Raw genomic sequence first — 112,106 nt, 5'->3', positions numbered from 1 at the left:
ATGTTCAAGAGTTGCCTTACTGTTCATTCAGTTCCTACTTCATCATAAATACACTGCAGGATCCTCTTCTAGCTGCCTCTCCACTCCTGGGATAATCCTTGTTCCAGGGAGAAAGAGCTAATCACCAGCCTCACTATGTCCTCCTGATTTCAAGAAACACAGAGCCTCAGACTCTTTGGTTAACCTCTGCAACTACAGGTGTGCTGTATAACAATTTCCTATGAGTTGATATATCAGTTTCTGGAGGAAGACATAAGAAGTACTACTTGAGCCAGGCGGTGGTGGCGCACGCCTTTAATCCCAGCACTCAGGAGGCAGAGCCAGGTGGATCTCTGTGAGTTCAAGGCCAGCTTGGTCTACAGAGTGAGTTCCAGGACAGGCACCAATATTACACAGAGGAAACTCTGTCTTGAAAAAAGTACTATTTGAAACATTGTCTCCAAGACAGAGGTTCTCAACCTTCCTAACACTCCCATCCTTCAATACAGTTCCTCATGTTGTGGTGAGGGCCACCAACCATAAAATTATTTTCCTTGCAACTTCATAACTGTAATTTTGCTACTGTAGTGAATCAGTGTAAATATGCAAGATGGTCTATTTTTTTGAGGATCTTGTAAAATTCACCAGCTCATTTATACCCTCACTTTTAAAATAAGGAGATTTTTAAATTAACTCTTTTACTCTTACATCTTCTTGTTTCAGATCCTCTCTAATTACTGCTTTCATTATGGCATATAACTATGTCTAGAAATTCATACTTCTTTTCTCAAATTTTGAATTTAGTGAAATAATAGTTTCCATATTTTTCTTTATAATTCTCTGGACTTTATGTTTCTGGATCTTCATGATGCCATTGGCATCTCTAGTTTATCAATTTGGGCATTTTCACTTTCCTTTGGTGGCTTTGTCTAAGGGTTTATTGATGATGTTTATCCACTCAAATAACTTACTGCTTCATTGATTCTTTGCATTGTTTTTTCCCCAATTATATTTCCTTAATTTTTGCCTTCCTCTCAATTCTCTGTCTTTTTTTTCCTAGTGATTTTGTTTTTTTGTATGTTTTTTCCAGTGCCCTAGATTATATCATTAAGCTATTTATTTGAGGTCTCTGCAACTTCTAAATGTAGGAACTTAGATGTATAAACATCCTTCTTAGACTGATTTCACAGCATACCACAAGTTTTCCCAGTTTTCTCATTTATTTCTTGATTTTTATTTCATGTATATGGATGTTTTATCTGCATTTATGTCTGTGTACCATATGTATGCACTGGCCACAGAACTTGGAGTTACAGATGAGTGTGAGCCTCCATTTGTGTGCTGGTAATTGAACCCAGGTTCTCTGCAAGAGCAGCTAGTACTCTTAACCCCTGCGTATATGTGTTTTTTAAAAAATGCTTATCAGCACTAATGTTCTAAAAACTCAATACAGGTCCCCTGTAAGCAAACAGCAAGTGCTTGCCCTTAATCCCTAAGCCATGTCTCCATTCCTTATCTGGGTCAGGGTCCAAAACTATCATGATTTAAAACAGTGATGCCTGCTTCTTTTTAGCTCCATTTTCTCAGGAAAAAATGTTTTTCAGTCTTTTCATTCCAAGGGAGTGCCTATCTTTTACGACAACACACTTTTCTCTGATGCAAGATTGTTCCTGTACCCATTATTTGCAAGGTGTGTGTGTGTGGGGGGGGTGTTGTTCACATGTGTTTGGGGAGAGGTGCATGTACATATATGTTGGCATGCATTCGGATGCCCAAGTTTGGCATCAGGAATTTCCTTGCATCATTCTTAACTTTATCCATTGAGGTAGAGTCTATCACTTGAACTGAGAGCTTGCTTTTACAGTGAAATCTAACTAGATAATTTGCTCTGAAGATGTCCAGTCTCCACTGTTTAAGTGGTTGAATTTTTAATGGGCTGTCAACATCTGAACACCTAGAAAGTCCTTTATGGATCCATCTCCCTAGCCTTGTTCCTGCCTTTTCATCGATTTTACAAGTATGTGTGTTTTATTTTTAATTTTATTTGCTCTCATTTTATGTGAATGGGTGTTATGCCTACATATACATCTGTATACCACTTGCACTTCTGATATCCATGGAGTTCAGGAAGAGTGTTGGAACCCCTGGAAATGGAGTTATAGATTGTTATGAGCTACCATGTGCATCCTGAAAATAGAACCTGGGTTTGATGGACAATGAGCCAATGCTCTTAACCACTGAGCCAACTTTGTAGCACCTGGTCTGTCCTAGATTGGGCAATTTATAATAAATAATAATAATAATAATAAGAATAATAATAATAATAATAATAGATGTTGTTGAAAGGTGTATAATTCTTTTGTGTACTTTGATTGGTGTTTTTCTACTCCTCTCTTGTGTAATTTCATTCATGTGTAGTTTATTCTTGCCTGTGACCTAATGGATGTGAATACATTTCTCTTCAATTTGGAAGGTAACTTCCAGAATCTTTTGTAATTGTAGCTTAGTGGGTATGAATTCATTTTTATGGAATGATCTCCTTTCTTTCTCTATTATGACAGAAAATCATTGTTTGGTATAATACACAATCCCAAACTTTTTTGGATTAAAATTTTCCCTTGAGAATTTTGCTCTTCTCCGGAGTGTTATTGCATACCTTTAATCCCAGAACTTGGAAGGCAGAAGCAAACTCTGTAAGTTTAAGGCTAGATGGGCCCACATAGTGAGTTCCAGGCAAGTGAGGGGTACATAATGCCACTCTGTCTCAAAATTAAGGGAGAAAGGGAGGGGCACTGGAAGGATGGCTCAGAAGTTAAGAGCATTTGCTGCTTTTTCAGAGGACCCTGGTTTGCTTCCCAGCACCCACAGGGGTAAAAGCCCAGTCCATCTCTCTACTCATTGGAATGTTCTAATTTTGCCATCTTGTGTTCAAGCAAAAAGTCTGTCCTGATACATTTTATTGGCGGGCTTTCCACAAAGCCCTTTATTATACTGAATGTGTTCCCTTCAAGCATTTCAGTATGCTCTTCACTGAATTCCTCTTTCAATTTTTTTTAATTCACTTTCTCTTTTTCACTTAACTGTTTCTTTATGTCATCATGTGATTCATTGGGGAGTTAAATTTCTTCTTTAATTTTGTTGGCAATACATATAATCATTCATTTGAGGACTATGGTATTTCATCTAATCCATTCTGATTGGAGGTCATTTTGGGGAATGGATAATTTTGGGAGGAATTTTTTGTAATATTTTTTTCTCCTGTTATCTTTTTTATCTGATTTTCTGGTGATGAAATGACTCTGTTGTAACACATCAGAGTTATTTGTAATACCTTCCCTACATGAGTTCATGAACTCAGTTAACTTGTAAAGGCTACGTGGTGAAATTGTTGGACCTGTGAACACATTCTGTTTGTAAGAACTTTTAATGACCTTGTGAGTACTTTTCAGAGTGCAAGTAAACATACCCTGGAAAACTCTGATGCCTCAGAGAGTTACTCTTCTGACTCCTGATATTAAGTATGTTTTCCTCTAGTAGAATTTAGATTTATAAGCACTCTCCCCATTTCTTGGCTTTATGGCTTCTTCATTTGCAAAAGCTTCTTCCAATGTGTCTGTTTTCATATCTTTAAAGTAAGAATGAAAAATAATAAAAGCACTATTTATCCCACAGAGTTAAGTATGGAACTTTTTTATTTAACTTTTCAATTTTAAAATTTTTTTATTAATTTAAAAATTGTTCTTATGTGTTCATATGTATGTGCATGCACATGTATGCGGGTGTCCATGGAAACCAGAGGTGATGAATCTCCCTTAAACTAGAGTTACAGGTAGTCCTAAGCCACCTAATGTGTATATTAGGAACCAAACGCCATGCCATTTACAAGAGCAGAACAGTCTCTTAAGCAATGACTATCTGTGTAACCCCTGTACTTTCTTCTTTTTTGTTTAAAGTTCATTCAAACTATATAAAGTGTTTTTGATCAAAACTCCACCACATTCCCTCACCTCCAGTTCTTCTACTATACCCTCCATAACTCTTCCCTCATCATTTCATGTGTTTTGTTGTTGTTGTTTAATATACTCTTATTCCATATAGACCTGACTGTGTGCCCATGGGTATGAGACCATGTATTGGAGCATAGGTAGTAATGTAGGACTCTACATTTTTATATTACCACAAACTCCTAAGGCTCAAAGATCATCAAGAAAGAGGACATAGAAGGACTGTAGAGCCAGAGAGAGCAGTCACCTGCAGAGAAACAGACATGCTAGTGCAGTTGCACACATGAGCTCTTGGGGACTGTGGCATAAGATGAAGCATGCCAACATCACAGTGTGGATGAGAAAAGCACTCATGCAGTCCCATTTTTTTTTTTTTTTGGTTTTTCGAGACAGGGTTTCTCTGTGTAGCTTTGCGCCTTTTCCTGGAACTCACTTGGTAGCCCAGGCTGGCCTCGAACTCACAGAGATCCGCCTGGCTCTGCCTCCCGAGTGCTGGGATTAAAGGCATGCGCCACCACCACCCGGCCCATTTTTTTATTATTAAGAAATTTTCTATTCATTTTACATACCAACTGCAGATCCCTGCCCCTCACTCCTTCCACCCCTAGCCTTCTCTCCATCTCACCTTTCATTCCCAACTCCTCCATGGCAAAGTCTCTCATGGGCAGTCAGCAGAGACTGATACACTCAGTTGAGGCAGGTCTAAGCCTGAGTTACTGTTCCAAGGTTGTGTAAGGTGTCCTACCATAGGCAGTGGACTCTAAGAAGCCTGCTCATGCCCTAAGGACGGATCCTGAACAAGGAACATCTGCAAGACAACCTGCACACTACACAGGAGACCCCAGATGATATTACTTCATTTGTATTGAATCTATGCATAGATGCATGGTTAATGGCACTTTTTAAGGAATACTTTGAATTTTATCTAATGAATCTTGGAGGAAAAACTTTAATGTACAAAATATGAATCTAGATATTTTTCATCACCTGTTAATAACAAAAAACAAAACAAAACCACCATCACCACCACCAACATAACAACAACAAAAGAATTGAAAGATGAAAGCAAACAAGCAGATGAAGAAGTGACTATGTTGTACCATGAAGACATCCTTCTACTATAACCAGTGTCTTGCAATAATCAGAGGTGTGTAGGTAAAAAATGGGACGATTTGGTAAATGGTTTATGGTAATCTCTGGGCTTAATGAAAACACTGATTGCGTTGCTCTATATCCCACAGATTACGGTTTCACTGGAGGTAAATTAGGAGTGTGTACACACTTATTTTCCAACAGTCCAAACTAGAAGATGCCTCACTCGTTCAGGTACAGAAAATACGTAGTGTGTGGATTACTGTGAAAAGGAAAAAAGACAGTTCAAAAGGTTAAAAAGGAAATGTATTCACAAACATAACCTTATTTTTTATTTTCTAAACAAGATTTATTTTTATTTCATTTTGCCTACGTGTATATGTGTGCACCACTTTTTTGCTTGGTGCATGTTGAGGTCAGATCCTACTGTCAAATCCACTGCACCTGGTGTTAGAGATGGTTGTGAGTCAGTGTCATAATTAATGTACTAGTGCAGTGAAGAGGCACCACAACCACAGCAATACTTACAAAGGAAAGCATTTCATCAGTAACTGTTTACAGTTTCAGAGGTTTAGTTCATTATCATCATGCTGGGAAGCACGGAGGCATGCAAGCAGACATGGTAGCTGAGAGCTCTACATCCTAATTTATAGACATCAAGAAGAGAGATTCACAGGCCCTGGCTTGACCTTCTGGAACACCAAAGCCTACACTCTGTGACAAATATGTCCAATAAGGTCACACCTCCTAATCCCTCTCAAGTAGTCACACTTCCTAATGACCAAACATCCAAATATATGATGATTTTGGGGACCATTCCTACTCAAACCTACATAGCCACCATGTAGGTGCTGGGAACCTAACTGCCTCCTCTGCAAGAGCACCGAGACTTCTTAACCATGGAGTCATCTCTCCAACCTCTCCTTTGTGTTTCTTAAAAATTCACTTGTGGGAACTCTCTTATCAAGATTGTTATTCAGGTCACAAGAGACAGTGTCAACCTCTATAGAGTGATAGATGTCAAACATATTTATATAGCAGGTATTGGCTAAGCGTGCATGCAGTGTCCATGAGCCCCTCCATTAGGTCATCCACATAGAGCATAACCTCTAGTAAACCATAAGGAAGACATTTGTGAACTACTCAGCCTCTTCAACTCAACCAAACAATTTGGATGTCCATTCTGATATGGTCTATGTATTGAGACAATATTAGATACTTTACAGTCGTATGGTCTCTTACCTTCATAGAGATTGAACTTTTTCTTGACATGATAGTTAATTTAATAATGTACCTTGACATCACTTAAGATGTATGCTGATACCCTACTATATATTCTGTTTTGATTAATCCACCTTTAAGACAACAATGTCACAAACAACTTCACTATCTTTGATTGACCATGTAATAAGCTTTTACAATCTAAGCTAATGCCCAATTTTAATCTTAAATTATATATCCTTCCATGCCCCTGACTCAGAGTAATGCATGGGTATGTTGTGGTAATCATTTGCTGAAAGCAGTCCATAGGTTGGAAGCAACTCTATAAATAAATACCCACCATTAATTTTGCAAATAACATACAGCTACAGCATGGTAGTATATGCTTACCATTCTTTTTTGGTATTCTGAGTGTTTCAGTGTTTGTTGGGATCAGTAAATTATTTCCTCCCTCAATAAAACTCTGTTGAAGATTTCTGTAAAGAATACCTCATCCACTGTCTATGCCATTCTTTCTGTACTGTCCAATAAATACAGAGCTATGTCCTTTGTTAGGGACACAAAAAGAAGCAGTAGGTATACACAGATTCACAGGTACAGATGACCAATAAACCATCACATGCTACAGAGAGAGGGAAGGCCCAGAGCAAGAAGTGAAGAATTAAAGCTTGGGTTTGTAACACTAACACGTCTTGGCATCTATGGGTGTTTATTAACACATTTAACTGACATGGGAAGTAGGAAAATAATAGTGAGCAATGCCCATTAATAATAAATAACAAAGTATGAGGGAAGTATATACAGAAACCATGAGTACTGAAAAAGTGACAATAAAGAAAATATAAGGGAAAATTTAGTCTATCTTGGGATGATGTGATTTATTTATTTTTTGTCAATTTTTTTATTAAATGTGATCATTCATCTTCTAGGGTAAAAACAGGGATCCACAGAGAGAAATATGCATGTGTAAATATTTATAAAAGGAGCTGGTGTGCAAAGATTCAATGTGTTTTGCAATATAGACAGCCCCATAAATATCAAAGGACATTTAATGTTGATCACTCTGATGCATTTCTGACAAAAATCTATGACCTCTGGTCTTACCAAGAACATTGGTTTAGTTATTTATTAATTTTCTAGGGAAAAGAACTAAAAAGAAGTCAAAATGTGGGTTAACATGAACTATCATGAACTGTCAACTGAAGATGTCACTCATGTTCTCCATACCCATGGAAGATACAATGTTGATCTTTCTATTGGCACTAGTGACTACTCCACCCCCTTTCCTAGCACATAAATACTGCACAGTGTCTTCATAGATTCACACCTGAACTCAGAAGGAGAATTCAGGTCCTCACCTACCAGGAAAAGAGAGATTTCTTGAAGGAAAAGAGCAATGGACCTGATTCCAAACTTTTCCACAGAAACATGGGCACTGCTGGCTACCATCCTGGTGCTCCTCTACCTGTGAGTAATTGATTAGATGTCTCTCTTTTGTGGGCTCAGAGGTGAATAATTCTCAGGTCCCTTTTCCCTGTCAGAAAATCAAAAGGTATAATCCAATGGAAATTCATACTCCCACAGCTGAACACATTTCTCCTGTAACCTAAATAATTTAATTCACTGTGCTTTTCAGCCAAGTGTCTTCAAGTAAAGTTAAAAATCCAACATTGAGAGACAATCTGGAGTGGGATTAAAATGATTACAGTCTGCTGTTTCTCTTGTTTGTTTTCTGTCATTAGTTTGTCACATGGGGATAGGAATGTGTGTAGAATATTGAACCCACAGTGAGGGAAATGACACCTGAGATGTTACTTAGACTCAGGCCTGTCTGTCCAGAGAGTATTGTCAAGAAATTATTGTATTACTGACAGTAAACTAAGTGCCTGTGGCTGATCATCTAAGTACAGAAAACTGCCTTTGTGCCATCTAGGGTCTAGGAAGAAACAGAATGGAGAGATTATGCTTTTTGTAGTTCATGGCCTCATGAGTTCATTTGGATAACTCATTGAGTACTTTGCATTTTCTGGGAAATATGGGAGCAAATATCCTTTGACCTCAGTAGGGCACAACTGTCAAACGAATGTAGCCATTCCTCCAAAGTCTACCCTGGAGAGACATGAGTTTATAAGGTTAATACAGCAATGTGTTTGAAAAGTTACTTGCAGGAGCATGAATGGTTCAAAGGCAAATGCAGCATCAAAACTCCACACCTGAACTGAGGACTCCCAAAATTGGTATCTTAAAAATAGATTTTTTTTTGATTTTTTGAGACAGGGTTTCTCTGTGTAGTTTTACGCCTTTCCTGGAACTCACTTTGTAGACCAGGCTGGCCTCGAACTCACAGAGATCCACCTGCCTCTGCCTCCCGAGTGCTGGGACTAAAGGCTTGCGCCACCACCACCCGGCTTAAAAATAAATTTTTATATTGCCCCTATGAATGTTTTGCATGAACATATGTATCACATTTATGCATGATGTCCATGTAAATTAAAACAAGTCATTGGATTCTCAGGGACTGGAATTATAAGCTGTTGTTAGCTGTCATGTGGGGTCTAGGAAACCAACCTGGGTAGTCTGAAAGAGCAGAAAATGCTCTTACCTGATGAGTGATCTTCCCAGCCCAAAAACTGCACCTGGGAAGCTCTGCACACTTTTCAGTCTGAGGGACAGGAAAGGTAGATTGTCTTGTCATGGGGCTCTGCTGGTGGGCTCTCCTCCCGCTCTGAGTAACCTCTCTCCACTGCTTACATAATGTTGAGAATGGATCATGTGGATCTTGCATTGCAGGTTACTCACACTGATAATGTGTGATGACTTCCTAAGTCTAGTGAGTCCTTCAGTAACATTCAAACTCAAGTTTGTAATGTATTATTACATATTAGCTCTAAGACTGGGACCATCAAGTGTTAACCTAAAAGTTTATAGTAAGATGCTATATGAAGGAGTTTAGTTCTCTGAATTTTTATGTTATATTCTGCCCGGTGGTACATCACTGAATAAATTCTGGTAATTCTCAATATTTGCCTCCAAGAAAATATATATATATATATCACTTACATATATCATATATATATACTCACATATACATGCATATCTACTCATATAATACAAATTGAGTCAATAATATACATGAGTTAGTGTATATATGTGTATATTTTTATATAGTGTATAAATATGTATATTTTTATATAGATTGTGGGAATGTGTTTACTTATGTGTGTGTATGATTATGAATATTTACATGTATGGTTAACAAGCCCATGATCCGACTGACTTTCTCCTCCATGTTTTAGGTATGGAACCTCTTCTCATGGACTTTTTAAGAAGCTGGGGATTCCTGGCCCCAAACCTTTGCCTTTTGTTGGTACGATGCTTAACTATAAGATGGTGAGTGCTGTTGGGTTCCCTACTTTGCTTCTGTGACAGTGTCACTTACACAAATATTAACCCCCTTGTCATTTGATCCATTCTAACGGACATTGGGATCAATTGTAAGACTTTCAGCTGGCAGAATTGTTTTTGTCACACCCACATCATTGCCAGGTTACCCTTGGGTTTGACTAACATGTGTTTGTGACCTCAGGTTTGCGGCAGGTGATGTGTGACTTCAGGTTTGTGTCAGGGCAGGTGAGGACCCTGGCTGTTAGCACACTAGGACCTGAAGTTAAATGCTGGTGTTTAGACTTTGAGAGCATCAAAGATTTCGTTTCCTTTTTAGTACAGATTCCAGAAAAGTACAGTTATTCTTAATTAGTATTTAAAGTAATACATGTAAGGCCACTGTGTAGCACCTCATCAACCCGAGTGATTTATTCAAATCTAAGTTCAGTAATAATATTTACACTCCTTGCTGTGTATCTCTGGAACATGCCTACCAGGAAGCAGATAGTTACTTTTGGGGAATATGCACATACTTGAATCCTCAATTGAACTGTTTAATTCCATTATTACTTCCAAAACTCTAGCCAAGCTTTTGCCACTTACAAGAAGATTTGCCTTTACTCCTTTTCACTTCAAGGTACAAACCTATGCATGAGACTGAAGAGCAGGAATATGGGAGACTAGGTGATGTTGCCTATAAACCTGGATATTTAACCAGACTGTGAGTTTTGTTTCTTGAAACAGAAGCAGAATTATTTATACAAAATCACTGATAAAAGCTTGAGTTGACAAAACTGTAAAAAATATACATGTAGCGTGTGGATATAATATATATATATACATATATGTATATATATATATTTATAATTTCATAATATACATATACATGTACCTATATAATAGGGACAGTGAATTTACACAGGGCCTTTCTGAATGCTTTTTTTTTTTTCGAGACAGGGTTTCTCTGTGTAGCTTTGCGCCTTTCCTGGATCTCACTCTGTAGACCAGGCTGGCCTCGAACTCACAAAGATCCGCCTGCCTCTGCCTCCCGAGTGCTGGGACTAAAGGCGTGCGCCACCACCGCCCGGCTTCTGAATGCTTTCTAAAGGTTGGACTCTTGGCCTATCCTTCCTGAGTTCATGACCAGAATCAGTACCTACATGAAGACTGCACTCTTGCAAGATTTGCTTCTCTGAATTCTCAAGGTTTAATTATTAGATCATAATTCTTCAAAACCAAGGATTCTGTTGCATAAGTTCCTAAGAATACCATGCTTTGCTCCCAGTTGAAAAAGCAATAACTTCCTTATCATTTTTGGATGACCTCTTTTTATGTAGTCTTTGAAATACACTTCTTGGGTTTTAGTTTGTTAGTTTCTTTCAAATAGTGTCTCCTGTAGAAAAAATTAGTCTCAAATTTGCTGTTCAGAATTTTGACCACAGATTAATCTTACTCAGTGCTTGGGTATACCATGATATCTTATTTATAGGTGACCAGGTACCAATAGGGGTGTGATTATACTATGATGACCCAAAGCTGCAAGAATAAGAGTTACAAAAGGTGAGGTTTTGTGATGGAGGACCAAGGGAAAAAAAATAAAAAAGACAGATACCTGATGACTTACACCAAGTAAGTTTATTAATCAGCATAGATCCTTACCTACTTACTATTTGCATGAGGAAATGGCCAAGGTCAGCTGAGAGCTAAGTCAGACAATGTTGGCAAAGAGAACCTAGGATACCTCAGACACAGTTGCCTTATGACTGATAACCACAACCCAGGGAAATGATTAGGATCCACATAGCCTACAACCAACACTTCTTAGAGGCCCTGACCCCAGACCCAGAGAGGAACTTGTCAAATCTGTTTCTGGAACGTCACAGAACTGTAAAGCCTTTTGTTCTTTAACAATGGTGTGGGAGAAAACTTTGAGTTAGTCTGTTTCAAAAGGAACCCCCTGCCTTTTTTCTTTTTAGGGCCAGATGAGTCATTTGTGTCTAAATATTTAAGAGCCTAAAATATGCTTTAAACCAGAAAATGACTCCTAATATTATAAGATGAATTATCAACATAAGTAATCTGAGGATAATAGTGAACAAATGTTTAACAGTGTTAAGGAGATTACATCTGGCAATTTGTGTAATAAATCTTTGGCTGGCTCCAAAGGGGAATTGAATGTGTAATGAGCATGGCACATGCCAGTAACTATTTGCTTGAGGGTTACAAAATCTAAAATAACATTCTGATGTTGTCATATTACATGAAAATGATTTTTAATTTTCTCCCATTTCCATTCACATTTATCATAATTTAAAGGAGCAAAACAAATGTATCTAAATCCAGCAGGATACTGTAAAGATAATTAAAATTGTATTGCTTTAACTGTATCTCCCAGGCTCAATACACAAACTTTCAGAGCATTTAACTTAGCTTCTAGTTGTTATCTATGTTTATCTAAGCTACAGAAGTATTGTAAGTAATCTGTTTAACAAAATGCGCAGTTTGCGCTTGTTCGGCCAGGACCACTGTGGAAGCAGCCTCTGACTGGAGAGCTGTAAGTCCCGCAAAAATTATAGTTAAAATAAAATCCAGAAATATATTTTTAATAAAATCCTGATATAGTTCAAAGAGAATGTGTTGTCCAAAGTCACTGTATTTAAGTATCATTAGGTTGCACAGGAACCATAGCAAAGCAAGACAGTTAAAATAAAAAAAGGCTCCATGAAGAAAGGCATCTGTACAACTAGTGAGGATACAAGTAACACATGCAATTTAGAAGTGTCCTCCCCTTTATTTAATAGAGGGACTCTGAGTCAGTTACATATATGAAGTTTTAACACAATAAGTGTGGTCAAATATGAAATGATATGCCATGGTTGGTCATCTTCTCAAAAAATCACATGTCATCCCATTATCTGGGATGGTGGCTCAAAACCTAATGTCCTTTTCCTCTAAAGATAGTATAAACAGGAAGTTGCCAATGAGTGGATTTTAGGATTTATACTCATCCAGACCAGGTGGGCACCACTAAGACAAGACAACCAGCACCTCAGATCATCTATTCAGAGGCAAGAAGTACTTTAGAATCATGGAGCAAGCCACTCAAGGAGAATTTAATTCTGCAACAGGGCACAGGAAAATCACTGAATTCTGGGATATGCCCATCCAATGGGGTAACTGATGGGAGATCAGAAGGATGAATGATTTTTTGATGCAGATCTTTCATTCCATGTGGACCCTTGAGCAGTCACTCACATGAGAAGAACATAGTTATACTGTCCCATCAATGACAAACTAATAGGAATAATTTATGATATACCAATATAGTTAAAGTGAGTACTACTAGGCACCACATGTGAAACATCAGCATTGTAAAATAAACAAGCATATCATTAGTAAATATTCTAGTAGGCAGATTGGACAAGCCAAAGGGAGTGTAAGCTATGCAGGCCAGGTAGACTTCTATACTTTCCACATGTGGCAGAGAGTAATGCCAGAATTGTTAAAATAAATAGAGTGTGAATCACAGGCTTCCATGTCTCCTTGACCACTGAAATTCCTTCTGCTGTGAGACATTTAATCTGTCCCAAGTTGGGAGTGGACCCTGCCAAGTGGATTGCAAGTGGTGTACCGAACTGCATGCTGCCTTCAAACTCATCATCATCTGCATCCTTAGCTTCTGTCACCTGTAACACAGCAGATGCCTTCATAGCCTGGGAATGTGGGACAAGGTGTTTTGGGAGCCAGTGTGATCCATCAGTTTCCTGTAGGAAAATACACACATCCTCTCCTCTACATGAGCACAAGGTCAGGATCACACCATTTCCCTATAGCAGGAACTTTTCACAAAATCTCTCCTTCTGGAGCATGTCGAATCAAAAACGTCTGGCTCCAATTAATCCTTGTTGCTCTCTTTAATATGTTCTCAAAACATATTAAATTAAAGTACTATTAAGAAGATTTTTAGAAGTAAAAAGGTATATATACTCCCAATTTTAATTTTTTCAAGCAAAACTATAGGAGACCCATGTGTGAATGAATATAAGAGAGGCCGGTTTTATGTATAATACATAATGTAGCACAAAATTTATTAAAGGCATCAGAATTCTGTGCTGGAGCATCAACTGTTATTTTAAAGCACTTTTGGAGGTTCAGCTATGTAGCAGGAATCTTAACAGGTCTTATTAATAAAATCAAACTTGAAGCCCGGTATTGGGGTGAATGCTGGAAGATCAGAGAAGCAGAAAAAACCACAGCCACCTCCACTTGCCAATTCCTCAGCTGATCCTGTTTCCTTACTGGAAGCTTCTGAGTCCTCAATCAAATGGATCTTAGCTGAACTGTGCTGCTCAAAGCCTAAAAGCTTAACCAGCTCTAGTTTTTGGTCCTCATGCCTTATATACCTTTCTGCTTTCTGCCATCACTTCCTGGGATTAAAGGCTCACTTCCTGGGATTAAAGGTGTGAGTCACCATGCCTGGCTGTTTCCAGTGTGACTTTAAACTCACAGAGATCCAGATGGATCTCTGCCTTCAGAATGCTGGGATTAAAGGTGTGAGTGCCACCATTTTCTGGCCTCTGTATCTAGTGGCTGTTCTGTTCTCTGACCCCAGATAAGTTTATTAGGATGCACAATATTTGGGGGAACACAATATCACCACATAGCTATAGAAAATGTTCACTGGCAATGAGTAATCCAGTGCTTACCAGCTTTTCCAGTTAATAGGATAGTCATGAGGACGACCCCAGAATAAATGTCATACTAACATGAATATATTTTAGGCTGACAAAAATTGAAATGCCAGCAACATCCATCTGCCATAAGGTAGTAAGCCTTTGAGATTTACACCATTACAAGGAGAAGGCAGATAAGCAGGACAATCTGAGACAATTTGTCATACTCGATTTCTAGATAACTGTAATTGGGACTAGGCATAGCACAGTAATGATGGTGATTTACATGAGACAATAACTTGCTTAAACAAAGCAGATTTAACAACCATCTGAATAGAATAATGGGAAGCTAGATCTACAGCTGGAAAGTATTGGAGAAATTAAGGAGCCTACTGGTTATAACTCTTTTTGGGCATGCTGAAACAAGTGAAACATTTCTTCATCCTCAGTCTGTTTAATAAGAGCACCAGGAAGTATTTAAACAACTTACATGAAATATAAACTGTCAAAGTAAGTGTTTAGAGGTTGAGGGAATGCAAAAATAATCTATATTCTGAGAAGACTTAGCTGAAACATTCAATATATAAGGAGTTACTTCTTGAAGTATAACATTAGGCACCGCAGAAGTCTCTCATCTAGGAACACATTATCTGTTTCTGGGATTGTGTACCTCCTATAAAGTAGTATTGGAAAATTTGAATTAAAGGATCGGCAGGATACAAAGTACCAAGCTGGCAAATAAGTTCAAAGAGAGCTACCTGTCAAGAGTCAGTGAAGGCCCAAAGTGAATCAAGTTGTGAAGAGGTGAAGGGGTGAACTATCAAATCAATTTATCATGCAATACATTGATGGGCTTGAGGACACCTGTTTTCTAAATAAGCTAAGCAAGGATTTTAAAATAAGAAGTCAAGGAACAGCCAGCAGCAATATGCAGAAAAATCCATTCTATAGGTAGCCTAGGTTGCAAGAGTTGGCCAGAAGGATATGCTGGAGTAGCTAATAATATAGAAGATAGAACAAGCTTTGTGCCAATACTTGTCAACTGTTGCATGAGTGATGATTCAGTGTAACAATTATAATGTGTTTGACCCTCAGGAATAAGCTTTCTAGAAGAGGGGTCATTATCTCCTCTTAATATGAAAAAATAGAGAGTCAAATCTTTTGTAGTATGTTTCAGGGAAGGTCTAAGCCAATTCATATTTCCTAAGATCTTTTGAAAACCAATAAATGTTAGTAGTTCCCTGCCAATCTTTGAGGGCAAATGATACTGTCCTCTGTAATATGATCTAAATAAGAAAAGGGAGGTATAATCTGTGATTTCTCCAAGGAAATTTCCAGCTGAGTCTGTTCAAAGTGATGGTGGATGGTGAGAAATAATTGAATAATTAGATTTTCAAGAGGTACTGAAATCCCCTAAGTAATAAATAATCATGAGAGAAGGGTACTTTTTTCTAACTGGGAGTAAGATTTGAGCAATAAATTGTTGACACAAGTTGGGGCTCTTGGCCATACTATGAAGTAGCATCTTCATTTATCTTTCATTGTAAGTATCTGAAAACTAGAGGAAGGAAGTCTAAAAGGAAAATGAGGAGAGTCCTGAGGAGGATGGGGTTTGACTCAGTTAAACAAGTAGGAGCCCATTCAGGCAATTTTATAACTTCACCAGCAAAAAGGAAGTTTCTTCTCATCCTCTGAGGTATCATGAAGTAAAAGTAATTCAAGAAATTAAGCTACCTCCTGGTCCTCAGGGCCTTATATCTCTATTTTGGGCATGTTATTTTTATCTTGTGTCACCCAGTTTCTTTTGGCATATTTTGGCTACATCTACAAGGGTGTTGAATTACAAATGAATCATATTCAAGCTGTAGATATAACAAATCATGTATAAAATTTGACAGTGCAAACCCAAAACAGGAAATGCATGTGGGGCTCATATGTGATATTCTGTCTTTAAACTTCCACCTACATGTTCCCATGTCTTTAAATTTACAGAACCTTATACAGTAAACCAAGGGTATATTTTTAAATGAAAGTAAAGAATTTATCAAAGTACCATAGTGATACATGACAAATTAGAAGCATATGAATAAAAAGAGATTGTTCTTTAGAATCTTTTCCTCCTATGTTACTCTCAGCTATTCCTCCACCCTTTCTTTCTTACAGGCCCCACGTCTGACTCTTTTGTACTCATTCTTGATGATTTCTAGTAATCTCAGTACCTGCATAGAGCACCACATTACATGAACCGGAAGGAATGATCCCAGTGGTCAAGGTGATGAGACCACGTATGACAAATAAAGAAGACATGTAGCTATCACCAGGAGGTCTTGCCTAAAATAATGAGTTATATCAGAAGAGTATTAAGCAGAAAGCTTCCTACATGGTATATGTAAAAGGGAAATGGCCAAGTCTAGCACACACTTAAATCATAAAAGGCTGGCAAAAAGAACACAGGTATCCATACCTCAGTCACAGATGCTTAGGACTGAAGCACAGACCAGGAGAAATTCAAATCTCTAAGAAACTACAACCTTCACTCTTTTGAGGAGCTGACTCTAGCCCTAGATTGGTTCTTGCCAACTCATTTCATGGACAGGGACCCAGAAGTAATGTTCCCTTTGTAATTTCATTAGGATCTCAGAGAATACCTTGGATCAGTCTGGCTCTAAATACTAGGCTCTACACACTAGGCTCCTGCCTGGAGACATAGTTTTGCATAGTTGACATTCATAGTCGCTGAATATGGAATTCCCTTCTGTAGAATGCTTGCCTAGAATGGACAAATCCCTGGGCTTGAACCCAGCATCATAAAAACTGGACATGGGGGCACACACTTGTAATTACTACACTCAGAAGGATCAGCATTTCAAGGTCAGTTTAGATACAAAGAGATTTTGGGTCCAAGATGAGTTTTTAGGATTCTATCCACCAAAAATACAATTGCCACTTATTGATTACATGGATTTTTTCCCTAAGGTTCCAAAGTGAAAGTTCAAACCAAACATTAACTCATATGTTTTCTTTATGTGAGGCAGCATATCCTCATCTTTCCATAATGAACAGGGACACTAGAAGCAAAATCATTTGCCTCTACTTCCTTGTTCCTTTTCATTTAATATTATGAAAGACAATTATATAAATCTAATATGCTATATATATATATATATATATATATATATATATATATATATATATATATATATATCAATGTTGTCTTCAACTTACTGACTATACTGAATCCTGGAAAAGTCATCAAGTGAGTGAAAGGGGCAGTGAGCAGTGAGAAGCAAATAGATTTTGCACAGTCATGGCAATCTCTCTGACTCTTGGTGCCCTCAGGCACCCAAGGAATGGGAAAAGACAAGAGTGTTTCAGGATTTCAGAGTCAAAACAAAAGCAAAGAGCTACCAAAGAAAAAGACAGTTGCTACTTTTAATAAAGAAGTACAATTTTGGAATGTACAATATACAGAAATGAAATCATGAATAACTAAATTCCCTGTGTCAAGTGTCTCCTTTATTTTCTTTTTTCTCTTAGAGAATGTGGAAGGATTTCTTCTAATTGCTTGGTAGGAAAATTAAATAATGAGCCTGATGTCCTGGGGTTTTAGTCATTTGTTTCCCATTTAGTGGCCAATACAGGTAGAAAAATAATGACTTTTCATTTTCTTTTCTTTTCCCAGGGCATATCACAATACGATATAGAATGCCATAAAAAGTATGGAGATATATGGGGGTGAGTATTCTGCAATTGTCCAATATATACATTTGTTATGATGTGACACCAAACTGAATTGGAGAACCTTTTTAGTCCATAGTTAATTGGGTCACAGTTGCCTGTTTTAAAGTATCTGAAAGCCTGTCCTGCCTAGGGTTCCATATAAAAGTTGTTGCCCACAGTCTGAATTAAGATGAGGACATTGCAGGTAATGATTTGTCTCCATCCTTTGATGTTACAGATACACCTAGCCTTACTTAAATCCAGTGTCTTATAAGGATTCCTGCCTCTATTTATTCTTCCTTGAGATTTTTAAAAATTGTGAAATATGCATTAATTCAGATATATGTAATATGTGCTCATAAATTCAGAAGAATGACCCAGTCCATATTGATTTACATTTAGATAAAAGCAAAAGTAATTTTATAAAAAAGATATTTCCAGTAAATGTGAACTTTTCAAATATAGGCTAAGGGGAAAATAAGCATATTTGTAGTTATTATTTTTGTTTAATTTAATGTGTGTATAAAGTATGTTTTTTATTTTTATTACTTCATTTTTTGATTGAGGTTATAATATAATTGCATCTTTTCTCCTTTCCCTTCCTCCTTCAAATACATCCTCTGGATTTCACTAATTGTTTAAATGTGGTGGTATTGTGTTCCCCAAAATATTGTGCACCCTAATAAACTTATCTGGAGTCAGAGACAGAACAGCCATGAGATATAAAGACTAGAAAATGGTGGCACTGACACCTTTAATCCTAGCATTCCAGAGGCAGAAATCCAGGTATTCAAGCCAAGCATGGTGACTCATGCCTTTAATCCTAGAAAGCGAGCCTTTAATCCCAGGGAGTGATGGCAGAAAGCAGAAAGGTATATAAGGCATGAGGACCAGAAACTAGAAGCATTTGGCTGGTTAAGCTTTTAGGCTTTGGAGCAGCACAGTTCAGCTGAGATCCATTTGAATGAGGACTCAGAAGCTTCCAGTCTGAGGAAACAGGATCAGCTGAGGAATTGGCGAGGTGAAGTAGCTGTGGCCTGTTCTGTCTCTATGATCTTCCAGCATTCACCCCAATAACTGGCCTCAGGTTTGATTTTATTAATAAGAACTTTTAAGATTCATGCTACACATGACTATATGTATACATAAGTGCATTTATATTCGTATGTATGACCTATTCATTCTGCATAGTGTTTTTTGTATGTATGCTTTCAGGGCTGATCATATGAAATTGGGTAATCAGTTTGTGTGCTCTTCCCTGGGGATGATCATTGCTCTCATTTTTAGTAATCCTTACCTACCTGTATTTCTTTCTATAGGTTTGAGTCATCCTGGGCCTTGCCCTGTTGTTTATTTTTTTGAGTCCAGGTTTCCATATATCTGACGTTGGTCTGGAAGTCGCTATGAGTCCATATTGGCCTAGAAGTCTCTGTCTTCCATATCTGCCTCCTGACTACTGGTCTTAGAGTTCTGTGATTCCAAACTTTGTTGAATTTCCTTTTACTTTTCAATTCTTGTTACATTTTATACAAGGCATTGACTTTTTAGCAGAATTGTATATGGTTATTTCCTCTCAACACATACTACTCACTTTGAAGAAAAGGTGATGGTTGTGTCATACCATACTGTTGACTTCTAAGTTTGTTTCATTAATTATTTTGTGTGATAGTTGAGCTAACTGGGAATTTGTCTAGAGTCTCAGAAGAAGTGACGTCACTATGCTATGTGCCACAAGCCATGGGAAAGAGGTTCTGCCTCTTCCTCTCTTCTCATCCATCACCAGAAACCACAGTAATAATCACAAGATCTGTTGAGCTCCTGTAGCCTTGTGACCCAAGGCCATGGGAATGCTGTGCTGCATTTCTAATGGCCCCAAGGAAAAATTTCTTGAAACATTATTGATTTCAGTTGTTAATAATTTGTCCTTAGGGGCAGTAGAGTAGCAGTGAATAAACACTTGCTGTTCTTACAGAAGACCAAGGTTCAGTTCACAGAAGCATATATTATAGAACCAGAGGTAATATCAGGATCAAAATGTAATCATCTCTGTTTTCCCAATACAGGATATATAATGGGCTGGTCCCTGTGCTGATTATCACAAAACCAGATATGATCAAGAATGTGCTAGTGAAAGAATTTTATTCTAGCTTCACAAATCGACAGGTAGGTATTCTTTTAAATATGTGAGGATTATACAAATCAAACATGTTATATATAGGAATATGTTATGTGTATGTACATAAATTTGCATACATGTATTTGATAACAATTATTTCAACAACCAGGTATGAATATGAAAAAGAGAAGAAAGGTGTATATGGAAGTATTTGAAAGGGAGAAACGTGCAATTACATTATAATCTCAAAAATAAAAAAATTAAAATGTGAGTCTTCATTTAAAAATTTTATTATTCTCCCACATAGTCTAGCAGTTAGAATTCCTGGTTTTCACTCAGGGGGCCTAGGTTGTACTCCAGGTATATGAACACATGCATCTTTCAGAAAAAAAATTAGCCAGGCTGTGTTGCTGCATACTTTTACTCACAGCATTAAGGAGGCAGAGGCGTGTGGATCCCTGTGAGTTTGAGCCTAACTTGTTCTACAAATCAAGTTCCAAGACAGCTAGAGCTACACAGAGGAACTCCATCTTAAAAAGCAAAAACAAACAAAAAAAGTATTATGAGAGGTTAGAGATATTGCCCAGTGGTAGATTATCCTGGACCAGAGTTCAGTATCTAGTACCACAAAATGAACAAACATTTTATTATGAAATTCTTATGGATTCACCATAATTTGCCAACAATATACAAGGCATGCTATGAGTCCTCACGCTGTTTTGTTCAGGTGGGGGCTTCAACCTTTCCCAAGGAGAAATTCTTAGCACTCAGAGATAAACAAAATACTTCTTTCATTGGTTCACAACCATTGTTTAAGAGACCGAAACTTGCTGTCTAAGTGAGTACTCATGATGGCCACTTCTCAAGGGGGAAGAGCAGATGTGACCCTGGTCACAGGTAATGGACAAGCAGGGTCACAGAGCAGAAGTCAGTAGTTCATTTTAGCAGTTCTGCTGTCTCAGGGCAAAGACTGGCTGTTTCTGTCTCCTTATACTCTTGTCACCCCATAGTCCCTAAGGAAGCTTGGTAATCATAATAAGGTTAGAGTTGGTGTTTTCCTTTCTCCTTCAGTTTTTCCTAGGCAGTTTATTTTTTATTTTATTAGGCAGTGTGTTTAAGCTTTATTAGTAAGTGTCAGTGGTTGCATTGAAACTCAGTTTGGTCTGATGACAGAGCTAAGAAAATTTATCCACATTTATATACCTCCTTTTATAAACAGCTTAGAATGGTACTTTTATAATTTTTTCATTAAAATACAAATATATTATTTGTTTATTCCCGCTCATCTCTCCCTGTTCCCAACTCAATTCTATTTAGATAATATAAAATATTGAATCCCTGTGTCATTCAACCATACATAGTGTTATTCATCATTCCCTCTTCCCCTCCTTCTATATTTTCCTTCTTCCTTCTTTAGTTAAAAGTCCCTCCCATTAATCCCATTTCTCCTTCATATTACCTGTGTCCTGCTATTTCTCTCTCTGGGTCCCCCTTGCCATATTCCCATTTTAGTTTCCTCCTTTCTGTGAACACTCTGGTTTTTACACACATCTGGAAATTGAGGGCTAGGATCCAAATGTATCAAATAACATGGGGTGTTTTCTTTTGTGGGTGTAGGTTATCTCACTCAATATAATATTTTCTGGTTCCACTCATTTACTGCATGGTTTCAATTTTCTTTACAGCTAAATAATATTCTATTGTGTATGTATATATATATATGTATATGTATATATATATATATATTGCCTTTTCATTAACTATTCACTATCTATTAGTTGAAGGATATTTAGGTTGTTTCCATTACCTAATAATTTTGAACAGACCATCAATGAGCATGTCTGCAAAACATCTGTGGAATAGGATGTTGTCTGTTTGAAGAAGTGACAAGAAGTGGTATAGCTGCATTATGTGGTAAATTTATTTCTAGTTTTTTGACGAATTGTCTATGATTTTCAGATTGCACTAGTTTGCAATCACACTACCAGTGAATTATGATTCCATTTTCCTATGTCCTCACCAGCATTTTGTTGTTGTTGGTTTTCTTGATTTTCGCCATTCTCAGATGAGTAGGATGAAATATCAATGTTGTTCTAATTTTTATTTATCTAATTTCTATGGGTAATGAACAATCAGTTTATATTTCTTAGACATTTTTATTTCTTCTTGTGAGGATTTTGTTCAACTCCATTACCCGGTCCCCCCTTTGAGACAGAATCTCTCTACATAGCCCTGATTGTCCTAGAACTCACTATGTAGACCAGACTGTTCTTAAAATCAGAGAGATCCATCTTCCTCTGCTGCTGGAGTGCTGCTATTAAATGTGTGAGACACTATGCCCTTCATTCATATCTCATTTTTTAAAATGAGTTGCTTGTTTTATGAGTCTTTTTTTTGGGTACCTTATAGATTTAGACATTAAGCCTTTATCAGATGTATAGCTGGTAGAGATTCTCATTTTGTAGTGTTCACCTTCACTCAATTGACAACTTCCTTCTCTGTACAAACTTTTAATTTTATGAGGCAATATTTGCCAATTTTTACCCTAATTTCCAGACAAATGGAGTCCAATATTTGAAGTCCTTTATTACACCTGTATTTTTTAGGATGCTGCTTCAGTATTTTTCTTGAATATCTAGCATTTCAGATTTTACACTGAGGTCTTTGATCCATTTGTAGTTAGTTTTTGTAAAGTGATAGATATGGGTCTAGTTCATTGTTGTATGTGGGGATCTCTTTGTTTCGTAGCATATTTTTTAAGATTCTGTCTTTTCTCCAGTGTGTATTTTTGAATCTTTGTCAGATATCAGGTGGCTGTAATCATGTGTACTCATGTTTGAGTCTTTTGTTTTCTTCCATTGATATTTATATTTGTTTTTGCACCAGCAAGATACTATGTTTATTAATACTGCTGTAGAACATATTTTGAAATCTGGAGTGATAATTATTCCTGCATTGTTCTTATTATTAAGGATTTATGTGGCTATCCAGAATCTTGTCTGATTCCATATTGATTTTAGGATTTTTTGTTGTGGTGATTTTCTTGGAGTTGCCTTGAATTTGTAAATTGCTTTCAGTAGAATCATCATTTTCACAATGCCAGTTCTACCAGTCCAGAATCAAAGGATGTATTTCCATCTTATAGTGTCTCAATCTCTTTCTTCTGAGATTTAAAGCTTTCACTGTAGGGCTCTTTCCCCTGTTTTATTAGGTTTATTTCAAGGTCTATTACATACTATGAAGGTATTGTAAGTGGCAATGTGTCCATAATATACTTCTCAACCTGCTGGTGTACATAAAGGCTACTGATTTTTGTAAGCTGACTTTACTTTTTCCTGCATCTTTATTGAAATTGTTCGTCATTTCAACACTTTTTTTCTGGTGGAATTATATATATATATATATATAGTCTGCATAAGGATTGTTTGATTTTTTCTCTTTCTATAATTTTCTCTTCTTGCTGTTCTGCTCTAGCTAGCACTTTGAGGATTTTATTGAAAAAGATCAGGGAGAATAGAAAGCCCTGTCTCATTCTTGATTTTAATTTAATTTATTGGTATTACTTGAGTTTTAGTCCATTGAGGATAATGTTGGCTGTGGGTTTATAATATAGAGCATTAATGATTTTGATGTTTATTTTTTATTTTATTTGATGTATGTTTTTTTTCATTCCTATTCTCTCTAGAACTTTTATAATGAAGGCTTACTGATTTGTTCTCAAACATTGCCTCAAAAGTATCTCTGCCGGTCGTGGAACTCAATATTTAGTCCAGGCTGATGTTCACCTCATAGATATCTACCTGCCTCTTTATCCTATGTGCTGAGCTTAAAGTACACAGCAACACTGTGTTGAATCTTCTATCATTTATTTATTTTTAGAAGATTAAGTTTTAATTTTAAAATTATGTGTGTGTGTGTGTGTGTGTGTGTGTGCATCAGTATGTGGGTAGGTGCACATCAGTAATGATAGTAATTTTTATCTTTATGTCTTTGTTATTTCATATATGTGTGTATTACAAGTGTTATTATGACATTATTGCAATCAATAGAATACATGCTAACATGGGTATATAATACATACATATCTATGTATATATATACATATATATGTATTTTGCTTCTATTCACATCCTATTACCTAGTCTTGTCTCACACTCTTACTGTTCCTCTCCCTCTCTTAAATTCTTTTTCCTTCTACTCTAATGTCTTTCAAATATTTGGTGATTCAGGGAATTTAGTAAGTGCTGATTACAAGAGAACATACATTGCAGGAACATAGAGGACCTGTCACTCTCTACACTGCTGAAGTAAGGGAGAGATGGAACCACATGAACCCTTCCATTCTCCATGGTGGAATGCTGATGGATCTTTTCCTTTGAATGGTCTTGGGCCATTAATCACAATTTCTGGAATTTTAAGAGTGGATAGGCCTGTACATGCCCAGATGTGAACTTTTTATAAGTCTCTACCTTCCCTGTATGTCCTACATTGTTTAAGAAACATAATTTATATTTATTTAAATATGTGTATGTGTGTGTGTATATGAGTTAAAGTGTCCATGAAGACTGGAAGGGAGTGCTGGATCCCCTGGTTCTGGAATCACAGGCAATTTCCCCACCTGACAGGGGTTCTGGAAACTGAACTCAGGTCCTTGTCAAAAGCAGTATATGTTCTTAACTAGTGAGCCACTTCTCCAGTTTAGTCCTTATATTTCTTCTGCTGCTCTCCCTTTTTTAATCTCTCCTGAGCCTTTGAGAGAGTGATTTAAATGTCATATTTAGGAGTGAGCATTTCGAAGCCACTTTTTTTTACATAGTCTAGTTATAAAATTCTATATTAATCTTTACTCATGATAAATGAAATTTCATTTTTAAAAATATTTTTATTAAGAGATTTTTTTATTCATTTTACATACCAACCATAGATACCCCTGTCTTCCCTCCTCTGCCCCCCAGGCTTCTTCCCCCAATCCACCCTGCATTCCTACCTCCTCCAAGGCAAGATCTCCTATGGGGAGTCAGCAGAGCCTGGTACACTCATATGAGGCAGGCCCAAGCCCCTCCTTCCTGCACCAAGGCTGCACAGTGTCCCACCATAGGGACTAGGTTCCAAAAAGCTAGTTCATTCACTAGGGACAGGTCCTAATCCCACTGCCTGGGGGCCCCCTACACAGTTCAAGCCAAACCACTGTCTCACCTATCCAGAGGGCCCAGTCAGTACCATAGGGGCTCCTCAGCTATTGGTCCACAGTTCATGTGTTTCCACTAGGTTGGCTAGTTGTCTCTGCACTCTTTCCAATCATGGTCTCGTTATCCCTTGCCCACAGCATCCCTCCTCTCCCCCATCAACTGGACTCCTGGAGCTCCACCTGGGACCTGGCCATTGATCTCTGTATCTGTTACATCAGTCACTGGATGAGGGCTACATGATGACAGTCAGGGTATTAAGCCATCCAAATACCAGAGTATGCCAGCTCAGGCACCCATTCGACGACTGCCAGCAGTCTATGGTGGAGTTATCCATGTGGATTCCTGAGAACTGCCCCCTCCTCAGCACTTGTTTCTCCCTATTCCCATTGTGTCTTCATTTATGATAATATCTCTTTCCTTGATCGCCCACTCTGTTCCCACTCCAGTTTGAAACTACCCCTCCTCTAAGCTCTCATCCCCCATCCCTTGCCCTCCATTACCCACCTCACATCCAGTTTGCTCATGTAGATCTCATTCATTTACCCATCACTGGGCAATCCATGCGTCCTTCCTAGGGTCCTCCTTACTAGCTAGCCTCTCTGGAGCTATGGGTTGCAGTCTGGTTATCCTTTGCTTTATATCTAGTATCCACTTATGAGTGACTACATACTATATTTGTCCTTCTGAGCCTGGGTTACCTCACTCAGTATGATATTTTCTAGTTCCATCCATTTGACTGCAAACCTCATGATGTCATTGATTTTCTCTGCTGAGTGTATATGTACCACATTTTCTTTATCCGTTCTTTCAGTTGAGAGGCATCTAGGTTTCCAGGTTCTAGCTATTATAAATAATGCTGCTATGAACATAGTTGAGCATGTGTTCTTGTAGTATGATTGAGCATTCCTTGGGTATATGCCCAAGAGTGGTATAGCTGGATCTTGAGGAAGATTGATCCCCAATTTTCTGAGAAAGCACCATACTGACTTCCAAAGTGGCTGTACCAGTTTGCATTTCCACCAACAGTGTAAGAGAATTGCTCTTGCTCCACATCCACTCCAACATAAGTTGTCTTCAGTGTTTTTGATCTTAGCCATTCTGACAGGTGTAAGATGGTATCTCAGAGTCCTTTTGATTTGCATTTCCCTCATAACTAAGGATGTTGAACAATTCCTTAAATGTCTTTTGACCTTTTGAGATTCTTCTGTTGAGAATTCTCTGTTTATCTCTATAGCCCATTTTTTAATTGGACCTTTAGGTAATTTTATGTCTAGTTTCTTGAGTTCTTTATATATTTTGGAGATCATCCCTCTGTCAGATGTGGGGTTGGTGAAGATCTTTACCCATTCTGTAGGCTGTCGTTTTGTCTTATTGACTGGGTCTTTGCCCTACAAAAGCTTCTCAGTTTCATGAGTTCCCATTTATTAATTGTTGCTCTCAGTGTTTGTGCTACTGCAGTTGTATTTAGGAAGTGATATCCAGTGCCAATGCGTTCAAGACTGCTTCCTACTTTCTCTTCTATCAGGTTCAGAGTAACTGGATTTATGTTGAGGTCTTTGATCCAGTTGGACTTAAGTTTTGTGCATGGTGACAGATATGGATCTATTTGAAATCTTCTGCATGTTGACACCCAGTTATGCCAGCACCATTTGTTGAAGATGCTTTCTTTTTTCCATTGTGCAGTTTTGGCTGCTTTGTCAAAAATTAGGTGTTCATACATGTGTGTATTAATGTCAGTGTCTTCAATTTGCTTCCATTGGTCCACATGTCAGTTTTTATGCCAGTACCAAGCTGTTTTTTTTTTTACTGTAAAGTCAGGGATTGTGATGCCTCCAGAGGTTGCTTTATTGTACAGGACTCTTTCAGCTATCCTGGGTTTTTTGTTTTTCCAGATGAAGTTCAGTATTGTTCTTTCCAGGTCTGTAAAGATGTGTTGGTATTTTGATGGGGATTGCATTGAATCTGTAGATTGCTTTTGGTAAGATTGCCATTTTTACTATGTGAATCCTACATATCCATGAGCAGGGGAGATCTTTCAATTTTCTGTTATCTTCTTCAATTTCTTTCTTCAGAGACTTAAAGTTCTTATCAAACAGGTCCTTTGCTTGCTTAGTGAGAGTTACCCTAAGGCATTTTATATCATTTGTGGCTATTGTAAAAGGTGATGTTTCTCTGATTTCTTTCTCAGCCCTTTTATCATTGTATAGAGGATGGCTACTGATTTTTTTTAGTTAATCTTATATCCTGCCACATTACTGAAGGATTTTATCAGCTGTAGGAGTTCCCTGGTAGAATTTATGGGGTCACTTATGTACACTATCATATCATCTGCAAATAAAGTTTGACTTCTTCCTTTCCAATTTCTATCACTTTGATCTCCTTTTTTTGTCTTATTGCTCTAGATAGAACTTCAAGTACTATACTGAATAAATATGGGGAGAGTGGACAGCCTTGTTAGGTTCCTGATTTTAGTGGAATCACTTTGAGTTTCTCTCCATTTAATTTGATGTTGGCTGTTGGCTTGCTATAAATTGCCTTTATTGTGATTAGATATGTTCCTTCTATTCCTGATCTCTCTTGGAACTTTAACATGAAGGGGTGTTAGATTTTATCAAAGGCTTTTTCAGCATCTAATGAGATGATCATGTGGTTTTTTTCTTTCAGTTTGTTTATATGGTGTATTACATTAACAGATTTTCATATGTTGAACCATCCTTGCATCCCTGGGATGAAGCCTACTTGGTCATGGTGAATTTTTTTTGATGTGTTCTTGGATTCGGTTAGCCAGTATTTTACTGAATATTTTTGTATCAATGTTCATGAGAGAGATTGGTCTGTAATTCTCTTTCTTTGTTTCATCTTTGTGTGGTTTGGGTATCAGGGTAACTTTAGCCTCATAAAAGAAGTTTGGTAATGTTCCTTCTGTTTCTATTGTGTGGAACAATTTGAAGAGTATTGGAGTTAGCTCTTCTTTGAAATTCTGGTAGAATTCTGCACTGAAACCATCTGGTCCTGAAATTTTTTTTTTGCTTGAGAGACTTTAATGACTGTTTCTTTTTACTAAATGCTTATTGGCCTATCTAAATAGTTTATCTGGTCTATATTTAATTTGGTATGTGGTACCTATTCAGAAAAGTGTCCATTTCTTTCAGATTTTCCAATTTTGTGGAATACAGATTTTTGAAGTATGATCTGATTCTCTGGATTTCCTCATTGTCTGTTGTTAAGTCTCCCTTTTCATTTCTGATTTTTTTAATTTGGATGCTCTCTCTCTGCCTTTTGGTTAATTTGGATAAGAGCTTGTCTATCTTGTTGATGTTTTCAAAGAACCGGCTCTTTGTTTTATTGATTCTTTGTATTGTTCTCTTTGATTCTATTTCATTGATTTCATTCCTCAATTTGATTATTTGTTGACGTCGATTCCTGACTTTGCTTCTTCTTGTTCTAGAGTTTTCAGGTGGGCTGTTAAGTCACTAGTGTGAGATTTCTCCAACGTCTCTATGTGGGCATTTAGTGCTATGATTTTTCCTCTTAGCCCTGCTTTCACAGTGTCCCATTAGTTTGGGTATGTTGTACTTTCATTTTCATTGAATTTTAGGAAATCTTTCATTTCTTTCTTTATTTCTTCCTCAACTCATTGGTGATTCATTTGGTCATTGTTCAGTTTACATGAGATTGTAAGATTTCTGTAAATTTTGTTGTTGTTGAAATCTAACTTCAAGCCATGGTGGTCCGATAAAATACATGAGGTTGTTGCAATTTTTTTGTATCTGTTCAGATTTGCTTTGTGACCGAGCATGTGGTCAATTTTAGAGAAGGTTCCATGGGATGGTGAGAAGAAGGTATATTCTTTTGTGTTGGGGTGAAATGTTCTGTAGATATCTTTTAAGTCCAATTGAAACATAAATTCTGTTAGGTCCTTATTTGTCTGTTGTTTCAGACTTGCAGATCTATCCAGTGGTGAGAGTGGGGTGTTGAAATCTACTACTAGTGTGTGGGGTTTGATGTGTGATTTAAGCTTTAGTAATATTTCTTTTACAAATGTGGGTTCTTTTGTATTTGTGGCATAAATGTTCAGGATTGAGACTTCATCTTGGTGGATTTTGTCTGTAAGAAGTATGTAAAGTCCTTCCCAATTTCTTTTGATTGATTTTACGTTGAAGTCTATTTTATTAGATAGTAGGATAGCTACACCAGCTTCCTTTTTAAGTCCATTTGATTAGAAAGTCTATTCCAAGCCTTTCACTCTGAGGTAGTATCTGTCTTTAAAGTTGAGGTGTGGTTTTTGTATGCAGCAGAAGGATGGATCCTCTTTTCTTATCCATTCTGTCAGCTTATGTCTTTTTATTGGTGAAATAAGACATTGATATTAATGGATATTAATGACCAGTGATTGTTTATTCCTGTTATGTTTTGTTAGCAGTGTTGTGTGTTTCTCTTCTTTGGTATTTGTTGGTGTGGGATTATCTATTGCCTGTGTATAAATGGGTGTATCTAACTTCCTTAAGTTGGAATTTTCCTTCTAGTGCTTTCTGTAGGGCTGCATTTGTGGATAGGTATTGTTAAATCTGGTTTTATCATGGAATATTTTGTTTACTCCATCTATGGTGATTGAGAGTCTTGCTGTATATAATAGTCTGGGTTGACATCCGTGGTCTCTTAGTGTCTGCATAAAGTCTGGCCAGGACCTTCTGGCTTTCAGAGTTTCCATTGAGAGTTCAAGTGTTATTCTGATGGGTCTGCTTTTACATGTTACTTGGTCTTTTTCCTTTGCAGCTCTTAATACTTTTTTCTTTATTCTGTATGTTTAGTGGTTTGATTATTAGGAGGCAAGGGGTCTTTCTTTTTGGATCCAATCTATTATGTGTTCTGTAAGCTTCTTGTCTCTTCATAGGCATTTCCTTCTTTATGTTAGGAAAGTCTTCTTCTATGATTTTCATAAGTATATTTTCTGTGCCTTTGATTTGGTATTCTTCTCCTTCTTCTATCCCTATTATATTTATGTTTGGTCTTCTCATGGTGTTCCAAATTTCCTGGACGTTTTGTGTTATGACTTTTTTGGCTTCAGTGTTTTCTTTGACTGGTGAATCTCTTTTCTCTATTGTATCTTCAGCACCAGAGATTCTCTCTTCCATCTCTTGCATTCTGTTGGTTATGCTTGCATCTGTAGTTCCTGCTCATTTATTCAGATTTTCCATTCCCAGCCTTCCCTCAGTTTGTGTCTTCTTAATTGCCTCTATTTCAGTTTTCAAATCTTGGACTTTTTCATTCACCGATTTAAATGCTTTTTCTTGGCTTTCTTTAAGAGATTTATTGATTTTTTCCAATTATTTTGTTTGTCTTTTCTTCGAATTCTTCAAGGATAGTTTTCATTTCGTCTTTAAAGGCTTCTATCATCTTCCTCAAGTCATTTTTAAGGTCTATGTCTTCTGCTTTGAGATGTTCAGGTCTTGCTGGTGTGGCACCATGAGGCTCTGATGGTACCATATTGCTCTTTATGTTGTTGACTGGATTTTTGCACTGGTATCTACCCATCTCTTCCAACACTCCATGCAAGTGCTGTCTATGTCTGAGGGAGCCTCTTTTTGCCCCATTGACACTTTTGGTTTAATGAGAGCTCTTGGTCTAATCTGGGCTCCTGGTGCAATTGGTGCTGATGGGTTCTGTGTCTGAAGGCACAGATCTTAATCCAATGGGCCGCAGTAAGCTCTATCTCTGGAAACAGCTATTCCCTTATGTCTCCGGTTTTCACTGGTGTCATTGGGAGCTTTTTTTTTTTTTTTTTTTTGGCCAGGGGGCAGGTGAAGAGGCAGCTAGCTGGTCCCTGAGGCTCCAATGGCTTGGGGGATGGGCACGGGGTGTGCTCCTGGGGTCTGCCCAGTCTGAAGACAGGGCTTTACCTATTCCCAATCTGTGCAGTGTGTGTTTATGTCTCCAGTTTTCACTGGTGTCACAGAGGCGATAAATGAAACTTCTAAGACAAAAACTGAACAGTGATCTGAGGGTATAAACATAAGAATCTAGAAGGCAATTAGATTGCCATCATATTCCATTTTGTAGCAACAGCAGTTGTGGTGATATTGTGTTCCCCAATATATTGTGCACACTAATAAACTTATCTTGACTCAGACAACAGAACAGTCACAAGCTAGAGGCCAGAAAATGGTGGTACATACACCTTTAATCCTAGCATTCTGGAGGCAGAGATCTATCTAGATCTTTGTGAGTTCAAAGCTACACTGGAAAAAGTCAGGCATGGTGACACATGCCTTTAATCCCAGAAAGTGGTGGCAGGAGGCAGAATGGTATATAAGCTGTGAGGACCAGGAACTAGAGCCTTTTTAAGCTTTTAGTATTTAGAAGCAATTTAGCTGAAATCCATTTGGATGAGGACTCAGAGGCTTTCAGTCTGAGGAAACAAGATCAGCTGAGAAGTTGGTGAGGTGAGGTTATCTGTGGCTTGTTCTGTTTCTCTGATCTTTCAGCATTTACCCCAATACCTGGATCCTGAGGATTTTATTAATAAAACCTTTAGAGATTCCTGCTACAAACAGTAGTTTTGTACACTAGTGCTTATGACATGCTTTTATCAGTTTTAAAATACTGCATATGGAGAGATGGCTCAGGCATTAAGAAAACTAACTTCTATCAGGGAAGACCAGGGTTCAATTCCTACTATCCAAGTGGTACTGAAACTCATCTCTAAATCAAATCTCATTGGACCTGATGTCCTCTTCTGGGCACTTCAGGCACTGCACATCTTTAGTACAGATGTGTTACAGATATACATGGAAAAATGCTATTGAAATGTTCAAGTTAGAACCAAATATAGGGGCATATGGTGGAAGGAACTTTCCATTGGGAAAAGAGAATTACAGTGGTCTTTTGCTTATATTTCAGAATACACAATCAAGGAGAGATATTTCCATGATATTCAGTTAATGCTCAGACTAATAATACCTAGTCCTTCAGTATTTGCGATAATTTAATGATTATTATTTCATGTCACTTCTTTTCAAAATAGCTTGGGCTGAAGGTACTTGTAAGTGCAAAGCTGGTCTAAGGAAAAGTTAACCAATATAGCCCTCTGCTGCTGAAAATTTTCTTGTGTCCCTCCTAGTATGTGACTTCTCAGACCCAAGTGAACACACAGAGGCTTAATTTAATTAAAACTGCTCAGTCATTATCTCAGGCCTACCACTGACTGTCTCTTACACTTAAACTCAGCCCATTTCTGTTCATCTATGTGTTGTCACGTGTTTCAAGTGGTGTCCCCTGACTCAGCCTTCCTCATCCCAGCATTCTCCTTGTCTGCTTATCCTGCCTATACTTCCTGTCTGACTACTGGCCAATCAGAATTTTATTTATCAACCAGTCAGAGCAACACATTTACAGCATGCAGAACAATATCACCCATCAGCCCTCCTATATGTACTCTATTGTTCTTGTTGCATTTTGGCAACATGAACCATAGGTAGACATAGTGAGCAAGAAAAACCTCAGTTGAGAAATGCATCCATCAGCTTACATGTAGAAAGGCTGTGGGGCACTTTCTTCATTAGTTACTGAGCTCAACTCACTGTGGTTGGTGCCAAACCTGGGCAGTCAGTCCTGGGTTGTATTTGAAACTAGGCTGAGCAACCATGGTGAGCAAGCCAGTAAGTGGCATTCCTCCATAGGTTTGGCTTCAGTTCCTGCCTTCAGGTTCCTGCCTTGTTTCCTGCCTTAACTTCTCTCAGTAACAGACTGTGACCTGAGAGTTGGAAGATTAATAAACCTTCTACATCACAAGTTGCTTTTGTTCATTGTCTTTATCACAACAATATAAACCTAAGAAACCTACTTTTTCTGTACTGACTTGGAGAATACTTTTGGTTTCCTGTAGCTAGAGTTTTCCTGCCTGGCCCACAGTCACTCAGACCCGACCAAGTAAACACAGAGACTTAAATTGCTTATAAACTGTATGGCCGTGGCAAGCTTCTTGCTAACTGTTCTTATAGCTTAAATTAATCCATTTCTATTAATCTATACCTTGCCATGTGGCTTGTGGCTTACCGGCATCTTCATATGCTGTTTCTCATCATGGCAGCTGGCAGTGTCTCTCTGACTCAGCCTTCCACTTCCCAGCTTTATTCTCCTCCTTGTCCTGCCTATACTTCCTGCCAATGGCCAATCAGTGATTTATTTATTGACCAATCAGCAACACATGTGACATACAGACCATCCCATAGCACTTCCCATTTTCTTTTTTTTTCAAAAAGGAAGGTTTTAACCTTAACAAAGTAAAATTACATATAATTTGGGAATTTGGGCTTAGCTTCTCTTACTACTTCCTGCTGGAGGGGGGCACTGTATCTTATGGGGATACAAAGAAAATTTTAGAATTATGGAATAGTCCATGAGGGTGTATCATCTGAGCTGATTGCCTTCAAACCATTCTGGATGTTGGATCATCTGGGCCATGGTATCATCGGAGACCTTTCAGGGGGTCTTGGCTGGTCAAACCTGATGTATCTTAATCTGGAACAAATCCATAGCCTTTGCCTTTCTGTGGGAACAAAAGCAGAGTCTCCTTTCCAAAGCAACACATCCTTACATCCAAATTTTGAAGTCAAGGTACCTTTAAAATATACATTTTGGCATAACTCAACAGCTTTTACAATCAAATGTTTTTCTGCAGTTAAAAATCCCAAAGACAACACAATCCAGATTCTCTGTGTAATATTCATCTTTACGTGGCTTATTTTTTATATTAATTTTACTGTCTCTTTAAAGACTTTATTTTTTAAAACTATGTATTTGTTTCTATAACTGTATATATCACCTTTTTTGTCTCTTTAAAGCCTATGTATATTTTACATACATTGTAAACTATTACATCTGAATCTGTCTTATTGTGAATCTATTGCTTTAAACTCCAGCAGCTATGGCTGCTGGCTCCGCCCACCTCAGCTTCCCAACATGGCGGTGGTAGTTTGTCAGCTCTGGGAGCTATCCTGGGTCTATGCTTTTATCCAAGCAGCGTGTAGCCCAAAAAAACCTCTTTTTTTGTTTTGTACTAGGAAAGGCTAAATCCACCATGCAACTTAATGTGCCACTTGCAGAGGCCTCATTCCCACCATACAGCAGTTCAAGCGCGCATGCCAGGAACCCACAAGTAGCTCAAACTGGCAGCTGCCACTCATTTGAGAGAGACAATTAGGAACTGTTTTTAGCTCCGTTTTAGAATCTTTTCTCTCAGTTTTTAGGTGGAAACTCTTGCCACCACGTTGGACGCCATTTGTAGCTAGACTTTTCCTGCCTGGCCCACTCTCAGGACAAATCTCTCTCACCTGCCAGTCCCACAGCCACTCAGACCCGATCAAGTAAACACAGAGACTTATATTGCTTATAAACTGTATGGCCATGGCAGGCTTCTTGCTAACTGTTCTTATAGCTTAAATTAATCCATATCTATTAATCTATACCTTGCCACATGGCTCGTGGCTTACTGGCATCTTATGCTGTTTCTCATCGTGGCAGCTGGTAGTGTCTCTCTGACTCAGCCTTCCACTTCCCAGCTTTATTCTCCTCCTTGTCCTGCCTATACTTCCTTCTTAGCCAATGGCCAATCAGTGATTCATTTATTGACCAATCAGCAACACACTTGACATACAGACCATCCCACAGCAGTTTCCTACCTGTCTTTTCACATAGAAAGACATATTTTTTTTCTACAGAGGAAATCATATTGAAATGAAGATTGTAAAACAATAGCTTTATCCCACACAGATGGCTGTATGTATCTTTAATTTGGAGGCATTTTACATATTTTATTTATCACATATGTGTGCCTGTGTATGTATGTGTACTGCATGTGTGCAAGTACTCACAGAGAACAGAAGAGGGCATCAGATACTCCGAATTGCAGTTACTGGCAGTTGTGAACCACCTAATGTGGTTGCTGGGAATTGAACCAGAGTCCTCTACAAGAGGAGCAAGTGGTGTTAACCACTGAGCCATTGTTCCAGCTCCAGTTTGAGGAAATAGCATGAAATCTGCCACCTAGAAGAGGGTTAGTAGCTGTTAAGAAATATTGTCTATTTCATACAGGTTTTATAACTGTTAAGATAAAAAATCTAATGGAGAAAAAATCTATTTTTCTTGATATTTTAGTCTATTGGTCCACCTGGATTTATGAAAAAAGGTATAGTAAGATCTGAGAATGAAGAATGGAAAAGAATTCGATCATTGCTGACACCAACCTTTAGCAGTGGAAAACTGAAGGATGTAAGTTAATGAAGAACATTTTATTGTAAATGTAACAGAATCTATCAGAGGACTGGTAGAAATAATATCACACTATTTAAAGAGCTGTTGCTTTGTTCATTACACTGCTAGTGGTGGTCCTTTTTTGTTTTGTTGTTGTTATTTTGTCTTATATAGTACTTTTAAAAATGATGATCTTTTTATAATTTCAAAAGACTTGTTATTTGGGGACTCAGATGTTGCCATTTTCCAGGAGACTATGTTGTGCTTTGTGCTTAGATGTTCCACATCATCCAAGAGTATGGAGATGTGCTGGTGAAAAACATGAGTCGGGAAGTAGAGAAGGGCAAGAGTGTTACCATGAAAGAGTGAGTAGTGATGCATGCATTCCCTGGGGACTCTGTATCCCATCTGGAGACCTCCCTCTGTCTCACAGGTAGCTAAAATTATTGCAGATCAAGAGTAAGGGAGAGGCATGATGTTACCCTGCTGTGAACCACACATTAAGTAAAATTTCCCACAATAACATTTGAGATTCTCTCCCTTGTGTACGTGATACAAAATTAGGTTACCTGTTGTCATCTTGTATGTTTTAGAAGACAGTTATGTAGTTTAGAACGAAAGAGTAAAATTTAGGAAAGCTGCAGATATGGGGATTAAGAAACATGGGAGGAGGATTTATGTGCTACATCAGAGGTCATTGGTTTGGCAAGAATATTATAGATGTAAATTTCAACAATGTAAATCATGAGGTTTTGCTGAGTGTCTTAGAAAAATACCAGCAAGAAATAAATTTCTTTTGCCTCTCTTTTATCTAACTAAAAAGGGAGAAGTTTCTGGAAATGGTGTGGGTAGTAAAATCATGCTGAAAACACCATGGTTGTAAACTCAGGCTGTGCTGATATTACTGCAGACAAATTGTCACATACCTCAGAGGTTGTGAGAGTAACACATTAACTCCCATATTTCTCTACTCAGCATCTTTGGGGCCTACAGCATGGATGTGATCACTGGTACCTTATTTGGAGTGAAGGTGGATTCCCTCAACAATCCCCAGGATCCCTTTGTGAGAAACACCAGAAAGCTTTTTGTAATTGATTTTTTCAATCCATTGGCTTTCTCTCAAGGTATGCAGTCTATTTTCAACTATATTAAGATCTTAGATTTCTTTTAATTAGCATACAACGTAAAGAGGTTCCTCATAGCATATCCATACACAATTATTATCTCCCTCATCTTTTTTTGTTAAGTGCTGCTATTTTATTTTACAGAACTTCTTTCTTTTTTAATTATTATTTTATTTTATAATTTTTTTAATTTTACATATCACCCATGGATTCCCCTGTCCTCTTTCCTTCCACCCTCCCCCCAACCTTCCCCCCAATATACCCCTCATTCCCACCTCCTCCAAGGCAAGGTCTCCTTGGGGATTCATCACAGCCTGGTAGATTCAGTTGAGGCAGGTCCAGTCTCCTCCTCCCTACACTAAGGCTGAGCAAAGTGTCTCAGCATAGGCCCTAGGTTCCAAAAAGCCATCTCATGCACTAAGGACAGGTCCTGGTCCCACTGCCTGGTAGATTCCTGAATAGTTCAAGCTAATCAACTGTCTCACTTATCCAGAGGGCCTGATCCAATTCCATGGGGGCTCCTCAGCTACTGGTTCATAGTTCATGTATTTCCACTAGCTTGACTATTTGTCCCTGTGCTTTTCCAATCATGGTCTCAATATTTCTTAATCATATAATTCCCCCTCTCTCTTGCCTATTGGACTCCTGGAGCTCCATTTGGGGCTTGGCCATGGATCTCTGCATCTGCTTACATCAGTCACCAGATGAGAGTTCTATCATGTCAGTTAGGCTGTTCAGCCATGTGATCACCAGAGTAGGTCAGCTCAGGCTTTCTCTTGCCCATTGCCAGTAGTCTATTGTGGAGGTATCTTTGTGGATTTATGGGGACCTCTCTAGCACTTTGCTTCTTCCTATTCCCATGGGGTCTTCATTTATCATGGTATCTCTTTCCTTGTTATCCCACCATGTTCCTGATCCAGGTGGGACCTCCCACTCTCCTAAGCTCTCTTTCCCCCGATACTTGCCCTCAATTACCCCCCTACATCCAGTTTGCTCATGTTGATCTCATCCATTTCTCTGTCATTGTGCGATCCCTGTGTCTTTCTTAGGGTCCTCTTTACTAGTAACCTCCCTGGAGTTGTGAGTTGCAGTCTGGTTATTTTGGTTTACATCTAGTATCCACTTATGAGTGAGTACATACCATGTTTGTCTTTCTGAGTCGGGGTTACCTCACTCAGGATGATTTTTTTCTAGATCCATCCATTTGCCTGCAAACCCTCATGATGTCATTGTTTTTATCTGCTGAGTAGTACTCCATTGTGTATATGTACCACATTTTATTTATCCATTCTTAACTTAACAGACAAATATCTCCCTAATCTTACCTTCACTCTTGTACAATCTGGTTCTTTTATCACCCTTTTAATTTTAATATCACATGTGTTTATCTATCATTGCCAGATTCTTGGTATTTTTTGATAGCTATGAGATAATCATGTGATTTCTGTCTTTGAGCCATTAATGTCATGATTTAGATTTATACATTTATATATATTGAATCATTCATCCAACTCTTGAAGGAAACTTGAATCAAAGTTAAATTAATGTCATCTATTTTGAATGTTTCTCTGGTTATTTGTTATGGATAGTATATTTATTTTAAAAATGGATGTAGAAGTCACTCAAAATTATATTGCAGAATTTATTCTGTGACATTATATCTGATAACATTTGTTTTATGAAATGGAGTGCACATATTGATGCATATATATTTCGAGTAGCAATTTTGTGTGGGTAAATGGTTTTCTTAAAGTGTATAAAGTAATTTTCTACATCCATGTGGCTAGCTTTATTGATATTGGAATAGTGATGCATGCTTATTTCCTACATTGGTATTTGGTATTTGGGTACATTTCTTAGTATAAGGAAAAAGCATTATGCTTGCTAATCCAATCTGCTAGTCTGTGTAATATTTACTTATCTTTTAATTTAAAGACAGGTTCCATGTATTCCTAACTGGTCTAGGACTGGCTATGGAGACAAGATTTTTTTGAATTCCATAGTGATCTGCCTGCCTCTGGCTCTTGAGTGTTGAGATTAAAGCATATATCACTATATTTAGCCTTAGTCTGTTTCCTTTGATAAAGGAATATAGACTTTTAATATTCAGACTTCTTATTGAAAGAATTCCTGACATTTTATTGTTTTTCTCCTGTCTGGTATTGTCTTGGCCCTCTTTTCTTAACAGGTGTCTTAGTATCATTATTTTTCCTCTAGCCCCTTGTCTGTATTTACTTTTTTCTTCTGTCCAATCCAACCTTTACATTATGTAATGCAAGCAGAATTCATTGTGAAAAATTCTATAGCATGACATATCATGGATAGGTCTTTTTCTCCTGTGATTATAATAAATAGGAATTTAATATGTATCCATGTATTGTACATATGTTGTTTAGTAGCTCTTATTTTCCAAACATGAAATACAAATTTCTATGCTATCCTGGCATTTGTTTTTCCATTTTGATGTTCAGGAGTTACGCTCATGGACGTGTCTTTATATGTGACTTTGTTCTTCTCAAAGCTTCCAGTATACTTTCTTTATTCTGTGTATTCACATTCATTTTTAAAGTAAAATGGGACATTTCTTTTCTGGTCATTTTATCTGTGTTATACTCTTTATCTATTTTGGATCTTGATGGACATTCTTTCAGCATGGAACTCCGGTTCTATGATTTCATTGATAATATTTTCTATGCCTTTGACATGGAATTCTTGTCATTGCTCTATGCTGGAAGTCATAGACTTTTTTCTTATATACTCAAAACTTAGAAATGTTTAACAAAGTGATCACTGTTCATGACTGAATGATCTTATTATTCTGCCTTGCCTTCATTCCCTCACCTTCTGTCTTCTCTGTGATCCACTCTATTTCTGATCCTTTCCACGGAAATTTGTATTTGACTTTGTGAAACTGTAATTTATGTCATTTTATTTTGTTTTTCTTCTGTATATCTATCTCTTTATCAAATTACATCTTAATATGTAGATTCAATTTCCTTATTTCTTTCATCTTTTGGTGTTTCCTTGGGATTAATTCAGGAGATAGTCATGTGTTCATCTTTCTCCCTTCATTTGGAGTTTTTTCAGTGTTCAGGAAAACTTGGCTGTAGCAGGGTTGAAATGATGTTTTCTTCTCTTAGGCTTGTGTTCAGGGCTCCAATCTTTTCTCCCAGTGGTCCTCTGATAGGTGATCTGTGTTTGCAATGACAGTTATCATCAATCATCAAAACCTCTATGAAATTAGTATAGCAGTTGATTTCAAAACAGTCATTAGACATTTTTTAAGGGCCAACTGTATTATGGAGAAAAGGAAGACTCCATTCTCTCTATACTAACATGTTACATGTTGTGGGTATAAGTAGAAATAAAGGGAGAATATAGGAAATAAGTCACGGTGAGATTAGTGATTAATAGCGTGTTACTAAGTGGGACATAGAAGAGCAGCAAAAACATCATGATAGATAGAGTAAAATCTGGGGGTACAGAAAGATTTCACAGTTTGGGTTAAAGGTAAATTGGAAAAAGAGAGGTAAGACTGTACAGTCATATCATGTAGAATAGTCCCATCTCTCAGGAAACTGAGCCACAGAAGCCCTTTAACCAGGACATTCTGTGTTACTAAGATGGAAGAAAGGATGAATGAAAACATTTCCAAAAGCAAAAAATTACATAAGATGTGAATATTGAGAAACTGGGCCTACCTTCCTACATTGACCTTGGGTGTGGTATAAAAAAGGTATAGCTGTAGGAGGAAATGCAATTTAGTGGACCTATTGGATCATAAAAGTAAATGTCCAGAATATTGGGTTATCTCATCACTGGGAGACCCTCTGCACTGTTCTCCCCAAAAGTTCTGCTCCATAATATTATTTATGTTGACTTTCAGCATCAAGTTCTTCCTGGACCATCCTCCATGACTGTGATAGGTGGTGATGGACCAGTGTGCAGTGGTTGGACCATGATTATTTAGTTTGATCATTTTGTAAATGATGTTTTCTTTATAATCATTGGTCTTATTTGTTACATTAGATATGAAAACACTAAAGTAGAGGAACAGGACTGTGTCAACAGTGTTGGGGAATATTTTTAATCCCTGCAGTAGGGCAATAGAGGGGGGAAGAATTGAGTTCTTGCCCTATCCTACATTAAATCAAGATTCTTCCTCAAACTCAGATGCTAGAGTTGGAGCTCTATGACATGGTGCTAGGCTAGTATGCAAAAGGCTATGCCTTTCATCACCAACACTGCAATTTTTCTTAATATTTAAGCAGATTCTATTTAGTAATCAAGTCTGCTTTCAAATTTGTGCTTCTTTGACTCAGCCTCCAGAGAAGACAATTGCAATTTATTTTCATGTATGTTTTATGTATTAATGCTGTAGCATAAAAGATATATACATGCACCTGCTTTTTGGTTCTAATTACGGAGTAGAAGTAATGATAGAGTGAGAAAATTTTCATTGTCTAAGTAAAGACTTACTCCTTCAATTTCTATGTTGGCTCTTAGTTTCCATTAACAATTCTCATAAAGTTAAGGGAAACTCCTGCTGATCTCAAATTTCTGAGAACATTTCTTAGGAAAGAATGGTAGGTTTTATTTGAAAATTTTCAAAATACTCCATCTCTGCTTGCTTGTGTGAGTTGGATTTATTCTGTGTTGTGCCTCATTGAGTAGCATACAACAGAATTCTTTTCATGTTTCTGCATTCCACTGGTAAATGTTTTACTGATAATATGTCTTTGGTATATTTAAGTCATATTTCTACACAGGTTTCCACCACAAAATATATTCTGATTTTAGTAACAGGGCAATCGAAGCAACCAGATTCAATTCTTCACTTTCCCCTAGTTTTGTAAGTTTTAGAAATGCCTGTGAAGGACTGGAAAGAATTGTCTGATAAATATTTCATGGAATTGCACACTGAATCTTCCTGGAGCTGAACTCTTATTTTTGTGTTTTTATTTGAAATTCAATTACTTTTAGGACTGATATACTTTTTATGGATTTTTTATGTGCAATTGCATGCACTTGAAACTCATTTATTAAGTTTTGTTTTAAATCCAGAATTATAATACATAGATATTTCTTTAGATGGGAAGAAAGTAAGTACTTGGATTTCAGTACATTTTCTTGATATATAACAAAACATATGACCTTAGCATTAACGCTGTGTTTTTTTAAATATTTTTTAATTTTATAATTTAATTTAATTTTACATATCAGCCACAGATTCCCCTGTCCTCCCCCTTCTGCTCTCTCCCCTGCTTTTCCCCCAGCCCACCTCCCATTTCCAACTCCTCCAGGGCAAAGACTCCCCTGGGGATTCAGCTCAACCTGGTAGATTCAGTCTAGGCAGGTCCAGTCCCCTCCTCCCAGGCTGAGCAAAGTATCCCTGCATAAGCCCTAGGTTCCAAACAGCCAGCTCATGCACTAAGGACAGGTCCTGGTTCCACTGCCTGGGTGCCTCCCAAACAGATCAAGCTAATCAACTGTCTCACTTATCCAGAGGGCCTGATCCAGTTGGGAGCTCCTCAGCTATTGGTTCATAGTTCATGTGTTTCCAATAGTTTGGCTATTTGTCTCTGTGCTTTTTCCAAGCTTGGTCTCAACAGTTAAACTCATTTCTACCACAATTATTCCTGTTGTTTCGATATTTCACTTAAATTATTGAAATTTTACAATTGGTGAATAAAATAACTGTCAAAAGCTTAAAATTTTCTTTATTCATTTTTCTTTTCTATACAGCACTCTTTCCATTCCTTTCCAGAATATATAACAAATTAAATGTCTGCATGTTTCCAAGTGATGCTACATCATTTTTTAAGAAATTTATAGAAAAGACCAAAAAAGATCGACTTGAAAATACCCAAGAGGTAAACTAAAAAAGTTTATTTTATTCCTATGGTAATGATGTCAAAAGACACACATTCCTTATAGAAAGCCCTTTTCAGATATTTGATGTATTTGGTCTGTTAAATTTCTAACATGCCTTGAATTCTGCCAATATCTTTGAGCACTGAGATTGCCACTTGTATAACCCAGTTTTGCTTAATACAGTGTACATGCTGGATTAAGGATAAGGATGTTGGCAGAAAAAATGCTGATAGAAGGCTCTCAGGGATTCAGCATCATTTCTGAGGTGTTGCCACTGCTTATTTGCTAGTATTCTGGGGTTTGGAACATTTGTAGGTGTGGTTGTTTGAAAGAAAGCGGCTCCCAAAGGGAGTGGCACCATTAGGAGGTGTGATTTTTGGAGTAGGAGTGGCCTTATTGGAGGAAGTGTGTCACTGTGTAGGTGGGCTTTGATCTCATATATTCTCAAGACACGCCCAGTGTCTCAGACCACCTGCAGTTGCCTGTCAAGGTGTAAGAACTCTCAGCTACCTCTCTAGCACCATGTCTGCCTGTACACTGCCTTGTTTTCTGCCATCATGCAAATGGACTAAATCTCAGAACTGTGAGTAAGCCACCAGATTTAAAGGTTTTCATTTACAAGAGTTGCCAAAGTGATGGTATCTCTTCACATCAATAGTGACCCTAACTAAGAGAGTTAGCAATCACATAAAACATAGCAGTCAGTTGAAGAAACACCAGTTGATGAGTATGAGATATTGGTTAACAATATGTCAAGGAGAAGAAACTACAACTATGCAGCCAGGAGTCTGTCATCAACAGCTACAGGTGCTTAGAATGAGGGAAAGCAATGAGAAATGGTGTTGGACATGGCAGCATGATACACTACCCTGGCAGACTTATTTTAAAAAAATATTTTTTCATGACAAGGTCTCTGAGTAGCCCTGGCTATCTCGAACACATTTTATAGACCAGGCTGGACTCAAACTCAAAGATTAACCTGCCTCCTAAAGTGCTGGTGTGAAAGTGTGTGCCATCACAACTGGCCTTATGATGAACTTTTTGTTCCTGGAAACGTATGGGTCAGTGTTTTGTGTTACTAGTAATTGAGACAACATTAGCTGAACTCTTAAATGATCTATTTCCTCTCATGAGAGTTAAACTTCTACATTTCATCCTTATTTTTGGCCTGCCAACCCACTTTCTGCTTTTAAAATTTCTGTCTCCTTTCAGCACCGAGTGGATTTTCTTCAGCTGATGATGGACTCCCAGAATTCCAAGGACATGGAGTCCCATAAACGTAACTACAGATAATTTAGGGTCTAAAGGGAATGCACAGAGGGAGGGGCTGATTCTTGAAATGTAAAGGGGTCATTCAAGCAGAAAAAGCTTCCTACTAATTCACAGAAAGACACAGACATGCTGTTATAGGCAGCAGACTGAGGCACTTTCTAAAATCATGGTGTATATGCATACAGAATACATTATGTTTATTGTACCTTCCCTCTGTGACTGAGAAGCTAAAACCATGAAATCTCATCAACATGGCTACCTAACCTAGACCTGAACAGTTGACATTTCAACTTAGATGGGGAAAATTTTATGAAAACTAATCCATAGATGAAGAGATGCAGGTAGTTCAGGTCATCTGAGAGAGAGAGAGATAATTAGTCTTTCCAAATGATGAGCCCCTGATTGTTTATCCAATACTAAGTTACCAACACAGAAACAGGTACAAGTAGGCAAAACTGAGTAGATTCAGCAGGTTATATTTATGACTATTTATTTGTGTATGTAATACAAATATTTAAAGAAGAGCCCCTAAATTTGAGAGTGAGTGGAGGTTTGGCATGGGAGCGTTAGGAGGAAGGACACAAAGAGGGTAATGAAATAATTCTATTTTAATGAAACTTTTAAAGATCTGAAGGTCTGTTATGAGCATTGCTTTTTACACTCCAAGAGTCTTCATTGATGTGTGGGTCACTACATCAGTCAAATGCTGATTCTCAGCCTCAGGCTGGGCTACTGAAGCAGAACCTCTACTTGCAAATCTGCTTCTAGAGCACCCAATCAGGAAGCCCAGTATCCAAATAGCAACTTTCACTGTGGTTCATGCATTGGAAGTGTGTTCACTAGCTTAAGGGACTGTGGAAATTTATTTTTCCTTTCACAATAACATAGCACTTTGAAGAAGAAAAATCACAGAGTCTATAATATATTTCCTCTTCATTCTTTTATTCACTTTGACTGAGTTTAGTATTTCAGAGTGATGTTTCTTTCCATACATTGGTACTACAATGTGTGTTTTGGAAATTTTAATTAATTAATTCCATAGTTAATCCCACATTTGAAGCCAATGCCCATTTTTTGTTATTTTCTATTATTAAACAATTTTTTAATTTAAATATGTTTTGATCATATTCTTCCCCTCTCCAAAGGCCTTAAGGATCCCTCCACCCAGCAAAGTTTAAGTTTTTTTTCAAAAGCAAACAAAAGCCCAATACAACAGAAAATTACCCAAAACAAAGGAGAAAACACAAAACAGTACCAAAAACAAACACTAAAATGTAACTAAATCAAAGTACACACATGTAGCTAGAGTTTTCCTGCCTTGCCCACAGTCAAGACAAATCTCTCTCACCCACCAGTCCCACAGCTGCTCAGACCCAACCAAGTAAACACAGAGACTTTTATTGCTTACAAACTGTATGGCCGTGGCAGGCTTCTTGCTAACTGTTCCTACAGTTCAAATTAATCCATCTTTATAAATCTATACCTTGCCACGTGGCTCATGACTTACCAGCATCTTCACATGCTGTTTGTCATCGTGGCGGCTGGCAGTGTCTCTGACTCAGCCTTCCACTTCCCAGCTTTGTTCTCCTCCTTGTCCCGCCTATACTTCCTCCTGCCTGACTACTGGCCAATCAGTGTTTTATTTACCAACCAATCAGAGCAACACATTTGCCACACAGAACATCCCACTGCACACACACACGCGCGCGCGCGCACACACACACACACACACACACACACACACACACACACACATACTGTAGAGTCCATAATATATTGGGCAACTACTGCTGAGAATGAAGCCTGTCCTGGAGTGGTTGATATTCCCAGTGTCACTCCATTTGGAAAGAAACCTGGTTTTTTTCTATCTCAACACATATAAAAGACAGCTCAGTTGTTTCCCTTTTCTCCAGTGACTAGGTTTTCATTTATGCATTCATTCTCTAATGTAACAAAATAAAATATAGAAAGACAAAAACTAATATCAAAGCTGGGGAAGAAAAGCTAACAAAAGAAAAGAGTCTAAGGGAAGATGCAAGAATCAGATACACAGTCATTTGCATACTCAAGAATACCATAAATACACTGGGAGCCAAAATATATACACAGAGGACCCGGTAGATACCTGCAAAGGCCCTATTCATGCTTCTTCAGTCTCTTGGTGTTCATATGACATTTCATCATGTTGAATTGGAGTGTTGTATTCTTGTTTTTCTTGGTATTCTCATCCCCATTGCCTCATAGAGTCTTCCAGACTCCTTTTCTGTGGATTTCCTGGGCTCTGAGGAGAGGGATTTGGTGGAGATATCCCACTTAGGACTGAGTGTTCCAAATGCTCTCACTATCTGCCTATTGTCTGGTTGTCGTTCTCTACATTTGTTCCCATCAGCTGCAGGAGGAGTCTTCTCTCATGATAACTGAGCAAGGCTCTTATCTACAAGTAAAACAGAATATCATGCCGGGCAGTGGTGGCGCATGCCTTTAATCCCAGCACTCGGGAGGCAGAGCCAGGCGGATCTCTGTGAGTTCGAGGCCAGCCTGGGCTACCAAGTGAGTTCCAGGAAAGGCGCAAAGCTACACAGAGAAACCCTGTCTCGAAAAACCAAAAAAAAAAAAAAAAAAACAGAATATCATTAGGAGTCATTTTATCCATTCATTTCTTTGTTTTTTTTTTACTACAGTATTATTTGCTCTCAGTCACTGATATATCTATTTGTAGGTTCTTGGTCATCTAAGCAGTGCCAATCTTAGTTCCATCTAATGGAGTATGTCATAAGTCAAATCAGTTATTGGTTGGTTACTCCCACATGTATTGTGCCACCATTGCCCTTGCATATCTCTCAGGCAGTACACCATTGTAGATAAAGTGCAGTGTACATTCCTGTGTCAAAGATGGTAGAACAAAGCAAGTGAAGACTCTGTGTAGGCACCAGCTTTAGTCATTGACATAAAATGTCTTACCTCATTTTAGCTCTTTCTGATCTGGAGATCCTGGCCCAATCAATCACATTTTTTTTGCTGGCTATGAGACAACAAGCACTGCTCTTTCCTTTATTACGTATTTACTGGCGATTCACCCCAATGTTCAGAAGAAACTTCAGAATGAGATTGATACAGACCTGCCCAATAAGGTGAGTGGATGGTGCTGAAAGCTACAGGGACAATGTCAAACCTCAATGTGAAACACACTTCTGTACTTGAATTTAGAATTACAGTAAATACAGAAAGAATTGATTCTTTCAGCCATAACCTGTGAAAATCTAAAACAAAGAAAAAATTATGTGTAGAGAAAAACTAATCTCTGTAATTCTGTACTGATCCTGTAATATCCGCTATCTCTAACTACAATGAAACAAATCAAAAACTTGCATAAAATCTCTTTAGATATTTAGGGATAAGCAAGTGTCAGTTAAGTTTCTTCTTTAAACTCAAATGGGTGTTTTGCCGGCATGTATATATCTGTAACATATGCATATCTAAAACATGAGGAAGCCAGAAAATTGCCTCAGATTTCCTGTAATTAGATTTCTAGGAAATGTGCTTACCATATGTGTACTGGGAACTGAACCTGGGTCCTCTGTAAGAGTAAACAGTGCTCATAACCATACCCCTAGAACTTAAACAAATGACCTGATAGCTGTATTATTTTTACTGGAAATTCTTTGGCATGACTGATATGATTGGTGTCTTGTGTGGTCCTTTCTGGGCAGGCTGATTTAGCTATACTCTTCATTATTCCTCTCTCTGACCACATAATTAGAATAAAACAAATGGCATCATGGCAGCTTTCAGCTTAAACTGTTCACCTCTACATTATGGTAGCTTCAGAGTCCCACAATGTGAAAGCCACACATCATATGAGCTGTCTTCTCATCTATGCCCCAAACTGGATGTAATGGGTTGTGTGGTACCTGAACTCTGTGACTGGCTGGAATGTCAATGACATGTATTCAAATCATCTTCAGACCTCATGCTCACCCCCTCTTCTTGTTTCATTCTGTCACTGTGACAAATGCCATGATCCAAAACAACTATGGGGAGGAAAATATTTACCTTAGCCTACATTTTCACATGACAGGCTAACACTGAGGACAGGCATTGCAGGAACTCAAGATACAGACTTTTAGTCAGGACTGCCTGCCACTCTACACAGCACTGCTTCTGACCAAGGTACTCATACACAGCCAAAGAAGCACAGCAGGACCTATGAAGGTTGCTGACTGCCCTCTGGCCAACTCAATGATATATCATTATCTAGTTGTTTTCATGCAGCCCAGGGTCATCAAATCCGAAAATAGTACTACATGCAAATTGCTAGACCCTGCTACATCAATGGACCTTTAGGGCATCAACTCTCCCACATACATGCACAATCCAATCTAAACTAGCAATCCCTAATTGATTAATATAGACCTCCTTTTCAGATGACTTTAGCTTGTGGTATGTTGAAAGTTAGAGATTTAATAGAACAACATATGAAGTAACAAGGAAAAGTTCCTTTCAGAAACTGAGCATGGAGCTGAATGGTTCTCTCACAGAATAGAAACTTTTTGCTCACTTCATCTCCATTTTTAGGCTGTTTTACCATGAAGAGTTTCAAAGAGAAAAGATTCAAATGAAGTCAGTCACTGTAATTTCATATACTATTCCTATTTAATATGGCATTGATATTCAACTTGGACATCTATAGTAATAAGATAAATTCAGTCATAGAACTTAAAAAGTGTGAATTGTACTCTGAAAGGATTGATAAAGAATTTTAAAAAGGAATTTAATGTTCCCCACATTATATTTCCTCAGTCTGGACTTGTGGATTCCCTATATTAAATTTTGACACCCTTAACAGCTGATTTATGTTGAGTGAGATTGACAAAATATGCCACTCATTATTAATGAAAGGAAAACAGTACAAATGAGAAAACTGAAGACTTGGGACCTAAGTGTAAGCTTTTGTGAATGGTCTTTCATATTCACTTCACCATGCATTTCAGTGGACCTTTAGTATGTCAACACATGACTGTGGTGATTAGGGCTTATCAATGGTAAATCCAAGCATTAATCTGGGTTGAATGTGGAGTTCCTAAAAACTTAATAGTACTGTGAAGATTGACATGAAAGTTAGTTTCAAATCTCAAACCAGCAAAATCTTTTATTTTATTTTCCCAGGCACCTGCCACTTATGAAGCCCTGGTAGAGATGGAATATCTGGACATGGTGGTGAATGAAACTCTGAGATTATACCCAGTTGCTAACAGGGTTAACAGGCTCAGTAAGAAAGATGCTGAAATCAATGGTGTGTTCATTCCCAAAGGGACACAGGTGATCATACCTATCTATGTTCTTCACCAAGACCCAAGATACTGGCCAGAGCCTGAGAAATTCCGTCCTGAAAGGTATGAGGTCCCTGAGAATGGGAACACACACATAACCAAACTTCTCTCAGTATGTTAAGACATCTCTTGCTTTAATCACTTAAATATAAATTTGTATTACCTTGCTGCATTTAAGTTTGATTTTAGAATGCCATTAGTACATAATGATAATTATTGTAAAAACTACAGACATTTTAATGGACCAAAAAGTGACATTTCTATATTTTGTAATTTTGTTATAGAGGCTTAAACCTGTCTTAGTTAGGGTTTTTAAAATTGTGAAGAGATACTATGACCATTGTAACTCTTATAAAGGAAAATATTTCTTTGGGCCCCCTTATTGTTTCAGAGGTTTATTTAGTCCATTATCATCATGGCAGGAAACATGGCAGCATGCAGACAGACATTGAGCTGGGGAAGCAGCTGAGAGTTCTACATCCAGATCAGCAGGCAGCAGGGAGAGAAGAAAGACAATAGTCTTGGCTTGAGCTTCTGAGACCTCAAAGCCTACCACCAGTGACACTTTACCACAAAGGGCCACACCTTCCAATAGTGCCAGTTGCTATGAGCCTATGGGGCTATTTTCATTCAAACTACCACAAAATCTTAATATAAATTCCATTAATATAATGACATCATTGGACATATTTGGAAATGTGTGTAGATCTTTAGATATTAGAAAAAATATCAGTTTTTAACTGTATTTATAATTGCTGATTACTTTCTATAATCTATAATTGCTATTTTAAGACAGGTGCTTCAGTGTGTGTGTGCATGTGTGTGTGTGTGTTTGTGTGTGTGTGTGCGTGTAAGTGTGTTTCAAAGAGGGCAAGTAAAAGTACCATGATTAGGAAATTAATTATCTTATTTAAATTGTGAAGTTTATATTTCTTTACTCTGGACCCATCCCAAAATATAGGAATAATTTCCCAAATATAGGAATCCATTGTATTAGCCATTGGTGCAGGTAGAGGTGCAGAAAGCCTCCTCTCAGATGGTCTAAGGTGCATCGCTGAGGATGAATGTTAATAAAATTCCCCTTAGTCTTATTCCTGTCTGTTTTGTGAAGGAAATTCCCTCACACTTATCCAGTGGGTGAGTCCTCCAAAGTCAAGTAATCTACTCATTAGAAAGTTGTTACTTTCATCCTTCTTGAATCAGAATCAGGGTATTCTGTTAGTGGAAAATAATGTCCAGTCTGTGGGAATTGTTTGCAACATGGAAACAGTTGCTAGGTTGCCATTGTTGCCCCACTAATATAAGTACAGGATCATATTTTATCTTTTTTTAAGTTTTGAGATTGTAAGTTAGAATATCATTTCTTCATTCATCTCCTCACTCCAAATTCTCCTATAGATCCATCCCCACATTTCTTCATGTATATGGCCTCTTTTTTCACAAAATGTTATTTAGGTGCTCACATGCAGGTGTGTGGATATACATATATATTCCTATAAATAATCTGTCCAATCCACATCATGCTACTTATATAAAAATAATATTTTTAAAATAGATGCAGCTGAATCAGAAAGCCAAGAATTTAAACAAATAGTAGTATCTTTTATGAAGTTCTTGATGCCTAAAACCTTGTAGTTTTAGCCATGTGTCCCTGGTGTTGGCAGATGGTCTATGTATAGTACTTATTAGAGGAGTACAATGGAGTCACCTAACTCCTGTTTTCTGATTAGGTGAATTCTATGTCCCTCTATGCAGCCACCACTTCAACCTCCTTTAGTTCAGTGTCTACAAACTTGGACATTATTCATTTTGTGTCTCTATTGTTGTTTCTGATCTCCATCATATAATATAGACACAGTGTCATCAGTGACTAGACCAGGGAAGAGGAATGCAAAAGTTAAAGAATTCTGATGTTTTAATCAAATGTAGTACATAAGATGTCTACAGAAGAATGCCAATGTTTCCCGTCTGTTTGAGTGTGTGTGTGTGTGTGTGTGTGTGTGTGTGTGTGTGTGTGTGTGTGTAAAATCTTCCCAACAGGATTCCATCTAGTTCACATTGCACACACATACCAGTACAACTTTCATTAGACTCCATTGCAATTCTATAGAATAGCTTAGAAAGTATTTCTTCATCTTCCCTGATTCTTTATAACGCTCAGAGAATAGATGGTTATTAGTCCTCTAGCACATTTCTAGAATCAACATTTTTATTTAAATAATCATGTGAGAAATCAAATTTTCATTGGACATAGGTCTGTACTTTTAGTTGTTTTTCCCCTAATGGAGGAGATGGAGAAAAAATTCAGTGATAACAGAAGCAGCATGTCCCTTGAAAAGTACTTCACTTAATAACTCTTGGAAGATGGAGAGGCAGTCCAAGACCACGTGACAGGGACTTAATGAGGAAGAGGAGGAAGATGAGGAAAATGATTTGGATGAGTACAATAAAACAAAGACATGAAGGAATGAGAGGCTGTTGAAGAGAGAACGGAATATTAACAGTTCATTTATAACATACATCTCCTCATTCTCCAATGAACAAATCCCCAACTCAAGTGTTATGGTCAGGGCAATTCCTTCCTTCATCAATTTTACTTTCTAATGTTCACACTCTGGGAACACAAGATATCCTTAGTATTTTAAACTTTAAAGAAACGTTTGCCATCAATGATCATTCACTATTTAACTTCAGGAGCTCTTTTACTGTAAAGTTGTAAAAAGAGCCGGGCGGTGGTGGCGCACGCCTTTAATCCCAGCACTCAGGAGGCAGAGGCAGGCGGATCTCTGTGAGTTCGAGGCCAGCCTGGTCTACAGCGCGAGATCCAGGAAAGGCGCAAAGCTACACAGAGAAACCCTGTCTCGAAAAAACCAAAGTTGTAAAAAGAACTTTAACTTTTAAATCTCAAAATGAATTAACTCATGCTGATTGGAATAATGAACATACTGGAGTGACCTGTATGATTCTGGCTGAGGACTGTAGGTGAAAACTGTAAACATTTGGCTCTTGCGCATTTCATGTTTCATTTTTTGTGTTCTTGTTCAATTGTGACACCAGGTTCAGCAAGGAGAATAAAGACAGAATCAATCCTTATACATATCTGCCTTTTGGATATGGTCCTAGAAACTGCATTGGTATGAGGTTTGCTCTCATTAACATGAAGCTTGCTATTGTCAAAATCCTGCAGAACTTTTCCCTACATCCTTGTGAAGAAACAGAGGTGAGACAGAACATATTCTTTTTGGCATGTTTTTGTTTTTTATTCATAGGCATTTTCATAGACTGGTGGATATATATATTAACTTATGTATGAAATGTATATAGAGAATATACAGTTTTATCTTTAATTGATATTTTCTCTGTCATGAGATCTGTATAAAGCCATGAGTGAGCTCTAGAGCCCTTGAATTCTGAAATAGTTAGTCTGTGTCTAAATGTAAATGTTAAGATCACGCAGAGTCATTGAAGATATTCTTTTTATGTTTACATATAGTATCATTGAATTTGAGTATTTTTTCTTGTTAGAAGTATACATGCCTTTTTAAAATAACAGACTTTTATAGCATTTTCATACTTGTATATGCCACACATGGAATAGATTATATTTTTTTATTTATTCTGCTCTTATTAAATACATCCTGACCACAGCCTCCTCTCTCCTTCCTCCCCTCATCCCAGTGCCCCCTCAACATCTTCTATCTCTCTGATCCACTGCTCTTCCATTTCTCATGAGAAAAGATCAGGCCACCCAGGGATATCAACCAAACACGGTATAAAAATATGCAATGAGACTGGGCATATGCTCATATCAAGGCTGGGTTAAACAACCCAGTAGGAGGAAAAGGGTCCCATGAGCAGGCAAAAAAGTCAGAGACACAAACACTCCCAGTGTTAGGATTTCTACAAAAACCCCAAGCTAAACAACCACAGCATGTATGCAGCAGGCCTTGCATAGACCCATGAAGGTTCCATGATTGCTGCTTCAGTCTCTGAGTCCCTATGAGCCCTGCTTAGTTGATTCTGTGGGCCATGTTCTCCTGGTATCCTGAAACTCTATGACTCTTACAATCATGGAATATATTTTTAAATTTTGTTTCAGTTTACCTATGTATATGTACATGTTTTGTCTCTTAGAGGTGTAATGATCACTTTATGATCCCTGTGTGATCTCAGAATGTCCAAAATGTTTCACCCACCAAAGTGGCTTTACTCATTCGACAGAGGTATCCATTTATAGCCAGAGACAAAAATCACTGCATTAAATCATTTTTCAGGGATATGAAGGACTCCTTTTTTTGTTCATTTTATACACTTGGCCTCACATTTTAGGAACTCAGGTCTAGACTAGCAGGCATCCTCTTACATTCTTATAAATACATCTGTTTCTTCCCTTTTATTCATAATTATTTCTTATTCTACAAGTTCATATCAATGAAGTCCCTTCCCAGCCAAGAACTTTCACTAGATTTTCTTGGTGTAATTTACTTCTGTCTTCTAGATATGGTGTCTTCAGGCTGCCACTGTTCCCCAAAACCCAAACCTATGAACTACCCCATGCACTTCCCACTGTTATTTTAATCTTTGTTCATCCCCTACTTTCTAAATTACCTAACTTTATTCTCTCCAAAAATTAAAATGATGCTTTGGAGGACATTTGCATATTAAAATCCTTCAATAAATACATTAAACATTTTAAACTATTCTAAATACTAAAAACTGACAAAATTATTTTTATAGATGCATTTCTGTATGTATGCTTTTAAACATTGTTATTAATTCTTGGAGAATTCATACAATGCATTTTGATCACATTCACCCCCTTACCACAGTTTATCCTAGTGCCATCCCAACCTCAACTCACACTCAATGTGTTCTTTTCCCATTTTTCTCTCTAATTTTTAAGTCAATCAAGTCCATTTTCTGTGGCATGACTGCTCTTATGTGTGTGGTCTTGTCTCAAATCTTGTTTATTTAAGAGAGTTCACAGCATTAATAATAAAAACTACCTTTCACAGTAAATATCAAACATCAAAGCTCCTCAGCCATGGGTTTATATTCTATGATTACACACACACACACACACACACACACACACAATAGGACAATGAAACGTTTGATGCTACCGTTCAGCAATGTGATGTCATAATGCAGCACTCTGATGGCACTACTGAGTATAGTGATGGCATAGCAGAACATAGCAGAACACAATGGGATGTCAAAAGCCACCATTGTGATACAATGTGCAGCATGGCCATGGTGCTGTACAGTCTATTAATGGCAAAGTGGAGCATTGTAAAAATTCAAGTTTGTGAAAGAATAATGAAGGACTGTGATGTCACAATTAGCATTGGTATGGCACAAGGCAGCACTGTGATGGCCAAAGAACATTGTTATGCAAAGATAGGACATTGTGATAATACACAAGCAAAAGTGTTCTCAAAATTCAGCACTGTGGCATTATAAGCAACATTGCAATAGGAAAATAAAATATTGATCATTTTTGGGTCATAATGCAATATTGTAATGCTACAATGGTTCACTTTGGTATAATACTAGAACACTGGTATATCATAATGGGGCATAGTGATGGCATAATGTAGAATTTTACATATGGCTGCTATGTTTCTGAAGTCATAAGGGAGTTTTGTGATGCCTCAGCAGGGTATTGTGATGTCACAATAGGGAATTATGATGTCCACCATGGACACTGTGATATAAAAACCAATCATTGTAATATAATTTACATTATGATGACAGTGAAACATAACAACACTGAAAGTACAATGTACCTTTTCATTGGCACAACTCTGTGTCATAAGAGCACAATTTAAAAGTGAGATGAAAATGTCACATGTGGTGCACAGTGGGTCACTGTGATGACATCTATCCCTTAATAGTGGCATGAGGCAGCCTTGTAATGTCACATTTTCATAATGTGATTACAAATTGGAGCATTGTGATGACAAAATGGAGCAGTGTGATGTCACAATTTAGTATCATGATGACATAATCTAGCATAGTGATGGCACAGTGGATCTTTGTTGTCATGAAGACACATTATAACATCAAAATTCATAATTGTGATGTCATAGATCAGCATTATGTTAACATTACAAATTACTGTGTTGGCTTAATGCAGCATGATAAGGGCCCAATAAAGAGTTTAGTTTTTTAAATTAAGGATTGTAGCCGGGCGGTGGTGGCGCACGCCTTTAATCCCAGCACTCGGGAGGCAGAGGCAGGCGGATCTTTGTGAGTTCGAGGCCAGCCTGGTCTCCAAAGCGAGTTCCAGGAAAGGCGCAAAGCTACACAGAGAAACCCTGTCTCGAAAAACCAAAAAAAAAAAAATTAAGGATTGTAATGACACAATGGAAGACTTTCATAAACAGTATAATATTGTGGTAGCACCATAGAGTGAGTATGTGGTTATCCAGTGCACTATTTTGCTAACTCCATGAACCTTGTAGTAGCTCATGGAGTGCTGTTGACATAATGAACTTTATGCTGACATATATAGTGTTATACTGGCCAAATGCATCATTATGATCACACATTTGATCACTTTCATGTCAAAAGCCAGCATCATGAAGAGATAGTGGGGTTTTTTGATGTCACAAGGCCTCATACAACAATTCATCATTATGATATTATAGTTGAGTCATATGATAGCATATGGACTATTATAACAAGAAAATAGAGCATTGTAATGACAAAGAAAACAATTGTAATGGCAGAGTGAAGCATTGTTACATCATATTTGAGTATTGTGATGGAACATATTTATATATTAAAGTATAGTGATTTGTATGACATGCTATATAGATGACAGACGGAAACACTGTGACATAAGAGCACCCGAGGTGAATTCACAATGGAGCATTTAGGTGGTATAGAACAGCACTAACTGTAATGCAAACCTAATCTGAACCCTAATGCTGATAGACCCTTTATAAAATCTAAACATAGAATAGGCTTAATAATAACCATAGTAATAGCCATACCCAAAGTACTACCATGAATTGTCTAAACACTAACACCAACAGTAGCTTCCAGAAGGCCTAAAGAAAAATAACAGCACTACTACTAAATGTAACATAACCCCAACCTTAATCTTACCCATTAACTATAACCTAACCTCTAACTATAAACTTAACCCAAACACTAACTCCAAGAAGTAATTTTTAAAATCAACATTAACTTAGCATAAACTCATAGATCTAACCTAATGCTAAATCCTAAAACATAACCCTAAATACAGCCTAGAACTTAGTACTTAACCCTAACTATAACTCTAAACAAAAACCTAACCCATAATCCTAACTCTAGCCTTAACCCTAAAACATAATCATAATCTTAACTAAAAATGACCCAACTCCAAACATCTAACACTAACCCTCTAGCCCTAACCCTAACCTGAATCAGAACCCTAACCTTGTACTTAACACTGACACAAATTCTGATATAGACACCAAGTCTAAGCTCTAACCAGAACACTCAATTAACCCTTCCATTTAACCTTGAACCTAACTCAGATATCAGAAACCCTAACACTATTCTTAACATAACCTGTTGCTCTAATAATAATCCTATACCATACTCTATAATCTAATTCAAATTCTAACCCTAACTTCATTCTCTAACATTAAATATAACGTAAGTTTTAACAGTAACACTAGTAACTGCCTCAAACCCAAACATCAACTTCTTAACCTTAACCCTAAATTCTAACACTAGTACAAACCCTAAGACCTAAATCCTAACCCTAACACAAACACTAACTCTAACCCTAACACCTAACCAGTAACCCTAACCTCTAAAACCTAGTACACAATCTTAATCACTAACACTAGCCATATCAACATATCAGTATTCCTAACCCTAACCACCAATTCTAACCTAACACCTAACCAGTAACCCTAACCTCCAAACCCTAGTACATGACCCTAACCACCAGTATTAGCCATATCAGAATTTCTAACCCTATCCTGTAAAACATATGTCATCCTAACCCTAACCATATTGGTATTCCTAACCCTATCTTCATTCCTAGACCCTAACATATAATCTTAAACTCCATCTTAACACTAACTCTAACTTCTAAACTAAAACCCTAAAAATAATCCTAACCTGTAACTAAAAGCCTAACCATAACCCCTAAGCCTACTCCTCACTATAACAATAATCCCTCTAAGTGATGACCCAAAACTCTAAAGTTAATTCTAACAGTGACCTACAGATGTAACTCTAACACTAAAACCTAACTCAAACCTTAACTTTTACTTCACAGACTAACACTTACCTATCACTTATTATTAATCACTAATTATTAATTACCTAAAAGTAATCTATCTCTAACATCAATACTAAATGTAATTGAAAGTTCTAACAACCCTAATACTCATTCTAATGCTAACCCCATCTCTGAAGATAACTTTAAGTCTTCATATATAACCTAAAACCCTCTATCTAACTGTAACTAAAACCCTCTACCTAACTGTAAGGCATAACTATAATCCATAACCTTTACTTATCCCCTAACCATACCACTAAAATAACTCCTAACCTTAGCTTTAACCCAAAGGTAAGTCCTAATGATTAACTTTCATTTATTCATCCTAACCCTAGCCCCTAACCCTAACTCTAACCCTCACCCATAACACTGATGCCTGCAGGTTTTCAGAGGCTAGATGGAAGTTCTACAACATCCAATTTAGTCCTAAGCACTCAGCCTAACAGTAATAGGTTTTATATGTCAAGCCTGAGGAGTATTTAGCTAGCTGCTGGGTTGTGGGCTGATTTCTAGGAAAGAAAGGCAGCTATAGGCATTGTGATCTAACATTTCCCAAAGAAGACATCAGTTTTGTTATCAGTCTTACTACCAGTAGTCAGAGTCAGGTATTTCCAGGTTGTTGGTTTCTAATTCAAAAACACTGAAAAAACAGTCAACATAGATTTTCAAAAGTAGCAAGAAAACTGTATTTAAAGCAAAACAATAGAAAAAATGAGATCACACTGCAAAGGAACAGTAGACCATATATGAGTGATGAAGCTCAAGGGCCCCCATTATTGCTTGGGGCTTCCTTTTATGTGATTCAAGGGAAAAGGCATTAGGTTACTAAAAGGCATGGTGAGGATGGTTCTCTGATTTGATAATCATCTTTCTACTGCTCATGTCACTTCCCATAAGGCATCTGATTTTAAATCATATTCACTCCTATGTAAGCTAAATAAACCCTTTCCTCCCCCAATTTGCTTTGGTCATGGCATTTTGTCACAGCAATAGTAAACCTAACTAGGACAGAATTTGGTACCAGGGAGTGGGGAATTGCTATGACTGGCCTAACAATGCTACTTGTTGGCAAAATGTGGACTTTGAGACTTTGTGCTAGAAAACAGGTCGAACACTTTAAGCAGGGTTGAATGGGTTATTCTAGTAGGAGCATGAAAGATAGCAGTGCTGAGGGCAGTGTAAATTATGTGAAGTGTGAAAATAAAGCCTAGATTTTGTTGGGGGTCCCATGGTGTTGGAGATGCTAGAGCTGTGGGAATCCTGCCAAGAAGAGCTATAGAACAAGGTAAGAACCAGCCCAACAGAGAAAAGCACGTTGCAGTCAACAAAGTTCAATGGAGGTGGAGAGCTGAAGAGTTCTTTGACATCATACATGGAGACGCAAATTTTGGAGTTTGTCCTGCTGGGTTTCAGTATTGCTTTGGTCCAGTATTTCCGCACTAGGTTCATTTTCCTCCCTTTTGGAATGGCAATGTATATTGAAAGTATGTAATCTGATTTTTGGGTTTGATTTTAAAGGTGATTACATTTAGAAGATTGCCATGAGTCTCAGAAGAGATATTGAACTTTGGACTTTTATTAAACAGTGTTATAACTGTGAAAGACTATGAGGACTTTTGAAGTTGAACTAAATGCATTTTACATTATGATCTGGCTACAAGACTATGGGGGCCAGGGAGTGGAGCGTGGTGGTTTGAATAAGAATGGCCCCATAGGTTCATATATTTCAGTGCTTAGTCATCAAGGAGTGGCACTACTTGAGAAGGATTAGAAGGATTAGGAGGTATGGCCTTGTTGGAGGAAGTGTGTCACTGGGGGTGGGTCAGCTTCGGTGATTCAAAGCCCACACCAGGCCCAGGCCAGCACCCCTCTTTTTCTATCTCTCTGCCTGCAGACCAGGATGTAGCACTCCACTACTTCTTCAGTGCCATGTGTGCTGCCATGTTCTCCATCACAATGATAATGAAATAAACCTCTAAAACAGTAAGCAAGCCAATAAAATCACACATCCATGGGCACTGCATTAGCTCCTGTTTTCAGGCTTCCTGCTCTGTCTGAGATTCTTTCCTGACTTCCTTCAATGATTGATTAGGATGTTGAAATGTACGCCAAATAGACCCTCTCACTGCCACATGCTTTGGTAATGGTGTTTCATCACAGTAAGTGTTTCATCACAGTAAGAGTAACTCTAACTAAGACAGTGGTATATAGAATAGTTTGCCTACAACTCTACTTAAGAAAATGGTATATCTTACCACACATGAATCAAAACCAGGTCATATTGGATGGCCCTTCCCCAGACCTGTACCCTGACCTAACTTGGAATATGTTTGAGTGGATTATGTCCAAGTTTGCTGGTTGTTAGGGAAGAAGCATATTCCACTATTCAGAAGGATACATGTGTATTCCATTGCAGATGGGAATCCCACTTTGATAGGTTGCTAGGAGAGTGTGCTGATTATATGCAGGCAAGGCTCTAAGACTACCAAGTGCAGTATGATAAATGGAGTATGTGTACAGCCCGAACTGAGAGTCTCAGGTCATTAAACTATTCTCTGTACTTACCTGCCTCAGCCCTGCTCAAAATTTCAGAAGGCAAGAAGGATTCTATCAGAAACCTGGACAGACACAATTCATGAAATAATCTGGCAAGATTCTGGTTTTATTCTGATTATGCCCCAAGTACTTGAGCGAATCTAAATTTGAATGTAATGAGATCCTCTGTTAGGTAGAGAAAATCTCAAGATGTGAGAGCATAGGTCTGGTGACGAGAAACAAGCTGTAATTGTCAGAGATCAGCACCACTAAAGAGAAAAGTGCTGTTCTGGGACAATGGGGAGGGTGTCCTGAAGGCATCCCGCTGGAGGCTCCATTCTGTGAAGGTCCAAACTCATTGGATGAAAGCAAACCAAAACTGAAAAGATTTCCTGTTTCTCTAAGTCAACTGACTGTGACTATGACACAGAGTCAACACATAGAAGCTGATGCTGTCGTGGTCATGAGGAGACAGGCTCTCCCTGAAGTTGGCAGCAGCAGCATCCATGTAGTACTACTTTGAAAGCACACAAAATGTAAGATTGGTGGTTTAGGAAGTCCTGCTTCATGGTTTCAGACAACAGCTGAGGCCAGGCCTTGTGGGGCAGTGCTGGAGTTGCCTTGGGAAGGCCCTGAGAGACCACTGTGTTAAGCAACAAAAAAGTAAACTAAGACACTGGAGATCATATCCTGACATACATAATAGAGGTCACAGGCTGAGAACAGATTAAACCTCCTGAGAGGACCAGTAGTCCTCTTCAGCAACCCAAAGCACAGCAGTCACTGCCCACACCACCACTGAATCTAGGTGAGTCAGCCAGGTGAGCAGGTCTAGAGACTCAGTATTCCTGTGGCCAGAAGATAAGTGGTTGATGTCAACAGATCCTCTGACTTGAGCTCCTGAGAAGCCATTGTCATTGCCTGCCTCCCCTTCATTGATGAAGGAGTATCTGATCCCTAGCTGAAGAGTATAATAGGCTTCATCCATAGTGACAAAGCACGTGTTTCACTTGCTGAAACCCCCTGCCCCACTCTCCCATAATACCCAGCCCCAATTTTGGTTAAGATTCCCCTGCTTGGTGAACTCAACCTTCTTGTACCCCAGCAGTAGCTCCCCATTTGTGTACCTCACCAGACATCCGGGCAGGTGATGAGAGGGCCATCAGACTCCACAGCAAATCATATAGACCACAACAACTCAACAAGAAATGGAGCTTTCAGGAATTTATAATGAAGAAATAACCAACCAAAGGGGAAGGAACAGAGATGAGAGAGGATGCCAACCAAATGGTGCTTACAAACTATGCTAGGAAACAGGCAACATCCATTGGGGCTTTAGGGAGCATCAGTTAACACCACCCCACCACAAACACTGGTCTGGGGAAAACTGGTGTTAATCTCTTTGCATTGATATGAACAGATGTTAGGGTACAGTATAAAGTGGGGAGTTTGAAACAAAATCCTTAATTTAGTTTAATAAAACAATACTTTCAGAAACATAAAGGATTCAAGGTGGTAAGGAAGATTCACTTCCTATCTGCTTCACCCTATCTGAGCTATCTCCAGTCGACTTTGTTGCTCAGAACTTTAGGAGGAGGGCCCATGAACAAAGAAAAGATTGTCATATCATTCTCCATACCCACTCATAAAGTTAATGAGTGGAATAGGGTGGCCCCGTGTACAGGTGAGTAGGAAGGCTCAACAGTGGAAAATTCTTCCTTGATCTAGGTAGCCTTCCTGCTCAGCACTTGTCATTCACATTTATCTTGCCTATAGGAAGAAACCCTACCTTAGACTTATGATACCACAAATTTTTCTCAAAAACTTTGCCAATACAGAGAACTGCTACCCAATCTACTCAGTGTGGTATGACAAGAACTTTTGGAACTTCCTAGCAGGCTCTCTTGGGGAACTCTGGGAACACTGGTTTTTGTTTAGGGAAAAGCTCTGTAACTTGCGTTGAACTGGTGAATAATCCACACTTGATCATTCCATGTGCTGGCCCATCTCCTCGTGGGTAGTTTGGCCCAGGCTGCACCGAAAAACTCAAAAAGCATCATGGCTCTCCACAAAGGATTCCAAGAGGGAGGTCTGGACGTCAGGCCACTGCACCTGAAAAACCAGCTCAGCATTACACATAGAGGCATGCTCTCAGGCTCTGAAACACCTGCCTTCCGACCTGGGTACCTCCTGGCCTCATCAGACTCATTCTTGAATTAGGAGAGGGATCTGTACCCCAACCCCAACCCAGTTCTGAATATAGTAACATCCACCCACAAGTTACTTCTGTTCCTTACTCACTGCCCAGGATAACTACCTCTGAGAAGAAACATGCAAACCTCAGAGTGTCTCACCTGGCTGGAGGGCAAGGTTTGGCACAGCTCCATGGTTGACACAGGTGCTGGCATGGCAGATGAGGCTGGTGACACCTCTAGAAAACTGAAAGGGAAGACCTCTGTCTTGTACAATTCTGTTTCTCATGTCAGAAAAGGTTCTGTCTCTAGGGGACACTGGATGACATCATCCCCATAGTCCCATATCTATATATCAAAGTCATTCTGCATGACAGATGGAATTGTGAACACTGGTCAGACAAGGCACTCTGAAGAGTTCATCAGGAGGAAAACATCATAACGTGAGCAGGCTTATGTGGTAGGTCATAGACAGCAAATGACGAGGGCATCAGTGATGCCGATCCAGTCCTCCCAGGACAATCTCACCGTGCATACACTAAGTACTTGACACCAGAGAAAAGCAAAGCAAAAGCAAACAAAAGGCTGGTCATGGAGCCAAAATCTACAATTACAGCACTCCCAGGCTAAGGCAGGAGGACAGCTGGGAGTACAAGGACAGCCAAATCTACAGAAAAAAAACTTCTGTCATCAAACAAACAAACAACAAAACCCCTGAGTGCACAGTATCTGATTCTATTTACATGGAATTCTACAGGACTGTCATGGAGTCATTTCCTCCTGGCTGAAACATTCCCTTCCGGAATGAGGAAGATGCATGAGACTCAGGAATTAAACAAACTTCACATCTGGGAAAGCTGAAACTTTTAAGATTCACAAAGATCCCTCCCCCAAGGTTATCGAAGGAGTAAGCAACTGCTGAGTGTGGAGACTTGGATTAGCCAAGCTGCCTGAAGGAGACTCTGAAGAGCTGAGATGCCCAGGGAGGATACTAAACTTGTCAAATTGCCTATAAGAGAGCTTCAGGATTCCAGGTTTTGGGGGTCATCACACATGTTGGGGTAGGCTTTTGGCGATGCAGCTGCATTTGGTCATCCCTACTCTGTAAGTGACCCCTTAAACTTATCCTTCACCCAGATGGACTTTGGTGGTATTGCTACTTTGATTTGTTTTCAGTTCCCTGTCTGGGATGAGCATACATCTATTTCTATCTCCCCCTGGAACACCGTCACACAGAAGAATAAAGCTAACCATTATACCGGAAGAACATCCCTAGCCCTGGTGTGTTAGAGACCCAGTGGGTGACATGAGAAAGGTTCCATCACAACCTGGAAACATGGCCTTGGCCATCCCTAGTGAAGATAGGACAGGTGTATACTGAAACAGGATGTAGCAACTCTTTTAGCATCAGAAGACCCCAGGCAATACTTCCAGTCTTCTTGAGATATCTTCCAACCTAGAGGTTTTTGTCATCTTATCTTGACCAAAATACCTCAGATCACTCATATACTTCACCAATCTACAGTCTTTTGAAAACCTGGGGCATCTTCTCTCAATAATAGAACCCTGGGATACTCTGGACACTATTCATCTTTGTCTCTTTAGTCCCTTAGGCTGTTGGACATTATCTCTCTACCACAGAGCCCTCTACTGGCCTATACACTCATGCCCCTCCAGTCCTCCCAAAAGCCCTGGTAGCCTATCTTAATAAAGCCCATGTCTTGGCATCTCTTAGGTTTTTAAAGCCCTTTCAAAACAATCTGAAATATTAAAAGGTAAAACCTTGATACTTCTCAGAAACCGGCAGCCTTAGTCTATGGAATAAATATGAGGAAAATGCTTGTAAATTCAAGGAAGAGCTCTGGCCAAGGGCAAGCCTGCATACCGTCCAAGGTACAGGATGTCCATGTATGTGCCAGTGTTTGTGGTGTTCCTTGGTTGAGGGAAGGAGTGTTAACATTTTCAGAAACACATAAGAACCTTATCTGCAGATTCTGAAGTGATGAGTCTGTAAACTAAGCCCCATCCTGCCTTGCAATCCACAGAATGCCCAGGACTCTTCTGCCTTACCTGTGGGGATGATGAATTTTGGAGCCTTCAGTGGAATCTGCTTCCCCACTGCTCAGTCCTGGACTATCCTCTGGGTATAAGCTCTTGAAGCAACTACTGTGGAGGTCAATAAATTCTGCAGGTAAAGAAATTCCACAAACCATAGGTGAAAGGAAGGCACACAGCACACCTGTGGCACAGCCACTGTCTCCCGGAGGCAGCCAAAGCTGTAAGAAAAACAGTTCACCACCCCTGGGTCTCAGCCTCACTCTCAAGAAAATGATGGGCAGATCTTCCAACCTCTGTGGCCTATCTGACCTTCAGAGACAAAGTGAAAGTCCATTTCTGATGACTCTAGGCTGGGCTTTCCACTACGGGCTTTTGACAGTCCAATGCCACAGTTTCAATCTACTCCACATGTTCCCCCTCTTGTCCATGACATGCAACCTGCACATCAGGCTTTGGCCACAGGCCAGCTTTACTGTTTCCAGTTTTTACCTCTTATCTTAGGTTTCTGAGATTTCATTCAGGAGAAAGCTGGTGCTACCTCACCCTGCCCATTGACTTTCTCTCCAGCTGTGCCACAGAGTGACTTTTTGGAAGACCTTTAACTCTTAGAAGACAAGATAGTAGATTGGGTTATCTCTGGGTGGATATACAGGTAGGAGAGAAGCCTGAAAGGAAGGCTCTACACTGCCTTTAGTCCATGCAGTAGTACAGCCAGCACTAACATAGCTTGATCCCAGACCAGAAACAGGGGCCTGGGGCAAAACTAGCTCTAGCCTCCTGCCTGACAACTAGATTGGAGGTGGAAGTAAGAGATTCCCTGGAAGCTCTCAGGCCAGCCAACAAGCTTGGTGTATGCAGTGAGTGTCAAATGGAGAGAAGAGAGGGAGGAGGGATTGTACAAGCAAGTGGGGTCAACATCATGATGGAGGAACCCAAAGAGATAGCTGACCTGAGCTAGTGGGAGCTCACAGACTCTGGACCAGCAGCTAGGGAGCCTCCATGGGACTGACCTAGGCCCTCTGCATGCGGGTGACAGTTCTGTAGCTTGATCTGTCTGTGGGGGCCCTAGCAGTGGGATCAGGACCTGCCCCTGGTGCATATGCTGGCTTTTTGGAACTTATGGTGGGATGCCTTGCTCAGCCTTGATGCAGTGGGGAGAAGCTTGGTCCTGCCTCAACTTGATATGCCATGCTGATGATGCCCATGGGGGAGGCCTACCCCTTTCTGAATGGAGATGGAGGAGGAGTGAATGAGGAGGGTATACAGAAAGTGGAGGAAGGGAACAGGAAGAGAGGAGGGAGGGGAAACTGTGGTTGATATGTAAAATAACAGATAGAGACAGAGAAAGAGAGATACTTTTTAAAATATAGAGCTTGTGATGCTTTGGATGAGAACTGTGTCCCATAGCTCAGGTATTTGAAAACTTAGTCCACTTTTGGTGGAGCTTTGAAGGGGGTGGTATGGAACCTTTAGGTGACAGGGGCTTGCTAGAGGAAGTACATTTTTTAAAAAAATGTATTTTTTAAAGAGGCAATTAGAAGCTGCAAGAAAAAAAGGATGCATTATGTTCAGGGAATGCTAAGAAACACAAGGCAAGTCAACAGGGCCTTGGAAGATGGAAAGTTGCATAACTCTGTTGTGTTATACACACAAAAATGCAATTTAAAGGCACTTACAACTACAGTGATAACTGAAAATCAAACTACTGACATTTCTACCCTAGAGTGATGTGCAGGACAGAAAGGGGTGGGTACTCATGCATTAGAAAGGACAGTTTGGGGGGTGGGGACAGTTTGACATATGGACATAACTACTGTCTCCCAGTTTAACTCTTTCCTAATTGTCTTGTTTTTCATTCATTTTTTTACTCATAGACATAAATGAGAAATAATCTGGATAATTTGTGGGAAGAGTCTGTTCCTGCTCCAGCAGTTCTGGGTTTCACTGAACATTAAAGAATCAAGCAGACGGTGGTCATATCCACACTTCCTCCCCAACACAGAGCCTAAGGACCTGAGGACATGAGTAGTTGTGGGGGATAGACCAGAATCTCGTTTTTGTGCAAGGTGGACCCACCTGCATGGCTGGGATTGCTAAGGGTAGCAAAGGCCCTGGCCATGGTGGCATCTTCAGGACCCATCCCAGAATCCAGCTGGTTTTTATGGTCCATTTGCCCCGTGTAGAGGAAAACTTCCTTGGAAGATGACAGTGCAAGGGACATCATCCTTGACTCAGGGGCAGACATAGAGGAATCAAGCATGTTGCTGCTAGTAGCCAGGGAACAGAGGCCAGGGGCAGGACATGAGGAGGTGAGGCTGACAGGATGGCAACTTAGCTCCTCCTGGTACCCCTCACATCCATAGAGTGACCTGGGGAACATAACCAAACAATGTGCCTTTGGTGGGTAGAGGCCAGGGCTGGGAGGGAGGAGTTGGGAGGTGATGCCATCTAATGTTGGAAATGTGGAATGTGGCAGACAAAGCTGTGGAACTTGGCACATCACGAATCACCCTGCCTGCTCATCCCTGTGGCTTCCAAGTCTGGGCTCTGACGTGCTTATCTTTATATAAATATAAAGTCTACTGCATGGAACTCCAAAACAGAAAATGATTGACAAGACCTTAATATTAAGTGAATAAATGATGGTTAGTATTAAAGGAACATCAGGCAGAAGCTGACAATAATCTAATGAAAATTCCATCAGTGCTAATGTGCCTCAAACATGAACAGAGCTTTTGTTCAATATCCCCTCAATCTCTGTGACAGCCTGTGTGGCAGGCCCTATCACACCCCCATTTCATAGAAGAGAGGTCACATGAACCGTCACCTAGGCATACCCCTGGCCAGTGTCCAGCCTGGCACTGCTCTCATGACTGATCAATGTTGGGATGTATGCAGAAGGTTCGTGCCTTGCCACAGGGAGCAAAGTGCACGGAGAAGATCAGGCCGTGAGAAACATACCAGCTGCTGCCCACTCCATGAAATAAAAGCCTGACCAAATAGTCAGAAAAAAAAGAATACAAAATCAATCCACAATGTCAAGACCCAGCACACAAAGGACTAAGGTTAAGGTTAAATTATACTCTTCTCTCCACCCAAAGAAGGATGGGGCCAAAGAGGAAACATGTCCCATGGACTGAGTTGATGGCACTACCTGAAAGCCATGACTGTGAGGTTGTGCTGTCTTCAGAAAAGTTCACAGCCAAGGACTGCAATCCATGTGATTCTTGGGTGGTCTCTGGGGACTGTAGAGTCCCACTTCCTTCATATCCAGCTAAAAGTAGAGCAGAGAGAGGGGTGCAGTGGGTCTTAGCCTCCTTCCCAGCTGAGAGCAGCTCCACAGTAGCTTGTCCCTTGGTCTGACTTCAGTACAAACCAACAATTCCAAACCTGGAGATTGATTCACTTCCCAGATCTACTCATTGTCCCCTCCTCACTGTGTCAATCCCCACCTTCAGACACCCACAGCCATGCCATGGTCAATCCCGAGTCAGCTAGATCTTATAAAAATCAGCCCTCAAGAAGCCCTTGGGCTGCTCACCTGACCGCTGAGACACAGTTGGAGACTCGTGGTGGTGTTCTGAAAGTGGCAGTGCTTCAGGACCACTCTCATTTGCACTGGAGACTTCTGATGTGGCCTCCTGATTTTCAATGCGCAGGACACAAGCCTTCTGACGTCGCCGATAATTGGCGAACCAGTTGTACACTTGCTCAGGAGTCAAGCCGGTCTCCAAAGCCAGTTCCTTCTGATCCCCAAATAAGACAATCATCCTTGAGTTACAAGGGTGCACAGAGGTGACTGGGACAGCTCATATTCACTAAGGAAGCACAGCCCAGCCTTACCCCTGGAATGGTGGCAGAGATGGTACACTGGTACACTGGAAACAGATTGTCTACTTAGCACATGCTGAAGAAGTAGAGAGCAATACACACATGCCCCACCTCCTGCACCCACTCCTTTCTAGGTCAGCTGAAGCTCTAAGACCCAAGACCCTAAGACAGGAAAAGGGCTAGATTGATGCTACCATGAATCAGTGCCTGCACTGCTCTCAACCGGGAGCCATCCTCCTTGCCCCGTTGTGACCTTCACTTGGGGTCACAGAGCACAGGACTGGGGAGCATCTGAGAATGAACCAGGGTGAGAACTAGGCAACCCCCATGAGAAAACCAAGCTTGGCAAAAAAAAGAGGTCAGGAAAAGGTGGAGTCCACCAGCACCCTGGGAGAGGGCTGGGGATCCCACTGAGCTGAGGAGAAAGAAACAAAGACAGCTAAAGGAGCTCCATAGTGGAGGGGGCCACCTGAAAGAAGAAGGTCCTGCCTAGGAGAAGGACAAGAGTACCTCAGGGAAGATAGAAGGGAAGTCAGCTGGAGAGAAGTAGGAAAAGCTGCCTGGGGAGAGAAGAGAGTTACTCAGGAGGAGGTGAGGAGACGTAGTTATTGGATGAAGGAAAGCTTCTGGAGTGTGGCAGAGAAGCCACTTGGAGTGGGCTGTTGTCCTTACCAACTGGGCCTTCTTGGGATAAGTGCTCACACCTGTGGCAAATTTCTGCAGTTGGCAGCGGATCTCTGGGAGGAAGTTCCGGCTCTTGGGGCCCTCAGGGCAGAGGGTAAGAGGTGGGGGGTTCCTGGATAAGGAGGGCCAGGAGGGATTACAACGTAAGCTCCACCTGCTCCCTTCTTAGGTCCTGGCACTTCACAGGGAAGGGGTTCTGAGATGCATTCTCCAGTCCACCCCTGCCTCCCATTCCAAGTCACCTCAAAATGCCTAATTCCTACTTTCTGGGAGGCCACTTGGTTGTCTACCACACTCTGCAGTCCTCCAGTGAGAACAGGATACCCCAGAGCTCAGCTCAGCAGGAACACTGACTCCCTGTACTGCCCTGTTTACAGCAGGTTTAACAAATTTCTTCCAGCATTTCTTCTTCAGGGTCATCCCCATGAGCTCTTAAAGCTGGGACTCTCTCACCTTATACATGAATCCGTCTATCTGCCTCTCCTGGCTCACTCCTTCACAGCATAACTTCTCAGAGAATAAGAACCTTCCATATACTGATGCTGGCTTCCCCTTGGCCCTCTCTCACTCATCCCCTGAACTCAGCTTCCTAGCCCCTTGTATCCTCCATTCTCATCCTCCCGCCACACTTCCCCTTTTATGCTCTGTGTGCAGAAGCTCCTGCACCATGCAGGAGGACCATCATTATTTCTTCCTTCTTCTCTTGGCACTGCATGGGGATTTCTGAGTCACTGAGGGGACCCTGTAGCTATCTTTCTCTTATGTCTAGGCTGATTTTCCTGATCTTTCTTTGAATTTCTTCATAAAGGACATAGGACATGTATAAATGTCACCTATCTGTGGAAGAGATGATATCCAGATGTATGGCATGTGTGCACAGCCCAAGAGTATCTCATCTAACACATCCCAAATGCAATCCACCTAGGACTCCAGAGCCTCCACCAGGCCAAGCACATCCAGAATGAACTACCCTGCTCTGGGCAGTTCCTAATCAACAGAGAGCACCTCCTTCTTATACTTCAGCTCTGGACCATAGCTGATCTCCAAGACACTGCAGTGCTGACCAGCATATTCGCAGCATATCCATGTTCTGGTCACTGCTCACATGCTCCTGAGGTTGATTGTCTGTCTCCAATGACTGATTACCTACTGAGCTTCCAAGGACTTATCTCATACTGTCAATATTTTTTAGATTCTAATTAACAATAAAATAAAACAAAAAACAAAACCCAAAAAACTCTGTTCTTCCTACAGTGAGTGGACCCTGTGACTCAGAAAGCCCAGATTACTTGGAGCAGCAAAGGGAAGCCTGCAGCCCTCCTTCTCCACTGAGAGGCCCCAGATGAAGAACAAAAGCTCCACAATCTCAGTGTCTAGGCATCCCTGACCTTGTATCTCCCATGAAACTCCTCAGGCATGGGACTTGACTATTTCATGCAAGATTTCTCCTCCATAAATGATAAAGATGAGACTAATATTGATAACTTTCTCATCCTGCAGCCCCCTGCCCCATGTCTAGCCTGGCACCTAGATGTGGGGAATAGATGATCTGAGAAACAGTTGAGCAAAACTCAGTTGCCCTTCACACTCACTATTCTCATCCACAGGCTTCTTGTCTAGTGATGACGGGAAGTACAAACAGTCAGGATGTGTCAAGGTGCACACAGCAATCCACTTCCAGCCACCACAGCACTGTGCTGTCAGGCTTGGTGATGGGCACACAGGGGTTGCAGTCACGATGTTCATTACATTTCAATAAATACTGCTAAGGCGACTTCCTATCCTTGTTTCCTCAGCTCTGTTGGGTGTAGTGGGTAGCCATTCCAGCTTTGATCTGGAAGTTCTAACCTCCATTGAGGCTTCGGTAACTGTCACGCCTACAAGGCGGGGCCAAGAGAGGACCCTGAAGACCCGAGATCCAGATGAGACGGCTCTCTTGGTTCCTGGACCCTGGACGCTGGAGGTAGACTGAGCAGAGTTCTCCAGAGAACACCGCCGGACTGTGCCACGCCTTTCCCAGACTCTGTAAACTATCCATTCACTTGTAAGTTACTCCACAAAATAAACCTCTCTTTTAACTACGTGGAATGGCCTTAATAATTTCACCAATAGTTGGGTTTTGGATGACACATCTAGCTCCTCGAAGACCCAAGGATCCAGAACAGAGGAGAATTAGCAAGTACCTCTTCCTGCAGCGAAACTTCTGCACTGGGCTCAACATGGTGACACCCAGCTTCTTCATGGTCAGGTGGTAGTGAATGTCATTCCAGAGTTGTATCAGCTCCTTGCTGCCTCCTGGCACCCGACACCCCTGTAGGGAAAGCCTGCTGAAACCCAGTCACCCCTATAGGCCCTGGAGAGTGTGGAAATCTGTCAACCACACCAACCCAGCCTATGGGAAAGGCAGTCATCTATACTTGAACCCACTGCTCAACAAACCACTAATGTTAGCCAAACCTACAAGCCCTCCAATTCCTACTAGTCCCTGAGGAAGTGTGACCCTGGGCCAGCCAGTTACCTCAGAGGCCATGGTAGACATTTATGCCAGCAACAAACAGATCTAGGGTCTGGTTTCTGATCTTAAACCCTTCAGCCCTCCAAATAAATAAGTAAACCCAGTCATCCAATGAATCATACAAGTACAGAGAGCATAGCAGTTCACCATGTGCTAGTTCTCCTTACCTGGCTCTGGGCAATAACTCCCTAAATGAGTTCCTAGTCCCACTCCAGAGTTTCTAATCACCAATGACACTAATTGTTACTGATTAGTCACCTCAGTTCCAACTATGTGCTCCCTGTTTGTTGATCTCATTTTTTTCTGGATGGTTTTGTGTTATCATTTTGACACAGGCTGGTCCACAACTCGCCATTGCCTTTCCTCAGCCTCCTGAGTGCTGAGATTACTGCTATGCACCATTTTATCAACGCTTCATGCCAGATATCTAGGTGTCTATGTCAAAGGTGCTACACAGCATCACATCAACACATTTGCTCACCACCAGGCATAGGATCACCATCCAATAAGGATTTTCTAAATGGTATTTGTCAAGGTCACCAAGGAATGTCTTGGTCAAGTGAGAGTGGGCCATCCTGCCTGAGCTTATGACATCTTGGGGATGGTGGAGGCTGCTGTGTCCCTACTACTCTCTATCATACCTCTAGTATCTGGAGGGCTGAAAACTGCTGCCCCTGCTGGATCAGGACCTGGGTGCACACCAGTGCCACATCCGCATTTTCTAGAAGATGCCAACGATGCCGGCTGTCCAGAATGGCTTCCACCAAAGATAGCACTTGAACAAGGTTGTGTTGGAAGTCCCGGCATAGCTTGCCTGCGAGAGTCACCAGCTCTTGTGGGGGAGAGGGGGTGTCCCCATGCTCCCTCAGCAGCCTCAGGAAGTTCTCCATCCTGCAGGAGGAACTCTGTCAACACAGAACGTTCAGAATAACATCGATACCAACTGTGTTCCATCCACGATTCTTCAGACCAATTCCAGGAGGCAGGTGTTATATGAGCCCGAGACTTTATCACTTCCAAGGTAGAATAACCCACCTGAGAAAAACTAGGGTGTCTCACACATCCTTCTTCTAATTCACCCAAATAACTGTGTCCCTAAGGAAGGCAGCTGTGCACAGACCATTGAGCAGGGCACAACCATCCAATCTCACCTTTTGGAGCCGTGACCCTTCTCCCTGGACTGATCCTTGCATCTCTTTTTCCTTACTATGCTCCAGGCTCTGATATAAACTATGATCAAGTTTCTCTTTGCTCTTTGCTGTGGCCCCAGAGTTTTCCAGAGACCCTTGCTGGCATCTGCCACATGGGTAACAAGGCACTCATCTAACCACAGGCAGTTGCTCCTTTCACAGAGTCAAGGGCACAGACTTCCAGGATGAAATGCTGGATCCTGGAGCATTTGAAAACAGAAGGAACCCACTAAGGGAGAAAATACAACGATTTGTCAGTGAATTCACAAGCTCTAAGAGCTCCCACCTTAGGGCATTGGCACAGCATGTTGATGATACATTTTTCAGGTATAAAACCTAATCCCAGAGATCCCATTTCTGTGGAACACGGGGCACGAGTGAGAATGAGTACTGGCTGTGCCTTGAAGTCAGCTTACTGGGCTTGCTACCAAGAACCTCCCTGCAACTGGTTTCTGTGCACACTGGGGTCTCCATCATGTGCCTCAACAGCTCCCAACAGAAAGTTCAAGGCTCTTGTAGATGAGGAAGAAAGCTATCTTAGGACTCCCGTTTTGTCCAGTACTCTAACTCCCTGCTGGCTGGGACCAAGGTCCATTCCTGATGAGACCCTTATCTGAGGAAGAAAAAGGCTCTCTGAATCCCCCCACCCAGGCTGGAACCACAGGGCCAGCAACACGGTGCCACGTACCTTTTCAAAACACTGTTCTTTTTCAGGAAGAGGCTGGCAAATGCTGGACTCCAAACACCAGAAGTCGAAACAGAACGGCGCGGTGCTCAGCCCCACAGCCCACCTGGCTTTCCGGACACCACCACCCACCCACACACCGGAGACGCCTTCCCACAACACCCTCCCACTGTGTGCTCTTCCGCCAACTCCTGGCTGACATGCTCTTCCCACCCCCCACGCCCCACCTCCCACCTTCCACCCCACCCCCGTGTGCTTACTTTTGTGTTTTTCCGCAACCGGTGCCCCTGGCTGTAAGGTATAGCTACAAAGTATCCAAACTTCAGTCTCTGCACTGCCCAAGCCAGAGGCCCATATGAATATTGAATGTTGGGGCAAGAAACCAAGACCTGTGCTTTGTGCTTTCTAGCAGGATGGGAGAAAACTGACCCAGGACATGCCCTGTAGCATCCTCACAGTGCCTAAACCATAAGCGAAGTTGGGGCTCTTTGTCTTGTCTCTGGCCACATGGGAGTGTAGGCACCCTGACACAAACTCTGAAGACAAGCAACTTTGGGGCCTTGCAGGGATGGAACAGAGCCTTTACTAGGGTTCCCAGATAGTCAGAGGGTGAGCATTCACTCTATGTTCACACTCCATATTCACACTGTGGGTGTGGGATGAAGCAAGCTTGGGGGCTCTGGGCAAAGGTGACTCCTACAGCCAGTTTTCAAGGGGTGGCTGAGCCTGGTGGGAGAAAAAGATAGTTTAGCAAGTACATAAATGGCATTCAAAATCCAGGAGGAGAAAAATGGTCTATCCAGTCAGCCGGAGAGTCCAGCCCAGGCACACTGTATGTTGACAGCCTCAGAAGAATTCCCATAACCCACGTCTTATGTTAGATTTGCATAGTAGAATTCTGAGGGTGGGATTCTGGTTATCAGTTCTCATGATCAGGACACTTGACCATGCTGTATGGCACAAGCAAATGGATGAGTGTTGTGAACCCCTATGGAAAGCAAAGGTGAAATTATACATAGCACATTAAACCATGATTGCACCTGGAGAAAGATAATTTGTTGTTATTTTGGTTTCTGGTTTGCTCTTGTTTGGATTTGTGTTTTTTGGGTTCATGTAGACCAGGCTGGCCTCCAACTATGTAGACCTTGAATTTAGTGTGGAGACAGGATAACCTGGAACTCCAATACTCCTACCTATCTTTCCCAAGTACTGGAATTACAATGGAGTGAATGCTAAATCAATGTAGCATATCTTTTAAATATATATAAGATGCTACACTCTTTTGTACATTTGAAAGAAGTCTGATACAGCATTCTAAATTCTCTTTAGTTGTGTATGTTTGTGACCGTCTGTCTGTGGGTAAACATGCCACTGTGTGTTTGGAGGTCAGAGGACAAGCTGAAGGAAGCAGTTCAAAACTTTCACCTGAGGAACCCAGACCCTTGCCTAGACCCCTGGCTTGGCCATTCTGCAACCATGATAGGCTGTGGAAAAGACCTAGCAGGGTGTAGGCCCTGGGCTCAGCAAGATGTGCCCTTGAGTCACTGACCTTGGGCCTAGCTCTATTTGCTAAAATTCCCCCACCAGATGTCCCCACATGATAAAAAAGTTAAAATTACAAATAGCAGGATCATAATAAAGATAAAATGTAGTAACCACAGCAACTGCTATAAGAGAAAAATAACTTCCCTGCAGCTGCAACTGACCAATTAAGCCAAGGACAGCACCTCTGACTGGGAGTTACACCAATTCTGAGTCTGTTCCTATGCAGCCCATAGGCCCCCAGACCCCCTTGCTTTACCTATAAATACCCTGCTCCATTGCTACTTGGGTTCTCTCCTGCTCCACTGCTGTGACAGACAGAGGGAGAGGCCCAAGTTAACTTGCAATAAAAGATTCTTTGCTTTTGCATCAGATCTGGTCACTTGGTGGTCTTTGGGATTTTGGTCTCTGGGCACAACATTTTGGAAGTTCCACTGAGATTCCCCAAACCTACCACAACCACCTGCCATTCAGTCTTACAGTGCCTACTATCAGGTAATTTTCTAATTTGCACAGGCAAGCTCTCCTTTCAGTTTCTGGTTTTTGTGTCTGGCTGATTCTAGCTGTTGGAGTTTCGTCTGTGAAGCCCGCATAAAATCTAAGTGAATGCACTGGCGGAATGGCTTGGGTACCTGGGAGACAATCTCATCTCAAGGTGGAAGAGATATCCTCTAAAAGGCTGGCCTGCTGGCTAACTAACCCCAAACCCACCAGAGGCAGCACAGAGTGTGGCTGAGAGGGGACCACCTAGGGTCTCATTGAGAGACTGGCTTCACTGAGGTAAAGCCTGGAAAATATGGCTATAAATATCTATTAGTTTTTATAGATACTTTTCAGAATGGGTAAAAGTCTTCCCTGCCAAGCACAAGAAGGCCCAGATGGTGGTCAAAAAGCTTCTAGATGACATTATCCCCATGTATGGAATGCCTGAATCGCTAGACTCAGATAAGGGACCCACATTTGCTGCCTAGGTAATTCAAAGCTTAGTTAAGCTTTTGAGGGTGGTTTGGAAATACATTGTGCTTACAGGCTGCAAAGTTTGGACAAGTAGAGCATATGAATCAGGTGCTAAAAGAGACCCTTACCAAATTGTCAGTCATGGAGACTGGCAGAGATTGAGTGTCTCTCCTTCCTTTTGCCCTGTATCAAGTGCAAAACTCTCTGTATACACTTGGACTCACATCATTTGAGATCCTGTTCGGTAGACTCTCTCTCTCATAGTTGCCAATTTGTGGTCAAAACTGATCACTGAGTTTAATGATGCTAACTTGTTTGCCTCCCTAAATGCAGCAGCCTCAGTATTCAAAGATATCTGCCCTTGATTACAAGAGATGGGTGAAAAAGCCCCTCCACCCACTTTGCACCAGTTCCAGCCCAGAGATTGGGTCTTGTCCGCAGACATCAGCACAGAACCCTAGAGCCTCACTGGAAGGTACCCTACACTGTGATTCTGACCACAGCCACTGCCATCAAAGTTGATGGAATTGCCAACTGGATCCACACTCCCATGTCCATGTATCTGATCCAGAGTTGAAGGAGCCACTGAGATCATCAGGAGGCAGCAGACCCTGCTGGAATTGGATGGCAAAACTTGATCCTGACAGCCTCCTGAGACTTAAACTGAAGGTCAGATCTCCCGATGGCCATATTGATACCTGCTTTGTTCCTTGCCCTCCTAACATCAGATGGGGCCGTTAGTAGCCCACATCAATGCCTAAATCTCACTTGGCAGGTTTTAGACACCCATGGACACCTGGTCAAGCAGATCTCTAAAGCCATCCAACTGGGGATATGGTTTCCTGACATTGTTTTTGACATTTGTAAAATAGCAGGCCCTCACTGGAAAGATAAGCCTGGGATATTTGGTGTACAACTATATGGGCAACTGATCATTTAAGGAGGGCATGTTTTTATGTCTGTCTAGGCTGGGAAAAATTAAGAGCTAACAAATTGGGGGCCCATCTGACTAACTTTGTAAGGTTTGGAGTTGTGAGTCTGTAGCTAATGTTTTCCTGCCTGGCCCACAGTCAGGACAAACTCTCTCACCCGCCAGTCCCACAGCCACTCAGACCCAACCAAGTAAACACAGAGACTTATATTGGTTGCAAACTGTATGGCTGTGGCAGGCTTCTTGCTAACTGTTCTTACAGCTTAAATTAATCCATTTCCATAAATCTATACCTTGCCACATGGCTCGTGGCTTACCGGCATCTTCACATGCGGCTTGTCATGGTGGCGGCTGGCAATGCCTCTCTGACTCAGCCTTCCTTCCCAGCTCTATTCTCCTCTCTGTTAGTCCCACCTATACTTCCTGCCTGGCCACTGACCAATCAGTGATTTATTCATTGACCAATCAGCAACACATTTGACATACAGACCATGCCACAGCATGAGTCTACTGAACACATGTGGTAGAAGGCCCCAGTCACAACAGACCTCATCTCACTCCACCAAAAACCTAATAGTGTCCCCACTGATCCTAAATCTGATACCATTGTGGCATAATTTGCCCAGGACCTGTCCCACACCTCTGTAAGCCTGTAAAAATAACCTTCAGAAAACAAGGTAAAAAGGCAAAAGATTGGAATATCTGTAAAATATGGGATATTAGACTATGTGAGTCTGGATATGATGCAGGGGCTCTAGTCACTCTTCAGTTGATAGCCTTAATCCCTACCCCACCCCAGGAGGGCTGGATCCCCAAAAGATAGGGCCCAACAGAGTGCTGACACCACCTGAACTGGCCCTTCTCCCAGAGAGAACACACTGACTAGTCCCATGCCATCCCAGCTCTCCTATCAGATTGTTACACCCCTCGGGGCACCTCCCCTCCCCACTATGCTGTCTGCTCAGACCATACCAGAGCCAGACCCTCTCTTAAAACTGCTAGAGGCCTCCTATCAAGTCCTAAATGCTTCTAAACAAAATCTCTCTCATTCTTGTTGGTTATACTTTGACACTAAGGCCCCCTACTATGAAGGAATAGCTGCTATGGGAAATTATGCTGAATCTGTCCAACCTTCTCAGTGCTGTTGACAATAGAAAGGAGAGGGCAGGCTCACTCTACAGTCTGTTGTGGGAATGGGACTCTGCCTAGGAACCGTGGCTGCCTCTAACAAGCCACTATATAATTAGTCAATTCAGAGCTTCCCACAGATATCTCCTTCTCCCGGAGGACGGTGGTGGCCATGTTCCTGCAGGTTGACCCCCTGTGTCCACTGGCAGGTATTGAGTCAGACAAAAGGCTTTTGCATATTGGTATGTTTGGTTCCAAAAATAATCTATCATCAAGAAAAAGACATATGCCAAAGGCTAGAGTGGAACCAGGCTTGACTAAACTGAGAGCCCATGACAGCCCTCATGTTAGGTGACCTCCTAAGCCTGGGACTGGCAGCTGCAGGGTCTGGGATACCATCTTTAATGGTATAAGAGAAATATTACAATGACCCACGAGCTGCCATCAACATAGACATAGAAATGCTTGAAAACTTTATTGCCGACCTACAAGCCTTGCTGTCTTCCATTGCTGAAGTGGTGTTACAAAACAAATGTGGGTTGGACCTCATATTCTTACAGCAAGAGGGGCTATGTGCAGCTCTTGGAGAAGAACGTTGTTTCTATGTTGACCTTATGGGGTGATAAAGAGTCTTTGGCAAACGTCAGAGAGGGGTTGGCAAAAATGTAAACGGGAACAAGAACAAACGCAGAGCTGGTGGTCACTGTTCAACTCATTCTCATGATTGAAAATCTGATTTCCACCTTGCTGGGTCCCATACTGATGTAGTTACTCTTTCTCACCTTTGGTCCCTGTATCCTGAACAAATTAGTTTCCTTTGTTAAGGAACGGATACAGTACAGGTGATGGTGCTGAGGACTCAGTACCATCCCTTAGGGACCCTCAGAGAGATCCCATGATTGGGTCCTCTTAAGTAACATCTAGAGGGGGAAATGAGGAGCCTAGGCCCTTGCCCAGACCCTGCTTTGGCCATTCTGCAGCCATGACAGACTGCAGAGAAGACCCAGCAATTTGTAGGCCCTGGCTCAACAAGATGTGCCCTTGAACCACTGACCTTGGGCCTAGTTCTAGTTACTAAAGAAACCCCATCACATGTTCCCATATGGTAAAAGAAACTAATTAAAAATACAACTAGCAGGCTCATGATAAAGATAAAATGTAGTAACCACAGCAAACCCTGTAAGAGATAATAACTTTCCTGCAGCTGAAACTGACCAATTAAGCCAAGGTCAGCACCTCTGGCTGGGAGGTACGCCAATCCTGAGTTTGTTCCTATGCAGCCCAAAGACCCCCAATACCCCCTTGCTTTACTGCTTATAATTACCTTGCCCATTGCTATTCAGGGTCTCCCCTGCTCTACTGCTCTGAAAGATGGAGGGAGAGGACCAAATTAACTTGCAATAAAAGACTATTTGCTTTTTTATTGGATCTGGTTGCTTGCTGGTCTTTTGGGGTCCAGACTCTAGGAACACCACCACCATGTGGATCCCAGGCTCAAACTCAGGTTGTCAGACCTGGCAGCAAGTGCCTTCATCTGCTGAGCCATCTCCTCAGCCTTCCTCCCATTTAGTTATTTGTTGTTTTTTAATCCAGGTCTTATACATGTATGATTTCAATTCTGAATTGAAGTTCTTAAATCAAGAAACTTCTCTAGTTCAGACTCAATGGAAATTATTATTTTTATATTTTTTTTCTTGGGCCATTACTAAATGTTCTATCTCCATTTAACTAAGTTTGAAATCAATAAGTTTCGGCAGAGAAACCTAAATATATTTTTATCTGCTTTGGTGATTTGGACTCAACTCAAACCTAAGAGAATTTACGATGTGTCCATCTAAACCTTAACCTGTGAGTCTTAACTAACAGCAGTGACATATTAGACATCCTGAATATCAGATATCAGTTATGAAGTATCAGATATCAGTTATGAAGAAGCAATGAAACATTTATATTGTTGAGGTTCACCACAACATGAGAAACTGTATTAAAGGGTCGCAGTATTAGGAAGGTTGAGAACCACTACTCTAAACCTTCAGACATGATTTCAAAAAATAAGCGAGGCCGGCCCCCAGCTCCCATCTTGCTCCGGACTTCCCTTTTGGAACACTGGTGAGTGGCCTTCCTTGCCCCGGACCCCATCCCTGGGCACCAGCCACTCCAGGGAAGACCTGCCCAACTTGGCCCCAGGTTCTGGCCACCGGGCAGGTTCCCTGCTAGCCCCACCGGGAAGGATCCCCTTCTCCAAGACCCCTGGCAGACCCTGCAGTCTCCACGCCCTGCCCCCACGCCCATCTGCCTGAGCCCCAAGCCTCTGCCTGAGACTTAGAGGCCGGCCCCCAGCTCCCATCTTGCACCGGACTTCCCTTTTGGAACACTGGTCTGTCTGAACCAAGTGTGCGGATAAGGCCAAGAACGAACCACAAGGAGATGGGCAGACGTCAAGGCAGAAACATATACAACAAAATGAATAGCAATACAGCATCACCAGGCCCTAGCCCTCCTCCAACACCTAGACCTGAACATCAGAAATTGGAAGAAGCAGAAGAAAACAGCCTTATGAATGACATCATGAAGAAGCTAGAGGCTTGTGTAGAGGAAAAGACAAAAAAATGTGAAGAACACTGTAAACAACTAGAGGAAAGGGCAAACAAATTAGAAGAAATCAATAAAGTCCTGGAAGAAAACAATAAAGTACTGAGAGAAAATCAAGAAAAATCAATGAAACAAATGAAGGAAACAGTCCAAGACCTGAAAAGGGAAATAGAAAAAATGAAGAAGACACAAACAGAGGGAATGCTGGAAATAGAAAATCTGAGAAAACGATTGGGAACTTCAGATGCAAGTATAATCAACAGAATGCAAGAGATGGAAGAGAGGATCTCTAGCGTTGAAGATACAGTAGAAGAAATACATTCATCAGTCAAAGAAAACACTAAAGCCAACAAAGTCATGAACCAAAATGTCCAAGAAATTTGGGACACCATGAAAAGACCAAAACTAAGAATAATAGGGGTCGAAGAAGGAGAAGAATACCAACTCAAGGGCACAGAAAATATATTCAACAAGATCATAGAAGAAAACTTTCCCAACTTAAAGAAGGAAATGCCTATGAAGATACAAGAAGCTTATAGAACACCAAACAGACTAGACCCCCCAAAAAAGTCCCCTCGCCACATAATAGTTAAACAACTAAACGTACAGAATAAAGAAAGAATATTAAGAGCAGCAAAGGAAAAAGGCCAAGTGACATATAAAGGCAAACCCATCAGAATAACACCCGATTTCTCAATGGAGACTTTGAAAGCCAGAAGAACCTGGACAGATGTAATGCAGACACTAAGAGACCATGGATGTCAGCCTAGACTAATATACCCAGCAAAACTTTCAATCACCATAGATGGAGTGAACAAGACATTCCATGACAAAGCCAGATTTAAACAATACTTATCCACAAACCCAGCCCTACAGAAAGCACTAGAAGGAAAATTCCAACCCAAGGAAGTCAGATACACCCTCGAAAACACAGGCAACAGATAAAGCCACAGCAGTAAACCCCAACGTATAGAAGTACACACACATCACCACCAAAAAATAACAGGAATGAACAATCACTGGTCATTAATTTCCCTCAATATCAATGGACTTAATTCACCTATAAAAAGACATAGGCTTACAGAATGGATACAAAAGCAGGACCCATCTTTCTGCTGCATACAAGAAACACATCTCAAATTCAAAGATAGACACTACCTAAAAATAAAAGGCTGGGATAAGACTTTCCAATCAAACGGTCTTAAGAAACAAGCAGGTGTAGCCATCCTGATATCCAGCAAAATAGACTTCAAACTAAAATCAATCAAAAGAGATCAAGAAGGGCATTACATACTCATCACAGGAAAGATCCACCAAGATGAAGTCTCAATTCTGAATATTTATGCCCCAAACACAAGGGCACCCACATATGTAAAAGAATCATCACTAAAGCTTAAATCACATATAAAACCCCACACATTAATAGTGGGAGACCTCAACACCCCACTTTCACCACTGGACAGATCTCCCAAATTGAAACTTAACAGAGAAATAAAGGACTTAACTGATGTCATGACTCAAATGGACTTAATCGATATCTACAGAACATTCCATCCTAACAAAAAAGAATATACCTTCTTCTCAGCACCCCATGGAACCTTCTCTAAAATTGACCACATACTTGGCCACAAAACAAATCTAAACAGATACAGAACAATTGGAATAACCTCCTGTGTTCTATCAGACCACCATGGTCTAAAGTTGGATTTCAACAACAACAAAAACTACAGAAAACCTACAATCTCATGGAAACTGAATAATACCCAACTGAATCACCAATGGGTTAAGGAAGAAATAAAGAAAGAAATTAAAGACTTCCTAGAGATCAATGAAAATGAAGACACCACATATCCAAATTTATGGGACACTATGAAAGCAGTACTAAGAGGGAAATGCATAGCACTAAATGCCCACATAAATAAGTTGGAGAAATCTCACACTAGAGACTTAACAGCATACCTGAAAGCTCTAGAACAAGAAGAAGCACAGTCTCCCAGGAAAAATAGACGCCAGGAAATTATCAAAGTGAGAGCTGAAATCAATAAAATAGAAACAAAGAGAACAATACAAAAAATTAATGAAACAAAGAGTTGGTTCTTTGAGAAAATCAACAAGATAGACAAGCCCTTATCCAAACTAATCAAAAGACAGAGAGAGAGCATCCAAATCAACAAAATCAGAAATGAAAAGGGGGACATAACAACAGACATTGAGGAAATCCAGAGAATCATCAGGTCATACTTCAAAAACCTCTATTCGACAAAACTGGAAAACCTAAAAGAAATGGATAACTTTCTGGATAGGTACCACATACCTAAGTTAAATCAAGACCAGATAAACTATTTAAATAGTCCAATAACCCCTAACGAAATAGAAACAGTCATTAAAAGTCTCCCAACCAAAAAAACCCCAGGACCAGATGGTTTCAGCGCAGAATTCTACCAGATCTTCAAAGAAGAGTTAATACCAATACTCTCTAAATTGTTCCACACAATAGAAACAGAAGGAACATTACCAAACTCCTTCTATGAGGCTACAATTACCCTAATTCCTAAACCAAACAAGGATACAACAAAGAAAGAGAACTACAGACCCATCTCCCTCATGAACATTGATGCAAAAATACTCAATAAAATACTGGCAAACAGACTCCAAGAACACATCAAAACAATTATCCACCATGATCAAGTAGGATTCATTCCAGGGATGCAAGGGTGCTTCAACATACGAAAGTCTGTCAATGTAATACACCATATAAACAAACTCAAAGAAAAAAACCATATGATCATCTCACTGGATGCAGAAAAGGCATTTGACAAAATCCAACAACCCTTCATGATAAAGGTATTGGAGCGATCAGGAATACAGGGAACATACCTAAACATAATAAAGGCAATTTATAGCAAGCCAACAGCCAACATCAAATTAAATGGAGAGAAACTCAAAGCAATTCCACTAAAATCAGGAACGAGGCAAGGCTGTCCGCTCTCCCCATACTTATTCAATATAGTACTTGAAGTTCTAGCCAGAGCAATAAGACAACATAAGGAGATTAAGGGGATACAAATTGGAAAGGAAGAACTCAAGCTTTCCTTATTTGCAGATGACATGATAGTATACTTGAGCGACCCCAAAGATTCCACCAAGGATCTGATACAGCTTATAAACACCTTCAGTAACATAGCAGGATACAAGATCAACTCAAAAAAATCAGTAGCCCTCCTATATACAATGGACAAAGAAGCGGAGAAGGAAATCAGAGATACATCACCCTTTACTATAGCCACAAATGACATAAAATATCTTGGGGTAACACTAACCAAGCAAGTGAAGGACCTATATGACAAGAACTTTAAGTCCCTGAAAAAAGAAATTGAAGAAGATGTCAGAAAATGGAAAGATCTCCCATGCTCATGGATAGGCAGGACTAACATAGTAAAAATGGCAATCTTACCAAAAGCAATCTACAGATTCAATGCAATCCCCATCAAAATACCAACACAATTCTTCACAGACCTGGAAAGAATAATACTCAACTTCATATGGAAAAACAAAAAACCCAGGATAGCCAAAGGAATCCTGTACAATAACACAACTTCTGGAGGCATCACGATCCCTGACTTCAAGCTCTACTATAGAGCTACAGTAATAAAAACAGCTTGGTACTGGCATAAAAACCGACATGTGGACCAATGGAATCGAATTGAAGACCCTGACATTAATCCGCACACCTATGAACATATAATTTTTGACAAAGAAGCCAAAAGTGCACAATGGAAAAAAGAAAGCATCTTCAACAAATGGTGCTGGCAAAACTGGATATCAACATGTAGAAGGCTGCAAATAGATCCATATCTATCACCGTGCACAAAACTTAAGTCCAAGTGGATCAAGGACCTCAACATAAATCCAGCTACTCTGAACCTGCTAGAAGAGAAAGTAGGAAGTAGTCTTGAACGCATTGGCATAGGAGACCACTTCCTAAATAGAACACCAGTAGCACAGACTCTGAGAGAAACAATCAATCAATGGGACCTCTTGAAACTGAGAAGCTTTTGTAGAGCAAAGGATACGGTCAACAAGGCAAAGCGACAGCCTACAGAATGGGAAAAGATCTTCACCAACCCCACATCTGACAGAGGACTGATATCCAGAATATATAAGGAACTCAAGAAATTAGACATCAAAATGCCCAACAGTCCAATTAAGAAATGGGCTATAGAACTAAACAGAGAATTCTCATTCTCATGTGGTCTTTATTTACCATGGTCTCCTATTTCTTGTTCTCCCTCTCTGTTGTTGATCCAGCTGGGATCTCCCGCTCTCCCAAGCTCTCTTTCCCTCGACCCTCGCCTTTCATTACCCCCACTCATGTCCAGGCTGTTCATGTAGATCTCATTCCATTTCTCTGTCATTGGGTGATCCCTGTGTCTTTCTTGGGGTCCTGTTTTCCAGGTAGCCTCCCTGGTGATGTGAGTAGCAGACAAGTCATCCTTGTTTCATGTCTAGTATCCTGCTATGAGTGAGTACATACCATGTTTGTCTTTCTGAGCCTGGGTTACCTCACTCAGGATGATTTTTTCTAGATCCATCCATTTGTCTGCAAACCTCATGATGCCATTGTTTTTCTCTGCTGAGTAGTATTCCATTGTGTATATGTACCACATTTTGTTTATCCATTCTTCAGTTGAAGGGCATCTGGGTTGTTTCCATGTTCTGGCTATTACAAACAATGCTGAACAGAGGAAACTCAAATGGCCGAAAGACATTTAAGGAATTGCTCAACATCCCTAATCATCAGGGAAATGCAAATCAAAACAACTCTGAGATACCACCTTACGCCTGTCAGAATGGCTAAGATCAAAAACACTGAAGACACCTTATGCTGGAGAGGATGTGGAGCTAGGGGAACTCTCCTCCACTGCTGGTGGGAATGCAAGCTTGTACAACCACTTTGGAAATCAATATGGCGCTTTCTTAGAAAATTGGGAATCCATCTCCCCCAAGATCCAGCTATACCACTCTTGGGCATATACCCAAGGAATGCTCAACCACACCATAAGAGCACTTGTTCAGCTATGTTCATATCAGCATTGTTTGTAATAGCCAGAACATGGAAACAACCTAGATGCCCTTCAACTGAAGAATGGATAAACAAAATGTGGTACATATACACAATGGAATACTACTCAGCAGAGAAAAACAATGACATCATGAGGTTTGCAGACAAATGGATGGATCTAGAAAAAATCATCCTGAGTGAGGTAACCCAGACTCAGAAAGACAAACATGGTATGTACTCACTCATAGCAGGATACTAGACATGAAACAAGGATGACTTGTCTGCTACTCACATCACCAGGGAGGCTACCTGGAAAACAGGACCCCAAGAAAGACACAGGGATCGCCCAATGACAGAGAAATGGAATGAGATCTACATGAACAGCCTGGAAATGAGTGGGGGTAATGAAAGGCAAGGGTCGAGGGAAAGAGAGCTTGGGGGAGCGGGAGATCCCAGCTGGATCAACAACAGAGAGAGAGAACAAGGAATAGGAGACCATGGTAAATGAAGACCACATGAGAATAGGAAGAAGCAAAGTGCTAGAGAGGCCCACAGAAATCCACAAAGATACCCACACAACAGACTGCCGGCAATGGTCGAGAGACAGCCCAAACTGACCTACTCTGGTGATGGGATGGCCAAACACCCTAATTGATGTGCTAGAAACCTCATCCAACTTCTGAGGGATCTGGATGCAGAGATCCATGACAAGGCCCTGGGTGGATCTCTGGGAGTCCAATTAGCGAGAATGAGGAGGGTTTATATGAGCGAGAATTGTTGAGACCAAGGTTGGATAAAGCACAGGGACAAATAGCCAAATAAATGGAAACACATGAACTATGAACCAATGGCTGAGGGGTCCCCACTGGATCAGGCCCTCCGAATGGGTGAGACAGTTGATTGGCTTGATCTGTTTGGGAGGCATCCAGGCAGTGGGACCAGATCTTGTGCTCATTGCATGAGTTGGCTGTTTGAAACCTGGGGCCTATGCAGGATTGTTTGGCTCGGCCTGGGAGGAGGGGACTAGACCTACCTGGACTGAGTCTACCAGGTTGACCTCAGTCTGTGGCTGTGGAGAAGGCTTTGCCCTGGAGTAGATGGGAATGGGGGGTGGGGTGGGGGGAAGGTGAGGGGGATGGGAGGGGGGAGAACAAGGGAATCCGTGGCTGATATGTAGAACTGAATTGTATTGCAAAATAAATTAAAATTAAAAAAAAATAAGCATGCTGTTTAAGGAAACAATTTACAAAATGACATCCACTGCAAAAGCTGAAGAATCAAGTGGAGTGATAGGTGGATGTAGTCTTGGAAAAGGCAACTAACAGTTGCTCAATTGTGTCAAGTTGTTGCCTTTGTTAGCTGCTCTTAGACCATGGTATGGGGAGAGAGGCATTTAGATGGCATTAACTCAGGCTGCTTTCTCACATGCTTCTCCTGTTAAAACAAGAGTAACCATGAGTTTCATAAGTGGGAAGCTTGCTATGCCCACTCTTTTGCATCCTGTGATAGTGGACAGGTGTGCCTGTGTCTGTGAGTTCTGAGGTGGCCATTTGTGGAGCAAGTGACCTACCCTGGCTGTGGGGAATTTCTTTCTGCATGAGATGCACAGTTCTATAGTTAGATTCTAAATCAATGGTTCTCAACCTGTGGGTCAAGACAGGACACAGCCTTGCATGAAGGAATATTTAATTGTTATGAGATAGTTTTTGGTTCTAGCTTGAGAACTTGAGCCCCAATTAGGGCTTACATTTGATGATAAAATGAATTCTTCTCAAAGGATGACCAGTGTTCAACAAAATACTTATGACCCTGACAGCCATACACTTAAAGAAATGGCCTCCCTGCACCTTTTCCAATCTCCCTTTTCTTGGCTTCTTGTTAGCCTTGGGAGGCATCTCTAGGCTAAAATATGGTTTTGCTCTCTTTTTAAAAATATTTTATGTGTATAGATGTTTTGACTGTATGTATGTCTGTGCACAGTATTCATGCCTGGTGCCCAAAAGGCCAGAAGTTGGAGTTGGATCTGGGGAATAGGAGTAACAGATGGTTTTGAGCAGCTATGTGGGTACTGGATTCAAACCCAGGTACTCTGGAAGAGTAGTCAGTGCTCTTGCTGCTGAGCTGTCTCTACAGACCCAGTTTTTCTCATTCCTTTCCATGTCTGGAAGGATACAACTACAAGTCCAGCTTGAAGATTATCTGTGTGCATGTTGTTAACACGGGGGTTGTGGTTACATTGTTAAAAACTAACACTATTATTTTCAGGTCAACTTTTACCATTATGTCTTGGAACCAGAGATGTCTTTCTCTTGAGGCAATAGTTTTGCTAAGGGTCTAATAGTAATTTGGGGATGTGCCCACATAATGTTTTGGTTTGCATTTGAACACCTGAGAGGTGAACAGCAGAACCGGTCGGAGCACTGTTTGATCTTGATAATGTTATGTAGGGGATGTAAGAATATCATTGTTTCTAAATACCCAATGATGTATAAAATCTGCTTATGATGCAGTTAATGGAGACTGACATCTTTGTTCACTTGTAATGTGCTGTGTGCACAGGAGTTGTGTTCAGTAAAGTTTGCTCTTTCAGAGTGTTGCATGAGAAGGTGTACTTTATTCATAGATCTGTGCTGCTGTACTTTTTTAGTTTATTTTCATGGATTCAGAAGACACCCTCTACCTGTTTTAGTCTCTTTTCTTGTTGCTCTAACCAAATGTGTGACTAAAAGCAATGTACTTACCAAGAACAGGTGTGTAGAATTAGATATATAAGTAGGTTTCAGTAGGACAAGAGTCATGACTTTTAAGTACATCCAGAGTAGACAATTAAATAAAGCACAAAGGTGCAATACTATTTAGTCCTTTAAGCTCTGGAACTCCATAGAAAATAATACAACTTATGCATACTGTAGAATGGTATTTGACTGTTGAATATACAGTTCAAAGCAAAGGTATTGACAGAGAAGTACATTTGTATATAAATACAACAAAGACTACCATTAAATATTTTTTTACAATTTTTCCTAAAAATGATAAAGAAATATTCTAGGCATTATTCAGAGAATTCTCCGAAGTTATAGGTTCATGACATTTTATTCTTTTGTTCTTTTTTCCCTGATGTCCTGGTCTTATAATAGTAAGTAAACAATAAAAGTTTTGTGTTAAAAAGTATTATTAAAAATTATCATGGAAGTGTTACAGTTAGAAGCATATTGAGGAAGTAAAAATGATACAGTAAAAGGATCCAAGCATTCTTATGAAATGATATGTCTCTGTGGTGAAGGTTCTGTCTTAGTGAGTGTTCCATTACTGTGAAGAGACACCACAACCAAAGCAATTCTTATAAGAGAAAGCATTTATTTGGGTCTTGCTTACTTTTTCAGAGGTTTATTTATCATTATCTATTTTCATCATGGTGGGGAACATGGTGGCATGCAGGCAGATGTGGTGCTGAAGAAGTAGCTGAGAGTTCTTCAACTGGATCACAGGCAGCAGGAAGAGAGAGAGAGAGAGACACTGGGCCTGGCTTAGGCTTTTGAAACCTCAAAGCCCACCACCAGTGACACACTTCCTCCAACAAGGTCACACTTTCTCCAAAAAGCCAAACATCCTAATCTTTCTCATGTAGTCTACTCCCTGATGACTAAACATTCAAATATATAAGCCTATGGACCATTCTTATTCAAACCACCACAAGTTCTGAACACAGGTGCCAACTTTGGCTGCCATCAATCAAAGGGTATGTTATAACTTTAATGGTGATTTTTGGATGAGACAAAGTCTATCACTAGATTATAGATGAAAACTCTCATGTTCAAGTATCACAATGTGAAATGAAGACTGTCTTATATTCAAACAAAGATGATATTATCAATGCACATTAAAAAAATCTGGGTGGGTAGTGGCACACACCTTTAATCCCAGCACTCAGGAGGCAGAGGCAGTTGGTTCTCTGAAATTGACATCAGGCTGCTCTACAAAGTGAATTCCAGGATAGAAAGTGTCTTGAGAAAAAAAATATTATCAAATATTATCAGAGGCTCTCCTCTGCTTCAGGATAAAGTGAAACCTTAAATGTTAAGTAGAAGCCTTTCCAGAGAATGAATGAGATTCCAAATAATTCTTTATAATTTTTATATTTTAGTTGAAATTTAATTACATCTTTTCTCCAATTTCCACTTCTCACTCTCTCAAGTTGATGGCTTCTTTTACTTTATATATATATATATATATATATATATATATATATATATATATATATATATATATATATATATATAAATACAGCTACCTGAGTCCATTTAGTGTGGCCTGGGTGTGTATGATTTAAGGGCTGATTACTTTGCATTGAATAGCCAATTATGGAACAAATCCCTGGAATAAACTAATTATTCCTCCTCACCAGTCATTAATTACCTCTAGTTTTTTTATTTATGGGAGGGGTTCTGCAAAATTGCCCCTTTTCATGTTAATATGTCTATGGATATTACCATGGTTTACATCTTGTTTAGGTAGCCATACTGTTGTGGTTTCTAGTGGAAATAACTTTCCAATCATTTCTAGGAGACACAAATCTTACAATAGATTTCTTGGTTCTGTGAACCAGAAGTGCAGAAGTTATGTTGTAGATGTCTCCATTAGGACTGGGCACCTCACAATCAATTAATATCTGCATTTTGACTAGTTGTAGTTTTCTATAATCATCTCAGTTTGTTGCAAAGAGTACCTTCTTTGATGTGGGGTGATACCTACACTAATCTCTTAGTATAAGGATATGTTTTAGAAGCAGTTAGGAAATATGTTGCTCTAGTGACGTGACCACAGTACGTTCTCCTCTAAGACTCATGACCTCACTAGCCATGGGTAAATGCCTAGGATTCCAGTACTAGACATGATTTCCTTCCTGTGAAGCAGGACTTGAGTCCACTTAGACAGCTGTTGGTTACCACAAAGACACGAATATCACTATTGTACCCTTGGAATATTTTGCCATGCTGATTATGTTGTGGTTCATAAGCATCACAGCTATGTAGGACTCTTAGTTGTTTCCCTCTCTTGGCATCTTGCAAGGCACCTTCTGATACTGTGAAAGCTAGATCTCAGGGAGGAGAGTTTTAGGCTAATTCAGCTCAAATATTCCTAGTCCTGTGTCTGAAGTTTTCGGTGTCTTGATCAACAGGAAAATGAACCATTATGGCGACTTTTCAGTATGAGGTGCACTTAATGCATCGCAGGGCAGTTAGTCTCTTTCTGTCACAGTTGGGAGTTTAACACATGCTGGTTTCAGAATTCTGAGTGTTGAAAAGTTTTAGGCAGTCTGCTAGGTGACTGGACCCAGGAGCAAAAATGAGACATTCTCAAGTTCCCTAATATATATATGATAAAATTGGCATCCTGAACCAATAGGATAGAGCATTTGGTAATGGGATTATGCAAGGAAAATACAAAGACTGTGACTCTGTCAAGTGTAAGCCTATGGGAAAAAGAGAAAAAGAATTCCTCATGATCTTAAAAAGTTTAAAAAAAAATTTAAAAATTCCTCATGACTTAAAAAACTGATGTCTTGCCAGGCAGTGGTGGCCAACATCTTTAATGCCAGCACTTAGGAAGTAGAGGCAGGCAGATCTCTGTGAGTTCGAGGGCAGCCTGGTCTACAAAGTATGTTCTAGGACAGCTGGATCTTTACATGGAGAAATTCTGTCTCAAAAAATCAAATACGTAAATATATAAATAAATGAATCCACTGTCTTGTGACACATCATTATGGCAGCCATTTTTCTTTTTCTTTATGCTGATGTCCCTTTCTGCACAACAGCCTATTAAAATTTGCTTCACTTTTGCTAGCCAGCTTGCAGAGACATGTATTTCTCTTGTCTTGGTTTACATGTCACTAAATTTTCAATAACAGCTTTGAGATAGAGGTACTCTCCCTGCCTCATATAGAGGGTGGGGGATGTGGATGCAGGTACATATTTTGTATATTCACTTGTGTGTGCATGTGTAAAAGCCAGGCTATTAGCGTCCAGTATCTTCCACTATTTCTCTCATGAATTTTTAAGAAAAGGTCTCTTAGTGAACCTGGACTTTATCATTTAGGCAGGACTAGATTGTAGACAAATTTCTAAACGGTCTTATTAAATAAGAAACACAGAACCAAATATAGGGGTGAAAGCCTTAGAGACCAGGGAAATAGAGCCACCAGCTAACCTTAACTCACCACACTCCTGTAGATTTCTAAGAGAACTAATTCCTGTCTAGCCAAGCTTTTATTGCTTTGCTGTTCTGCCCTCTCATTGGCTCCTAGTCCAACTACCTCACTTCCTTGTCACTGCCTGTCTGTACAGACCTCCAGGTCTCTATGTTTGGTACTGGAATTAAAGGCACTTGGCTGTTTCCTTGAACACATAGAGACCCTGCCTACCATGTAATCGGATTAAGGGCATGTGCTACCACTGCCTGACTTTTATGTTAATGGCTGGCTATTACCTCTGATCTCCAGGCAAACTTTATTTATTAACGTACAAATAAAATATCACATTTCAGCACAAATAAAATATCACACCAGATGATCAAGAAGACCCCAGGATTTGTGTCTATATCTACCTCTGTACTTCAAACATAGCAAGTGCCTTACCCACTGAGCAATCTCCTCAGCCTACATTTTCTCTCCTATAAGTTTGAGTGTATGGTGGAAGTGCTTTGGATGGGATAACAAGGATGGATGGTTAATGTAGAAAGATGAGCAAGAAGGCGTTTACAACATGTCTTTTATTGTAAGTGGCATTTCTAGTGAAATTATTAAACTGTTAGTTAATAACTGGGAAAGGAGAAAGGTCTTAGGCGATAGTTAATTGTACTGGAATTATTGACTCTCAAATAGAGAGAGAATTTAAGCAAATTCCTGGATGAAGGGCTCCTGTCTCTTCCAATGTCTGATATTTTCCCTGATTCTTTGTCTTATCTCATATGCAGCTGTCACCAAAAAAGTTGATCTGGAAGAGAAAGGACCACAGAATATCCATTACTTGGAGAACAATCAGATCTAGTGTGTCCATATGTTGTGCAGGGTCAAGTTTATGACATTTGGAGGACTCTAGTTGCAACTTCTGCTTTGAACCATGCTCTCTTGCAGTCTGTATATCCAGAGTCTCCCCAATATGCTAGCATTTCAGTGACTGTAAGAATATAGGTTTTCAGTCTCGATTCTCAAAAACGTCCAGGAGTTGCCCTACTGTTCACTCAATTCCTGCTTCACCATAAATGCACTGCCAGGCTCCTCTTCTAGCTGCCTTCCTTCTTCTGGGATAATTCATCTTCCAGGGAGAAAGAGCTAATCACCAGCCTCACCATGTCCCCCTTATTCTCAAGAAACAGGGAACCTCAGACTATTGACTGAATCCCTGCAGCTACAAGTGTGCTGTGTAACAATTTCCTATGAGTTCATACATCCATTTCTGGAAGAAGACTCAGGAAGTACTATTTGAAACATTCTCTTCAAGACAGAGGTTCTCAATCTTTCGTATACTGCCGTCCTTCAATACAGTTCCTCATGTTGTGGAGACCATTAACCATAAAGTTATTTTCCTTGCTACTTCATAACTTTAATTTTGGTAGTGTTGTGAATCATAATGCAAATATATGATATACAAGGATATCATATATTTTGAGGATCTTGTAAAATTCACCAGGGAACCACTCCATTTATACTCTCATTTTTTATGTAAGGAGATTTTTAAAAAATGCTCTTTCAATATTACCTCTTCTTGTTTCTGATCTGCTCTAATTACTGCTTTCATTATGGTATATAAATGTTTCTAGAAATCCATACCTTGTAGCATGAATATTAATGGTACTTATTAATAAAATCAAACCTGAGGCCAGTTATTGGGGTGAACTCTGAAAGATCAGAGAAGCAGAAAAAGCCACAGCCACCTCACCTTGCCAATTCCTCAGCTGATTCTGTTTCCTCAGACTGGAAGCCTCTGAGTCCTCATCTGAATGAATCTCAGCTGAACTGCTGCTAGAAGCTTAACAGTCAAATGCTTAACCAGCCAAATGTTTCTAGTTTCTGGTTTCCACGCCTTATATATCTTTCTGTTTTTGCCATCACTCCCTGGGATTAAAGGCTCTCTTTCTGGGATTAAAGGCGTGAGTCACCATGGTTGGCTGTATCCTTGAACACATGGATTTCTGCCTCTGGAATGCTAGGATTAAAGGTGTGTGCTACCACTGCCTATCCTCTATGTTTAATATTGTGGCTATTCTGTCTCTGACCCCAGATAAGTTTATTAGTGTGCACAATATTTTGGGGAACACAATACCACCACAATACTTCTTTTCTAAAATTTTGAATTTAATGAAATAACGGTTTTCAGATTTTCTTTATAATGATCTGGATTTTATGTTCCTGGATCTTCATGATGTCATGTCTAGTTTATCACCTTGGGCATTTTCACTTTCCTTTGGTGGCTTTGTCTAAGGGTTTATTGATGATGATTTTCCATTCAAAGAACTGGATGTTCATTGATTCTTGGTATTGTTTTTCCCCAATTATATTTCATTAACTTTTACCTTCCACCTATTTCTCTTTTTCTTTGTATTTTTCCTACTGATTTGGTGTTTGTTATGTTTTTTCCAGTGCTATAAGTTGTATCATTAAGCCATTTATTTGAGGCCTCTGTGACTTCTAAATTTAGGCACTTAGAAGCATAAACAGCCTTCTTAGACTGTGTTCCCAACATACCACAAGTTTTCATATTTTTTTACATTTATTTCTTTATTTTTATTTCATGTGTATGGGTGTTTTATCTGCATTTATGTCTGTGCACCACATGCATGTATTGCCTAAAGAACTTGGAGTTACAGATGAGTGTGTGCCTCCATGTGGGTGCTAGTAATTGAACCCAGGTTCTCTGCAAGAGCAGCTAGTACTCTTAACCCCTGAGTATACATGTTATTTATAATAAAGATTTATTAGCACTTATGTTCTAAAAACTCAACCCATGTCCCCTGTAGGCAAAATGCAAGTGCTCACTCTTAATCGCCAAGCCACGTTTTCATTCCTCAAGGACCAAAACTGTCATCAATTGAAACAGTGATGTCTGCTTATTTTTAGCTCCATTTCCTCAGAGAGAAACGTTTTTTTTTTTCAGTCCTTTCATTCTAAGGGAGTGCCTGTCTTTTAAGACAAGACACTTTTCTTTGATGCAAGATTGTTTCTATACCCATTATTGGGAAGATGTGTGTGTGTGTGTGTGTGTGTGTGTGTGTGTGTGTGTGTGTGTGTGTGTGTGTGCGTGCGTGTGTGTTGTTCACATGTGTTTGTGTTGCTTGTGGGGAGAGGTGCATGTGCATATAAGTTGGCATTCATTTGTATGCCCAAGGTTGGCATCAGAAAATTCCATCCATCATTCTTCACTTTATTCACTGAGGTAGAGTCTATCAGTTGAACTGAGAACTTGCTTGTGCAGGCTAATTTGCCCTGAATTTGCCCAGTCTCCACTTTCTATGTTGTTGAATTGTTGATGGGCTATCAAGCCTACCCAGCATTCTGGGGTCTCAATATCTGAACTCAAGTTTTCAGAAACACCTGGAAAGTACACTATGCATCATTCTCCCTTGCCTTATTCCTGCCTTTGCATCCATTTTTATAAGTATGTGTGTTTAATTTTTAATTTTATATGCTTGTATTTTATATGAGTGGGTGTTATACCTGCATGTACATCTATATACCACTTGCACTTCTGATGTCCATGGAGCACAGAAAGAGTATTGAAACTCCTGGAAATGGAGTTACAGATGGTTGTGAGCTACCATGTGCATCCTGGAAATGGAACCTGAGTTCACTGGAAAAGAAGCCATTGCTCTTAAACACTGAGCAATCTTTGCAGCCCCTGATTAGTCCAAGATGGGGCAATTGAAAATAATAATAATAATAGTTGTTGTTGAAAGTTGTGTAATTCTTTTTTGGATTTTGTTTGGTGTTATCCTGCTCCTCTCTTGCTTAACTTTCACTCATGTATAGTTTATTCTTGCCAGTGACCTAATGGATGTATTTACATTTCTCTTCAATGTGAAGGGTACCTTCCAGAATCTTATGTAGTTGTAGCTTAGTGGATTTGATATCATTTTTATAGAATGTTTTCTTTTCTTTCTTTATCATGACTGAAAAAATTCTGTGTTTGTTATAATAATCTAGTTTCCTAGTGTGTTTCAAAAGTTGAAATGCTCAATCCCAAACTTTTCTGGATTAAATTTTTCCCCTTGAGAATTTTGCCCCTCTCTGGAGTGTTAGTGCATACCTTTAATCCCAACACTTGGGAGGCAGAAGCAAGCTCTGTAAGTTTGAGGCTATATTGATCAACATAGTGAATTCCAGGCAAGTGAGGGATACATAATGCCACTCTGTCTCAAAATTAAGGGAGAAAGGGAGGGGCACTGGAAGGATGGTTCAGAAGTTAAGAGCATTTGCTGCTTTTTCAGAGGACCCTGGTTTGCTTCCCAGCACCCACATGGGTAAAAGCCCAGTCCATCTCTCTACTCATTGGAATGTTCTAATTTTGCTATCTTGTCTTCAAGCTCAAAGTCTGCCCTGATACATTTTATTGGCAAGCCTTTCCACAAAGCCCTTTGTTACACTGAATGTGTTCCCTTCAAGCATTTCAGTATGATCTTCACTGAATTCCTCTTTCACGTTTGTTTAATTCACTTTCTCCTTTTCATTTAACTGTTTCTTTGTGTCATCATGTGATTTATTGTGGGGTTAATTTTCTTCTTTAATTTTGTTGGCAATACATATAATCATTCATTTGAGGTCTTTGGTATTTCATCTAATCCATTCTGATTGGAGGTCATTTTGGGGAATGGATAATTTTGGGAGGAATTTTTTGTAATATTTGTTTCTCCTGTTATCTTGTTTTCTTCCTCTGATTTCCTGGTGATGAAATGGCTCTGTTGTAACACATCAGAGTTATTTGTAATACCTTCCCTACATGAGTTCATGAGCTCAGTTAACCTACACTCTTGTAAAGGCTACATGGTGAAATTGTTGGACCTGTGAACACATTCTGTTTGTAGTAACTTTTAATGAGTGTGGGAGTACTTGGGCAGAGTGCAAGTAAACGTGTCCTAGAAAACTCTGGTGCCTCAGAGAGTTACTCTTCTGACCCCTGATATTAAGCAAGTTTTTCCCTGTTAGAATTCAGATTTATAAGTACTCTCCCCATTTCTTGGTTTAATGGCTTTATCATTTGCAAAAGCTTCTTCCAATGTGTCTGTTTTCACATCCTTAAAGTAAGAATGAAAAATAGTACCAGCACTACTTATCCCACAGATGTAATGTATGGAACTCTTTTTTTAACTTTTCAATTTATAAAAAGATTTTTTTATTATTTTAAATATTGTGCTCATGTGTTTATGTGTAGGTACATGCACATGTATGCAGGTGCCCACAGAAACCAGAGGTGATGAATCTCCCTGAAACTGCAGTTACAGACAGTCATAAGCCACCTAATGTGTATATTAGGAACCAAACACTGTGCCCTTTGCAAGAGCAGAATAGTCTCTTAACCAATAACTATTTGTCTAGCCCCTGTACTTTCTTTTTTGTTTAATGTTCATACATACTATATAAAGTGTTTTGAACAAATCCTCACCCCATTCCCTCACCTCCAGTTCTTCTACTATATCCTCCATAATGCTTTCCTCCACATTTCATGTGTTTTGTTGTTGTTGTTTAATAGCCACTGATTCCATATAGGCCTGACTGTGTGCCCATGGGTATGAGACCATGTATTGGAGCTTGGGTAGTACTTTAGGACTCTACAATTTTATATTACTACAAATCCCTAAGACTAAAAGATCATCAAGGAAGAGGGGATAGAAGGATTGTTGAGCCAGAGAGAACAGTTGTTTGCAGAGAAACAGAGTGCAGTTACACACATGAACTCATGGGGATTGTGACATAAGATCAAGCATGCCAGTACCCCAGCATGGATGCAAAAAGGGCTCATGCAGTCCCATCTTTTTCTTATAATTTTGTATTATTAAGAAAATTTCTATTCATTTTACATACCAACCACAAATCCCCATCCCTTTCTTCTCCCATCCTCAGCTTTCCTCCCTCCCATTCTCACCTCCTTCAAGACAAGGTCTCTCGTGAGGAGTCATCAGAGCCTGATAGACTCAGTTGAGGCAGGTCCAAGCCCCTCTTCTTACACCAAGGTTGGGTAAGATGTCTCACCATGCACACCAAAACACTCCAAAAAGCCCACTCATGCCCTAGAGATAGATCCTGACCCCGCTGCCAGGGGCCTCCTTAAGCAGATCAAGCTACATAACTGTCTTGCCTATGCAGGGGTCCTAGTCCAATCCCATGGAGGCTCCACAGCTATTGGTCCACAGTTCATGAGTTCCTACTAGTTTGATTTAGTTGTCTTTGTTTATCCATCATGATTTTGATGCCCCTTGCTCATAGAACCCTTTTTTTCTCTTTGCCTGGACTCCTGGAGCTTGGCTGTGGATCTCTGGATTTGCTTCAATCAGTTACTGGATGAAGGATCTATGATGACAGTTAGGGTATTCACTAATCTGATTACCAGGGTACCTAGTTCAGGCACCCCCTCCACTACTGTTAGTAGTCTCAGGTGGAGTCATCCTTGTGGATTTCTGGGAACTTCCCTAGCACCCAGTTTCTCCATATCCTCATGATGTCTCCCTCTGTCATAGTATACTTTTTGTTGCTCTTCCACTTCATCCCTATTTCTGCTCGACCATCCCATTCCCTTATATTCTCATTCCCCATCCCCTACCCTCAATTGCATCCCCTCACCCCCAGTCTACTCATGAAGATCTCATTAATTTTCCCTTCTGAGGACAGTCAATGTGTTCCTCTGGGGATTCTCCTTGGTAGAAAGCCCCTTTGGAGCTGTGGGTTGTAGTCTGATTATCCTTTGCCTTTCATCTATTATCTACTTACAAATGAGTACATACCATGTTTATCCTTCTGAGTCTGGGTTACTTCAGTAAGGATGATATTTTCTAGTTCCATCCATTTTCCTGCAAATTTCATGATGTCACTTTTTTCATGCTGAGTAGTATTCTATTGTGTATATGGACCATATTTTCTTTATCCATTCTTCAGTTGAAGGGCACCTAGCTTGTTTCCAGGTTCTGGTATTATGATCAATGCTGCTATGACATAGTTGAGCACGTGTCCTTGTAGTATGATAGAGCTTTCCTTAGGTATATACCCAAGAGTTATAATGCTGTGTCCTGATGTAGATAGACTCCCCATTTTTGAGAAACCACCATACTGTTTTTCAAAGTGTCTGTACAAGTTTGCACTCCCACAAAAAAATGGAGAAGTATTCCCCTTGCTTCACATGCTCTCCAACAAAATTTGTTATCAGTGTATTTATTTTAGCCATGATGAGCGATGTAAGTTGGTATCTCAGTGTTTTGATTTGCAGTTCCCAGATGACTAAGGATGTTGAGCAATTCCTTAAATGTCTTTTGGCCATTTGTGATTCTTCTCTTGAGAATTCTCTGTTTGCTTCTGCAGCCCATTTTTTAATTGGATTGTTTGGTATTTTGGATGTCTAGTGTCTTGAATTCTTTATATATTTTGGAGATAAGCCCTCTGTCAGATGTGGGATTGATGAAGATCTTTTCCCATTCTCTAGGCTGTCCTTTTGTCTTATTGACCGTGTCGTTTGCCTTATAAAAGCTTCTCAGTTTCAGGAGATCCCATTTAATAATTGTTGTTCTCAGTGTCTGTGCTACTGGTGTTCAATTTAGGAAGTGGCCTCCTGTGTCAATGCATTCAAGGCTATTTCCTTCTTTATCTTCTGTGAGATTCAGAGTAACTGGATTTATGTTGAGGTCTTTGGTCCACTTGGGCTTGAGTTTTGTACATGGAGATTGATATGGATCTATTTGCAGTCTTCTACATGTTGATATCCAGTTATACCAGCACCATTTGTTGAAGATGTTTTCTTTTTTCAACTGTATAGTTTTGAATTTTGTCAAAAATTAAGTGTTCATACGTGTGTAGATTAATGTCAGGGTCTTCAATTTGATTCCATTGGTCCACATGTCAGTTTTTATGCCCGTATCAAGCTGTTTTTATTTCTGTAGCTTTATTATAGTACAGCTTGAAGTCAGGGATCATTACGCCTACAGAGGTTGATTTATTGTACAGGATTCTTTTAGTTATCCTGGGTTTTTTTTGTTTTTCCATATGAAGTTGAGTATTGTTCTTTCCAGGTCTGTGAAGGATTGTGTTGGGATTTTGATGGGGATTGCATTGAATCTGTACATTGCTTTTGGTAAGATTGCCATTTTTACTATGTTAATTATACCTATCCTTGAGCATGGGAGATCTTTCCATTTTTATATCTTCTTCAAATTCTTTCTTCAGGGACTTAAAGTTCTTTTCATACAGGTCCTTCACTTACTTAGTTATAGTTACCCCAAGGTATTTTATATTATTTGTGGCTATTGTAAAGGGTGATGTTTCTCTGATTTTTTTTCCTCATCCCATTTGTCATTTGTATATATACACGAGAGATACTGATACTTTTGAGATAGTCTTGTATCCTGCCACATTACTGAAGGTGTTTATCAGTTGTAAGTGTTCCTTGGTCGAATTTTTGGGGTCATTTATGTATACTATCATGTCATCTGCAAATAGTGACAGTTTGTCTTCTTCCTTTCCAATTTTTATCCCTTTAATCTCCTAGCTAGAACTTCAAGTACTATATTGAATAAATATGAGGAGAGTGGACATCCTTGTCTTGTTCCTGATTTTAGTGTAAGTGCTTTGAGTTTCTCTACATTTAATTTGATTATGGCTGTTGGCTTGCTATAAATTGCCTTTATTATGTTTAGGTATGTTACCTGTATTCCTGATCTCTCCAAGTCCTTATCATGAAGGGTTGTTGGATTTTGTCAAAGGCCTTTTCAGCATCTAATACAATGATCAAGTGGTTTTTTTCTTTCAGTTTGTTTATATTGTGTATTACATTGAAGGACTTTTGTATGTTGAACCAACCTTGCATCTCTGGGATGAAGCCTGCTTGATCAAGGTGGATAATTGTTTTGATGTGTTCTTGGAGTCCTTTTGCCAATATTTTATTGAGTGGTTTTGCATCAGTGTTCATGAGGGAGATTGGTCTGTAATTCTCTTTCTTTGTTGCATCTTTGTTTGGTTTGGGTAGCAGAGTAACTGTAGCCTCATAAAAGGAGTTTGGTAATATTCCTTCTGTTTCCATTGTGTGGAACAATTTAAAGAGTATTGGTATTAGCTTTTCTTTGAAGATCTGGTATAATTCTGCATTGAAACTATCTGGTCCTGGACTTTTTTTGGTTAGGAGACTTTTGATGACTGTTTCTATTTCCTTAGGGTTTATTGGTCTATTTACATAGTTTATCTGGTCTTGATTTAACTTAGGTATGTGGTACCTACCCAGAAAATTGTCCATTTCTTTTAAATTTTACAATTTTGTGGAGTACAGTTTTTTGAAGTATGACCTGATCATTCTCTGGATTTCCTCGTTGTCTGTTGTTATGTCTCCCTTTTCATTTCTGATTTTGCTAATTTGGATGCTCTCTCTCTGCCTTTTGGTTAGTCTGGATAAGGACTTGTCTATCTTGTTGGTTTTCTCAAAGAACCAATTCTTTGTTTTATTGATTTTTTGTATTGTTCTCTTTTTTTCTTTTTATTGTTGTCAGCTCTTCAATTTGATTTATTCCTGGCATCTTTTCTCCTGGGTGACTTTGCTTCTTCTCCTAGAGCTTTCAGGTGTGCTGTTAAGTCACTACTGTGAGATATCTCCAACTTCTTTATGTGGGCATTTAGTGCTATGAATTTTCCCTCTTAGCACTACTTTCATACTGTCCCAAAGTCTGGGTATGTAGTACATTCATTTTCATTGATCTTTAGGAAGTCTTCAATTTCTTTCTTTATTTCTTCCTTAACCCATTGGTGATTTAGTTGAGCATTTTTCAGTTTCCATGAGATTGTAGGCTTTCTGTAATTTTTGTTGTTGAACTCTAACTTTAAGCCATGGTAGTCTGATAGAATACAGGAGGTTATTCCAATTTTTTGTATCTTTTGAGATTTGCTTTGTTACCAAGTATCTGGTCTATTTTAAAGAAGGTTCCATGGGGGTACTGAGAAGAATGTATATTCTTTTGTGTTAGGGTGGATTATTCTTTAGATACCAACTAAGTCCATTTGAGACACAGCATCTGTCAGTTCCCTTATTTTTTCTGTTAAGTTTCTGTCTGGCAGATCTGTCCATTGTTGAGAGTGAGGAGTGGAAGTCTCCCACTCCTAGCGTGTGGGGTTTGATATGTGGTTTAAGCTTTAGTAATGATTGTTTTACAAATGTGTATGCCCTTGCATTTGGACATAAATGTTCAGAAGTGAGACTTCATCTTGATGGATTTTTCTTGTGATGCATATGTAATGTCTTTCCCAACCTCTTTCAGTTGATTTTAGTTTGAAGTCTATTAGATATTAGGATAACTACACCAGCTAGCTTGAGTCCATTTGGTTGGAATGTCTTTTCCCGGCCTTTTGCTCTGAGGTAGTGTCTGTCTTTGAAGTTTAATTGTGTTTCTTGTATGCAGCCGAAGGACAAATTCTGTTTTGTATCCTTCTGTTAGCCTGTGTCTTTTTAGAAGTAAATTGAATCCATTTATATTAAAGGGTATTGGTGACCAGTGATTGTTAATTCCTGTAATTTTTTGGTGGTAGTGTTGTGTGTTTCCCTTCTTTGGTATTTGTTGGTGTGTAACTATCTCTTGCCTGTGTTTTCGTGGGTGTATCTGACTTCCTTAGGTTGGATTTTCCCTTCTAGTGCTTTCTGTAGGGCTGGATTTGTGGAAAGGTATTGAAAGTTCAGTTTTATCTTGGAATATTTTATTTACTCCCTCTGTGGAGATTAAGAGTTTTGCTGGGTATAGTAGTCTGGGTTGGCATCCATGGTTCTTAGTGTCTGCATAATGTCTGTCCAGGACCTTCTGGCTTTCAGAGACTCCATTGAGAAGTCAGGTGTTATTCTAATGGATCTGCCTTTGAATGTTACTTGGCTTTTTTACTTTGCAACTCTTAATATTTTTTGTTTATTCTGTATATTTAGTGGTTTGATTATTATATTGCGAGGGGACTTTCTTTGGATCAAGTCTATTTGATGTTCTGTAAGCTTCTTGTATCTTCATAGGCATTACCTTCTTTAGGTTGGGAAAGGTTTTTTCTGTGATTTTGTTGAATATATTTTCTGTGCTGGTATTCTTATCCTTCTTTTATCCCTATTATTCTTAGGTTTGGTCTTCTCATAGTGTCCCAGATTACCTATACATTTTGTGTTATGACTTGTTGGCTTTAATATTTTCTTTGACTGACAAATCTATTTCATTTATCATATCTTCAATGCCAGAAATTCTCTTTTCCATCTCTTGCATTCTGTTGGTTATGCTTGTATCTGTAGTTCCTGTTCATTTACTCAGATTTTCAATTTCCAACATTCCTTCAATTTGTGTCTTCTTTATTGTCATTATTTCAGTTTTTAAATCTTAAACTGTTTCCTTCACCTGTTTAATTGCTTTTTCTTTGTTTTTTGGCTTTCTTTAAGGAATTTTCAATTTCTTTCAAATTTTTGTTTGTCCTTTCCTCAATTTCTTTAAGGGAATTTTTCATTTTCTCTTTGAAGGCCTCTATCATCTTGTTAAAGTAATTTTTAAGGTTGATTTCTTCTGCTTCTTCTGCATTGGGATGTTCAGTTCTTGCTGATGTACAACCACTAGGTTTTGGTGGTATCATATTTGTTTTTATGTTTCTGATTGTATTTTTGCACCAGCATCTGCCTGTTTCTTCCTCCACTTGGTCTATGTAGTGTCAGTGTCTGAGGGGGCCTCTCTTCCTCCAGTCAGAGCTGTTGGTCCTCTTAGTCCTATGGGCTCTGGTGGGCTCTGTCTCAGGGAGAAGCTGTGGTCTTGGAGTGTTGGTGGGTTTGGAGGGTGGGTTGGGGGATGGTGGTAGTCTGGCCTGCTTGCAGGAGACCTGCCTGCTGGCCTGAGACTAGGTCTGCCATGGGCAGTGGTGTGGGTCCCAGGGGTTGTGCCCCTGGACCCAAATCCTAGAGGTTGAGCTGATAGGCTAGGGGAACAAAGATTCACCTTAGTCCAACCAGTGTTGGCAGGCTCTGTGCAGTTCCATCATTACCTGAGGAACTTCTGCAATTGATTGCTCCTATGGGAAAGAGTCTGTTTTCATCAGGAACTTTTTAAAGAGTTGGAAAAATAACTCAGGATAGTCTGTGAAATGCTAGAAACATGTTAGTGGTTGCCTGGTCTGGAAAGAGATGCTGGGAATAATGATCTCCTTTGCTACAGAATTGACAGAAGGTTTTATCATTTGGTGCCTGGAGAGCAGAAGGAATGTTCCTTCTTATCACCATCACCCTCATCAATGAGCTTTCTAAAAACTATCACTTTCTCCCTATGAAGCAGGCCACGTTGGTGACACTATGTATACAGAAGGTCTAGGCTGAGATGCTGTTCTCCCACTTACCCTGTGTGGTCTTGGGTGAAGATTGTATCTGGGGCTAGAGTGTGGAAACTTCAATGCTAGCTATACTTGCACTTAGTGCTGTAGTATTGGATCAGAGAACTAACCTTTCTTTGACTTAGTATACCAATGTTAAGCAAAAGTTTTGAAAGTTTTTTTTTTTGCAATACAATTCAGTTCTACATATCAGCCACGGATTCCCTTGTTCTCCCCCTTCCCACCCGCCTCACCTTCTCCCCAGCCCACCCCCCCCATTCCCACCTCCTCCAGGGCAAAGCCTTCCCCACAGACTGAGATCAACCTGGTAGACTCAGTCCAGGTAGGTCCAGTCCCCTCCTCCCAGGCCGAGCCAAGTGATCCTGCATAGGCCCCAGGTTTCAAACAGCCAACTCATGCAATGAGCACAGGACCCAGTCCCACTGCCTGGATGCCTCCCAAACAGATCAAGCCAATCAACTGTCTCACCCATTCAGAGGGCCTGATCCAGTTGGTGACCCCTCAGCCATTGGTTCATAGTTCATGTGTTTCCATTCGTTTGGCTATTTGTCCCTGTGCTTTATCCAACCTTGGTCTCAAGGAATAGGAGACCATGGTAAATGAAGACCACATGAGAATAGGAAGAAGCAAAGTGCTAGAGAGGCCCACAGAAATCCACAAAGATACCCCCACAACAGACTGCTGGCAATGGTCGAGATATAGCCCGAACTGACCTACTCTGGTGATGGGATAGCCAAACACCCTAATTGTCGTGCTAGAAACCCCATCCAACTACTGAGGGATCTGGATGCAGAGATCCATGGCTAGGCCCCAGGTGGATCTCTGGTAGTCCAATTAGCGAGAATGAGGAGGGTTTATATGAGCGAGAATTGTTGAGAAAGTTTTTTTTTAAATTATTTTAAAGAAGATCTATTTGATAAGACTCTTGATTGACTTACATCAGTAATTGTGTCAAAATACTTAAAAAAATAAACCTTACCTTTCATTTTTGGACTTTTTTCTCTGTCTCTTTCTGTCTCTATTTCTCTGTCCCCTTGTTTATGTCTCTCTCTGTCTCTGTCTTTTTTCTCTGTTTTATTATCTTTCTTTCTCTGTTATATCTCTGTCTCTCTGTCTCATTCTCTCATACACACATGAGTTATTAGGTAATAGACTAGTGTGGGGTCATTGACATCACAGTCATATGCATCCACAATTTTCATGGCTCAGGTGAAGAGTTACAACTTTTCTCTGGCATGTCTGGCATGTCTGGTAAGTTATTGGGTTTGGTTTCTCTGATTGGATTTCAAGATGCCCATATGCCCTGTAGTCTCAATTCCTCATGATAAGTTTATAGGTGACAGCCCTTCTAATTCCTGGAATAAGTCATTTATTAGTCTGTGTCACATGGGCGGTACCCAACAGATGGTTGTTATCTGAAGATTCACCTTTGGGTATAATTGTCCTCTACCCTCAAACTGGAATGAAAAGCTATCTGTAAAGTGGAGTATCTCAGGTCAAGGTACGGTGTGGAATAACTTAGAGCAGTGCATATCTGATTTCAATAAGGAATTCTTAAGTCTCATACATTCACAGTGTGCTTTGGTTTCTGAAGATAGAAGTCATACAGTCTATGTTAATTTCCTCACCTTGTGACCAAATTGTTGACAAGAATCAACTTAAGAACATAACAATTAATTTGGTATAACCATTTAAGAAAGGACAGAGTCCATTACAGTGGAGAAGGCAATGAAGCTGGGGCATAAGATGACTGACCACATTGCATCTACAGGCAGGAGATTTGACAGACACAAAGTGCAGCAAGAGATAAAGCACATCCCTATACACCGCATCACCAGGTAGGATGAGATCATCAGAGTACACTGGAGATACTTCACATCTAATCTACAATATTCTGCCACAGGCCCTATAGGTTCAGGATTTTAACGAGAACTCCTGGAAAGGAGCGATGTCTACAGCGACTGATGGACTGATTAGAACTGTCATAAGATGAAGATGTTGGAATGCTGCAGGTCTGGAGCCCAATTACTCTATCTTGGGAAGTTTTACCTCCCTGGACAGCCATCCCTTGACAGTCTCTGTGTCAGAACTAACTAATAGATAAAACACATTTGGAATCTATTAACCCAGCTTCCACCAACCCCAAAGCTAAGATTGTTATAAGACGGCATCTGAGGCTTATCTGGGAGATTTCCCCATCTTGCTTTAACCACCTCTATGAGGTACCAAAAGTAATTTTAAATTGGCTTGATTTATGACTTACTTTGTTCTGTTACTATAAAAACTCCAAAAAAACTGCTTCCACGAAGGAACATTATATCTGAAGGAATCTAAATGTATGTTTGCAGGCCATAGTCACACATATATGTTCCAAAATAAAACATGTCTTTAATTCTTTTGAGGTGAGAGGTGTTTCTTTTGATGACAATGGCTATTTCATAATGCAGAATTCATTTGTTACTACTTCTATGCTCTTCACAGTCCCCACAGTCTCCATAGTCACCATAGTCCCAGAGTTGCCACAAAAATGTTCAAAAGTCCATTGTCTCTTCTGAGACACAAAACAAATTCTGGATTCTAAATCCTTGAGAAATTTAAAAATGAAACAAAACAATGTTACATGGATCCAATATATAATGTCACTGATTTAGTGTCTCCATTCCAAAGAGATAAATGATGTTATAGCAAGGAAGGTTTAGATTGTTGCTTGACCAAAATTACAAAGGATAAACATGACATCTTTCAACTCAATTTTCAGCATCAGGCTTGTGATGGAATCCTGTGGTCTCTAAAAAACTTGGTGAAGCCTTCCCCTCAAATTCAGCAATCTACAGTGTGTACATCTCTCTTGACTCAACTCCTTCTTCTTAATTTAGTATGCATCATATGGCCATGACATCTCCAAAGTTCTGGGCTCTCCAGCTTCATAACTTCATGCAGTGTCCCCTAAGGGTCTCCTTTCAGGAAATTCAGCCTTTCTGCACATTGTTTGGTCTCAGCAACATTCAAGAATCTCAGAGAAGTTTCCATGCTGTCTCACTCTTGTATTTTTATTCCCTCAAAAGCAGAACCATGTGAATGACACATTCTGCTTCCAGCTTGAGCTGTTCTCTAGCCTCCATGGAACATAATTGCAGTGGACTCTAGGTTTCTCAATAGACAAATATGTGAAAAGACTTTTCTAGGTTTCTGCTCCTGTAGGATGCTCAGATTCAGGCTCTCTATCTTTAGAGTATGAATATTCTCAGAGTGGATTCTGGGTCTTGTCCTCAAGGCATTTTCCTAGTGCCCAGGGGAAGAAGCTATGTTACTTTCACACAGGACTTGTACATCACTTCCAACAGTTACAGGTACTTTGGAAACTAGTTCATTTGAAACTTTAAATGCATTCATGCTCCTCTTTCTTTACCCATCTGGATGCTTGTCTGTGTCTCACTGCTTCATTTATTTCCCTTTCACTGTAGACCTGGATAGGAGAAATTAGAATGAACCACAGTGAAGCCTGATTGCTATACTCTATTGAAATTTCCTCTGCAAAAAATGAGTCCATTTCCATAGAGAAGTCAGGAAACTTCCTACCGACCATTTAGCTTTCATACTGCCCAAAGGTGCTGTAGGCTGTTGCAGGAGAAGAGACAGCAGTGATGTTATGCAGTGTTGGAGTCTGCATGCTGCAATTCCAATCTGTCACACACAAAGTGCCTACTGGTACAATAATGGTATGATAGTTATGAGGTAACTAAATGCTTTATGACATATGATTGCCTAAAGCAGTGTTTCTCAACCAGTGGGTCACAACCTTTTTGATGGTTTAGCAAATGGGAGCCACACATCAGATATCTTGCTTATCATATATTTTTTGGTTTTTGTGAGACAGGGTTTCTCTGTGTAGCTTTGTGGCTTTCCTAGATCTCACTCTGTAGACCAGGCTGGCCTCAAACTCACAAAGATCTGCCTGGCTCTGCATCCTGAGTGCTGGGATTAAAGGCATGTGCCACCACTGCCCGGCTGCTTATCATATATTTACTTTATGATTGACAAGAGTATCAAAATTACAATTATGAAGTAGCAACAAAAATAATTTTATGGTTGGGGGTCACCACAACATGAAGAACTGTATTAAAGGGTCACAGCATTAGAAAGGTTGAGAACTCTAATCTAAGAAGAGGTAAAAGCATTCCATTCTACAGGGAAACTGCTAATTTCAGGAAGCAAACTACTCAAAGTCTTCAAGAAGTCCCTGAAACTGACAAAATTCACCATACCCCTCCCTCCTCAAGCATTTATAACCCGTTAGAACTTCAGAGAGACACTCATAGACAAGAACGGGTGCCTAGAATAGACACTCTAACATGTCAGGCTGTCTGATAGCTGTGCTGTATGCTCCAGGTTTCCAGTTTTTGTGAGCCATCACAGATGTTGAGGTGGGCTTTGGGTAATGTATCTGTCTTTGAGTCATTTTGCCCAATAAAAATTATTGGTTTATCAAGTAGAAAGTCGGTGGTATTCTTACTTTGGTCTCTCATTGCTTCACTGTCTGGAGTGAGTAGATGTTGTTTCACATCATCCCAAATATAGCATCACACAGCAGGTCCTACATTCTAGATTATCTATAGGAAATTGTTGAGGTTAAAGCCATGGTAGATAGAAGAATTCAACAGATAAGTGTTTGTAGTCTTGTATCTGTATGTTTCTTATTATGATTCTTTCTTTAGAATGACAGCTGTTGAATATTGATGTACTTGAGCACCAAAGAGAATTTCAACCTGCTTTCATGTTACTTTTACATATGAGAGTCTGTTATGATCTCTTACGATCTGTGGCTATTGGGGAGCACATTTCAATCACTGAGCTTCAGTTTCTCCCTCTGCATGCCAGAGACAGTAATATAACCATATTAAGAAGTTAAAGTCAATAAAACAAAACAGGAATGCATTAAGATTTCCTGAGCTACCAATCCTACTCTTCTGGCACACTGTATCCAAGATTTTCATTTGCTTTTCATTAGCAGACAAGTTCTTTGCCACAAGTTTTCTTTCATATTTCTGATTATTCCTCAAGTGCATTAGGCATGTTCTCAGAACAAGACTGCATGAACATGTCTGCTTCTTTCTCACCCCCCATGAGGGAAAACCTGAACAAGGAACCTCTGCAAGACAATCTACACACTACACAGGAGATCCCAGATGACATTACTTCATTTGCATTGAGTCTATGCATAGATGCCTGGTCAATGGCAATTTTTAAGGAAAACTGTGAATTTTATCTAATGAGTCTTGGAGGAAAAACTTTTTAATGTACAAAAAATGAATCTAGAAATGTTACATCACCTGATAATAGCAAAAGAAAAACAAAACCATCACACCACCACCAACACAACAACAACAAAAGAATTGAAAGATGAAGGCAAACAAGCAGATGAAGAAGTGACTATGTTGTACCATGAAGACATCCTTCTACTATAACTAGTGTCTTTCAACAATCAGAGGTGTGTAGGTAAAAAATGGGAAGATTTGGTGAATGGTTTTTGGTAATCTCTGGACATAATAATAACACTGATCCTGTTGCTCAATATCCCACAGATTACAGTTCCACTGGAGTTAAATTAGGAGTGTGTACACAATTATTTTCCAACAGTCCAAACTAGAAGATGTCTCACTCCTTCAGGGACAGGAAATACATAGTCTGTGGATTACTGTGAAAAGGAGACAAGACACTTCAAAAGGGTAAAAAGGAAATATGTTCACAAATATAAACTTATTTTTATTTTCTAAACAAGGTTTATTGTTATTTTAAGTATCTGAGCGTTCGGCCAACGTGTATGTGTGTGCTATTTGTGTGCTTGGTGCATGTAGATGTCAGAAGAAGTTGTCAGATCCACTGTACCTGGTGTTACAGATGGTTGTGAGTCACTATCTTAATCAATGTTCCATTGCTGTGAAGAGACACCATAACCAAGGCAATAATTACAAAGGAAAGCATTTCATCAGTAACTGTTTACAGTTTCAGAGGTTTAGTTCATTATCATCATGCTGGGAAGCATGGAGGCATGCAAGCAGACATGGTAGCTGAGAGTTCTACATCCTAGTTTATAGACATCAAGAAGAGAGAGTCACAGGGCCTGGCTTGGCCTTCTGAAACACCAAAGCCTACCCTCAGTGACAAACTTCCTCCAACAAAGTCACACCTCCTGGTCTTCTCAAGTAGCACCACTCCCTAATGACCAAACATCCAAATATACGACCCTTTGGGGACCATTTCTACTCAAACCACCATAGCCACCATATAGGTGCTGGGAACCTAACTGGGTCCTCTGCAAGAGAACAAAGACTTCTTAACCATGGAGTCATATCTCTAACCTCACTTGAATGATTCTTAAAAACTCACTTGTTGGAGCTCTCCCATCAAGGTTGTGGTATAGGTCACAAGAGACAGTTTCAGCCAGTACAGATTGATATGTGTCACACCATATTTCTATTTCAGGTATTGGCTGAGCATGCGTGTATTGTCAGTGAACCCTTCTGTTAGGTCATTTACACAGAGCATAACCTTTAGTGGACCATAAGGAAGTCATTTGTGAACTGCACTGCCTCTTCAACTCAACTTAACCAACCAATTTGGATGTCCAATTTGATATTGATATTGATACAATATTAGATACTTTACAGTCTTACCATCTATTACCTTCATAGAGATTGAACTTTTTCAGGACCTGACAGCTAATTTAATAATATACCTTGAGATCACTTAAAATTTATGCTGATACCCTACTACATATACTGTTTTGATTAAAAAGCCTTTAAGACAATAATGTCACAAACAACTTCACTAACCTTTGATTTCCCATGTAATGAGCTTTTACAACCTAAGCTAATGCACAATTTTAATCTTAAATTATATATCCTTCCATGCCCCTGATTCAGTAATGCATGGGTGTGTTGTGGTAATCATTTGCTGAGAGCAGCCCATAGGTTGGAAGCAATTCTATAAGTAAATATCACCTATTAATGTTGCAAATAACACACAGATATAACTTGGTAGTGTATGCTTGCTGTACTTTTTTGGTATTCTGAGGTTTCAGTGTTTGTCAGGGTCAGTAAATTATTTCCTCCCCTCCATAAAACTCTTCTAAAGATTTCTGTAAAGAGTCCTTCATCCATTGTCCATGCCATGCTTTCTGTGCTATCCAATAAATACAGGGCTAAGTCCTTTGTTAGGGACATATACACAAGCAGTAGGTACACACAGGTTCACAAGTACAGATGACCAACATACCATCACATACCACAGAGAGAGAGAAGGCACAGGGGAAGAAGAGAAAAATTCAAGCTTGGGCTTGTGACACTAACATATTCTGGTCCTATGGGTGTATTTTTAAAACACTTCACTGACACTAAGAATACAAAAATAATAGTGAGCAATGCCCATTAATAATAAAGTATAAGGCAAATATATACAGAAACCACAAATGCTGCAAAAACGATAATAAAAGAAATGCATGGGGAATTTTAGTTTATCTAGGGATGATGTGATTTATTTTCTTCATCAATTTTGTTATTAAATGTGATCATTCATCTTCTAGGGTATACACAGGGTTCCACAGAGAGAAATATGCATGTTTATATATTTATAAATGGGGCTTGTGTGCAAAGATTCAATGTGTTTTGCAATATAGACAGCCCCATAAACATCAAAAGACATTTAATGTCAATCACTCTATTGCATTTCTGACAAACATCTATGACCTCTGGTCTTAACAAAAACATTGGTTTAGTTACTTATTAATTTTCTAGGGAAAAGAACTAAAAAGAAGTCAAAATGTGGTTTAACATGAACTATCATGAACTGTCAACTGAAGATGTCACTCATATTCTCCATACCCAAGGAAGATACACTGTTGATCTTTCTACTAACACTAGTGACTACTCCACCCCCTTTCCCAGCACATAAATACTGCACAGTGTCTTCACAGATTCACACCTGAACTCAGAAGGAGAATTCATGTCCTCACCTACTAGGAAAAGAGAGATTTCTTGAAGGAAAAGAGCAATGGACCTGATTCCAAACTTTTCCACAGAGACATGGGCACTGCTGGCTACCATCCTGGTGCTCCT

At 39.8% G+C, this 112,106-nt stretch overlaps 3 protein-coding genes and 1 long non-coding RNA gene across 4 annotated transcripts in view; 2 read left to right on the top strand and 2 right to left on the bottom strand.

The window, feature by feature from the left end:
• The first annotated feature begins 7,692 nt into the window (after positions 1–7,692).
• LOC128120389 (cytochrome P450 3A13-like) lies at positions 7,693–62,157 on the top strand. The gene is given in 14 exon segments (XM_052754316.1): positions 7,693–7,763; positions 9,593–9,686; positions 18,036–18,088; positions 20,137–20,236; positions 35,534–35,647; positions 35,906–35,994; positions 36,605–36,753; positions 42,499–42,626; positions 43,840–43,906; positions 46,871–46,903; positions 46,906–47,030; positions 49,066–49,292; positions 52,287–52,449; positions 61,121–62,157. Coding segments are annotated over 14 exon segments (1,458 nt in total). The 3' UTR covers positions 61,166–62,157.
• Positions 62,158–62,321: 164 nt separating this feature from the next.
• Positions 62,322–72,399, bottom strand: LOC128120815 (uncharacterized). The gene is made up of 6 exons (XM_052755023.1): positions 71,976–72,399; positions 71,003–71,130; positions 68,808–68,931; positions 67,800–68,050; positions 66,318–66,808; positions 62,322–62,524 (listed from the first exon to the last, which is right to left on the bottom strand). Exons 1-6 carry the CDS (start codon positions 72,222–72,224, stop codon positions 62,352–62,354), a joined length of 1,416 nt encoding a protein of 471 aa, XP_052610983.1. The 5' UTR covers positions 72,225–72,399; the 3' UTR covers positions 62,322–62,351.
• Positions 72,400–92,171: 19,772 nt separating this feature from the next.
• LOC128120402 (uncharacterized) lies at positions 92,172–99,463 on the bottom strand. Its single transcript, XR_008221864.1, has 2 exons — positions 98,412–99,463; positions 92,172–92,413 (listed from the first exon to the last, which is right to left on the bottom strand). It is a non-coding gene; the product is annotated as an uncharacterized LOC128120402 (long non-coding RNA).
• Positions 99,464–111,967: 12,504 nt separating this feature from the next.
• LOC128120390 (cytochrome P450 3A21-like) overlaps positions 111,968–112,106 on the top strand; it is a 27,122-nt gene continuing 26,983 nt past the window's right edge. The window contains 1 exon segment of the mRNA XM_052754317.1: positions 111,968–112,106. This exon segment is cut by the window's right edge and continues 6 nt beyond it. Coding sequence (XP_052610277.1) covers positions 112,042–112,106 — 65 coding nt within the window. The 5' untranslated portion in view covers positions 111,968–112,041.

This window comes from Peromyscus californicus, unplaced genomic scaffold (genome assembly GCF_007827085.1).
Source record: "Peromyscus californicus insignis strain IS unplaced genomic scaffold, ASM782708v3 Scaffold_2__1_contigs__length_46816999, whole genome shotgun sequence".
Classification (NCBI taxonomy): Eukaryota; Metazoa; Chordata; class Mammalia; order Rodentia; family Cricetidae; genus Peromyscus; species Peromyscus californicus.
This window is presented reverse-complemented; position numbering and strand designations above follow the sequence as displayed.

Excerpts from the sequence above, each read along its gene's own strand:
- LOC128120815 (XM_052755023.1), bottom strand. The coding sequence starts at position 72,224 with ATGGAGAACTTCCTGAGGCTGCTGAGGGAGCATGGGGACACCCCCTCT. Across the intron at positions 71,131-71,975 it reads CAGCCCTCCAGATACTAGAG|GGGTGTCGGGTGCCAGGAGG; the intron begins GTATGATAGAGA and ends CTTTCCCTACAG. Across the intron at positions 62,525-66,317 it reads ACAACTACTCATGTCCTCAG|AATTGTACAAGACAGAGGTC; the intron begins GTCCTTAGGCTC and ends CATGAGAAACAG.